Below are 144,179 nucleotides of genomic sequence, written 5' to 3' on the forward strand. Positions count from 1 at the left end.
TATATTTAAGGCATACAACTTACATTTTGATATATGTATGCATTACTGGGCTTACTAGGTGGTGCAGTAAAGGATCCACCTGCCAATGTAGGAGAATCAGGTTCTATCCCTGGAGAAGGAAATGACAACTTTGCCTCGAAAATCCCTTGGACAGAGGAGCCTGGCAGGCTATACAGTCCATAGAGTTGCAGAGAGTCAGACATGACTGAGCACACACAGAATACACTGCTTTGCTAAATGACCACCATGATCAATATAATTAACATATCCATGACCTCACATAGTTACCATTTTCTTCCTTTCTTCCTTTTGTTAACCACATTTTTGAGGTATAGTTAATTTATTATGATGTGCTAGTTTAAGGTAGGAGAAGGCAATGGCACCCCACTCCAGTACTCTTGCCTGGAAAATCCCATGGACGGAGGAGCCTGGTGGGCTGCAGTCCATGGGGTCGCTAAGAGTCAGACACGACTGAGCGACTTCACTTTCACTTTTCACTTTTATGCATTGGAGAAGGAAATGGCAACCCACTCCAGTGTTCTTGCCTGGAGAATCCCAGGGATGGGGGAGCCTGGTGGGCTGCCGTCTATGGGGTCACACAGAGTTGGACACGACTGACGCGACTTAGCAGCAGCCTCAGGTTAAGGTATGCAAGAAAGTGATTCAGTTATATGTTTATACACACACATATATATGTGTGTGTGTGTGTGTGTGAGTGTGTGTATGTGTATTCTTATCTTAAGCTTTAATTCCACAGTATTACAGTATTTTTTTCTAGTTGGTAGTTAAGCCATTAACAGTACTTTATGTTAATTTTTTGATGCCTGAATAAATATTTTTTTACTATTGGGTTTCCATCTATAAGATCATTTATGCATGCCCTCTAACTCCATCCTTGTGTATAAAGATGAAGACCATCCTACACTTATTATGTAATATATAAGTTTAATATGTTTTCATAAGGGCCTATGGCATACCTAATTTATAGAATAAACCATGTTTCCAGCCCTATCTCAGATCTTTCCCAAAGTACTCCTACTATTGGGTTGCCACAAAAGTTTGTTCAGATTTTAAAAAATCTGAACAAACTTTTGGGCCCACCTGATATATTCTATAAAGACAGTCTCTTAGGTAGCTAAACAAATGCTGCTAGTCTCTAATTTAGAAAAATCAGGCATCTCATGTTCTTCAAGTTGACTGAATTATGGATGCAGTAGTTCCTGATGGCTCAGTTGGTAAAGAATCTGCCTGTAACGCAAGAGACACAGGTTTGATCCCTGTGTCAAAAAGATCCCCCCCAAAAGGGAATGGCAACCTACTCCATTATCATTGCCTGAAGAATTCCATGGACAGAGGAACCTGAAGGGCCACAGTCCATAGGGTTGCAAAGATTCAGACACGACTGAATCAATTTAGCACGCATGCACACACAGAAATCTGCTATGAGAAATTCATCTTTGTTTATACTATTAGATTTATCACAGTCTCTATGTATTAAGTTTTACTTATTTCTCAAATGCATATATATTTGAAAATACTAGATATATATATTTCCATTCATGTATAATTCATTCATATTAGTTCACTATTATTAGATTAATGTTCTTAATTAAAAGATTTTCTAATTTAGCTTTTTATTACTCTGTGCTCCAGATTTTTGGTCAACATATAAAATTAAGTTAAAAGATGATGGGAAAAGGTAGCAGACATTTGATGATACGGTCAACTCTTTTCTAAATTGTGTGAGGTTAAATTAAGATGTCTTATTATCATAATCTATATGACATATATCATTTACTAAAACTTTGACACTTTTAATTCTTCCCTTACATTTTGTTTATAAAACCAGGCCTACCCTTTATGAAGGACCCCTATAAGTTTTTTTGCCTTTGAGATTGAAATAATTAATTTGATGATTCCATGAATCAATTTTGGGCACCTGAATGCCCCAAATGAAATTGCCCAGGAAATAATGAATTATGATGTTCTGGAAAAGCCAGGAGATCCCCAAAATAGCAACTCCCCATTCTCAGTCAAACTGGATCATTATAAAACTTGAGCATCTATTCTTTGGGAAAGCCTCAATACTTTGCAAGGTTCTTCAGGGCTGTGTGCAGTGAGAAGATACACTGGCAGTTTGGTCAGTTTACAGTCTCTATCTCTAGAAAGTTACTGTTATATGTGTTTATTTAACAAATTCTTCTCCCATGCTTATTTACTCTACACTAAGGGTGTTTTCCAAGCCAAAGTGTTTGAAGCCATTCTGTTAATCTGATTTCTAATTATTGACATTTCCCTTTCTATTGACTGATATTTACCTATTTTTTCTCACATTTTTCTAAATTCCAGTTTTAGAAAAACAGGAATTTTAGCAGACAACAAATATAATTAATGAAAGAATTGAGGCACATTTGGATGATAAATGCTTTCGAAGATCACTTTCACACTCTTAAAGTGAACCTGAATTGAAGGAAGCTGTACACTTCTGGTAGAGATAAGATGGTTTGTAACGATGTGTATTCCAGAAAGAATATCACCTGAGTCTTACCATCTATTTGCTTGTGAGTGCTCAGTTGTGTTCAACTCTTTGCGACCCCATGGAATGCAGCCCAGTAGGCTCCTCTGTCCATGGAATTTTTGAGGCAAAAATACTGCAGCGGGTTGCCATTTTCTCCTCCAGGGGATCTGCTCAACCCAGGGATCGAATCCACATCTTCCACATTGGCAAGCAGTTTCTTTACCACTGAGCCACTTATTTCCTATTTGGAGAAGTAGCAGAAAATTGTGTATAACCTGAGTGTAATATTTAAGAGAGACAATGGGAGATGACACCCATCAGGTAAACAAAGGCCACGTTTGAAGGAAAAAAAAATCTGTTTCCCAGTGTGAGGACACATATTTCCTTCTGAACAAGAGATTCTAATATGGATTACTATAGCTAAATCACTCTAGAAATAGGGCTGAAGGGAAATTAAGAGCATTGATGAACTATTGAGTTTGTAATATAGCCTTACAGCCTTACATATGATATTTAAACAGATGGAACAGAAACTTTGTAATAGAGGCCAGGTATTCACAAATCTTTAAAGGTTCCAGTCAGCAACAATACTTACCCACTATTATTGAGAATATAGAATTCAAACTTAGGTCTTTAGGCCTGTAGCTAAGACCTGTTTTCATCCCAATCTTGCCATTTTAATAAAGATAATAGCCACATCTGCAAAGTATTCAAATTGTGGCAGACACTGTCTCAAGAAATTAACATTTATAACAAAATTTAATCTGGCAATATGATATATAAATATTAAGTCTCCTGACCAAGGTCATACCTGTATTAAACAGTGACTCCTAAATACTAACTCAAGAATTATGGTTCCGCAATTCAAACTTTTAATTGCTGTTTCTGATTTCTTCTCCTATGATCATACCTACATACTCTTTTATATTACTGGTAGAAAATTATCTCATTTAAAGAAAATATCTTCTCAAGTCTCTTCCTATAGTGGTGTTTTTGTAAATATACAATGCAGTTCAGTTTAATGTGAGTGTTTCTGTTCACTGTTGCTGCTGCTGCTGCTAAGTCGCTTCAGTCGTGTCCAACTCTGTGCGACCCCATAGACAGCAGCCCACCAGGCTCCCCCGTCCCTGGGATTCTCCAGGCAAGAACACTGGAGTGGGTTGCCATTTCCTTCTCCAATGCATGAAAGTGAAAAGTGAAAGTGAAGTCCCTCAGTCATGTCCGACTCTTAGCGACCCCATGGACTGCAACCTACCAGGCTCCTCCATCCATGGGATTTTCCAGGCAAGAGTACTGGAGTGGGGTGCCATCACCTTCTCCGTCTGTTCCCTAGATTCATAGAATTCAGGCTAAATATAGGATGCTGAAACATACTATTTCTATAGTGATAAAGAAACAACTAAGCTCCTAAACAAGAAATATATTAGCAGTTTAAGTATTTTTGCCAACCTCAGTATCACTTTCAGTTTCTGCACAACACTCAAAGGAAGTGACCCTAGATTCACTATCTAGACTATTTGATTATCCCCACTGAAGTCCCACCCTTATGGCAGAAAGTGAAGAGGAACTAAAAAGCCTCTTGATGAAAGTGAAAGTGGAGAGTGAAAAAGTTGGCTTAAAGCTCAACATTCAGAAAACAAAGATCATGGCATCTGGTTCCATCACTTCATGGGAAATAGATGGGGAAACAGTGGAAACAGTGTCAGACTTTATTTTTTTTGGGCTCCAAAATCACTGCAGATGGTGACTGAAGCCATGAAATTAAAAGACGCTTACTCCTTGGAAGGAAAGTTATGACCAACCTAGATAGCATATTCAAAAGCAGAGACATTATTTTGCCAACAAAGGTCCATCTAGTCAAGGCTATGGTTTTTCCAGTGGTCATGTATGGATGTGAGATTGGACTGTGAAGAAAGCTGAGTGCTGAAGAATTGATGCTTTTGACCTGTGGTGTTGGAGAAGACTCTTGAGAGTCCCTTGGACTGCAAGGAGACCCAACCAGTCCATTCTAAAGGAGATCAGTCCTGGGTGTTCTTTGGAAGGACTGATGCTAAAGCTGAAACTCCAGTACTTTGGCCACCTCATGTGAAGAGTTGACTCATTGAAAAAGACTCTGATGCTGGGAGGAATTGGGGACAGGAAGAGAAGGAGATGACAGAGGATGAGATGGCTGGATGGCATCACCGACTCGATGGACATGAGTTTGAGTGAACTCCGGGAGTTGGTGATGGACAGGGAGGCCTGGCGTGCTGCAGTTCATGGGGTCGCAAAGAGTCGGACATGACTGAGTGACTGAACTGAACTGAACTGAAGTCCTATGAATCACAGTCCCTCAAAAATGACATTTCCATAAAGACCAATATACAATGAATATTTCTCAGTTCCTTGAGTAAATCTTATATTTCAGTATAAACAGTATGTTTGTCTTTCAAAATATTATATCTATATCATTTGAAGATGAATATAACTAGCTGATATGTGAGACAAACATCTGAGGAGTTTTTTAAATAATAGAGTGATTTTATTCTTGATGAAAATATTAACATACAGAGATATCCATATTTATTTCCAATTATTTTTCTAAAAATAAGAGATTCCATGTTTTTGTTTATTGGCAAATTAACCATCTCTTATTACTAAACCTGTGAAAACATCACAATTTAAAGAGTAAAGGAAGACATCTGAGGAAGTTAGAAGTTGAAAACATACCAGGAGTGTGCTTTACTGAAGGAAGGAAAGCAGAGCATTTCTAGGAGGCTGAACTACAAAGGTCCATCTAGTCAACACTATGGTTTTCCCAGTAGTCATGTATGGATGTGAGAGTTGGACTATAAAGAAAGCTGAGCGCCAAAGAATTGAAGCTTTTGAACTGTGGTGTTGGAGAAGATTCTTGTGAGTCCCTTGGACTGCAAGGAGATCCAACCAGTCTATCCTAAAGGAAATCAGTCCTGAATATTCATTGGAAGGCCTGATGCTGAAGCTGAAACTTCAATACTTTGGCCACCTGATGCGAAGAACTGACTCATTTGAAAAAACCCTAATGATGGGAAAGATTGAAGGTTGGAGGAGAAGGGGATAATGGAGAATGAGATGGCTGGATGGTATCACTGACTCAATGGACATGAGTTTGAGTAGACTCTGGGAGCTGGCAATGGACAGGGAGGCCTGGAGTGCTGCGGTCCATGGGGTTACAAAGAGTCGTACATGACTGTGTGACTGAAGTGAACCGAACTGACCTACCCCATCAACCACTATGAGAAGTTAAGTAGGGCAATCACAAACTGCATTAAATTTGTTTATTTGGAAAAGAAGTCGTTTATTAGAACCATTGAGCTTTTCAGTGTCTGTGGAGAAATGTTGATGCTGGAGAACTATTTTAATTAATTATAGCACATAATCACATTATGATATAAAATTGTGAGGTTAAGAATTAGGATAATGGAATGAGCTTGACCATTTAGGCCTGAAAAGGGTGTATGTTTAATTCATATAACCACTCAATGTATATTTTGGGAAACTCTTTATCTTCTCAAATCTCAGTTTGCTTATCTATAAAAAGGTAAAGTACTAACAATGCAGGGTTGAATTATTAAATAAAGTATCCATTGCAAAATAATGCCTGAACAGTAATAACTCAGTCTTTCTCAACTCTTTGGGAACAGAATATCCAAATCACATATCTTTCTATCCAATTTTAGAAATGGGCAGAACAAAAAAAAGTACACAGGATTCTTGATTTCTTATCTAGTGCTTTTCTCAACATGGCTCATCATCTTTGTGGAACTTTTGTTAAGTAACTTAATCTGTTTTCCTTACTTTTTCAAAATGTTGGAAAAATAATAGTATTGATCTCAAACTGTTGTTGAAAAGACTAAAGTAGTTAATGCAGCTTGAGTTTGAAATAGACAATACCATGTAATTAGATGTTGTTACTACTGATGATAAAATAACAATTAAAATAATATAATGTTGGCATGAAGATTAAGTATATTTTTGACTGAAAAATGGGTATTTGTTTTCATTTTCTGTCAAACAAGCTTCCTCAGTTTAGTGAATAATCTTCAATAAATGCAAAAAGGCAGAATGAGAAATTTAGAGAATTTCACAGCTTTTTCATTATAATAAAAAATAATATTTATATTACCATAAAGTCTTGCTTTAATTTTCCCATTGACCTTTAGTTGGAGCTTTCAGTAAACATATATACTTTTGTAGTCTCAATTTAATCAATTGTGACCTTAACAGTTAGTTAAGTAAAGAAAGAAATTAAATTATTTCGGAAACTGGATTTATAATACTCACATGCATATCATCGGAAAGGAAGGAGGTTAGAAGACAGAGAGGGATTCGATTTTAATATGAGCAGAAACAACAATTTATATTTGACCTATCATTCTGACATCAAGATTATACTGAATGACTATTAATCATATTACAGATAAGCAGCACTTTGGGCTTAGAATTTCCAGAGTTTAATTTCAATAATGTAGACTAATTGAAAGAAATGCTTGAATTAAATTTCAACTCAATATTTTACTGCTTTTTATTTCATTTTTAAGATGCACATACATATGCAGTTAATGATCATTCTTACCTCTTTCCTGTGCTAGTTACCATTGCTAAAGAAATGTCAAAGTTGTTCTAAGCCACCCACCAGTACTCATAAACAAGATGTATGTGGGTTCCCTGTAGTCATATAATAGAAAAGGGTCTCAGTTTTCAATGAAGAAGTTCACTGCCCATAAGTGTTTGTTTTCCTTTTAAGATTTTCACTTCTATAGCTTGAGCAGAATCCAAGTGAACTACAAGAACAATATTTCAGATCATTACGGCTTCCTTTCAAATTGAAATGGTATTCTCCTTTCCTTCTGATCAGATCACTACTAGCTTATGTATCCACTTAAATGCTGAACACCAAGTATGGGAAATATACTGCATGCTCCTTCCATGTCTTCACCCTTGCAAGAGACCTATAATTTGCACAAGAAGTCAGACTATAAATCTTAATAACATCTAATCTCATTGAGTAGCTGAATGGATCAAATGAAAATTGATTGCAACTATTTTCCAAGGGAATTCAATCTCAATATTGAGGACCATTTCTGGTAAGACAGACAATTGCAATATTTTTAGTCTCTCAAGTTCATGGAACATAAAGAAGTTTTTGATGTATGATTTTATCCTTTATTTTTTTCCTACTAAAATAATATGCTTTCACTTATAAAACATATACCAACTACTGAAAATGTGGAGCTTTGGCTTTAAATGTAATCATTCATTAATATCACTCTAAGATATTTGATATTCAATGTTGGTATATTTTTTCTCAATATTCTTAAAAAAATAAGTGATTTCTTTCGAATCCTTATTTGGCAAAACTAATACAATTATGTAAAGTTTTAAAAATAAAATAAAATTAAAAAAAAAAAGAATTTCCTACATCTTTAAATGAAATGGTTTCAACTTACTTTTAGCTTTATCATGTTAACAGTATGGCATTTAAAAAATATAATTATTCTCTTACAAAATAAATATGAAATGACTATCATGATTAAAGAATATACAATAAATGTAAAGATTCTGAAAATATTCTTAATGGATCTGCAACACACATAAAAAACATCAAAATTCTAAAGTCAGTAAGAGGCTGGGACACAAAGTACCTTCCTTGACAATACTGCCAAACAGAAATTAGGAATATTTTAAAATGAGACCTCCTAATCTTTTTAAGATGGTATAAATTTGATTTTCTGTTTATATCAATAGTATCTTTACTTACTTGCTTACTTAGGAGATAAACTGCCAAAGCACCATGAATTCTATGTTGTTTGGACCAGTTTTTATCTCTTTTATTTTTACTAAAATAGTATCCATAAAAAATAAAATTAACATTTACAAAGTGCTCAAGATGTGGCAAAAATTGTTCCAATAGATTAAAAAAAATCTTTTAAAAGAAAACAGACTATTTTTCACAATTTAGGATAGGCCTAAAAGACAAATGATATCAAATGTTAGTGAGGATGTGCAGCAAGTAGAATTCTCATTTACTGCCACTGGCACTTCTGACTGGAGAACAGTTTTTATGCTACATCAATTGGTGCTGGATATAATACTTTTCTGGAGAAGGCAATGGCACCCCACTCCAGTACTCTTGCCTGGAAAATCCCATGGACGGAAGACCCTGGTGGGCTGCAGTCCATGGGGTCGCAAAGAGTTGGACACGACTGAGGGACTTCACTTTCACTTTTCACTTTCATGCATTGGAGAAGGAAATGGCAACCCACTCCAGTGTTCTTGCCTGGAGAATCCCAGGGACGGGGGAGCCTGGTGGGCTGCCGTCTATGGGGTCGCACAGAGTCGGACACGACTGAAGTGACTTAGCAGCAGCAGCAGCATACTACTATTCACTAGTCCAGCAATTCCACTCCTAAATTTATTCCTACAAAAAAGGCAAACATATTTCCTTAAAAAAATGCACATATATGTGTATACCAATGTTATTTGCAGTAACCACAAACTAAAAATTAATCCATTTATCAACAATAGAAGGGATAAATAAATTCTGGCATGTTCATCCAATGGAATACTAGTCAACAATGATAAGGAATAAAATGACCACTACAGGCAAAATTGTGGATGAATCTCACAAATATGACAAGTAAAATAAACTAGGTGTAAAATGCTATGATATGCTATGCTATGCTAAGTCACTTCAGTTGTGTCCGACTCTGTGTGACCCCATAGACGGCAGCCACCAGGCTCCCCCGTCCTGGGATTCTCCAGGCAAGAACACTGGAGTGGGTTGCCATTTCCTTCTCCAATGCATGAAAGTGAAAAGTCAAAGTGAAGTCGCTCAGTCGTGTCCGACTGTTAGCGACTCCATGGACTGCAGCCTACCAGGCTCCTCCATCCATGGGATTTTCCAGGCAAGAGTACTGGACTGGGGTGCCATATCACTTTTATAAAGTTTAAATACAAAACAAAATAAATATATGATATTAGAAGACAAAATTCTAGTAATCTCTTAGGGAAAAAGTGACTAGAAATACACACCTAGGCCAATTCTGAGATGCTATTGATTCTCTTAACTTTCTTTTCCTCTTTTTTCCCCCAGTTTTTAAAGTAATAAGCAAAATAAAATTAAATATATAATATAGTTTATGCATTATACTGAGGCTTCCCTGGTGGCTCAGTCTGTAAAGAATCCACCTGCAGTGCAAGAGAGCTGGGTTTGATTCCTGGGTTGGGAAGATCCCCTGGAGGAGGACATAGCAACCCACTCTAGTATTCTGGCTTGGAGAATCCCTATGGGCAGAGGAGCCTAGTGGGCTGCAGTCCACGGGGTCACAAACAGCTGGACATGTCTGAAGCGACTCACCACAGCTGAGCACAGCACATGCATTACACTGGAGTTAAAAAAAAATCTGTCTAGTCAATTTTGTGAAGATTTTATCTGGTAAGATTTTAAAGTTTTTTTTGATGTGGACCATTTTTAAAGTCTTTACTGAATTTGTTACAATATTGCTTCTGTTTTATGATTTGGTTTTTCACCATGAGGCACATGGAATCTTAGCTTCATGACCAGGGATCATATCATCATTCTCTGCATTGGAAGGTGAAATCTTAACCACTGGACCACCAGGGATATCCCATATTTGGTAAGATTTTAGTAAATAATTTTGGAGAAGGAAATGGCAACCTACTCCACTATTCTTGCCTAGAGAATCCCATGGACAGAGGAGCCTGGTGGGCTGCTGTCCGTAGGGTCACACAGAGTCGGACACGAATGAAGCAACTTAGCACACATGCATACATTGGAGAAGGAAATGACAACCCACTCCAGTATTCTTGACTTGAGAATCCCAGGGACAGAGGAGCCTGGTGGGCTGCCATCTCTGGGGTCGCGCAGAGTCGAACATGACTGAAGAAACTTAGTAGGAGCAGCAGTAGTAAATAATTTTAGTCACAGATATAATTGATACATATAATATGGTATAATATAAAATAATATTTCTTCCATGGCTCTAATCACATTATTTGTTTTTAACATGTTCAGATTTTTTGAGAAGTCACCTTATACATGCAAGGAGATCAAACTAGTCAATCCTAAAGGAAATCAACTGAATATTCATCAGAAGGACTGATGCTGAAGTTCCAATACTTTGACTACCTGATGCGAAGAACTGACTCATTAGAAAAGACCCTGACACTGGGAAAGATTGAAGGCAGGAGAAGAAGGGTATGACAGAGGATGAGACGGTTGGATGGTATCACTGACCCGATGGATATGAGTTTGAGCAAGCTCTGGGAGCTGGTGAGAGACAGGGAGGCTTGGCATGCTGCAGTCCATAGGGTCCCAAAGAGTCAGGCATGACTGAGTAACTGAACTGAACTGACCTTATACATGAAGACTAGACTATCCTCATGATTTATGCTTCCAATTTTTCTACAATTTTAAATACTTTTGATAAAGAAAAGTATTAGTAGTAGGAAAGCCTAACACCTTCTAGATTTATGTTCTCATCTCTTAACGCCACTGCAGAAATAAAACTGAATGTTTTTCTGTTTTAGTTTCAAGATTGCTTTTTACTCTTTGAATTGTCAGATTTAATTCAGTTCCAATTTAAATGAATACTCTATCTAGGGATAACAATCTTTGCTTTGTTTCTCTAATTTATAAATTAAGGGGTAATCTTTAAACTATTGGAAATTTCTCATCTAGGTGGCAGAGATTTGGCCACGAAGTCCTCAGTTGACAGACATCATCTTGAGTGAACAGAGACCAGAGAATCCTCTTAAGACCATGTGATGTTTCTTTAGCAAAATTCTTTGATACTTGAGATAGTTTCATCTCTTAAAAGATTTTCTGCCACTGAAATTTGCCTTCTCAAGTTCTCAAGTTCATCACTCAGTTGTGTCTGACTCTGCAAATCCATGGACTGTAACCTGCCAGGCTTCTCTGTGCATGGGATTCTCCAGGCAAGAATACTGGAGTAGGTAGCCGTTCCCTTCTCCAGGGGATCTTCCTGACCCAGGGATTGAACCCTGCTGTCCTATATTGTAGGCGGATTCTTTACTGTCTGAGTCACCAGGAAATTTTCCTTATCTGGGATTAATTACTGAAATACATTCTATGGCACTTTCTGAAACTCAAGCCCATTAATGCATTTCCAAAATTGCTATATTTCAATCTGCAGAAGGTATGTTGTTTTACTTTTTTTATATTGAAGTATAATTGTTTAACAACGCTTTGTTGATTTCAGGAGTGCAGCAATGTGATTGAGTTATACATGTATCTGCTCTTTTCCAAATTCCTTTTGGAAAAGATTATTAGCATTCAGTAGAATTACCTGTGCTATACAGTAGATACTTGTTGGTTATCTATTTATCATTATTATTATCTTTTAAATATGGCAGTGTGTACATGTCAATCCTCAAATTTTAATCTATCCTCCCACCCACCCTTCCCCCCAGTAACATAAGTTCATTCTTTAAGTCTATAAGTGTGCTTGCTTTTTTTTTTAAATACATTTAGTTTTAACTTTTAAAAAACATTCTGCATATAAGCGATATCCCATTATTCTTGACTAGAAAAAAAGTAAAAAAAAATAAGATTATATCCAAAATAATCATTTTATGTTATTTTTTATAACAGCTGAAAATGATCACTTCTAAGGCTTTATATTAAAGGTCAATATAAATATATAATAAAAACTAATATTGAAGTTGTGTAGGAAAGGAAACTAAGGCAATTTGTTGAGAAAACTTTAATGACTCTTCTTAGAACAGGAATACTATCTTGTGCTGTAAGAATGGAAATTGCAATGTCCTGCACATTGGTGAACTTTTCTCTAGTAGAGAAATGGGCTTTTTGAAAAGACTCCCATGAAGTATTAATAGCAGCATAATAACAGAATACATGCATCTCTGCTGGGAGAACTCAAAATATACTCTGCAAATCAAGGGATAGAAAACTAAATTAAACTAGCACAAAATGAATGAGGTACTTTATTAATAAGAAGTCATAATCCAAAAAGTTTAAAATATGAGTTGATGTTGAGGGTCAGAAATACATACGCATTAACCTAGAACTCCATGTGGGCATTCACTCATTATCTAGTTCTATGAGTTAATGCAAATAATTCACTTAATGTAATTGACCAGTATTAAGCTCAATTCTAGATTGATGGATGATTCTTTGATATTGCACTCATATATTTTAAACGGAATTCAAAGGGAAATATTAGCTCATTAGTATAGTAAAAAAGTGCACTGTTCACCCAACCAGAGTCAAGCACTTCACTAGTTGATACAGACTTTGTTAAGCTCTGCTTCTATAAAATCTTGTGGTCCAAGATACTTCATTTTATCTGACACATCAAAAATTAACCCATTTACACTTTATTTCAACTAGGAATCTTTATCTCAGAGTATGTTGAAAGTCCATGTGTTCTTAACATTAATTTTCCCTGTCAGTATTGAATTCTGACAATTCATGTTTGAAACATATCTATTCATATTCACATGTTAAAACTCCAATTCCATTTCCAATATTTTCAATTATAATACTAATATAATTTCTCAGAAATTTAGTAATTGCTTCATTAACATTAATACCAATATATTTACTAAATCTATATGTCTAACATAGATTAGTCGCTCAGTCATGTTTGACTCTTTGTGACCCCATGGACTATACAGTCCTTGGAATTCTCCAGGCCAGAACACTGGAGTGGGTAACCTTTCTCTTCTCCAGGGGATCTTCCCAACCCAGGGATTGAACCCAGGTCTGTCTTATTGCAGGTGGATTCTTTATCAGCTGAGCCAAAAGGGAAGTCCGAGAGTACTGGAATGGGAATCCTATCCCTTCTCCAGCAGATCTTCCTGACCCAGGAATCAAACCGGGGTCTCCTGCATTGCAGGCAGATTCTTTACCAACTGAGCTATGAGTGAAGCCTATATGACTAATACATATATTTATTACAATTGTTACTAACTGAATGATAATTTAAAATCATGTATATGCAAGTCCATAGAATCAAGCCTATTTATTCCGGGGAATAACATGATAACCTATCAGTATGGAATTTCAGAGTGCAGCTTTTGGTGATTATATAAAGTAATTGCAATCAGGATTTAACTCACACCTTGGGGCACTGTATAAACTGAAAGATGAAAGGGACCTTAAACTAGTTGAATTCTCTACCAAGTAGAATAAATGATGGTTATGTCTCCTCTGATTGACATCCAACCACATTTTACATAGGATATTTGCAGTCCCGCACGAATCATTAGAAATCCCAATATATATTGAGACAAAACATCTGGCTTTCAATATCCTTTGTACATGAATCAAAGTTTTCTTTTCCCCTGTGCAGCATAACCTTTTTAAAAGCTAGCTTTGCAATATTAAACAAGAAAACACACACACACACACACACACACACACACACTATTGCTTGACAAAAATCAAACTTGAAACTCAATAAGTCTTTTCACATATAAGCTATCCTTTTTCTATCTATACTTACCCAATTCAATCTTACATAAATTAAATGAAGGGAAATTTTTACCTCTGTTGATTCTCACCCTTTTGATTCAGTTATTGCTTATTGGTAATTCATTTAATCTTTACTTATAATACATACAATCTTCACTGATAAGGCTGTATTATGACAAATATGTGTTAATATTTATCTTTAACAATCTATATGCTAAATGCCTGATTCAAGTTACATGAATTTGTTTGCATGATAAACAATAGCTGTCTGCTGCTTAATGATTGGTCTATAGGTGAAAATATTTACTTTGCAGTAAAACTAATAGTATTTTTATTCACTGGCATGTTTCATGGTCAGGTACTTTAATAGTTTCATACAATTTTAGACAATGAAAGGTTCTTAGGACTATAGCAAAAGTTTAAAAAAACAAGAAGCTAAACTTGCTTTTGATAGTTTTTATTTTTTATTTAAGTGATGTTTGGATATGATTTATTTAGAAAGAGCCAAATAGAACACTGGAATGAAATAGCAGCCAAACAACAGTAATGTTAAATCCCTCAGTTGTGTCTGAGTCTTTGCGACCCCATGGACTGTAGCCTACCGGGCTCCTCCGTCCATGGGATTTTCCGGGCAAAGGTACTAGAGTGGGTTGCCATTTCCTTCTCCAAAGGATCTTCCTGATCCAGGGATTGAACCAGGTCTACCTGCATTGCAGGCAGACGCTTTATCCTCTGAGCCACTAGGGAAGCTCCTAAACAACAGTAATAAGGCACGTCTATACATGAATAAAATGTCTTGTGATTATTTTGCATTTCAGCAAATGGAAGTACAGATCCTAAGTTATAAGAATTTCGCCTGGACCAATGAAGACTATGTCTGTGTCAAGTAACAATAACAACAAAAAAAGGATGATCTAGAAAGCTGAGAAGAAAAAAAAAAAAATGTGTTGACTCCAAAACCTGGAAAAAATCACAGATATAAAATAAGGGTACCTGGATATCAAAGATAAAATTTATCACAAGGATTGAGATTTTCTGGCCTTGCTCTCCAAAGTGTTTGCTGTTTTCTAATGCAGCTAATGGATTTGATGACCTGGGCTCTTCTCTGCTTGTGTCTATTAAACCCTCTAAGTTTCAAGTCTTGCTTCTCTTCTGGCATTTTCAGCAAACATCTAATATCTCAATGGTTTTAAATATGGCTGAAATAATTGCTGTGACAAAGAGGATGGAAAATACTTCTGGATTATGTTGGGTGTATATTATTCAAATAAGGATGCTTGCTTATTTAGCTTATTTAACAAAACCCTGCTTATTTAACTTATGTGCAGAGTACATCATGTGAAATGCCAGCCTGGATGAAGCACAAGCTAGAATCAAGATTACTGGGAGATATATCAGTAACCTCAGATATACAGATGACACTATACTTATGACAGAAAGCAAGAGCCTTTTAATGAAGTTGAAAGTGAAAAAGTTGGCTTAAAATTCAACATTCAAAAAATTATTATTGCATCTGGTCCCATCACTTCATGGCAAAAAAATGGGGAAAAATTACTTTATTTTCTTGGGCTCCAAAATCACTGTGGATGGTGGCTGCAGCCATTAAATTAAAAGACACTTGCTCCTTGAAAGAAAGACTATCACAAACCTAGACAGCATATTAAAAAGCAGAGACATTACTTTGCTGACAAAGGTCTGTCTAGTCAAATCTATGTTTTTTTTTTCAGTAGTCATGTATAAATGTAAGAGTTGGACCAAAATGAAGGCTGAAAGCCAAAGAATTGATGCTTTCAAACTGTGGTCTAGAGAATACTCTTGAGAGTCCCTTGGGCAGCAAGGAGATGAAACCAGTCAATCCTAAAGGAAATCAACCCTGAATATTCATTGGATTGATTGATGCTGAAGCTGAAGCTCCAATATTTTGGTCACCTGATGCAAAGCACTGACTCATTGGAAAAGACCATGAAGCTAGCAAAGATTGAGGACAGGAGGAGAAGGAGGGACAGAGAATGAGATGGTTGGATGGCATCACCGACTCAATGGACATGAGCTTGAGCAAACTCAGGGAAGGCTGGCATGCTATGGTCTATGAGATCACAGAGTTAGACATGACTGAGTGATTGAACAACAACAAAGGCTGCCTTAGAGTGCAATAGAACTAAGAATAATTCAACAAGTATAACAGGTGTGAATCAGAACTGTCTCTGGTCAAATGAACCAAATGGGCACCTTACTCTAAGCCATTATTCTCTTACAGGCTATCTGTTTTCAAGAGGAAACCCACGTAAAGCAGATAGACTCAAAAGGCAGGAGAGGAAGGGATTTCCAGAAGAAAATCAGGAATTGGTGCCAAAAGAAGGAATAAGAAGGAACAGGAGTCAACTGAAGAATGTGCAACTTGCTAAGGTAGATCTGGTATAGGCATTAGTCAGAGATCAATGGTTAAGAGGTAGGTTTAAAACACGGAGTTTTAGAAACAAAACACTCAGCATGTACAATTGTGGAGATTGCAAGCAGATACAACACTGATTTGGGAAACAGAAAACTAGAAAATGCAGACACAGACTCATCACCAGCACCCTCCCTTTCTCTGATTTCTAATCTTACTGAGATAACCTTTGTTTTTAACATCCAAAATGATATTTGCAATGTACATTGAGAAGAGTGCCAGTTCTGGAAAAAACAAATCTTCACTACCTTACATTGTGGTTCCAGTGATTTGTGTGTGTGTTCTTGAGAATTTTCTGAATGTTTTCATAGGTACTGCATTTCAATGACCATACAACTGCCAAATTCTTATTAGGCTTTTAATAAATTTATTCTCACCAACCTTCAGAGTCTCATAAACACAGATGTCTCAAATCATAATCTCTCTGAAGATTTGAAGTTTTATTTGATAACCACTGGATTTAGCAATCTACCCTACCACTTAGATACCAATTAGATGTTCTCTACCTTGGCTTCTACCTTTGGGCGATTTAAAATATGAAATTGGGCTAAGCAAACTCTGAAAATTTGCAGCAATGTAAAAGAGTTTCTGCAATATAAATCAATGTTTTACTTAGATGGGAAGTGCATGGTAAAACATTTAGAAGGAATTTTGGACTCAAGTACCTCGTATTATTACTATGCTCCACTGTGTCTGCTATGTACTCTCTCCTTCCATTAACATCTCAACTACTAACAGGGGAAGAAAAGTCAGCTTAGTTACAAATGCAAGCTGCCAGATGGCAGGAATTAGTTCATTGGCAGCCATTTTCTTTCAAGACTTCTTAGCCAACCTCTCAGGGTTGGAATTGTACTTTGAGAGCTATATAGCGGATTCTCTCTGGGATGGTGCAGTAAGCCCACTTGTCCATAGTATCAGTCCCTTCGCTTGGTGATGGAGGGTGATACTTACTAAGGCCCACACAGAATGGCAAGGAGGATCCTTATTATTTCAACAACTATGTAACTTCAGCAAGAGTTCTTAAGGGGCAGGTGTGAAGATGAGATATTTGTCCCCTTACACTCTCTGAATTAAACATTGGGCTACTGCTGGAATCCGGGGGTATAACTGACAATACCTCTAAGCGTCTGAGAACATGAAAATCCCTGGTGACAGCGGCTGAGTATGCAACAGTGAAGAAGACCACTATCCCTATCTGAACATTGTGGACGAGACCAGAGTGGGATTTCTTTAACCTGGAGGAGCCCAACCAATGGCTTCCTCTGCAAAGGGGAGGCCTGAAACACAGACACACCAGCGTTCTAGCCAGAATAACGAAATAACACTGCTGAAGAAGGGACAGCCCCTGACATAAGCCTCTAGCAAGTGCAGGCTGTGACAGGAAGCACACAGGAAAGTCCCAGCCAGGAAATGGCTAGAGTGGCCCATCACTTCTATTGCACCAAAGTCCCCACTTGAGCTAGTAACTAGCCCCTGGGGTGTAGCCAATTAGCACTGTTTGTTCTGAATATTCCCACACTTAGAAAATTTGGATAGAGAGAATAGCGGTAGCCACTGGCAGACAGAGTAGCGAACAAGTCTCAAGTCACTCTTGTGGTAGTTTGGAACCAACTAATAAGACCACAAAGCTATCCAAGAGTTGACTATTCTGCTCACAGTGCTAACTGTTTTATAAGATTTAGAGATTATTTAGATGGTAAACTACAACCCACACGCTTGGATCAAGAAAAGGTATAACTTTGTTACTTTCAGCTCCAAATGTGATAAGGTGGCCAGGCAGGACCATGACAGAGTGACACGGCTGGAACTGCAGCACTGGAACCCCAAGAGAATGGGGTCAGCTAGGTTTTCCAGGCTCCAGCAAGCGTACTGCATCCTAAATTGCTTCAGTTGTATCTGACTCTGTGACCCTATGGACGGTAGCTTGCCAGGCTCCTCTGCTCATGGGATTCTCCTGGTAAGAATACTGGAGTGGGTTGCTATTTCCTCCCCAGGGGATCTTCCCGACAGCAGGGATTGAATCTGCATCTCTTATGTCTCTTGCATTTATCACTAGCACAACCTAGAGGTTGGCTAATTTGAATGATTTCAAGCTCCAGGGCAGAGGGAGCTTCTCCAGCATCTGGTACCTCCTCTGGAGAGACCCAGAGCCTGAAAGAAGTGGTTGAGGTGTATATGTAATCCACTCTTCAAGAAATAGAATTTACCAGTATTTAGCCAGTGCCTCAAAACTGGGTCAAGAGAGCATTTTGAAAAAAACCTCTATAGCAAGACAGCTTAGTTGTAATTCCTGAAGAGAAGTTAAAGAGCTGTTATTGATCAATATCCCAGATTGCTGCTGCTGCTGCTAAGTCGCTTCAGTCGTGTCCAACTCTGCGCAACCCCATAGAAGGCAGCCCACCAGGCTTCCCCGTCCCTGGGATTCTCCAGGCAAGAACAATGGAGTGGGTTGCCATTTCCTTCTCCAAGGCATGAAAGTGAAAAGTGAAAGTGAAGTTGTTCAGTCGTGTCTGACTCTTTGCGACCCCATGGACTGCAGCCTACCAGGCTCCTCCATCCATGGGATTTTCTAGGCAAGAGTACTAGAGTGGGGTGCCATCGCCTTCTCTGATATCCCAGATTAAGCATAAACTAAAAATATAATAATAGTGGGCATCAATTATGGGATTGTGGGCTACCAATGAAATTGCCCCCAAAGCATGCTCTAATCTAAGAAAAAGAAGAACCCAGAAGGTAATTTATTTGTAAAATTGAAATTTGAGCAAGAAGGCTTTTGTAAATCTATTTGACTTTATCAGCTGTCCTCTTTATTATAGTTAAATGTTCTATTTTTACTAAGACTTCTTTGATTCCTCTACTAAAAAGACATCTTTCCTTCTCCTTTATCCCATTCTACTGCATCTCTCTCCATTAGCAATCAAAGTTTTTGTTGTTTTGTTTCATTGGTATCCTTAAAGTTTAGAATAGTTCCTGGCATGTTTATTGAATAAAAAAAAAAATGAATGAAACTCACCACATGTCTTTCTTTTTTTAACTGACTCTATGGTATTTTGCTTTTAAAATACTTCAGTATAAATAGTATGGTATATATGTATATGCAAATTATCTTTAATTTACCCACTAGCAGAAATTAGTTAACATTTGAAATACTCTAATCAGGAATCAACATTCCAATGAAAGTTACTTTACATTTTCAACAGTCAGTGAAATATGCTAAGAATGAATGTATGAATATGAATTTAACTATGAATATATTTTTTAAATGTATATATATATATATATGTCCATGTGTACACATGTGTATACACACACACACATTATCCTATTCTCGTTGCATCAAACTGTATAACAAATAGGTCAGACTAATAATTTCAGTATAGATTTGAGATTTATTGTTCTGTTGGCCCCCTGTTTTCAGGGAAAAATCTATTTCCTGTTTACTAGCCAAGAAGTATGACTGGTCCTGAAAACAAAATATTTTCTCATTTGCCTTGGAATTAAACTTTCCTGCAGCTTGCTTGAAGAAGGCAATGGCAACCCACTCCAGTACTCTTGCCTGGAAAATCCCATGGGCAGAGAAGCCTGGTAGGCTGCAGTCCGTGGGGTCGCTAAGAGTCGGACACGACTGAGAGACTTCACTTTCACTTTTCACTTTCATGCATTGGAGAAGGAAATGGCACCCCACTCCAGTGTTCTTGCCTGGAGAATCCCAGAGATGGGGGAGCCTGGTGGGCTGCCACCTCTGGGGTCACGCAGAGTTGGACACGACTGAAGTGACTTAGCAGCAGCAGCTTACAAGCTATAGTGTCTAAGGGCAGAGTGATACTTACCTGAGCTGTAGAAAGAATCTGTTGACTTAACACAAGAAGACTGCCAGATATTTCTCCAGCACACATGGATTTATTTGGGTCAACAGAGAACTGCAATTCTGGGTCTGCCATCATGGTGCTGCTGCTGCAGCTAAGTCACTTCAGTCATGTCTGACTCTGTGCAACCCAACAGACGGCAGCCCACCAGGCTCTGCCATCCCTGGAATTCTCCAGGCAAGAACATTGGAGTGGTTGCCATTTCCTTCTCCAATGCCACCATGGTGAGTCACATGCAAATCCCTGTGCTGCAAGGGAAGAACTTTTTTATAGAGGGGAAAAGGGGGGTTGGGGGGTCTACAGTAAAAAACAAAGAAACAAATCCACAGCTTTTTGTTGGTTGTGTCCCTGTCCAGGGCTTACCTGATAGCTCAGTTGGTAAAGAATCTGCCTGCCATGTGCCATGCAGGAGACCCCAATTCGATTCCTGGGTAGGGAATATCCACTGGAGATATAGGCTACCCAGTCCAATATTCTTGGGCTTCTCTTGAGGCTCAGCTGGTAAAGAATCTGCCTGCAGTTCAGGAGACCTGCATTATCCCTGGGTTGAGAAGATCCTCTGGAGAAGGGAAAGGCTACCCACTCCAGTATTCTGGTCTGCAGAATTCCATGGACTATATAGTCCATGGGCTCCCTGTCAGGAAAGAAGAGCCTCTCTTATTCCTGTTTGGCTCTGCTTTGGTTGTAGGGAGCTCTTTTTTCTGGTCTCCTGACCTTATTTGATATATCTACTGATTAATTTTTTACAAATATATTTTGCTGTTTTTCTTTTAAGTGCCTGGCTACTAGTAAATGTGTGTGTCCTTAGTATTATTCTCAAGTTTGCCTTCACTGCAGGAGGTAGATTATGTATAATTACCAGGGGATTTCCCAATATGAATTAAAAAGGAGAAAAACTTTTCACTTGTTGAAGAAATTGTATTAGAACACTTTGAAATATTTTAGTTTTGTGGTAGTTTGAGTCCTTTTCATGGGGTATTTCTTCTGGGTTTCCTTTGGACAATCATTTTGATTTGCCTGGTTCACAGTCCATATTTAGTATATCTCAGGATCCTTCCATGTAGGCACATGTATCTCTTAGCCAAGATGGATCCTACCAAAGAGGTCTCTGGGTAGAACATCCCTTAACATTGCTCCATCTTTGGCCTGCAAGGTGCCTTTTCTGTGCATGTGTGGTCAGGGAGATCTACTGACTGTGAGAAAAGAAGTATGTGGTCTGGGCAGCACCCAGCGTCCTCCCTTAGTTGTCCTGCTATTCTTGTCTTGGAGTTTGGGTCAATCAGGATTGAGTCTCCAATTGCTTTATCCTGGGGGGCAGGTGACATCTACCTCCTGCCTCAGTTTTAGTCCTTTTCAGGGTAGTCCAGACTATATGTGAGTTTTACTCCATGCAGCACCTTGTGGTAGGTCTGCTGCTGCTGCTGCTAAGTCACTTCAGTCGTGTCCGACTCCATGCTACCCCGTAGACGGCAGCCCACCAGGCTCCCCCGTCCCTGGGATTCTCCAGGCAAGAACACTGGAGTGGGTTGCCATTTCCTTCCCCAGTGCATAAAAGTGAAAAGTGAAAAGTGAAAGCGAAGTTGCTCAGTCGTGTCCGACTCTTAGCGACCCCATGGACTGCAGCCCACCAGGGTCTTCCGTCCATGGGATTTTCCAGGCAAGAGTACTGGAGTGGGGTGCCATTGCCTTGTCTGGTGGTAGGTCTAAGACATGCCTTTTCAGTTCCAGTACCAAAGTGAAACAACCAGAAGCACCTGATGAGGATATCCTCCTGTTTACAGAAAATAGGAAGGAAGCCTGCTGATCATCAAGCAGAGTTTGAATGACCTTAAACTTGTATTTAAGCTCCAATATTCCATGACTATTTTATCATGCACAAATTTTCATAGAAATTCTAAGAACTGCAATTTTCTCTCCTAGTATATGTGACAGGCAGAGTTTTTGTTTTTTAAAAAAAGCTTTAACCAATTTTAAAGCATTTTTGGGAAACACTGTATTTTAAAAGTTGTACTGGTATTTCCTTCAACTACCTAAATTTGTATAATGTGCTATACTGCAATTATTAAAGCAACAAACAAGGAAATAAAACAGTTCAGCATGTGCATTTGAAGAGTGAATGTGACTTTTTTTTTTTTTTCAAGGACATCCACTATTTTAACATAATAGTTCATGCGACTCACTTACATGAAGTGACAAGGCTAATTCTGGACGAACTTTTCACTCATAAAATTTGTGTTATGACAAATTTGACATTAAATTGTTCGTATTTTATTTGGCACTAGTAATAAAGGAAGCAATATTCACTACAAACAAAAATATTCTAATAATATTCTTCGTCACATCTCCTTCTTTAGATCTTTAGTATAAAACAGGATTTTGTCTCCTTTAAGAAAATTTCTACCAACTTTCTTCCTATCATAGATGCAGGAAATCATGTATAATATACTGTATCTTATATTTTATACTTATTCTGATAAAAATTTTATATAGCTCTGAATTAAATAGATAGTAATTTTGCTAGCCAAATTTTCTCATAAACTGTGATCCACATGACAATTTCACATATTCAGAATCACACAAAATTTTGAAAGAAAAGTGGTACAGGTAGAATATCCAGAGGAGTCATGAGTCAAAGCAATAAAGTACTCTAGAAAATGAACCTTATGCTACAAAAAGAAATACACTATAAACCAACATATTTGCATAAGCTCCTTAATACCTATGTAGAAAACCCAGATACCAAAGGGTTGTTCTATATGTCTTATTTAGTCATCCTGAAACACATATCTTACATAAAGCAAATAAATGCAAGTAATATTTTCTGGTAAAATAATGAGTCATATTCTTAGGGCAAATTCATTGAAACAAATTTAATATTCAAAATAATCATACCTGGGGTAAGATTTTGAATGAAACATAAGTCAAAGTTATATTAGAAATTAACCAACTTATTTAAAATAATAATTATGAATACTTTTACTCTTCTAAATTTATTTTACTATGGTTCACTCATTTTTTTTCTAAAGGTAAGTCTTCCTGGTCAATTACCAAGACAAATGTTATTCTGGGAACTGCATCAGAAAGCAAGATATACCCTGCCCCCATATTAGCAATGGAAAAAGAGGTAAAAAGCTGTCAGGTTTTTAAGAGTACTAACATCCCTGTTATGCTTTGTCAGTCAGAATTTATTAAAAAAAAAAAAAGAACTATGTTTTCTACTGTGCATATAAATGATTTATCTGTTGCAAACTCTTTGCATTTTAACATAAATAATCCTTAGAAATTCCAAAATGTGCCTATTTACCACACACCAGAAAATGCTTTATTCTATGCATATATATTGGCTCTAAGTCCTTGAATTCACTGCAGGAGGAGTCTGAGGAAAGGGTAACAAATACCCTACTGCTTACTGAATCATTAACTTGTGAAAATCTTTCTTTTTTTGTTGCTTGTAAAAAATAAATGAAAAAGATATTTCCTAGAGTGTTGACAATGATTATTACTTAATTTATCATTTAATGCATCATAAGTAAAACTTAATGTATTAAATTTCTAAAAATGCAAAATTTTAAGAAAGCAAAATGGTAACAATATGTAATCCTTTTCTTTCACAGACAGGTATTGATACAAAAACTAAAATTAAAAATGGTTTGTCTTTGTGAATATCAAATAAGTCGTATTTTTGGTCTTCCCTTTGATACCTCACATTTCTCCAAGAGGCATTTTTCTTAAAGCCATTGCTTCTTTAAACCTAGGAGGGACTTACACATGGCTGCTGTTGGTAACTTCTTGTGGCATTTCACTGAAATGCAATTTATAAATCTCTTGATGAACTCAGCTCTTGGTGTTTAAAATATCTAGGAAGGCCTTGACCCTGCTATCTATTCATTCATGCATTTTTAAACTACATAATTGCTTTATTTTGACTTGGAAATTCACTGATTTTTCTCATGGTTGCCTACTTTCTACAAGTAGTCACCTAACCTCCATTCCTAAGTCATTCATAAAGATCTTCCTTAGTTTGCTTATTTTGCCTTGAAAAGTCCTGGATAAATCCTAATCCTTTTTAATTAAGTATTATTAGTCTTTGTAGTTTAGATAAACTTGTTTCAGAATCTATAGTTTCCATTTTCCCATTCAATTCATGTCCATATATTTATAGGTGATAGATACTCAGTATTTCTCTCAACCATTTGAGAACCTCCAAGGGACTTTTCCTGCTCAAATCAACTGCCTTTTAGAACAGACAAGTCTCTGTCCCCAAACATCACTCCACAACCAGTGCTTCTCATCAAACAAATCAGGGGATTAGAAACAGCCAGAAGAGTAATTAGCCTCATGATTAGAAGTCTCTAGTGTGCCATGATGATTTGTATCAGTCACATTAACTCTCTGCCTTCCCAAATCCACCTGACTAGCTTATTTATTTATATTTACTTTCTAAGATTTCCCATGCAACAGGATCACATAGGAAACTACTTTGTGACTTTTTACTGATTTTTTAAAAAAACACCACCTTTCCATCTATTTATTTCACTTGATCACAGGTAAAAATATAGGTTCTTAAAAGAAGATTTATTAACCTTTTCAGGATAGATATAACTTTAGTTTGTTACGAGAAATAAAGTACTAAATTGAAATGATATATTTAAGCTATTTTAAAAGATTTTTTCCTTCTATTTTTCTGTCATGTTTAACCTGACAGCAAAAAGTCATCTGTGTTGTCTGACCTTTCAAGTATTAATTGGAAATCCATTTCAAACTTTCTCTATAAAGGTTTGACTAAGATAATTTTTTTAACTTTAGCTTTTACTAACATTAGGAAATTTATGAATATGACCTTTCATAATATTGAATCAAGGTATTCTACCAAACATGACAAATTCTATTTCAAAGCAGCATGAAATGTATACCAAATCAAATAGTAAGCAAACATTTTGATTGAAAATGCATTAATACAAGTTTTAAAGTCCCAATATTATTTCTGTTATTCAGAAGAAGAAATACAGACTCCTTATTCTTGGAAAATAAGTCTCCCCTAATTTTTGTGTTGAACCATAATATTAAAGTCCCAGGTGAATTTTGGTCACATGCAGTTAGATGCAGTATGAAGAAACAGGAATGGAAGGGAGGGAGCATTCCTGGACTGAAGTTTGGTTAAAACAGCAGTCTCTGGACTCAAAAGTGAAATCCCACTTCTACGATTACATTGGATGCTCAAGTCTTCAAACAAATCACTATGTCATAAAGCTTTTGTGAGGATTAAAGGGATTAAAACACACAGAGAACAGTGTCTTAAGAGTATACAGGAAGTGGTTAGTTTTAGGATTGTTATAAGAAGCACTCCCCCACATTAAATACCTTTCCCTATTATGACACTTGAAAGAGAGTGGCTTAGATCAAATTGACATCATGTACGTAAAAATAATGAGGCTCCTTGTCTGTCTCTTGAAGCAAATTAAATCTGATTGAATATTCTTCTTTAAATAAACCTTAATGATGTATTTCAGAGAAGAAAAGATTATGCTGTTTTACTATCTCCAAGAGACTTCAGCATCAACTATAAAGAGCTATTTTTCTGACTTAGTCTAGGTAGGAATGCTAATTTTTATAACTGTAGAAATTATGAGACTTTAAAGGTTTATAAAATATTAATTGTAAGACTTCCACGTTGTGTGTCAAGTATTTCTGAAGTTTTCACATAAGTATTTTGCAGTAAGACATAGAAATGCATGCCTAAGCCTTAGATACATATGTGTATGAATAACAGATATATAGCAAGGATATCCAGAGAAAGCAATGGCAACCCACTCCAGTACTCTTGCCTGGAGAATTCCAGGGATGGGGGAGCCTGGTGGGCTGCCATCTATGGGGTCGCAACAGAGTCGAACATGACTGAAGCGACTTAGCAGCAGTGGCATGGATATCAATCCTTAACATATCTTGGTAGCTTTAACCCATTTTAAGATTTTTACCTCTTCTTATTAAACATATTTAATCATTTTTTTTTTGCCATTTCACCTGAAGTCATTGTGAATATTCTTTATACTTAATCTTCTCACAAAAGTCTCCAGCAACTGTATACTAAGCATGGTTTTCCAGTCACTTGTGAAATCTTATATTCATTAGTGATAATCAGTACCCAGCCTGTACCAAGCCTAGAGATTCTTTATGTGTGAGTGTATATCAAATACAAGTACTATTTAATGAAGGAAAATGTACTGGGTCATGGTTCAAAATTACATGAGTATATTCCCTTTTTACTAAGAAAGATATAAACAAAGTTAGGAAGAAACAAGTTCTATCTCTGCTAAGTCAAAAGCATGGGTTAATAGGGACTTTGGTGTTCAGACCTCAACATGTTAGCAAATCTACAACTTTATAAAGTCTAGGCTGGTCTAAGAAATCTAGTTTGAGATATAAATTCTAGTTTAGTGGTTGAAGATTTGTTCCCTGGACATAAGCATTGCCTTTGATATTTGTTATCCCTTTATGACAGGAAATATGTGTAAACTCCCTAGCCTTGAATACACTGTAATTTATTCTTATATATTTCCATTTCCCCCAAATGTGAAAATAACCATAGATAAATTTCTCTAAACTAGTGTTTTAAGCTTCTCAGATTTATTAAAATGATTATTGATATATTTGGATAAGTATCTTTATAACTCTTTTGCATCATTACTGTCTTTTTTTTTTTCTTGCCTTCTGTTTTAATTGAGCATGTTATATTGTTCCATTTTATCTTCTCTCTTAGCATATCAACTACACATCTTTAAAAGAAATGTCTGTGGTTATCCACCAGTTTAAAATGAGCATTTAAAGTAAAGTTATCCTCAAAGAAAATTATTTCACATCATATGTAGTACATATGTTAGAAGGTACCTTCTGACGGAGTCCTCTCAGTTTCTCCCTCCCTTTCCTTGAGACACTACTTCTTAAATCATATAATACATTGTCAACTTGTTATTGTTGTTTAGTCACTAAGTCATATCCAGCTCTTCTGCAACTATATGGACTGTAGCCTGCCAGACTCTTCTAACCATGAGATTTTCCAGACAAGAATACTGGAGTGAGTTGCCATTTCCTTCTCCGTGGGATCTTCCGGACCCATGGATTGAACCTGTGTCTCCTGAATTGGCAGGCAGATTCTTTACCACCGAGCCACTTGTCAATACTATTGTTTAAAACAATCTCTTAATTTCAGGTCAATGAAGAATATAAAATATAAAAGATGTGTCTTACCTTCAACATTCCTTTTCCAGTGCTCTTCCTTTTATTATAGACCCAAGATTCTGATCTACTTCAATTTTATTCTGCCTGTATATTTTCTACTAACATGTCTTTATTGATAAATTTTCTGGTAATGAATTCTCTCAGTTTTGTTTTAAAGGATACTATCTGTTGAAATAGAATTCTAGATTGATGTCTCCCACAACTCCTACTAACCTCTTAACTATTTCAGTCTTCTCTTTTTACTTGCATGTTTCTGATGAAAATTTTGCTGTAGTTCTTATCCCTGGTTCCTCTATAAGGCATTTTTTAATTCTCTGACTTCCTTCAAGATTTTCTCTTTGAAGTTTTCTACTGCTGAATTTGATAGTCTCTTTTACAGACATACTGGTATTTGTTTATATTTGGTGCATCCAAAGCTTCTGGGATATTTAGTTCGGTATCTGGTATTAAGTATGCAAAACTGTCTAATACTATTTCTTTAAGTATTTCTTCTTCATTCTCTTTCTCTTATTCTTTTTGTGGCCACACTCTTTGATATTGTCCCACAGGCCTTCATCTTCTAGTTTACATTGCTATTCTTTTCATTATTCATTCTCTTTCCAATCTAGTTTGTGACTTTACTGATTTGTATTCAAGTTTGGTGATATTTTTTTGGCTGTGTTGAGTTTACCACTTAATCACTAAAGGCATTCTTAATTTCTGTTACATTTTTTGTTTAATTTCTAACAAATTATTTTACTTCTTAGAGTTTCTAACTTTGCTTGCATTGTCCACAATTTTTGATTGTTGTTACTCTTTTCATTAGAGCTCAAGACATATTAATCATGCTATTCTTGACTGACTATTCCAACACCACTATCATATCTGAGTCTTGTTTTCAAGATAGCTGTGTCTCTTTGCATGGTGCTGTTTTTTTTGTTTGTTTGTTTTTTCCTGTGTTTCTTTTGTAAAGTAATGGACTTCCCTATAAACTAATGTTCAGGTGGAATTTGTGTCTTACAGCTCTTTTAGCTGAAATGCACTGTTACGCTGGAGCTACCTTGACATGGTGATGTAGTATATGAGGGTGTCTATACTCTTTCAGTTAGACTCCCCCAGTCTTGCTCAGAACTTACTGGTTCCATGTCTTAGACCTGTGGCTCTTATAAGGATCTGCCCCTTCCCTTGCTCACATACATTTTATTCCCTTCTGTCTCAGACTCCCTTTCCTGTCTATATATTTCCCAGTCCATTTCCTTGAGGCCATGCTCCCTTTTGACTATTTGTTTTTTCTTTTTCTTTTAGGTTAGACAGGAAGGCTGGAGAGGGTTTGAGTGGGATAAATTTCCTACACCCCTGACTTTTTTTAGTTTTCAGAATTGTGCTCTGGCAAAATCTGTTCTATCCCTGTAGTGCAGATCCTTGTTTTAGAGACATTTCTAGGTATGTTTCACAATGGTCACTCTTTCCCTCTGAGATCCAAAGTCATGCGGGATCTTTTTGGGGGGTGAGGATCCCAAGAACCTGGTAAATCCCTGGAGGAAAAGCCTATGAGACTACATGATGGCCCCTAGAAGTTTCTCACTGCCACTCCAACGTACACTTAACCTCCAGAAACTCATTCATGTAAGCAGGTGCTGTATCTCTCTCTAAATATACTTTTCTCCTATATTTTGGGGTGAAGATTTTCCCTGGAATGTAAGTTTCTCTTATAACCCCCCTAAAAGGTGTGTTTTCCAATTTGTCCAGCCTTTTCTTGATGTAGGAATAGAAATAATAATGTCTAAGTTCTTTACATATCTTAGCTGATACCAGAAGCACTTTCTCAGTATTTAAACTTTAATTTGATGTAGGGTTTATTCTTTGTCCTTCTCATAATTATTCACACACACTTCCTGCATTATCCCATCTTATGCCATCATTATAAATGCTATGCACATTCAGGATCTTCCCAAATGTGTAATATATCTCATGAGATGTAAACCCATAATCTACTGCCAAATAATTTTTATACTAATGTGTCACTTAGGCAACCTCAAATTCAACATGTGTAAAGCAGTATTTGAGTTAAATCTGACATATATTTTCCCCTAACCTTCTTCATTTCAGAAATGTCACAGGAACCTATAAAATAGAGTAAGTGAAACACAAATCATCCCCCATTCCTTCTTTCTTTCATTATCTCTGACTTCCACACTATGCATCACAGTCTGGGTTTGAGGACAGACTCTGAGACAGGACTTAGAATCAAGGATGCTTATAAGGCAGTCACTGTGATCACAACATCTGTGGAGAACTGAGCGAAGACTCAAGCAAACTCATAGGAATACAAGACTTTGTACTTCTTACTTAACCTGTCACTGAATGTAGACTGCCCCCTAAGAGTGTGAGCTGGGAGGAGGTGGCTCTTTGCAACTGAGACAACCCATGAGGAGGATGAGTTGAAGACCATCTGCTGGCAGCACTCTCTGCAGCTGGTGCAATGAGTCTTTAAGGAAGATACAGAGAGACTGTGAGGCCCATCTCTATGTCCACCACAATCTCCAAAAGCAGCCATTATTTCAGTCACAAGACTGACACAGATTACATGCTGAACAAACTGTTACAAGAATTCAAAAGTAGATTTCTCTCAGACCAATGCATATCCCCTTCCACCCTAGCCCAATCCATCCTTCACAGAAGAGGTTAAAACACTCCTCTGAACTGTCTTCATTCATTTCTGCCTCTCCTATAACCCATTTCCACACTGCAGCCCAAGGATATTTCTTAAAATATAAATCCAGTCATGTCACACTGTGTGTTAGTCCCCTAGCAACTTCTTTTTACACCAAGAATAAAGTCTCAACTACAAGATCTTCTATGCATGCTAACTCACTTCAGTTGTGTCTGATTCTTTGCAACCCTAGCAACTGTAGCCCGCCAGACTCCTCTGTCCATGGGATTCTCCAGGCAAGAATACCGGAGTGGGTTGCTATTTCCTTCTCCAGAGGATCTCCTGACCCAGGGATCCAACCCACATCTCTTATGTCTCCTGCACTGGGAGGCAGGTTCTTCACTACTAGCAGCACCTACTTTTCCAAAATTTCTTCTTAATCAGTGTGCCCCACCGCCATCCTTCTTACACTGTTCAAACACAGTAGGTTCTTTCCTAACTCAGCACATTAGCCTGTAAGCTTGGCTTCCTGAAAGTCTCTTCTTCCTGTTAATACTGCAGCCTCCATTTCCTTCAGTTCTCACCTCGAATATTACTGTCTCAGAGAGGCCATCTGCAATCATTATTAACGTAATTCTATCTCCCCAATCCCTCCTCACTAGCAAATGTCACATCACGCACAAATTATTCTTGTAAAGCTTGCCACCATTGCATTTATGTTGTTTCCCTATTTGTTTACCTGTTTATTGCTTTGGTCAGCTCTATTAGAATTCAAGATCTAAGAACAAGCTATTGAATTAGTTAATATATGAAAAACTAAAATCATTTAAGATCAGGATGAGAAATGACCTTGCTAGATCCTATACTTTATAGGTTAAAAATCTGAGGCTTAAGTTTATTGGATTTTATTAGAGTCAAAGAACAAATCTGTTTTAGAGCCAAAACTGCAAAGAAGGTCTCCTACTACTAAATTTGTTTTATCAACATTCCTCCAATATTTTAATGCCTTCATATTATTGTAGCTCTAACAAATTGTACTCAAGTATGACTTTTTAATATAATAGCTTCAGACTAAAGAGACACTTCTCATCACTATATGACATCCTTTCAATAATTTTTATGATTTTAGACTTTATATATATATATATCTTTATATATATATATATATACCCACATATATTATCAATATATTGATTGGATTTACCTGTATACCTTCACAGCACCTTGCTCATATATTTTAAAAAGTGGGGCTTTTTGTGAGAGTGTGTGTGTGTGTATATATATATATATATATATTTTTTTTTTTTTTTTTTTTTTTTTAAGCTGAAATCTGTGCTTTCTACCTTGGTGTTGTTGACTGCCTTAACCCATCACACAAACCTGGTCTTTTATATTTTTCTGGCTTTCCTCAAAACTGTCATTAACTTGTCCATATGTCTCATAATAATTTTTCTGAGTAAAGAGGAGCACTCATTAGCTAATCTTCTGTACTACAGAAATTGAGATTACTTGTATACACAATCCAGGACATGATTTCAATGCTCACTGTCCACTGGGTGATTTTGTATTCCTTACACATAAAGAGGAATGATGACTATAAAGCCATCATATGTCAACTGATAGAGTCATGCTCTTATTTCACTGAAGCTCTCTGCATTATCTAAGAGCAAGTTTTCAGATGATGGATGACAGAAGCTCTTACAAGTCTTTGGCATCTTACAGAAAGCATTAGTCAAGCATATTTTGAGCTTGCTAATTTTATCAATAACAAAGTGAAGTGAAAGTTGCTCAGTTGTGTCCGACTCTTTGAGATCCCATGGACTATACAGTCCCTGGAATTCTCCAGGCCAGAATACTGGAGTGGGTAGCCTTTCTCTTCTCCAGGGTATCTTCCCAACCCAAAGACTGAACCCAGATCTCCTACATTGCAGGCAGATTCTTTCCCAGCTGAGCCACAAGGGAAGCCCATCAAAATTACCCCTTAATAACAAACTTCCTACTTCTTTGATCTTTTAGTTTCTTTGTTTCTTTAGCCAGTCATGTTTCATTGTATGGTCAATAGCAAGACACTATGCTTAATTCTTTTCTCTGCAATGTTTTTAAATATAAATAACAACAGAGTTGCTTTTATTATAATGAAATAAATCACAAAACTGAGCCTTGGATTAGTTGACTAACTTGTCCAAAGTCACAGAAGTAGTATATGGTATAACCAGATTGAAAAACAGGCCAATTTAAGCAAAGTTTCACTTGCATACATATTATGATAAACTGCAACTATGACAATAAGAAAAACATTTGAGTGTCTTTTTATATTTTATACTTAATAGGCACGAGAGAAAGGATTTCAATATGTTTTTACTATATACTGAATGATCATGCTGGTCTGCATGTGCCATGAATTATTCTATTTTCATGAAATTTATAAGTTCAAGTAATATCTCAAGAAAAATAAAGAATATGACTAAATGTCTACTCTGTTAGTTCACATGTAATACACAGAATAAAATATTACAGGTTGCCTTCTTAAGGGCGGAGTTGTACTTTTGCATTGATAATGGATATTTTTCAATCTTTCACCATTTAAACATCCTTTACATATTTACATTTTGCAAATGGTGAGTCTCACTTCATGACAGGAGGCCACACATTTGCTTTCCCAGAATATGGTGCACTTACGGCACAGCATGTGACCTGTATCAGCCAATCAGAGGCCTACCCTAGAGTTTACAGTTTGAAGGGGAGTGGCATGAAAAGGAGCCATTATCTCTAGCATAAATTGAGGGAGGGAGTTATAATGAGATCAACTTGCAGAAGAAGAAGAGGGAGATGCTTCATACACAGCCATGATAAAACTGGTTCTGTAACAGAAGGCAGCCATGGTATTATCTGTATAGTTTCCTGCGATGCATTCTATAACCCTAATTTCCTGTACTTCCAAGGTTCTCCATTTTACCTCATATCCATTAATACATATACCTTCAGCTCAACTAGGCTAGAATAATTTCTGTTGCTGTTCAAAGTATGAACTTTGTTATAATAATAAAGATTAAAAAAATTTTTTTTGCATAATAATTGAAGAAAAAGTGGAGCTCTAACTGAAGAGAATTTTTCATTAGAGGAAAAATGTCATTTCATTCAGTAGGTCTTCATTACATACATAAAAATTTAATACTGATTTTCTATTAATCTAATATTTACATTAATATAATTTGTCAAATGCTAATTCTGTCATTAATGTAGTTACATAAATTTAGAAACTAATAGTACACAAAGGCAGAGAGTAACACATAATTTTCTGTATGTTAAAATGGGAAAATAGTGGCAAACTATTAAGGTGACATAGTCAAGTGAAATGTTTTATTATAAATATATGAAATCTATATCTTTTCTCATAGGGTTGACAAAAAACTATTTTCTTTTTAGCTTTTAATCTTTTATAATCAACAGAAAAGTCAGGTTGACCTTAGTTCTGTGTCCAGAATCTGTGTTTCTACTTGGTGTTCAAATAATCCATAATGAAACAGAATTGACTAATCAGCCTTCCAAATTAACATGCATATTTCATTCTATTATAGTCTATAAAAACAAAACCTCATTTTAATTATTCTGTGCACATTTTCAGTGTGGACAAAATTAATATAATTCCTAGAATCTGAACTCAAATTTGAACTCTTTGGAATAATCTAATAAAGTTCTTGGAATCTTTTAAAATTAGAACTAATTTCCAGAACTTTTGCTTTCACTTTCGATTTCAGTGACAAAGTACTTTGCTTCTTTTATTTTAAAATATATTAAACTAGACATAGCTAATTAGAAGACTTTTCACCAATAACTTTTCTCCAAATATTAGCCTAAATTTTAAGCTAACATTTAATCTTATTGGAGAATGGATAAAATAAATAACATTGCAAAAGTAATATCATAACTTAATTCTGCATGTAAATATCTCAATAGTAGATGTATTTATATTTGTCTTTGACATTAATCAAACCAAATCACATTTAAAATATATCATATATTTAAAACAATAATTACATGGTTATATTTGAAAAAATTCTATATGTAAGTTACTTCCTGGAGCATCACTTTGCAATGCAATATAGTTTTCCCATTCAATTTTACAACATTCATATTAGTAAGACTTATTTTTATGTTGCATTTGAAAGGATGATTTAATATTTTTAAAATAAATTTTAAAAATAAATACAAAAAGCTATCTACTTTTATTGCACCAATAACTAATACTCATTATGACTTAATTATTTAAGTAATATTTTAAAGAGAATTATGTTTAGAATTATATTTAAAAGCAAATATTTTCTAAATCATCTGAAATTGAGTAATTGATGACATCAGTTTTAGACCTGGAAAATCAAATAGCTCTAGTGTGAAATACTGTTTTCAGGTTAAGAGAAGGAGGTAGAGAAATTTATTTTTCATAACATATATTCTATTAGGAAATCTCCATCTAAAATCAAATGTTTTTTGCAGTCATCAACTACAATTGAGTTCTCATTGTCTAAACACACACTGTTGTGCCTCTGTGTTATGCATGTACATACGAACACACACATATAAATAATATCATTTATGTATACATAATATCATTTAAAATAAAGTCTGATATAAAATTTACACTGATTCTCCCAATCAGAATGTATTAATTTCTCTCCTCTACACTGACTTTACCCAGCAAAGTCTCACATACTCCATTTGTACTAGGGTTTTTTTGGTATATGTTTTATCCAGGAGAATTGTGTGTTCCTCTATAGTTACTGGGCTTCCATGGTGGCTCAGATGGTAAAGAATCTGCCTGCAGTGCAGGGAGACCTGAGTTCGATCCCTGAGTTGGGAAGATCCCCTGGAGAAGGGAATGACTACCCACTCCAGTCTTCTTGGCTGAAGAATCCCATGGTCAGAGAAGCCTGGAGGGTTATAACCCCTAGGGTCGCAAAGAACACTTTCACTTTCAACAACGCAGTTACTAGAAATTTCATATTTTATATTATCAAGATATTTTCATGATAACAAGCAGACACTATATTCTCTATATGAATATAATTCTGTATATGAATAGCTAAGACCTGTGTGTTCCATGAAGATATTCAGTGTATCCTGTCCTTATCAGATAAGTCGCTCAGTCCTGTCTGACTCTTTGCGACTCCATGAATCGCAGCACACCAGGCCTCCCTGTCCATCACCAACTCCCGGAGTTCACTGAGACTCATGTCCATTGAGTCAGTGATGCCATCCAGCCATCTCATCCTCTGTTGACCCCTTCTCCTCCTGCCCCCAATCCCTCCCAGCATCAGAGTCTTTTCCAATGAGTCAACTCTTCACATGAGGTGGCCAAAGTACTGTAGTTTCAGCTTTAGCATCATTCCTTCCAAAGAAATCCCAGGGCTGATCTCCTTCAGAATGGACTGGTTGGATCTCCTTGCAGTCCAAGGGACTCTCAAGAGTCTTCTCCAACACCACAGTTCAAAAGCATCAATTCTTCAGTGCTCAGCCTTCTTCACAGTCCAACTCTCACATCCATACATGACCACAGGAAAAACCATAGCCTTGACTAGACGGACCTTTGTTGGCAAAGTAATGTCTCTGCTTTTGAATATGCTATCTAGATTGGTCATACCTTTCCTTCCAAGGAGTAAGTGTCTTTTAATTTCATGGCTGCAGTCACCATCTGCAGTGATTTTGGAGCCCAGAAAAATAAAGTCTGACACTGTTTCCACCGTTTCCCCATCTATTTCCCATGAAGTGGTGGGACCGGATGCCATGATCTTCGTTTTCTGAATGTTGAGCTTTAAGCCAACTTTTTCACTCTCCACTTTCACTTTCATCAAGAAGCTTTTGAGTTCCTCCTCACTTTCTGCCATAAGGGTGGTGTCATCTGCATATCTGAGGTTATTGATATTTCTCCCGGCAATCTTGATTCCAGCTTGTGCTTCCTCCAGCCCAGCGTTTCTCATGATGTACTCTGCATATAAGTTAAATAAACAGGGTGACAATATACAGCCTTGACAAACTCCTTTTCCTATTTGGAACCAGTCTGTTGTTCCGTGTCCAGTTCTAACTGTTGCTTCCTGACTTGCATACAAATTTGCAAAAAAGCAAAATGGCTGTCTGGCGAGGCCTTACAAGTAGCTGTGAAAATAAGAGAAGCGAAAAGCAAAGGAGAAAAGGAAAGATATAAACATCTGACTGCAGAGTTCCAAAGAATAGCAAAAAGAGATAAGAAAGCCTTCTTCAGTGATCAATGCAAAGAAATAGAGGAAAACAACAGAATGGGAAAGACTAGGGATCTCTTCAAGAAAATCAGAGATACCAAAGGAACATTTCATGCAAAGATGAGCTCGATAAAGGACAGAAATGGTATGGACCTAACAGAAGCAGAAGATATTAAGAAGAGATGGCAAGAATACACAGAAGAACTGTACAAAAATGATCTTCACGACCCAGATAATCACGATGGTGTGATCACTGACCTAGAGCCAGACATCCTGGAATGTGAAGTCAAGTGGGCCTTAGAAAGCATCACTACGAACAAAGCTAGTGGAGGTGATGGAATTCCAGTTGAGCTATTCCAAATCCTGAAAGATGATGCTGTGAAAGTGCTGCACTCAATATGCCAGCAAATGTGGAAAACTCAGCAGTGGCCGCAGGACTGGAAGAGGTCAGTTTTCATTCCAATCCCAAAGAAAGGCAATGCCAAAGAATGCTCAAACTACCGCACAATTGCACTCATCTCACACGCTAGTAAAGTAATGCTCAAAATTCTCCAGGCCAGGCTTCAGCAATATGTGAACCGTGAGCTTCCTGATGTTCAAGCTGGTTTTAGAAAAGGCAGAGGAACCAGAGATCAAATTGCCAACATCCGCTGGATCATGGAAAAAGCAAGAGAGTTCCAGATAAACATCTATCCTGTCCTTATACCATACCTTATTTCAACTTTCTTGGTGTGTTAACATTACATTTCTACTTTCCAAAAGACCTATTTACAAACTGGAAATCAATGTAACATTAAACATTAAAAAGCTTTAAAGGATGACTTACCGAGTCTCAGGGTAGTCAAGACCTTATCTATGATAATCCATAAGCTGGAAAAGAAAAAAAATAGTATAAATAAATAAGTTTACATTCATGGTTATCTATAGCAGAACACATAAAGAATCAAAAGCAAATACTTTAGTTTACAAATTGCAATGCCAGTTGCAGATGAAGGATTATATTGAAAACTATCATAAAATATGTTTAAATAGCCACCAAAAGGAAAAAACACAAAAGGAAAAATAATACAGAGAAGTTTCACTGAACATTCAAGTTGCTAAATGATATTAAAATGTATTAGGAGTAACAATTAGTCATAGAAATAAACTGAGGATGAGCTATCAATCATACCCATTATACTTACTGGGTAAAGTTAGAACAAAAAAGACTAGTAATGAATATGGGAATAAAGAAACATATGCACTTCATTGATAGCTGGTGTTTACTTGAGAGATTGTACTTTTATGGAAATAATCTTGCAACATCTATTAAAACATAGAAACCCCACAAAAACCCTCATACATATATACATACCACATATCCATTATTTGGGATGTATTCATAGAATTCAAAAGACAAAGATGCAAGTATATGTACAATGATGATCAATGTGCAATTTTGAACAATCATTTAAAAAAGTGAATGAAAATAAATACCCATTAATACAGGGATGAGTGACTACATTATGTGATAACTATATTGTACACTGTAGTTCTTACATTAAAGCTCAAAAAAGTGACTTGAAGGATTTTTACGAGGAATGGCTTAGTGAGAAAAATAAGATAAAGAAAAGTGCTATAATCTAACGCATGCTGGTAATATATATTTTAAAACTAACAATGACGAAATTCCTGTGTGTATGTTTGTGTGCATGTTGAAAACATAAGATACTCTGTGGATTTCACATACAAAGTATTACAATAAAGTCAGTAAGGGGCTTACACAATCAGAGAAGCTGCTAGTACTTTATGAGCCTGAATCCCCTAGCTGGTGGTCCACAAACACTCAGGAGGAAGCAGCTGTGCATTTTATGTCTTTCTACAAGTCTTTCTACACCTGCATCTAAAGAATAATGGCCTCTGTTATTCTTCACTCTTCCAAATAGCATGCAAGAGCTTCTCACTGGTAGTCTCTTATCCAGATCCTGTATGATAAATGCAGATCTGAGCTTCTCCCCTGGAATCAGCAGTTGTTAAGTGCATAGAAAGAGCATAGAAAGATAGCCATCCAGATAGGGGTAGCAGGGAATGGTGAGTAAGAGGAGTCAAGAAAAGAGGAAGAAATGGGAGACAGCTTAATATAAGAAGAAAATATCTTTTCTAAGAAAATCCAGTATATCATCACATAGTATGAGTGTATTTACCTAAAATCATTTATACAATTATACATATATGCATACACAATATACACAGAATATGTGTACATTTAGGTATACAAGTATTTAATAGATTTCTTAATATATTTTTAATCAACAGAATTAGACTGAGTTTTAAGTATAGCTAGTATAGTGTCGGAGAAAGCAATGGCACCCCACTCCAGTACTTTTGCCTGGAAAATCCCATGGACGGAGGAGCCTGGTAGGCTGTAGTCCATGGGGTCACAAAGAGTCAGACACTTACTGAACAACTTCACTTTCACTTTTCACTTTCATGCATTGGAGAAGGAAATGGCAACCCACTCCAATGTTCTTGCCTGGAGAATGCCAGGGACGGGGGAGCCTGGTGGGTTGCCATCTGTGGGGTCGCACAGAGTCATACACGACTGAAGTGACTTAGCAGCAGTATAGTGTCAGGTAAAACAAATGAATTTCATGTAATTGTCTAGAGTATGAGTCTATTTTCAAAAAAAAGACCACCACATTTTGAAAAATAAAATATGTATTATGGTTGTGTTTGCGTCTATATGCATTTGTGTGTGTGTGTGTGTGTGTGTGTGTGTGTGTGTATGTGTGAGAGAGAGAAAAAGAGAGTAAAGAAGGTGTAGTAAGGTAAAAATCCTGTAAACATATTAGTAATAAAAAATGATTTTAAGGTACTAATTTAGTGATTTTAGCATCCTCTATCACCAAATAAGAAAACACTATACATTTACTATTAAACTTTTAGATTTGTGTTCTGACCACCTATAATATATTTAGTATGAGTATCAAATATCGAAAGAAATTCTATAAAGCTTAAGGTTTATCAATATATATAACATAATACAAAGACTGTCACTACAACTGCTTTCTAATTAACTTTCTATAAGTCCTAGTCACCGTGATTAAAAAACTCATCTGTACCAAGGTTGACACACCCATTTTTTAATCCATGAATTCATTTAAAATTTCATGCAGAATGTATAACTCTGACAGCTGAGACTGAAAAGAGATGGATTTTCAACAACAGCTCTGCTTGATTTATTTTGATATGAAAATTGATGATGTAATGTCCATTTAAACTGACAAAGACAGCTGAGCCAGGTGTCTTTGAGTATTAATACTGCAGCCACAGAAAAGTATAAATGAGCCTCAGGAGTGAAGCGCCATGGCAGCCATTACTGTTCACTCAAGTTTCAGAGAAAATGTGGTGTAATCCAAATTTCTGCAACTAAGCCAGTTCTGACACCACTTTTGTGAACATGTTTTATCCAACCGAGTGTCACAAAATGCATCTGTGGTTCAAAATGATGACCTATTTTTATATACTACATACATCATTAATTGATACATATCCATGCACATATATTTTAAATTTTATATATAATTACATAGTTACATATATGCAATTATATATGAAATTTATAACAAATAACTTATCATTTATTTTTAAAGGAAATATCTTGTATTGTTACACCACTGATTCTAGTCACTTTCATTCAGCCCTTACATATATATGTGGTTTATATACGTTTACATGTGTGCACATGTATGCAATATGGTATGAACCCATTTATTCCAATAAATTATTTAATTTCAAAAACTCAAAGAATAAATTTTTTGCTGTATTAGTATTTAATATAAACTGGTGCTGTATAAAGTGGAAATAAACATATTTTTCCTAATTTCAGCATCTGATTCATATAATAATCTATCAGAAACACAAACATTGCAATTTTCATTTTCTACATACATGTGATGATCTATTATGAAGTGTTGATTCAAATAAAATAGTAAAAATGAAGCAAATATTTATATTTTAAAAGAAGTAAGATTGAGAAACTTAAGAACTATCATAATACTGAGAATAAAAATCTGAAGGACTAAAGAAAGTTCAATCCTCTTGCATGTCTTTAAAGAAAAAACACAACAAGCTGATCAAAACTCAGGCGAAAAAAAGGCTCATAGTTTTACTGTTGATTAAAATTATGTCAAATGCTACTAAAATACAAGTATATGAAATGACAATCAAATTGAAATATCCAGATAAGACACTTGACACATGAAAGTCATAAAACAGTGTTCATCTCAATATTTTTATGCTAATTTGAGTTCAAATGGAGTTCAAAAGAAAGTGATTTACGAACATGAGAAGATATTTGCCTCAGGAAGATTTTAAATGAGTTTTCCAGCCTAGGGAACTGCTGTTTATTAGATTAATGGTAAGTTTTTTGTCACTGAGTAAACAAGCAGGTGTTCATTTACTTCTTTTGTTGATATTTTTAAAAATGATATTTCTTTGTAAAACTACTGGAAAAGGAATATTGATCCAAGATATTAAACCATCTGTATTATTTTTTGTAGTCTCTTTTATTACAGTCATCTGAATGCCTCTTTCTCTGTTTTTCTGCATTTTGAAATACTATAAGTGTTCATGATTAATAATTCCTAATCAAAAATTATAAATAATTTCAACCATCTATGTACATATTAATTTATTGGCTTGGCCAAAATGTTCATTCAGTTTTTCCCATAAGATCATTTTAGTAGAGCTTAGTTGTATTTAACTTCATCCAAAACAATTTTGTTAGACCGTACTGTGACAGCTGTCATATCAGTGAGCATTTTTAAAAAAAATCAAAATTGGTGGACTTTGGTGTAGCTATTTTTATATTGAAGTCAAAAAAAAAAGAAAGTAATGTTTTAGGCATATAATGTTTTATTACTTCACCAGACATTGCACCTTCCCATGGCCATTCTCTTAATGGAAAAAATTCAAATCCCATGGAAGACTGCAAAAGGTACCTAGAATAGTTCTTTGCTCAAAAAGCTTAAAAAAAAAAAAAAAAGTTTTGTGAAGGTAGAAATACGAAATTGCCTGAAAAATGGCAGAGAAACAAAATGATATATGTGTTATTCAATAAAGTTCTAGGTGAAAATGAAAAATTTGTCTTTTATTTTTACTTAAAAACTGAAAGAACTTATTTTTAATATAAATTTATTTATTTTAATTGGAGGCTAATTACTTTACAATATTGTATTCGTTTTGCCATACATCAACATGAATCCACCACGGGTGTACACGTGTTCCCCATCCTGAACTCCCCCTCCCACCTCCCCGCCAATACCATCCCTCTGGGTCATCCCAGTGCACCAGCCCTGAGCATCCTGTATCATGCATTGAACCTGGACTGGGAATTCATTTCACATGTGATAATATACATGTTTCAATACCATTCTCCCAAATCATCCCACCCTTGCCCTCTCCCAGAGTCCAAAAGACTGTTCTATACATCTGTGTTTCTTTTGCTGTCTCACATACAGGGTTATTGTTACCATCTTTCTAAATTCCATATATATGCGTTAATATACTGTATTGGTGTTTTTTTGTCTGGCTTACTTCACTCTGTATAATAGGCTCCAGATTCATCCACCTCATTAGAACTGATTCAAATGTATTCTTTTTAATGGCTGAGTAATACTCCATTGTGTATATGTACCACTGCTTTCTTATCCATTCATCTGCTGATGGACATCTAGGTTGCTTCCATGTCCTGGCTATTATAAACAGTGCTGCGATGAACATTGAGGTACACGTGTTTCTTTCAATTCTGGTTTCCTCAGTGTGTATGCCCAGCAGTGGGATTACTGGGTCGTATGGCAGTTCTATTTCCAGATTTTTAAGGAATCTCCACACTGTTTTCCATAGTGGCTGTACTAGTTTGCATTCCCACCAACAGTGTAAGATGGTGAAAGAACGTTTTGGCCATGAGTTCAGTTCAGCTGCTCAGTCATGTCTGACTCTGTGACCCCATGGACTGCAGCATGCCAGGCTTCCCTGTCTATCACCAACTCCCGGAACTTGCTCAAATTTATGACTATTGAGTCCGTGATCCCATCCAACCATCTCATCCTCTCTTGTTCCCTTCTCCTGCCTTCAGTCTTTCCCAGTTCAGGGTCTTTTCCAATGAGTCAGTTCTTCGCATCAGGTGGCAAAAATATTAGAGTTTCAGCCTCACCGTCAGACTTTCCAATGGATATTCAGGACTGATTTCCTTTAGGATGGACTGGTTGGATCTTCTTGCAATTCATGGGACTCTCAAGAATCTTCAACACCACAGCTCAAAAGCATCAATTCATGGCACTCAGCCTTCTGAATAGTCCAACTCTCACATCCATACATGACCACAGGAAAAAAGCATAGCTTTGACTAGATGGACCTTCTTTTGCAAAGTAATGTCTCTGCTTTTTAATATGCTGTCTATATTGGTCATAGCTTTTCTTCCAACGAGCAAGCATCTTTTAATTTCATGGCTGCAGTCACCATCCACAGATTTTGGAGCCCAGAAAAATGAAGTCTCTCACTGTTTCCATTGTTTCCCCATCGATTTGCCATGAAGTGATGGGACCAGATGCCAAGATCTTAGTTTTTTGAATGTTTAGTTTTAAGCCAAATTTTTCATTCTCTTTTACTTTCATCACGGGACTCTTTAGTTCTCCCTCACTTTCTGCCATAAGGGTGGTGTCATCTGTATATCTGAGGTTATAGATATTTCTCCAGGCAATCTTGATTCCAGCTTGTGCTTCATTCAGCCTGGCATTTTGCATGATGTACTCTGCATATAAGTTAAATAAGCAGGGTGACAATATACAGCCTTGACGTACTCCTTTCCCAATTTGAAACTAGTCTGTTATTCCATGTCTGGTTCTAACTGTTGCTTCTTGACCTGCATATAGATTTCCCAGGAGGCAGGTAAGGTCTGAGACCACCTTACTATATATAACTATAAATGTGTTACTTTTTTTTCCTTTTTATAAGGGGGACAGAATGAAATGTGGGGAAAATAGGGAGGAGGGGTTCATGCTGCCACAGAAAAGGTGAGCCACAGTGTCAGGTGCAGATGACAGGTGCAGAGGGAGACCTGGAATGTTTGGTCAAAGAGTGGGGGGCCACTGGTGGTCTGTATGATCAACTGAGGTCTGTTCTAGCAGAAGGAGAAAAGGAGAAGTTGTGTTACAGGACCAGAGTAGTTGGGCTAGAAGATAACTTGGATGTCCTTTTCTTTTAAGCATATCATTAGGGTTAAGGACCGTGTGTTCTGGTCTTGGTTCTGATATGAACTGGCTCTGTGACTTTGAGCAAGTCAGTTCTGGCCTCTGGGCCTCAGTTTTCTTATTTACAAGGAGACAAGTCTCAGCTCCTTGGTCCTTGAAGATCCCTCTGATAGACAGGAAGTTAGCTGACAGCAATGAGAGGTGACCCCTTCAGCTAACCGTCCAATAGCTGCCTAATCCTACCAAGCAATTTACCAGCCCTGCTCCTAATACTTCCACCAGTACTCTAAAAATAATCAGGGGGACCATAAAAACTCCCCACCAGACAAGTGGTTGGACTTTCCCTATTTCAGCACGTGTGCACACCTTACACTGTGCTGTGCTGAGTCACTCAATTGTGTCTGACTCTTTGTGATCCCATGGTCTGCAGCCCACCAGGCTCCAATGTTCATGGGGATTCTCCAGGCAAGAGTACTGGAATGGGTTTTCATGCTCTCCTCCAGGAGATCTTCCCGACTCAGGGATTGAACCCATGTCTCGCACATTACAGGCAGATTCTTAACAGTCTGAGCCAACAGGGAAGCCCATGAATTGTGGAGTGGGTAGCCTATCACTTCTCCAGGGGACACTTTACAGTATCCTGTACTAAGGTAATCTTTGGCGGCCATTGGACTCAACTGTTCATAAATAATGCATGAATTCATATAACAGACTGGATTATGAGAAGGATATGTGAGGTAGAGCATCTTGTTATATAACCTACAGCTGTCAATCAATGATGTCCTGGATTATGCAAATGCCCCTGCCTTAAAAACCCTGTACCCGCCCTCCAGGGCCATTTGCCTCCCCTGGGCATGGCCCACCTCTCTCTAGAGGTGTTCTATTTTTTCTTTGTGTATGATCAGTCACTCAGTCTGTCTAATTTTAGTGATCTGTTCTTCCAGTGATCAGTTCCTTCAAGAACTGAGGCCCACAGGACAAAGGGCCTCCAGATTTTCTTCCACTAACACCCCTGGTTATGACCATATTCCCAAAGATGGCACTATTTGCATTGACTAATATTTTCAACTTTCTGTCTTTTTGACTAGATCTGATGATTGTAGTAGAGATTGGATACCCACACAAAAAATTCTTACAAATAGAAACCTCACATAGGCACCACTGCTGCTGCTGCTGCTAAGTCACTTCAGTCATGTCCGACTCTGTGCGACCCCATAGACGGCAGCCCACCAGGCTCCCCCCTGGGATTCTCCAGGCAAGAACACTGGAGTGGGTTGCCATTTTCTTCTCAAATGCATGGAAGTGAAAAGTGAAAGTGAAGTTGCTCAGTCGTGTCCGATCCTCAGCGACCCCATGGACTGTAGCCTTTCAGGCTCCTCCATCCATGGGATTTTCCAGGCAAGAGTACTGGAATGGGGTGCCATTGCCTTCTCCATAGGCACCACTGGCCCACCTCAAATAAACAAAACCTGGGATAATAAAAGCAAAAATAATAAAATAATTCTTACTAAAACTGTGGGAGAAATTAAGGAATCAGCAAGGAAATAGACATGGCGAAATGTCTAAGCATTGACAATTGATTTATCATTTTTAATAGGCTAAATTAGTAAGGATAAGGATATTTTCAAGGCAGCACCCCATAGGCACAGGAAGGCACTGCTCCACAGTGAAATAATGTGTGAGCAAATACATTTTCCTAGAAACAACTTAGACCTTGAAGTTCATGAAATGCAATGCTTTAATATGTATGTTTATACGTTATGAAGACCTAAAGACATTTCTATTTCTATTAAAAAGAAAAGAATACATTTCAGTATAAAATGTATAACACTGGCTGGGTTTTTCCAATAAATATTCTACTATATTCCTCTATATTCCTGTCAGAACATCATTCTTTTTTCATGACAACCAACTCCTTTCACTCCACAGATCTTCACTTTGTTCTATCTCATTATCTCCTGAGATTCTGGCTTCCTTTTCCTACAAGTACATTCTTTTATAAAAACAAGGCAAACCACTAAAAATGAGGTCACTATGGAGGTTGTTTTCAGTGATCTTATTTGCAATCCAGTTTGCAGAGCTGAATGGATTCTCTCCTACCCTTTAATAGCATTTCTCATACTTTTATAACTGACACAAAGCTCAAATCTACTAAAGAATCCTTAGAATACCTATGGAGAGACAAGGAAGGGAGAAATTTAGAATACTGATTATTCACCAATTTGGTTGTAGATTTGGAAACAAATTTAGAGGGCAGGTTTCTGCCGGGAGCCGGCGAGAGACATTCCACTCGTGACAAAGGTCATGAGGAAGGAGGCTCGGCATATGCAAAGGCGGGATCGAGCCTCGGGAGTGCCCCCGGATATTCTTGAGCATCTACCCCCCCAAAAAAACCAGAGTCTGCCTACTTTATTGCTTTGTGCTCTCACCTCTGACTTTACTGGGGGCTGTCCCCCACCACCATCTCACTCTCTCTGTCAAAGAGTTAACTTACAGCTCCAATTAATAAAGTTCCTGGGCAATTAGGAGTGTTTAAATCCAAACCCCTCAGATGGCTCTCTAACTCGCCTGACAAGTTTACCCGGACACCTACAGCTATGCATACGATTGTTTACAGTCTCCCAGCCTCGAGAGGCAAGGGAAGCTTAAGATATTCAAATAGCTTAGAGCCTCTCAGAGAGTTAGAAACTGTCAGAATAAAACTAGTAAAAGATTTCATTGATGAGCCAATATTTGTTGCCAAGTTCGCACATCCCCTGAATTGTATCCTTGAATGTGTATTAATTAATATAGTTGGTATGTAGAAAAAATAAGTAGTGGCCTTGGTGTTAGTAACTTTAGACCCTTAAGGTAATAAATTCTTTCCTTTGTAAACCCATTACACATCCGCCCTATAGGAACGTAATCTTATCTTCGGAAGATGGCGCCAAACCTTAAAATAATTACTCTTAGAGAAAATAAGTCTTTGTTGATAAGTCCTTGTCAAGAAATGTTAATAGGCCTTCTGGCCAGAAGATGATGTAAATCACCTAAACCATTTGTATATGATAAATTTGCAGGAAAGAAACCCTGGTTTTTGATAAGCATCAAAGACTGCTGACTTTGCATCCCCTATTATCCTCTATGTGTAACTTAGGGTATATAAGCCCCTGTTGAAAATAAAGCTATGGGCCTTGCTCACCAACGCTTGGTCTCCCCATGTCATTCTTCCCTTTAACTTCCAGCTGAGTCTCCATCTGGAGTGCGGAACCCACCATGCTTACTAATTATGCCTGGGCTTCTAAGATCCGACTGGGGAGGCCTCAGTGTCTCCTCTCCTTCGGGAGAACGGAAGGACGCCTGTGGCCTACGTAAGTGGTGCAAACTTCTTGTCTTGAAGTTTTATTGGTCTCCCGCATAAACCAAGCTACTCAGCTTCTTTTCTCCACTGAATTTTCCTACTGAGCTATCCTCATTCTATTATTCTTTATATCTCTGAATAAATAAATAAATAAATAGGTCGCCTACTCCGTCTCCCCTTCGAATACCCTGGATCAGCCGGGGCTGGACCTCGGCAGGGTTCCAAATCCCACATAGAACCATAAATGTAAGTTTTTGTATAGTGATATGTAAATATTTTCACTCAGACATTTCAAAAGACAACACAAAGCAACAAACTCTACTGGTAAAGGTACTGCAATATGCCTTCATTCTACCTGTAAGTATTTCATGTTAGACTACATTTTTAGGATGAAGGCTGTAAGTACAATATTTGACAATTTTCCCTATTTTTCTTTGCATCATAAAATGAATTCTGATAACCCACTTCAAATTCCACCTTTTATAAAAAAAAAAAACTCCAATTTAATTTAACGTTACTATTCTTGTTTCTAATACAATAGGCAGATATTAATAGAAGAGATTCCAGGGTCAAGAATCCAGAAACAAAAATGAATTTAAGAAAAAGAATTGGGAGGAAATTATGTGGGGAAAAGTGGGTATATAGGAAAAACAAGAAGCCCTGCTTCATTCCTTATATTAAAAATAAAACCAAATGTGTCAAAGCTATAACATCAGTTCAGTTCAGTTCAGTCGCTCAGTCGCGTCCGACTCTTTGAGACCCCATGAATCTCAGCACGCCAGGCCTCCCTGTCCATCACCAACTCCCAGAGTTCACTCAAACTCACGTCCATCGAGTCGGTGATGCCATCCAGCCATCTCACCCTCTGTCGACCCCTTCTCCTCCTGCCCCCAATCCCTCCCAGCATCAGAGTCTTTTCCAATGAGTCAACTCTTCGCATGAGGTGGCCAAAGTACTGGAGTTTCAGCTTTAGCATCATTCCTTCCAAAGAACACCCAGGACTGAACTCCTTTAGAATGGACTGGTTGGATCTCCTTGCAGTCCAAGGGACTCTCAAGAGTCTTCTCCAACACCACAGTTCAAAAGCATCAATTTTTCGGCACTCAGCTTTCTTCACAGTCCAACTCTTGCATCCATACATGACCACTGGAAAAACCATAGCCTTGACTAGACGGACCTTTGTTGGCAAAGTAATGTCTCTGCTTTTCAATATGCTACTAGATTGGTCATAACTTTTCTTCCAAGGAGTAAGCGTCTTTTAATATCATGGCTGCAGCTTTAACATAAGTAACCAAAAAAATTACAAGAAGAAAACATATGGAGGTTAAAAAAAAATTGTAACCTTTGAGTTGGGAGAGGTTTTATAAACTAGTCATAAAAAAGCGTAGGCCATTAAAGGAAAAAAAATGCATTCTGACTATACTGAATTTTTATATATAAAATTTATATAAAATTAAAATGCAAAATTATAAATGTATTTATAATATATGTGATTAGTAAAAAGTTATATTCTTCATACATAAGGAATGTTTACTAATCATCAAGTAAAAGAGAAAGGTAGGTAAACAATGAATAATTGGTTATAGGCCCATTTAAATGCAAAGTGTGAAATAAGTCTCAATCTAAACAGACAGAATACATTTAGAAGTCCTTCTTTATGATACATCTTCATGATACATCTTCACCTACAGTCAATTACAGGACACCCCAGGTGGCGCTAGTGGTAAAATACCCACCAGGCAATTCAGGAGACATAAGAGATGGACCCTAGGTAGGGAAATTCCCCTGGAGGAAGGCATGGCAATCCACTCCAGTATGCTTGCCTAGAGAACCCCATGGACAGAGAACCTGGCGGGGTACAGTCCATAGGGTTGCACCGAGTGGGACACAACTGAAGCAACTTAGCTTGCATGCACAAATTACAGTAGAGTATTAGGTTTTATACATCCATAAGTAAATTTCTTTTTCATATTTTACCATTCTCTCTGCTACTATTCATTCACTTATTCATTCAACAAACATTAACAGCACAGCTAAGTTCACTAGACACAATTCTGGCAACAGAGAACACTGTAGTAAGTTCCGGCTCTCAGAGCTTGCATTCTAAAGGAGAAATACCAAAAATACAATAAAATGCTAGAGAGTTATCACAGATTCATAGCACTTACATGAGCAACATTAAATAAGTAATTTATAACATTAAATAAAAACCAAAAATCACGATAGGGGGGTTATTTTGGATAGGAAAGGCAGAGAAGGCATCTCTAAGGAGTTGACTAACAGATCAGAGACTCGAATAACATAAGAAGTCAGGCTGCAAAATATCTGAAAAAACTATATCCCAGAAAACAAAAAGTAGAACATCTCTAAACTTGTGTTTGTTGGTAAGTTAGAAGGACAATAAAGATGTTAATTAGACTGACAGAGAATGAGTGAAGAAAATAGGGTAGAAAATAACACGTGATAAGTAGCCAGAGTAAAATCCTATAGGAGTAATGGGGATTAATTGTTTAGCTTTGTCAACAAATGATGAAAGTGTGTGACTGAGTGAGAGAGAGAGGGGAAGAGAGATCAGTTACGTATTACTCCAAGCATTTTGGAGTGATGGAATAAATAGTGGATTAGATTTCTTACTAAGATCAGCAATGACAGGGGAGAAGAGAGTTTGTGGAGGATAATTAAAACTTTTTTTGATGTGGCTCCTATTAGATAGTTGATGTTTTATGAGCAGTGGATCAAAATAAAATCTGGTGAGACATAAGGGCTGGAAGTACAAATGTGAGAGTCATTAGCAAATTGAGAGTGTTTAGAACATGGAAACTCAAGATATCACATTTAGAACAGAGAAGTCCCAAGGACTGTCTTGAGTCACTTAAATATTCAGAGGCCCTGAATGGAAAAATATCAGCAAAACTGAAAAGGGTGCCCAGTGAGGGAAGAGGTGAAAAAGTATAACTCGTCCCAGCATGATGAGGAAGAAAGTAATTACCTCTCTTAGTGCTGGTGTGTTTTTATGGTATAATTTCTTATAATCCATGATATTTGTTATACCAACCTAACTATAATACATGTTTACTTTATTCTTTCTCATATTCTTCTGAGAATTAATTTTCCATATATTTTAATTTAGTTTTTTGAGAAAATGTATGACTTTTTTCACCAAAGTTTGCAACTGGTAAAGCTAAGAATGTTTCTACCAGTTGTGATCTTAACATTTTTTATGTACCTGAATGAATTTTTAGGATACCTATCCAGTTAATTGGTTCTAAAAATCCTTTGATAATAATTTAAAACAATTATTTGATATTGTGGATTTCTTCAGGTCTAGTTCATGTAGAACAACAAAAAATATGCATAATTTACTTGCAAATGTTATATTTCTTCTCAATTAGATAACAGTTTGAAACTATTTTTATCACTGTCAGTTTTCTTGTATAATACATAATTTTAGTCATAATCTCTTCTTTTGATAGCATGACTAACATAGTATCAGGCTTCCCTAGAGGCACAGACACGGTAAAGAATCTGTCTGCAATGCAGGAGACCCAGGTTTCGATCCCTGGGTCAGGAAGATCCCCTGGAGAAGAGAATGGCTACCCATTCCAGTATTCTTGCCTGGACAATTCCACGGACAGAGGAACTTAGTGGGCTACAGTCCATGGGATCGCAGAGTCAGACACAACTGAGCCATTAACACTTTCACTTTTTCACTTCACTTTCAATGTAGTGTTACTCTAAAACTATAGTCATGAAACATATATTCCTAACAATAAAAAAATAAGTAAAAAAATAAATGCATACCTGGGACACTGATCTTTGAATTTTACAGTTTATGCACCTGTGAGGTATGATGACTCATATTCTTTCTAGTTCTATGAAATCTTCCATCCTTGAGTAACTCTTGATGTCATACAGAAATTAATAATCAATGATGCATTCTCCAAAGGATAGGTCTGTTGCAAAACAGTACTTTTTTCTCAGATGTCTTAATCAACCTATGGAACTAAAACACTTTCCATGTCATCTACTCTGAAATATTTAATAAAAGTGTTTTCCTTTAAAAATAAAAAATAAATTTGACTTATGTAATGCAACAATAACTATTTCCCTTTAAATATTAAGTTAGTCAAATTAAGTCAACCTTAAGAACTTCTGTATATATAAAGAACTTGAACGCTGACAATTCGGGGGGATAACTTGGAAAAAGAATATGAAAACAAACAGCAAAACCATGGGCACTGCTCAGTTCAGCTCAGTCACTCAGTCATGTCCGACTCTTTGAGACCCCATGAACTACAGCACACCAGGCCTCCCTGTCTATCACCAACTCCCGGAGTTCACCCAAACCCATATCCATTGAGTCAGTGATGCCATCCAACCATCTCATCCTCTATCGTCCCCTTCTCCTCCTGCCCTCAATCTTTCCCAGCATCAGGGTCTTTTCCAATGAGTCAGCTCTTCACATGAGGTGGCCAAAGTTTTGGAGTTTCAGCTTCAACATCAGTCCTTCCAATGAACACCCAGGACTGATCTCCTTTAGGATGGATTGGTTGGATCTCCTCACTGTAATTAGGTATAAATATCACACCTCATTTCTATTTCCCTCCCCAAGCAAACAGTTTTTATCATTTCTTTTCAGATAAGGAGACAAATAATTCTCTCTTGGAATTCTGTATTTTCTCCTTCAATCATTCAAATTTGTTGGGTACTTAAAATATAAAGCAGTGAAAGTGAAAGTCATTCAGTCATGTTTGACTCTTTGCAACCCCATGGTCTATACAGTCCATGGAATTCTCCAGGCCATAATACTGGAGTGGGTAGCCATTCCCTTCTCCAGGGGAGTTTCCCAAATCAGGAATAGAACCCAGGGCTCCCACATTGCAGGCAGATTCTTTACCAGGTGAGCCATGAGGGAAGCCCAAGAATACTGGAGTGGGTAGCCTACCCCTTCTCTAGCAGATCTTCTAGACCCAGGAACTGAACCAGGGTCTCTTGCATTGCAGGCAATTTCTTTACCTGCAATTTCTTTATCTGGGAAGCCCCATTAAGTAGTGAGCGAGTACAAATAACACAGTCCAGCTGTTTCCTGCTGCTGCTCCTTACTGCTGCGGTTGAGGAGTGGCCCCACGAAGTCCTAGTGTGTGCTTTCCAGAGAAGAATGCAAACTATCACAAGAACTTGAGCAGTCACACTCAATTTTCAGCAAGGTGCTGGGAACTCTGTTTGAATTCCCAGGATAATCCTATTACCCGTCACTTCTCATACTGTGCACAGCATTCAACAAGGCATAAGCAAGCTTAGAACTAAACTTTATCTTCCTGTCTCTAGGCCCCTGATCTGCCTTTTCTTAGAACACTGTTATAAAACTTAACACTGTAAATTCTTTCATTGTCCCTTTGAAACATAAGTTTGTCTCCCAGTCTCTCATCAGTTTTTCAACCCATAGCTGTCTTTCTGCAGGATGTGAGCTGTCCCTTGAAATACAATTATCAAGTGGATCTAACAAGAAATAATACAAGTGAACTTATGTGCAAAGAGAAACACACTCACAGATCTCAAATCAAATTTATTTTTATCAAACTGGAAATGTAGGGGAAGAGATAAATCTGAAGACAAATTAACATATAAACACTACTATACATATAACAGATAACTAGTAAGGACCTACTATACAGCACAAGGAACTAATTGATTTTCTGTAATAACTTATAAGGGAAAAATCTGAAAAAGAATGGATATGTATATACATAAATGTATATTTATGTATTCACTTTGTTGTACACCTGAAACTAACACAACATTGTAAATCATCTATAACACCCCCCCTCAAAAAAAACAGACAGTACCCCTCCCAGGCTCTGAGGAATTAAGTCTAACTTCAATATGCAAACATTAGCAAGCAGTAGGCTTAATCCCATTCAACAACCTCTTCCCGTGTCCTGGAGGGACACGTGTCCTAATCTTTCACCTGTCCATCTAGTGCTGAAAAACTTTCCTGACCTTTGTTTCAACAAAGTTGCATTCAATCTGTCTCCTTCTATTATAGTAATGTTGATAAAAGTCTTCCTTGTCTACAAACCCTATCCAGTACAGTTTCTCTCTGACAGTATCCAAATTATTTTAATCCTCTTTTCATTTTCCTTTTCTCTTGTTTTCCTCCTGCTATCAATTAGTGTAACCAATTTTCTCTCTTTGATTCTCAGAATACAAAATGTCTCAAAGCTTCTTTCCAGGCTCATGGAAAAGACACACACACACTCACACACACACCTCTTCACAAGCATAACGCCAATGATTATCTCCAGACAGTCAGGAAATTTAGAGTTCTCACACCAGCGATTATAGTGATGTAGTGCTTTAATGTGATACACATTGCCTGGAATAATCAATTTTAGAATGTGGTTGTTCCAGAAAGCTAACACAAAATAACAGTGAAAAAATAAAATCTATATACTTAACTAACTGAAATGGTATGTTTTTTTCACTTAAATTATTGGTAGCATGCAACCATTCCTTCAATAAAACTACAAAGGTGTGATTCTTAGTAGTTAAGTATATTACCTTTTGATTAATTGCTCGATATAGTTTCTGAAAAGTTATTTTTGCAAAAACTCATGAAATATTTTAAGATTCCTAATGGAAATAGCTTTAGAGGCAGAATGTTAAATGACTCTTTAATTGAAAATCAAAATGTCCAATATCCCATGACCTCTGGAGATTTAAGTACTGTCGTTTGTGAAATATCTAGACTTCTATTTTTCTATTTCCAGAACTATATATAACAAACTATATTAAAAAAAAAAAACAACTACTTGCAATAAAACAGTTAAAACAACTGACTAAAATATGTACCCAAACTTGTGAAAATATTTTCAAGAAACCGCATTGAAGAGAAGCTGAAAACTAGAACAACAAGAGGGAAATGACCACTGTGGCTGTCTTGAGGGGATCTTACCTATCTTCAGAATCAAGGAACTTATATTTTTGGGAGTCAGTAGGATGTGAAACACCTTGGGCAGGTCTTTACCTGGAGAACTGAGGCCTAGACACCACTCCCATCCCCATTACATACACCAAAACAGACATAAAGAGCCATAACTCAGGGATCTGGAACAAATCTCCCATGTTGTCAGAGGAAGGAATAAGGATGTGTCTATGGTTTGGCTTGAGCTCTGGAGGTATAAGATTCTACACTGAAATTCATAATCATAGGCTCGTTTTTAAAAGAACTTGAGTTCATAATTCCTGAATGACCCAGTAATATACAAGCCATGGAAATTAACATTATTTTCTGGATATTAAGAACACTGAAGCGGCTCAAATAAGAAACAAAAATTTATGGAGTGAACTACCTTAAGTCTGAGACAAACTGCTCAGCTGTGTCCAACTCCTTGGATGTGTCCAACTCCTGGACTGAAGACCACCAGGCTCCTCTGTCTATGGGATTTTCCAGGCAAGATTACTGGAGTGGGTTGCCATGCCCTCCTCCAGGGGTCTTTCCGACTCAGGGATCTAACCCACGTCTCCTGTGTCTCCTGCATTGGCAGGTGGATTCTTTATCATTATGCAACTTGGGCTTCCAAGCATAATACTGACCTCACCAAATTTATAAATTTTATAAAGAAATAAGTCAATACTCCCTTTGGCTCAGTTGGTAAAGGATCTCTCTGTAATGCAGGAGACCTGGGTTCGATCCCTGGGTTGGGAAGATCCCCTGGAGAAGGGAAACGCTACTTCCCAGAGTATTCTGGCCTGGATAATTTCATGGACTTTATAGTCCATAGTGTCACACAGAGTCAGACATGACTGAGCAACTTTCACTTTCACTTCAAGTCAACCTAAGTGAGAATCATCAGAAAAACTATCTGTGGATTTGGACCCTGAAACTCACCTATAGTACATTAAGATATAACTACAACATGATTAAAATTTAAACATTAGAAAAGAAGATTCTATTAAAATAGTAGAAAGATTTCTATAAAAACACAATTTTGGAAATAATAAAGATTGGAACAAAAGTTTAGTTGCATGGATAAATTAGAATTTAAATTTTGTTGAAGGAAATGCTAGATAACTGCAAGATATATGAATTAATCATAAAAAAGAGGGCATAGAGAAAAAAGTACTAAAAGTATTAAAGACAGTTTAATACATCCAGAGATAAAATTAGTAAATTCAATATATATTCTATAGAATTATCAGAAGATGACAGTAAATGCTGGAATAAGAGGTAATGTTTAAGAATTTTTTTTTAATTTTATTTTATTTTTAAACTTTACATAACTGTATTAGTTTTGCCAAATATCAAAATGAATCCGCCACAGGTATACATGTGTTCCCCATCCTTTAAAAAAAAGAATTTTTTTTAAAAGTTAACTAAAAGCATTTTCCCTCTGATTCAGGAATTAATATTAATATCAAATAGAATTATAAAGAAGCAGAAAGAAGGAAGGAACCAAACATAACTGAAAAACAACCAAAACAACTACTAACGGAAAAGAAGTATTAGTCACTCAGTTATGTCTGACTCTGTGATTCCATGGACTGCGGCCCACCAAGTTCGTCTGCCTGTGGAATTCTCTAGGCAAGAATACTGGAGTGGGTTGCCATTTCTTACTCCAGGGGATCTTCGGACCCAGGGATCAAACCCAGGTCTCCTGCATTGCCAGCAATTTCTTTACCATTTGAGCCACCAGGGAAACCCAAAAGAAAAGAAAGACTACTTTAAATTACGACAGGTTCATAGTTCACACCAGAAAAAAAAGAAAAACCCAAAAGACTTGAGAAAATACTCTTGATTATTTATTTACTTTTTGGCCACAAGGCATGTGGGGCCTTAGTTCCCTGACCAGGTATTGAACCCATGGTCCATGCAGTGGAAGCGTGGATTCCTAACCACTGGACCACCAAGGAATTCCCAATACTGTTGATTTTTTTGAACCAATAGGGGCATGCTCATATTCTATCCAGATCACACTTTACAAATGGATGATTTTTAACTCCCCTCACTGTAAATACTCTCAGCAGATAGTCTGCAATTATCAGCCTTCCTCAGGAATTACCCTCACTGTGGAGAGCTGCCTCCATCCGCTCAAATCAGCAGCCCTTCCTTGAGGCAGCTGGGGTCCAAAGACTGATGCATAAGGAAAAAGGAGGCTCAGCTGCTTTATCTCAACTCAGAGTAACAGTGAAGGGCCATCCTACAGCTTCAGAGCTCCATGGGTTCAATGGCAGCCACATTTGAAACTGTAGTTCAACCTAATAAACCTCTTTGCTTGACACAGCTTCCCTCCCTTCCCTGGTGCTTCATAAAAACCATTTGCATTAAAAATATTGATTTTATATTATGCCCCAAGGAATTCAGCAAGTCATATAACCGAAAAGAAAATAAGCAAATAAATAATGATTCACAATGAAGTTATAGACCAATAAAGAAATAATAAACCCACAAAACTTTTCACTGACAGATCATAAGTTCCCCAAAACAACAAAAAACCCTAAAGAAAATTTGTATACCTGTGGCAGATTCATTTTGATGTTTGGCAAAACTAATACAATTATGTAAAGTTTAAAAATAAAATAAAATTAAAAAAAAAAAGAAAGAAAATGAACCCAGGATCAAAGGTTCAAGAAGGAAATTTGACCAAAGAATTTGGCAATCAAAAGTTTATCACTGATTGACAGCATAAACCATAACATAAATAATGAATAATTTGGGTGGAAAATAAAACAAGTTGGATCCAGCAATCCCACTGCTGGGCATACACACTGAGGAAACCAGAAGGGAAAGAGACACGTGTACACCAGTGTTCATCGCAGCACTGTTTATAATAGCCAGGACATGGAAGCAACCTAGATGTCCATCAGCAGATGAATGGATAAGAAAGCTATGGTACATATACACAATGGAGTATTACTCAGCCATTAAAAAGAATACATTTGAATCAGTTCTAATGAGGTGGATGAAACTGGAGCCTATTATACAGAGTGAAGTAAGCCAGAAAGAAAAACACCAATATAGTATACTAACACATATATATGGAATTTAGAAAGATGGTAACAATAACCCTGTGTACAAGACAGCAAAAGAGACACTGATGTATAGAACAATCTTATGGACTCTGTTGCAGAGGGATAGGGTGGGAAGATTTGGGAGAATGGCATTGAAACATGTATAATATCATGTATGAAATGAGTTGCCAGTCCAGGTTTGATGCACAATACTGGATGCTTGGGGCTAGTGCACTGGGATGACCCAGAGGGATGGTATGGGGAGGGAGGAGGGAGGAGGGTTCAGGATGGGGAACACATGTATACCTGTGGCAGATTCATTTTGATATTTGGCAAAACTAATACAATTTGTAAAGTTTAAAAATAAAATAAAAATTTAAAAAAATACTGGACAATAACAATATGTATAATATGAAGGGATCTTAGGAAACACATTTTTCTAAGGTCCTGTTAATATAAGGGATTAGAATGGGAGTGGCAACAAGAGTTAGTAATAAAGACAGCAATAGACTATTACAATTTTATATAAATGCATTTGGAAATGTCGATAATTTAGACAACAACCTAATTAAAGAAACTCTACATAAAATTATTTCAAGAAGACACAGAAAAGTAAATTGACTTATTACTGTTCATGCTATGGTATAACCTTGATTAAAAATGATTGATTGTGTTAGTATACAGAAGAAAATTACAACCCAAAGTATAAAAAAAAAAAGGAAAATTACTAAGCAAAATATATATCAACCAAATCTGACAGTGCTCAGACACTTCTGGCAACATTGTTTAGTCCCGAAATGTAAGATATATTAATATTAGGATATACATTCAAAACATTCACAGATCAGAAAGGAAAAACATATTACACTAGATATAGAAAGCAGCATACAAAATTCAACATAAATTCATGAATAACAAAACCACCACACCATCACCAGCTTTAAATAAATATCTTTAGTAAGATACCACTATATATCCACTTGGATGTGTATAATCAGAAAGAGATCATAAAAAGTGTTTATGAGGGTTTGGAGAAACTGAAGCCCTCATACGTTGCTCTTGGAAATATAAGATGATGCAGCCACTTTGAAAAAGTTTGATGGTTTCTGAAAAAGTTAACTATAAACTTAAAATATAACACAACAATTTCACTGTTAGGAATCCAGCCAAGGGGAAGCATATGCCCACAGAAAGGCACAGATATGCAATGCATGGCAGAACTATTCATCAGTTCAAAAAATATGAACTGAAATGTCCATCAATGGATTAATAAAATGTGGTATACCATGCAAAAAACACTGTTCAGCAATTTAAAATTATAAAGTACTAATGCATGCTACAAAGCAGATAATTGCAGAAACATTATGCTAAGTAAAAAAGTCAAACACAAAAATTACATATTGTGTAGTTCTATTACATGAATTTTCCAGAAAAGGCAAATTTTAGAGATAGAAGATTAGTGTTTGTCTAGGGAACAGGTGGGAGTGGGGCTTTTTTCAGGTGATGGAAATATTAGAGCACTGGATTAATATATTTAGAAAACTCAAGAAAACTATTTGCAGGAGATTTATTAAATTAGTGGTTTCCCTACTTAGTCAGTTCAAGTCAGCCACTCAGTAACGTCCGACTCTTTGTGACCCCATGGACTGCAGCATGCCAGGGTTCCCTGCCCATCACCAACTCCCAGCACTTGCTCAGACTCATGTCCATCCAGTCAGTGATGCTATCCAACCATGTCAGCCTCTGTCATCCCCTTCTCTTCCTGCCTTCAATCTTTCCCAGTATCAGGGTCTTTTCCAATGAGTCAGTTCTTATCAGGTGGCCAAAGTACTGGAGTTTCAGCTTCAGCATTAATCCTTCCAGTGAACAATCAGGACTGATTTCCTTTAGGATGGGCTGATTTGATCTCCTTGCTGTCCAAGCTACTCTCGAGTCTTCTCCAGCACCACAGTTCAAAAGCATCAATTCTTCGGCGCTCAGCTTTCTTCATAGTCCAACTCTCACATCCATACATGACTACTGGAAAAACCACAGCCTTGACTAGGTGGACCTTTGTTGACCCAGTAACGTCTCTGGTTTTTAATATGATGTCTAGGTTGGACATAGCTTTTCTTCCAAGCAGCAAGCGTCTTTTAATTTCATGACTGCAGTCACCATCTGCAGTGATTTTGGAGCCCCCCCCCCAAAAAAAATAAAACCTCTCTATGTTTCCATTGTTTCCCCATCTGTTTTGCCATGAAGTGATAGAACTGGATGCCCAGATCTTAGTTTTCTGAATGTTGAGGTTTAAGCCACCTTTTTCACTCTTCTCTTAGAGGGTAAAAAATACTCATTAAGGAACAGGTGAAAAAAGATAGAGGGGTTATTCTTTTTAAAATTCATATGCAAACTGGTTAAATTCATTTGAAATTTTTCTGTTCTCTCTGTTCTTACTTTCCTCGCCTCCCCTGTTTCCTATTACAGGAGTAATTCTCCCTGTGTAAACCAATGGACTGCTATACTAGATACCATTGCAATACTGACCTGCAAGGTCGCTTTATCTCAAACATACTTTACCGCAGACATAAAAATACACAAATTCAGGGAATTACCAATGTCTGATACTTTTGAAAGATATTGTAAACAAAGTCTTTACCCTGTTTAGTAGAAAGATTAAGCAGAAATGTCTCCAGAATCTGGCTTTTTCCTCATCTGCATTTTTATTTTTACTCAGACCTTCATTATTTCATAACACCAGGCTTATAAATTCTTTCTCTTTCAGCACTCTATTCTCTACTTCTATCCATCCTCTTTACTTTTTAGAAAAAAAATCAAATCTATTCATGTTAATCATCCACCTGTTTTTGAATTTTACTCGCCATAGTAAATATACAAAATCACTAGCAGCTCAGTCAATATTCTTCATAAACTGGTTATAACTACACTCAGCAAGTTTTAATCACCCTGATATTTTAAATTTCTTATATTTCCTGTAGAAATGTTGCTTTATTTCTTGTTTTTTGTTTTGTATTAGGTATACTTGGGTTGTTTAAATAATGATGCTTTCCATGTTTATTTGCTACCAAAAAAAAAGACAAAATAAAATACCTTACCCAGTATTTTAATATATTTATCATATTACAGCATTTATATTTAGTATTTCTTGAACTTTTGTATGAGGAAGAATAAATTACAGCTTTATTGTCCAACATAAAAACGTTAAGACAAAAGTCAGTTGAGAAAAGAATACATGAAGTACCCACTATCTGGGGGATTTTAGCTCAAAGACTATCATATTTATATGTCTCAGTACCTAGCCCAACCCTTGCCCTACTGTGACAGGGAAAATAAGAGACTTCTGTTAATTCTGCTCCATTATACTGTTCAGTTCAGTTGCTCAGTCATGTCTGACTCTTTGCAACCCCATGAACCACAGCACACCAGGCCTCCCTGTCCATCACCAGCTCCTGGAGTCTACCCAAACCCATGTCCATTGTGTCAGTGATGCCATCCAACCATATCATCCTCTGTCATCCCCTTCTCCTCCTGCCCCCAGTCCCTCCCAGCGTCAGGATCTTTTCCAATGAGTCAGCTCTTCACAATGGACAAAGTCTTGGAGTTTCAGCTTTAACATCAGTCCTTCCAATGAACACCCAGGACTGATCTCCTTTAGAATTGACTGGCTGGATCTCCTTTCAGTCCAAGGGACTCTCAAGAATCTTCTCCAACACTACAGTTCAAAAGCATCAATATTTCAGCACTCAGCTTTCTTTATAGTCCAACTCTTACATCCATACATGACTACTGGAAAAACCAGAGCTTTGACTAGACGGACTTTTGTTGGTAAAGTAATGTCTCTGATTTTTAATATGCTATGTTGGTCATAGCTTTTTAAAGTCAACTTTTTCACTCTCCTCTTTCACTTTCATCAAGAGGCTCTTTAATTCTTCTTCGCTTTCTGCCATAAGGGCGGTGTCATCTGCATATCTGAGGTTATTGATATTTCTCCCGGCAATCTTGATTCCAGCTTGTGCTTCATCTAGACCAGCATTTCACATGATGCACTCTGCATATAAGTTAAATAATCAGGGTGACAATATACAGCCTTGACGTACTCCTTTCCCTATTTGGAACTAGTCTGTTGCTCCATGTCCAGTTCTAGCTGTTGCTTCTTGACCTGCATACAGATTTCTCAGGAGACAGGTCAGTTGTTCTTACTGTCTGACTGTTCCCATATCTTTCAGAATTTTCTAGTTTTTTGTGATCCACACAGTCAAAGTCTTTGGCATAGTCAATAAATCCAAAGTAGATATTTTTCTGGAAATTTCTTGCTCTTTAAATGATTTAGTGGATGTTGGCAATTTGATCTCTGGTTCCTCTGCCTTTTCTAAAACCAGCGTGAACATCTGGAAGTTCACAGTTCACACACTATTGAAACCTGGCTTGGAGAATTTTGAGCATTACTTTGCTAGTGTGTGAGATGAGTGCAATTGTGCAGTAGTTTGAACATTCTTTGGCATTTCCCTTTTTTGGGATTGGAATGAAAACTGATCTTTTCCAGTCCTTGGCCACTGCTGAGTTTTCCAGGTTTGCTGACATATTGAGTGCAGCACTTTTACAGCATCATCTTTTAGGATTTGAAATAGCTCAACTGGAATTCTTATCATACATTTACATTTTTCTTATACTTTAGCTCCTCTTGATAATGTTACATTATTTAAGTTTCAAATACATGAATTTTTTAAAAGTTTCATGAATAGTAAATCTAGGAAGTTAAGTTTAGCAGCATTTTAAAGTTTAAGTAAACTATCGTACATATACTTGTCCATACGCTTTCCATTCTTGAATCATCATCTTGATTTAGTAATTTTCTATCAAGGTAGGACTGTATTTCATGAGCAATCATTTTAATTTTCTCTTGTGGAAGTAATCATTTACAAAGGTATGATGAAAAACTCCAATTAGACTTGTTCATTAAAATTCATATAGCAATTATGTTGAGTCATTTTGTTTCTCAAGAGTACCTGAAATTAATTAAATGAAACATATTTCACATGAAAAGCTACCTCCATATTTTTAGAGTAAACATGATATATCTTGACATGAGAGTTTTCTTTCATCTTCTTTCCTAAGGAACTGAATAGACACTAATGGCCTTTTCCCAAGTTTCTTCTTAAAACATTCATGTATTTTCAATGATTCTCTTTTTATTGCAAATTCTGTTTGAAAATATTTGAAAGGGTTTTGGCATGACCCAGAAGAGAGTTACCTTTTAAAATCAGGATGCAGCAATTCACTTGGAACCTAAAGGGGCATACTTGCACAACAAAATAGACTTCAAAATATCTATTCATAAAATTTTATAAATAAAATTAGATCACATCACATTTTATGAATAAAATCACATCACTCTTAAATAAGAGTGATATGATCCACAATTTGGGCTTATATTGTCTTTTTTTAAATAAAATTTTCTAAATTGATATGTTACCAACATATTATCATATTGTATACCATATTGAATAAAAAAATGACTATATAAACCTTTTGAGTGGGAAGTGTCATAAACAGGTGCCAAGGTGCTTTTGAGTAAGGCTTGGGTACGGTCGTGAGACATTAGAAAATATGGTTTACTTGATAGAGTGTCAGAATATAAGGGCATTAAGGGTGTATGCATCTTCCTTTTGAAACTCTCCATACACTAACCAGTGTCACTATACATGGCAAGTGAGTGGTATAGAATCAATGTTTAGTCAAGTGCCTGGATTCATTGGTCAACATACAGCCTCAGCCTCACATCTCCAATCAACATTAATAAAAAAAGCCATCTAATATTCTAGAAGCCTCAATGTTCTTGCGCTTCTAATTTTGTGAAAATTGGAATTCTGAGTAAAGGAAATTTTGGGTGGGAAGTCTAAGAAGAAGGCCACTATAGACATTGGTTATTAGAATCTGAGTATCTTGTCCAAATGGACAATTCCAACCAGTCCCATGGCAGTAAATAAAGATGGATCTCAAGGCCAAGAAACAGGATGGATGAAACAGCTTGATAATATTTTAGTAGATGACAAAATAAGATAAGTGTTAAGAAAAATCTTGAAAAAATTTGGTATTTATTCATAAGCGGCAAAGCATTATATTAATATTCTAATTTTTAATTCAGCCTAAAAAGTCTCTTCATTGGCATAAATTCCAATTTAGTGATATAATAAGTTGCTGTTCTAGTTTAACTGGAGATTTAAGATTATACTTAAATTTAGTTATAAGAAATGCAAATTTTTTTATGATTTTACCTTCATTTCTCAACAATTCATTTCCCAAACTCTCTTTGCTATGTAGATCTGAGTGTCTAACCTATATCGCTTTCATTCTCTCTGAGGAACTACTTTCAACATTTCTTTTTTTCTGGCTGCACTGTGGCATATCCTGCTCAACATGCAAGATGTTAGCTCCCTGCCCAGGGACTGAACTCTTGCTACTTGTAGTGGAGTGTGAAATCCTAAGCACTGGATGACCAGGGAATTCCCAGAAATTTTTTAAAACTTTTATGTGTGACTATATTGTTAACTGACATATTATACTTTAAAATAGCAAGTAATTCCTTGCTTCCTTGTATTTAAGCTACAAAGACAGATATTCTTCCTCACTCTTTGCTCCATTGTTGATTAGAAAAATGCTCATATTGACCTATTCCATTCTACTATTGTGATGGGTAGTATGAGAAATATTCTTCTCTTAAAAATTATTTCAATTCTTTAAAAAGCTGAAAATTCTTAACATTTGATCAAATACATAATCTTTAAATTAAATATACTGTCAAAATAATATACTATTAAATTTAAAGGGGAAATGGGAAAACAACAATTCTGCAAGTTATGTCATGATGTCTGCCTGCTAAGTTGCTTCAGACATGGCCAACTCTGCAACCCTATAGACTGTAGCCTGCCAGGCTACCCTGTCCATTGAATTCTCCAGGCAAGAATACTGCCTTCTCCAGGGGATCTTCCAGACCCAGGAATTGAACTCATGTCTCTCATGTCTCCTGCATTGGTAGGTGGGTTCTTTATCACTAATGCCACCTGAAAAGCCCATGTCATCATATATTATTTTAAATTTTAGAATATTTCATTATAGGAGTTGTATTCTTCTAGATATCCACACAATCAATGAAGAATAGTGTTACATGACTAGTTATCCCTCATATCCTGGATAGAAAATTATGCCAACCTTCTATTTGAATAGCTTGCAGTCATTATTGATTTTATATATTTTAAATTTACATGCATATCTTTTAATTTAAAACAACTGTAATATTATCTCTATACTAAGCTCCTTATTAGTGTCAATCTAGAAGGTAGGTTTAATCATTATAAATAACACTATGAAATTGTATATATACCCATGAGTAGTGCCATATCAATATGAGAATCTAATGAACACTGAGTAATAGTAAAAGTATTGCTCCCTCTAAGTAGGGAAAACACTAAGAATTATACTGCAAATTGTAAACTTGAGTTTTCTAAATACAAATATATGGTTTTTATTTTTATTTTTTTGAGATTCTTATCTCACAGAAAGAAATAACATCTTTTGCCACCAAAAGTAGGCAGAGAGATGAAACAGTGAAACAGGAAAATAAAAAGAGATAAGTACTAATAATAAGATATTTCAAATCAGTACTCAAAGTCCTACATATTAGTATTGAATGAGGGAATAAAGAGAAAGAAAGAAAGAACATTTTTAGGAACATTTCAGAATTATTTTGAAAGCATAATGCTAAATTTCCCAGTTATTTTGGAAAAATAAAAGAAAAAAAAGCTGGTGAAATATAGACTCTAAGGATCTACTCTCATAGGTTAAGCCACCACAGAAACAGACAAACTTTTGCCAAAAGAAATACAATATCTAAAAAAGGCAGTGAAGAGAATAGAGTCAGGAGCTTCTTTATATCTAGGCTGTCCTTCACAGTTTGGAGCTACTGACACATAGAGATGCTGACAAGATCAGAAGGACAGCAAACAGGGACACCACCTAAACAACCTCACCATGCACTTTTCTTGAAAGCAGGAACCAGAGCAGAGTCTCTGCAACTTTTTTAAATTCCTCAGGCTCCTGAGAAATGTTGCTGTGAGCACACACTTATAAATCAGAAAAAAAAAAGGTATCAAAACTTTCTATGAATATACTTGGAAAGTAGACATGCTACACCCATTCATCATTTGATTTTAAAAATTTGGACCTAACAGTGAATTATGGAGAGATATATGTCCTCAAAAGGTGTTATAGTAAGTGATGAAACTCAATTATGTAATGCAAATAACTGAACTTTCAAATATGATTCTTTATTGCCATTAACAAAAGAAAATAAAAATATACAGTTCCCCAAACAACCACCATAAAACATCTTGGCCAATTATATTCCAAATATAAAAAGTTCACCAATCACAGGAAAAAATAAAACCCTGTAGCATTAAACACCAATGTTCCTAGACTTTCTTCACATATGAGGGCTACACTTAAGAGAGGCAATTCAACTCTCAGTTGAACTCATAAACTGAATTAAGTTCCTATCTGCTACATTATTTTGATATATTAGCTAATCCTTTTAAATATGATTTTGATAAGGTGTATTTTTACCTAACATGAGCATACTGTCAAGCCATCAAATTATTTACAGCAATTAGAGGAAGATAAGAAACACTTTTAATACCCAAAGAGGATATTTAAGCATGCACCCAATGGAAGGACATTTTAATATATAAATCAAATATTAACAGACTTGAAGAGAAAATAGACAGTAATACAATAACAGTAGAGGACTTTAATACTCCACTTTATGAATGGATAGATCATCCAGACAGAAAATCAATAAGGAAACACTGGCTTTCAATGACACATTAGACAAGATAGACTTAACAGATATACAGAATATTCCATTTAATGCGTCTTCTTCTCAAGGGCACATGGAATATTCTCTAGAATAGAGAATATTAGGGAACAAAACAAGCCTTTATGAATTTAAGAAGACAGGAATCATGTCAAGAATCTTTTCTTACAATGATAATATGAAAGTGGAAATAAATTACAATAAAAAACTGGAAAATGCACAAATATATAAAGTCATGCTTTTGAACAACCAAGAGGTACAGACAAATTAAAAGAGAAGTTCAAAAATACCTTGAGATAAAAAATGTAAATATAACATACCAAAATGTATAGGATGTAGAAAAAGCAGTTCTAAGAACAGAGGTTATAGCAATAAATGCCTACATCAAGAAACAAGAAAGATCTGAAACAAACAACTCAACTGTACATCTCAAGGAACTAGAAAAAGAAGAAAAGACAAAGACCGACATTAGTAGAAAGAAGGAAGTTAATAGAGCACAAATAAATAGAGACTAAAATTCAGAAAACTAAGATCATGGTATCTGGTGCCATCACTTCATGGTAAATAGATGGGGAAACAGTGGAAACAGTGTCAGACTTTATTTTGGGGGGCTCCAAAATTACTGTAGATGGTGACTGCAGCCATGAAATTAAAAGATGCTTACTCCTTGGAAGGAAAGATATGACAAACCTAGATAGCATATTCAAAATCAGAGACATTACTTTGCCAGAAAAGGTCCATCTAGTCAAGGCTATGTTTTTTTCCAGTGGTCATGTATGGATGTGAGAGTTGGACTGTGAAGAAGGCTGAGCGCTGAAGAATTGATGCTTTTGAACTGTGCTGTTGGAGAAGACTCTTGAGAGTCTCTTGGACTGCAAGAAGATCCAACCAGTCCATTCTGAAGGAAATCAGCCCTGGGTGTTCTTTGGAAGGAATGATGCTAAAGCTGAAACTCCAGTACTTTGGCCACCTCATGCGAAGAGTTGACTCATTCGAAAAGACTCTGATGCTGGGAGGGATTGGGGGCAGGAGGAGAAGGGGACGACAGAGGATGAGATGGCTGGATGGCATCACTGACTCGATGGACATGAGTTTGAGTGAACTCCGGGAGTTGGTGATGGACAGGGAGGCCTGGCGTGCTGCGATTCATAGGGTTGCAAAGAGTTGGACACGATGAGTGAATGAACCTAACTGAAAAGGGAAAAAGAAATGAAACTAAGAACTCTTTTTTTTTTTTTTTTTTAAAGAAATAAAACTGAAAAAATTTTAGCTGGATTCACCAAGAAAGAGAGAAAACATCAATACATAAAATAAAAAAACAAAACAGGAGATATTACCACTGATTTCACAGAAATACAAAGAATTATAAGAGAGTACAATGAACAATTATTTGGCAACAAACTGGACAACAGAAAAGAAATGAATGCTGATGGCTGTTTCATGCTGAGCTTTGACAGAAAACAACAAAATTCTGTAAAGTAATTATCCTTCAATTAAAAAATAAATAATAATAATAATAAAAGAAATGAATGAATTCCTAGAAGCACACCATCTGGCAGAACTGAGTCATGAAGAAACAGACACTATGAACAGACTAATTACTGCTGTTGCTGCTGCTGCTCCTGAGTCGCTTCAGTCCTGTCCGACTCTGTGTGACCCCAGAGATGGCAGCCCACCAGGCTCCCCCGTCCCTGGGATTCTCCAGGCAAGAACACTGGAGTGGGTTGCCATCTGCTTCAGAATCAATATTAGGACTACTAGTAATTGAATCATTACTAGAGATTGAATCGGTAGTCAGAGACAAACAAAATTTTAAGACCAGATGGCTTTACTGATGAATTCTGCCAAACATTCAAACAATACCAATGCTTTTTATAGTCTTTCAATAAACAGAGGACAAAATAACACTTCCAAATTTATTTTACAAGGCCAGCATTACCTTGCCACCAAAATCAGAAGAGGACAGCAAAAGAAAACTGCAGGCCAATATACCTGATAAAAATAGATGCAAAAATTCTCAACAAAATATTCACAAACTGAATTCAGTAATACCTTCAAATGATCCTATATTATGATCAAGTGGGATTTATTCCCAGGTTATAAAAATTTTTCAACATCTGCAAATCAATCATTGATAGAGCACTTTAACAAACCATGTATCTAGTGTGCAAAATTGTGTATCCAAAGTGTATAAAAAACTGTATCCTATGTGTAAAAAAAAAAAAAAAGTGTATCCAAAACAATAAAATATCTAGGAATAAATTTAAATAAGCCTGGTGGCTCACTGATAAAAAATCCACCTGCCAATGCAGGAGCTTCAGAAAATGTGGGTTGAATCCCTGAGTTGGGAAGATCCCCTGGAGAAGGCAATGGCAATCTGCTGCAGTTCTTGCCTGGGAAATCCCATGGACAGAAAAGCCTGGAGGGCTAAAGTCTATGGGGTCCCAAAAGTGTCTGACGCAACTAAAAACAACAATAACAACAAAAATCTGTACACTAAAATCTACAAGATATTAAGAATTGGAAGAGGAGATAAATAAATGCAAAGTTACTCTTTCCTCATTGATTGGAAAAATTAATATTATTAAAATGTCTATACTGCCCAAAGCAATCTACAAATTCTATGCAATCCCTATCAAAATTCCTATGACACTTTTCAAAGACTAGAACAAGCCAAGAGCATCTCTTATCATGATTTAAACTATTATTACAAAGCTGTAACAATCAAAACAGCATAGTATTGGACCAAAAATAGACACATAGACCAATGGAAGAGGATAAAGAGCCCAGAAATAATCTTATGCATATACAGTCAATTAATTTATGTCAACAAAGCCAAAAATATATAATAATAAATGGTCTCTTCAATAAATGGTTCTGAAAAAAAAACTGGACAGGCACATGCAAAATAACGAAGTTGTATCAAATACCATATACAATATTTAACTCAAAATGAATCAAAGACTTGAAAGAAAGAACTGAAACTATAAAAACCCATAAGCTCCTTGACTTTGGTCTTGGTGATGGTTTTTTGGATTTGAAATTAAAAGCAAAGGCAACAAAGGACAAATAAACAAATGGAGCTTCATCACACTAAAAGTCTTCACAGAAAAAGAAATATCAATAAAATGAAATGGCAACCAATGAATATTTTTCCAAAGATGACATGTAGATGGCCAACATCCATAAAAAGGTGTTCAACATTACTAACATCAGGGAAATGAAAATTAAAACCACAAGGAACTATTACCTCACACCTGTTACAATAGTTATTACCAAAAACAGGAAATAATAATTGCTGACTAGGATGCAGAGAAAAAGAGAACTGTTGTACACTGTTGGTTTGAGATGTATTTGGTATAACCACTATGGAAAACAATATGGGCTCTTCTCAAAAAATTAAACATAGAACTACTGCATGATCCAGAAATTCTATTCCTGGGTATCTGTTCAAAGAGAACAAAAACACTAACTCAAAGAGATATTTGTAACACCATTTTAATCACAGCATTATTCACAATAGTCAAAATACAGACATAACCAGTGTCTACCAAGTGTCTAGCAATGGATGACGGGATAAGGAAATTTTCATATGTACGTATGTGTGTGTATATATATACTTATACATATATGGATATATACATACATATACATATATGTGTGTACATATATATATACACATATATAAATATTATTTAGGCCCCCAAAGAAAATATTGCTTATTGCAACAGCAAAATACAAGCATACCTCAGAGCTATTGAGGGTTTGGTTCCAGATCACCCCAATAAAGCCAGTATAATGGTAAAGCAGGTCACAATTTTTTTCGTTTCTCTGTGCATATAAAGGTATCTTCACACTATACCATAATCTATTAGTATATGATAGAAATATGCATAAAAATATACCATCATTTACAAAATGCTTTATTATTGTTGCTGCTAAGTTGACTCAGTCCTGTTTGACTCTTTGCCGCCCTATGGACAGTAGCCTGCCAGACTCCTGTCGATGGGATTCTCCAGGCAAGAACACTGAATGGGTTGCCATGCCATCTCCTCCAGGGGATCTTCCTGACACAGTGATTGGACCTGTGTCTCTTAGGTCTCCTGCTTTGGCAGGCAGGTTCTTTACCACTAGTGCCACCCAGGAAGCTCACTTTGTTGCTAAAAAATGCTAAACACTTTGCAATACTACTATTAAAAGCAATAAGTAATATATATGGGATGTTTTATTAACAACTATACAATTATTTCACTGTAAAAACCTAGCATATCTGTATGGATTTATTAAGTGGATGGTATTTTTGTCCTCATTAAACAGAAGCCATACTCATGCTTAGAAAAAAAAAAAAAACACATACAAAGTTGTATCAACCTAAACAATAAATATAAAGCAGCTGTGAAAACTATGGGAAAACTTCATATTCTTTTATAAATATCTAAAATATATCAAGTAAAATAAGGTAACAGCTTAAGACAGGCTGTATATCCATGTACGTATTTGCATATGAAAACATAAATTACCCCTAAAACATGACTGGGTAGATGTGAAAAATTTAGGAGGTTCGTATTTTAAGTATACTATTTATATTTTTTGTATTCAGAATAATGTAGATAAATATCAGCTATAAATCATAAGTAAATAAAAACTGTAATAGCTCTAATTTTTTGTTATATAATGCTACTCATCATGTTTCTTTTCATATACATATAAAACCTTAAATAATATATTAATCTGTTTTGAATTTTAATGTTTTCTGAATAATGTGACAGAAATTTCTATTTCTTTCTTTAAGAAATAACCCCTTACCACCACAGGTACACAGAGTACACCTTACTTAGGACAAATAGATCTGGATCAAGAGAGATGACGTTTGTGGCTCTCGCTACCAGCTACTATAATAGTGACCGGGAAAACTAGCTTCTGACCAATGAAGTGTGCCTGAATTTGTGTGTATGACTTACAGCACTGCTAAAGAGAAAATTGTTTGTTCTCTATTCATCCTCTTTTGCTTTTTTCTGGATGAAGAGACAACAGATGATAGGTTATAGTTGCATAACAATCTAGAAGTATGACTTTAAGGTGCAACTTCTCTCTCCACACTAATAGCAAGAGAAAAATTTCTATACATGTAGTTTATGTCATTGTAATTTTGAGTCTGTTCATATAGGCATAAAGGAGTATTACTAAATAATCAGATAACAAATATTTAGTGGTATTCTATGTACTCTTCTATTATTTGCCTTTTGATTCCACATTACATTGGACAAGTCAGTCATTCATTTCTATGTATATTCAGTTCAGTTGCTCAGTTGTGTCCAACTCTTTGCAACCCCATGGACTGCACCACACCAGGCCTCCCTGTCCATCACCAACTCCCGGAGTTTACTCAAACTCATGTCCATTGAGTCAGTGATACTTATAGTTTATTCATTTTTCCTGCTTCACAGCAGTACTAAGTTATATATTAAAAAACACATATGGAAAAAAAAATCATGCCTTTTAGGAAATTAATGAGTTTAAGGAATTTATGAAATATTTTTACCTACTTATGATAACAAATTTCAAGATCACTGATACACAAACTAAGTATTAATTTCGGGTGCTATGTATAACAACCTTGAAGTAAAGTGAAGTGAAGTCGCTCAGTTGTGTCTGACTCTTTGCGACCCCATGTACTGTAGCCTACCAGGCTCCTCAATCCATGGAATTCTCCAGGCAAGAACACTGGAGTGGGTTGCCATTTCCGTCTCCAGGGGATCTTCCCGACCCAGGGATCAAACCTGGGTCTCCCGCATTACAGGCAGATGCTTTACTGTCTGAGCCACCAGGTATACATTAAAAACACAACACTGAAAAATGAATTAAAACTTCAAGAAGAAAAAAAAAAGTAAAGTTAAACAAAGTGAAATATTAATGCAATTAAAGAAAAACTGTATTTACCTATAAAAACTTTAAAAAGTGTAAGTCAAAGAATAATACTGTGGGATGTCTGATCAAAGGAAGAAAAGCTAAAGGAGTGTATATTTGATGATGCATATTAAAAAACCCTGTGAACATTAAAAAACTGAAAAAAATTATATTTTCTCTCAAATTAATGCATGGGGTTGGGCTAAAATAAAGCCATAAAAGTTTATATTTTAAATACATTCATTAATAATATATGAACATGAATATTAGAAATAAAAATATCTAACCTATGCTTTAATGTGATTTATATAGAATCACTGCCTAACATAAAGTCAAGTGCTCAGTAAATGCACATAAATAATTAAATGCCGGTTTGAATAATGTTTCAAGGTTTATGAATTCAATATTACCCAAAAGGTAACTGGAAATTTTGTCATAGTTATGCTTAATTCAAATAACATTATGTGAAATACACCCATGCATTTTTACTATTGTTCATTTCCTTACTTTTTATTATATTTTTATGCTCATTGTTCTTCAATTTCAACTTCTCTAACAATGAGCAAATCATTGGAATTTAGCCCTTGGGAGTTTGGCAACTTTAAAAAATTAAATAAGCAATGAAAATTAGGAAGCTGTCATGTTGAGCTTTGAACAGCGACACTTCGATTACAGATGTGAGGCAAACTCACAGACAGCTGAATTATTTCCTTTATTACTTTTCAATCATATATATGAAGGAACATTTTGATATCTGCTAGTCATGTCAACATACTCTGAACTCAACGCATCTTTTGCAATCCAAAACCTGTTTTTCTTACCTTTTTTGTAATGCTGTACATATTTGTCCATCTTAAGTTTGCTTCTTCTTAAAACAGAATAGGACATATTATAAAAGGAGCTGTTATAGGGTAGATGAAGCTAGCTAATACAAATGTGAGGGGGAAAAATAAGGTGATATAATGGAGAATATGTAACTTACTACATCATAAAGCAATTGCATTTATGCCTGACTGGCCAGGAAAATTCCATGGACTGTGTAGGCCATGGGGTCACAAAGAGCAGACATGACTGAACAACTTTCACTAACTCACTCACTGATTGAGAGAACACCACTTGTTTGACTGTTTCCAAGTCAACACAAAAGAAAACATCAATAGTAAATGTGGTTACTCTTTTGTTTGCTCCTCAGATAAGTTCAGTTCAGTCGCTCAGTCCTGTCTGACTCTTTGCGACCCCATGAATTGCAGCACACCAGGCCTCCCTGTCCCATCACCAGCTCCCAGAGTTCACTCTGACTCACGTCCATCAAGTCGGTGAGGCCATCCAGCCATCTCATCTTCTGTTATCCCCTTCTCCTCCTGCTCCCAATCTCTCCCAGCATCAGAATCTTTTCCAATGAGTCAACTCTTCGCATGAGGTGGCCAAAGTACTGGAGTTTCAGCCTTAGCATCATTCCCTCCAAAGAAATCCCAGGGCTGATCTCCTTCAGAAAGGACTGGTTGGATCTCCTTATAGTCCAAGGGACTCTCAAGAGTCTTCTCCAACACCACAGTTCAAAATTTGGCAAAATGAATACAATTTTGTAAAGTTTAAAAATAAAATAAAATTAAAAAAAAAAGTAAAGGAGGAAAAAAAAAGCATCAATTCTTCAGCACTCAGCTTTCTTCACAGTCCAACTCTCACATCCATACGTGACCATGGGAAAAACCATAGCCTTGACTAGATGGACCTTTGTTGGCAAAGTAATGTCTCTGCTTTTCAATATGCTATCTAGATTGGTCATAACTTTCCTTCCAAGGAGTAAGCATCTTTTAATTTCATGGCTGCAATCACCATCTGCAGTGATTTGGGAGCCCCAAAAAATAAAGTCTGACACTGTTTCCACTGTTTCCCCATCTATTTCCCAAGAAGTGATGGGACCAGATACCATGATCTTAGTTTTCTGAATGTTGAGCTTTAAGCCAACTTTTTCACTCTCCTCTTTCACTTTCATTAAGAGGCTTTTTAGTTCCTCTTCACTTTCTGCCATAAGGGTGGGTGGAGTCATCTGCATATCTGAGATTATTGATATTTCTCCCAGCAATCTTGATTCCAGCTTGTGCTTCTTCCAGCCCAGCATTTCTCATGATGTACTCTGCATAGAAGTTAAATAAACAGGGTGACAATAGACAGCCTTGTACTCATTTTCCTATTAGGAACCAGTCTGTTGTTCCATGTCCAGTTCTAACTGTTGCTTCCTGACCTGCATATAGGTTTCTCAAGAGTCAGGTCAGGTGGTCTGGTATTCCCATCTCTTTCAGAATTTTCCACAGTTTATTGGGATCCACACAGTCAAAGGCTTTGGCATAGTCAATAAAGCAGAAATAGATGTTTTTCTGGAACTCTCTTGCTTTTTCAATGATCCAGTAGATGTTGGCAATTTGATCTCTGGTTCCTCTGCCTTTTCTAAAACCAGCTTGAACATCAGGAAGCTCACGGTTCACATATTGCTGAAGCCTGGCCTGGAGAATTTTGAGCATTACTTTACTAGGGTGTGAGATGAGTGCAATTGTGCGGTAGTTTGAGCATTCTTTGGCATTGCCTTTCTTTGGGATTGGAATGAAAACCAACCTTTTCCAGTCCTGTGGCCACTGCTGAGTTTTCCATATTTACTCGCATATTGAGTGCAGCACTTTCACAGCATCATCTTTCAGGATTTGAAATGACTCAACTGGAATTCCATCACCTCCACTAGCTTTGTTTGTAGTGACGCTTTCTAAGGCCCACTTGACTTCACATTGTTTGCTCCTAAAGGTGCCAAAATCATTCCAATTCCAGTGATCACTGCTTCAAATGTAAAATCATATTATATGTCAGTGGGAGGATATCTACATTTCCCAATGGAGACAATACATAGTAACTGAAATACAATTTTAAAGGAAGTTATACAAATGCAATTCAAAAGATCACATTTCTTGTAAGTCAATAGATAAATTAGCTGATCACTATGACTGATAAAATGCATATGCATATTATTCATCATTAACTAGTGGAATTTTCTCTACTTAAGAGTAATCATTATAAAGGATAGAAAAGAACAGATCTGTTTCTGAGCTAGATCTGATAGTAGTTTTGAAAATAGCTTCCGTTTCTTGGAGGACCAGGATCCACATATGATTTTCAGAGGTTTCATTAAGCCTTTGAAATTACATGCACCATTTATCCTTGTACATGCCCATGCACATTTTGGGAGGAAAAGATCTATACTTATCTTCATATTTTCTTTAATCCAAACTAGTGCCTGATGATGGAAGCCTTGCATTCCCTAGGAATGCAAGTAAATAAAGAAAAACTTAAGTTACAGAAAATGAAGAGTTGCAGTGGATTTTTAAAATAGCATCTGCATAAATATCCACTGCTATAGACAATTATTGTTGGCATAACAATGGCAATGTTTTATACATTGAAAGATTGCCTTTTATGTCTACCTATGACATTTCATCCGGAGAAGGCAATGGCACCCCACTCCAGTACTCTTGCCTGGAAAATCCCATGGACAGAGGAGCCTGGAAGGCTGCAGTCCATGGGCTCGCTGACAGTCGGACACGACTGAGAGACTTCACTTTCACTTTTCACTTTCATGCATTGGAGAAGGAAATGGCAACCCACTCCAGTGTTCTTGCCTAGAGAATCCCAGGGATGGCAGAGCCTGGTGGGCTGTCGACTATGGGGTCGCACAGAGTCGGACACGACTGAAGCGACTTAGCAGCTGCAGTAGCAGCATGACATTTCATTATGGTAAACAAAACATAAAATAATTGGGATGTCGTGTTTTGTTGATCATTTGGAAGCTATTCATCAAATACATAGAAGGAGTTTGTTTCAAGCAGACCAAATAACATCTTCTTTCTTACTAGCCTTTTAGAGAGGAGTTAATAAAATAAATGTCTTCAGCCACCACAGATTTATCAATCTTAGTTTTGGGGTTTTTTCTGCTTTGAATCAGCAAGCATGCCAGTAATTGTGGTCCTTGTGACCTTTAAAATGTCAATTCATTCATAATGAAAGACAGGGAAAAAAAGATGATGAAGCAGTTTAAGAACAAACAAGTATACGCACATATAGACACACTCACATACAATTTGTCTTCTAAACTTAATATATAGGAGCTCTTTCCTACCAAAGTGCAATGGTATGTTTTTTATTTTCTAGGACTCAATTTAACAGTGAGAAAGGTGACAGGAGAAAATACCTATTTATGCCTTCTTTTGTTGCTCTTGTATGTAAGCTACATTTCTCCTACTTATTTGATATTGTTGACTCTTTCTTTCTTCCTATAAGCTACAGAGACACTCTGTTTATCTTAAAATTGACCAGTGATAGATTCTGGTAACCACTGTCAAAGAAGCTGGGGAAAAAAAAAAAATAAAACTTGCTGGCTAGATGTTTTCATCACTCTGTCACTCAGTTTGCATTTGGCAAGAAAGGGAAAATAGAAGAGGTGTTACCTAGGTAAATAATTAGGACCTATTAAGGAATAGTTGATAAAGAAGAATAATCAGAATAATTCATTCTCAACTTTCAAAGGTAATTTTCTGCCCTGGTCTGGATTTTAAGAAAAATTCAATTATTTATAGTAAATACTTGTCTGTATTATTTTATTCTAATGTTAAATATGTAATTTAACCTACTTTGTACTGTCTAGTTTCACAATACTCTTTTATTCTTTTCTAATGAGTCAAATTCCTGTTTTAAATAAAGATCGAAAGACATATGCATTTTATTTTCAATACCTAAGGATAATCTGTCCTAGAAGACTGAAAATTGATTATGAGAAAACCAGGTCTAGATATGGTGCATATGGTTTATTGAATGTTAATGAATTAAAATCCCAGCTTTCCTGAATACATTGTATGTGTAAGGAAAAAAATTTGATTTATTCACAATTGTAATGATTCAGAATGACTACTGGCACTATTAGGTTTGTTTTTTTTTTCTGTGATAATTATGTTACATTAAAATAAGCCAACTGGTACAATGATGTTATTAGGTAGAAGATATATTCATAAAATTTGAAATAGTGTACAAATACAATTATAGTATCCAGAGGCACTGAATGGTAATGCAAATTATGTTTTTTAGTTTTAGATGTAAACGTTTAGCACAAAGATGATAAATTTGCCAAGTCAAGCTAAATTATTTTTCATGTGGAAAAGTGCTAATGTAAAGCACTAAACCATTGGTTCTAAAATTTTGCAACAAGATTTTAAGTAACTTCTTTATCCATTTAAAATTTCTATGTAACAGTAAATATGTATTGTATAAATTTTGGAACAACATAGTACATTCTTTTTTTCTTTTTAAAGGACTGACAACTATTTTCAGACTATCATATTCTTAATTTCAAAAATGAACAAAATATCAAATTCAAAAGGGCTCTTTCATTTAGGAATAGATGTGCTGAAACTGGAATTGCATCTGTTCAATGTGTTAGAATGGGACTCTTAAGCACTTGTGGTAGATTATTGTTTGCTGGATAAAATTTAAGAACTCCATCTGTTAAGCTTTATGTACAAATTTTGTGACTCAAATTTTGGATGTAATAATGTGAGTAAAATAGATGCAGCAGCAAATCATATTATTGCAAATGAAACAGATTACATGATGTGTTTAGAATGTGAAATATTTCTATTCCATAACAATGTGTTAAAAATATGATGGTACGGTTTTTTCATGAAAGGCAGTATGCCTAATTCATCTTGGCAGACTATAAAACAGAGTGCAAAGTACATTTAAAGACCCAAATAAAGGTTTGGATATATAAAAGTATACTTTTAAATTAATAAAATACTGATTCAAATGTATTTTATTAATTTAAAAGTATACATTTGGATCAGTTCTAATGAGGTGGATGAAACTGGAGCCTATTATACAGAGTGAAGTAAGCCAGAAAGAAAAACACCAATACAGTATACTAACGCATATATATGGAATTTAGAAAGATGGTAACAATAACCCTGTGTACGAGACAGCAAAAGAGACACTGATGTATAGAACAGTCTTATGGACTCTGTGAGAGAGGGAGAGGGTGGGAAGATTTGGGAGAATGGCACTGAAACATGTAAAATATCATGTATGAAACGAAGTTGCCAGTCCAGGTTCGATGCACGATACTGGATGCTTGGGGCTGGTGCACTGGGACGACCCAGAGGGATGGAATGGGGAGGGAGGAGGGAGGAGGGTTCAGGATGGGGAACACATGTATACCTGTGGCGGATTCATTTTGATATTTGGCAAAACTAATACAATTATGTAAAGTTTAAAAATAAAATAAAATTAAAAAAAAAACACTGATTCACTAGAAAAAAAAAATTAATTAATAAAATACTTTATTTGCTCAACACCAATCAACTTTTTCTAGAAAAAACTAGTAAAAAAAACACAAACAGGAAATAGATTATAATGGTGGCTTGGCAACTGTTCTTATTTTTCCATATCTATATCTGAGAGAGAGAAAGCAGTGAGAGAAAGGGGAAGCTGGATAGGAGGGTTGGGGGAGGGAAGAGACTGATTTGCATGGTTTTCAAAGGTTTGGATTGTGGTTTTCTCTACAACTTCTGTTCTCTAATGGGTCCAAGAAAAGTCACTAATTTTTAGTCTTTCCAGTCATTTCTTATTGTCAGTACAGGAGTGATAATGTAAAAGATCTTTACATGCAAATACAGAAACCAGAAGATTCTCTGCCAGTATGTTTTCAATTACTTTTTCAGTTTCTCTTGGAGAAAAACATTTTTGTCAAGAGCCTAGATAGCCCTATGAGGTACATTCTTAGTTGTGACAGAGAGCTAGGATCCTGTATTTCATTTCTGTATGTTCTTGCTCACCTGATACAGTGGGAGCACAGGAACACTTCACTGATATCTCTTTTGATTGCTATAAAGAGATTGTTATTATGACTTCTTCCACATCTCAGGAACAAATAACAAGACTGTATACAGCAGAGGATGTGATAAAAATATATCTCTATGCATATCCCAATTATCTGTTATCCTGCTGAACATAATTACATTTTGCATACCACAGGACTATTCTTTGACCCAGGGAAAACTCATACCATGCTGTGAGGTCTGTCTGCACTATAGTGTACTTTAGAAAATAAAGTAAGGGAGGAATTTGAAAGAGTACATTCCCTCCATGCAATTATAATCAACATAGATCTCTTCAGATAACCTTCTCTACTTGCCCTTGTATAGCTACTGGAGGTGATGATCAGAGAGAAGAGAGTTCAATGCCTCTGAAAAATGATTTTAATGCAGGCTTAGTAATATACATTATGCTATGTTTCCAACTACTATATTATCGTTGCTCTTAGAAATAAAACCTATATATTTCCATACAAAAGGAAAAACTGATGACAATATACAGCAAGATTTCTTTAAACATTTGAAATTTGGAGTTAAACTATCAGGAGATTAATAACTGTAAGAAAAAAAATCGAACCGTGTTCTATACCCAACAAGAATTGTTAATGGTAGTGTATTTTGAAGTAATAGGTGTTAAAGGTAGTTTTGAAATATAACCATAAAAGGGCCTGCAGAAAAATATTTACAGGATTTATACCTGCATTTCCAGGTGTGTATGTGTGCGTGTTACGTCAGTAAGGTGGGACACTCATGTTTATATATGCAACTGAGGGATTTCATGGTGATATAAGAACATAATGGATGGGAGGCAGCATTCATGATCATTTAAACCTGTATATATCAATTGATGGAACACTGAATTAGTCCATTTGTTCATCTTTAGGGTGAAGATGGGAATCAGCAGCACAGGGGACAAATCTGTCTAATGAACAGTGAGCTTTTTACACACAGTGTTTTACGAAACATTTAGTTGTCCAAATGTATATATCAAAATATTTTATACAAATACTCCATGTCCATATTTTCCTGTGAAATCTGTGAAAACTGCATGCAAATAATTGACAGGGCTTGTTTTGTAGCTGATTTCTTTAAAATGGGAAACGTTCTCCAGGGCCACCACCATAAAGTACAATACACATATTTTACACAAGCATTGCACTTAATTGCATTTTCCAGTCACCTGAAAATAGCTGTGTGCTCTAAAATGGAGGGTACTCATGAATGAAACTTTGGCAAATTTAAATAGATTAAAATAATTGCTATATGTTTTTTATTACAGGCATTTAACTTATATTATATAATCAGGGAAGTAACTAGCAGAGTCTGTACTTAATTCTAAGGGAAATACTGTTCAGTTTCAGTTCTTAAATTTGCCATTTTATACGATATTATCTACCGTAATATTTCCCATTGACCCTTTTCTCGCTTCTTCCAGTATCTTGGATGTTTCTGTCTATGAAAAAGTTTCTCAAGATATGTTCCACTTGGAAATGTTCTCTACACTTTTAACCTATTCTCTATCATACTGGATTATTTTTAACCAAACAACATAAAGTCACAAGTAATAAAAAGTAAATTCACCCTACCCTTCATGAAATACTTAATGATTGACCAAGTTGCTGTCATGTGCCCTTTGGTTTAATCTAAGAGGATATCACTTGCATTCATGTTTAGGGAGACTAGACAAGTATAGGTGCATGGTATATGGTGGCATTTTAAACCTGGATTATTTCCTTCATATTTTATACTATGATAAAACATTTGTTTTGATACAGAACTTCTCTACGGAGACAAAACATTTCTTCAAAGATATACTCCCATGGAAAATATACAAGTCACTTACTATTTGCTGCTTTATTTATAAAGTAGGTAATTCAAGAATGTCTTTTAAGGCTTAGGAGAAAAAAGTCTCATTCACCACTCTCAAGGAAATCATGTCTACAGTGTAGAATGTGAACTGATTTTTCCCACCTCTGCAAGAGAAGTCTACTTGATAACAAGAGCAAATATTTACTGAAAGTTTAATATTTACCAGTTAATTTTATAAATAATTAACATGTAGCAACTAAGGAAGGAACTATCATACTAGTTTTAAGATGAAGAAATGGCAATACAAAATATTTAAAGTAATTGTTCAATGCCACACACTTGAGAACTGGAGGAACTAGTATTTTAGCCCTGGCTAACTGGCTTAGCTTTATAATCATATAAATCATATATATATATATATATATATATATATATACACACACATATATACACACACACACATATTTATATTATAATTTATCATACATACATATTTATAATTTATCACTAAACTTTACTGTTATCAAAATATTTTAAGATTAGTGAGTATAATTATTTCTTATTTTACAATTTTATCTATGTGAATGTATCTGTAATCTAAGAGGCAGATGAAGAGAAAAAGAAAATACATTTAAGGAGAGTCATAAAGCAAGTATTATGACAGATTATTCATATACATGATTGATTTTAATCCTTGAAATGGTTATAACATTATAAGATCTTATCTTTAAGGGGCTTGAATTGGTATAAATAACTTGGTATATAAGAATTTACTAAATTTCCCCATTTTGCTTTTGTTCATTTGCTACATCTGACTTTTTGTGACCCCATGGACTGTAGCCGCCATTTTTTCTGTCCACAGAACTCTTCAGGCAAGAATACTGAAGTGGGTTGCCATTCCCTTCTCCAGGGGAATCTTCCCAACCCAGGGGTTGAACCCGGGTCTCCTGCATTGCAGCTAGATTCTTTACCATCTGAGATACCAGTTAGGAAAAAAACAATAAAAGTATTTTATGAGAATTAATGGACTATATGGAATTTATAATAAGCAATATCATATGTCATTTGTAAAACTGGTAGTCCATATCCCATTTACAAGTACAATTTATAATAAATCTGTGTGTATGTATGACAGGGCTTCGCCAGTGGTGGTCTGCTAAATGTGCTAAGTCACTCACTTATGTCCAGCTCTTTGTGACCCTATGGACTATAGGCCTCCAGGCTCCTCTGTCCCTGGGATTCTTCAGGCAAGAATATTGGAGTGGGTTGCCATTTCCCTTCTCTAAAAGATCTTCCTAACCCAAGATATAACCTGGGTCTCCTGCCATTGCAAGCAGATTCTTTAGTGCCTGAGCCACCAGGGAAGCCCATATGTCACAGTGGTAAAGAATCTCCCTGCCAATGCAGGAAATGCAAGAGATGTGGGTTCAATCCCAGTTCATGGGGTCAAAAAGAGTCAGACATGACTGAATGACTGAGCACGCATGCATGCATGCTCCATGCTGACCTTTTTCGAGAGAACTAGTGGTAAAACATTACTAGTACATCACTGGACATATATGTCTATACATATTCTACTTGATGACTTATTCCTGCTAATACCTTAAGAATTCATTTTCTCACTATTGGGCCCTAAGGACTTAAGACAAGGATGCAAGAAATACCAGGTTTCTGTGACCAATGATCTAGTTGACTGGAAATGTACATAGGTCCTTTGAACCAAAAAATTCTGGGAATTCAGATGGATGCTAACATTCTAGCAACTTGGCCTTTACTATTTTCTTTAGAAAGGTTAAATTGCATGTCTCTTTAAGTTTTCAAGGTAGAAATCAGAAATAAGCCTTTTCTCCACACAAGAAAATGAATCACATATTAAATATACCAAATAATCTATAGAAACTCCCTCTCACTATACTTAAGACCATTATAAAACATATTACATATAATTCAAATAATCCAACCTAAACAGTAAAGTTAGGTTATACTAACATAATAATATAACATATAATACTAGTTATATTAGTATTTTCTGTCAGCAGAATCCCCACAGTGTCTCTAACTAGTGATATATTGTTTAATCTTTAAGGACAAATTAAACTACATGAACCAGATTTTGTAAAGACAAGAATAGCATAGAATTATTTCTAGAAAACTAGTATTAAAGGTAATTTATAGATTACATATCAAATTTTATGATTTTTTAATGTAACTATAATCTACTGGACATTTACTGTGTTCCATATACTACACTAAGCAACTTATACCAACTCTGTAAGAATAATTATTTTAATGTATAGATATACTGCAATTATTTAAACAAATACACACACAGACATACGCAATCTCTCAAGGCTTCATAACAAGGAAGAATTGGGAACAAGAATTTCAGCCCAGTGTCATCAAAATTTCAAGATTCCTGAGATTAGAGTTTAAATTTAATACACATGTAAACATTTAAAAAGGAAACATCAATGTCAATCTCTGAAGTAGAATATTTTGTGAAAATAACTCAATCTCCATTGAATAGGAGGAGATACAGGCACATCTTCTCCTATCCAGACAGGAGGTTATATAGGCACACCTATTGACACATAGGGACATATGATAACCTGAATGTAGATTTTTGAAGAGCTAAAAATAACCTTAAAGTTTTTTTTTTTTTTTAATTCAGCTCTCTCATCTTATATATAAAGAAGTAAAGCATAAAAAATTTAAAAGTTTGGCCTTAGCTATGAGAAATGCTGGGCTGGAAGAAGCACAAGCTGTAATCAAGATTGCTAGGAGAAATATCAATAACCTCAGATATGCAGATGACACCACCCTTATGGCAGAAAGTGAAGAGCAACTAAAAAGCCTCTTGATGAAAGGGAAATAGAGTGAAAAAGCTGGCTTAAAGCTCAACATTCAAAAAGCTAAGATCATGGCATCTGGACCCATCACTTCATGGCAAATAGATGGGGAAACAGTAGAAACAGTGGCTGATTTTATTTTTGGGGGCTCCAAAATCACTGCAGATGGTGACTGCAGCCATGAAATTAAAAGACTCTTACTTTTTGGAAGGAAAGTTATAACCAACCCAAACAGCATATTCAAAAGCAGAGACATTACTTTTCAACAAAGGTCCGTCTAGTCAAGACTATGGTTTTGCCAGTAGTTATATATGGATGTGAGAATTGGACTATAAAGAAAGCTGAGTGCTGAAGAATGGATGCTTCTGAACTGTGGTGTTGGAAAAGACTCTTGAGAGTCCCTTGGACTGCAAGGAGATCCAACCGGTCCATCCCAAAGATCAGTCCTGGGTGTTCACTGAAAAGACTGATCTTGAAGCTGAAATTCCAATACTTTGGCCATCTGATGAGAAGAGCTGACTCATTTGAAAAGACCCTGATGCTTGGAAAGATTGAGGGCAGGAGGAGAAGGGGACAACAGGGGATGAGATGGTTGGATGGCATCACTGACTCAATGGATATGAGTTTGGGTGAACTCCGGGAGTTGGTGATAGACAGGGAGGCCTGGTGTGCTGCGGTTCATGGGGTTTCGAAGAGTCGGACACCACTGAGCAACTGAACTGAATTGAACTGAACTAATTAGTGGAGCCAGAAACTCTGGCTCTTAGAGCATTTTTTTAAGCTTAATTTATAAAAAGAATGACATTGATGTAATATTCTATCAAGTCAGTATACTTTTCATTTACATATCAGGAGAAAATTTTAATATAATGACAACTTCTCTTGTTAAAGCATTTTTATGTTTATATTTACATTTTAATATGGTATCTTGTTGCTGTTGTTCAGTCACTATGTCTGTCCTGTTTGACTCTTTGCAACCCTAAGGACAGTCCACTGTCCGTGGAGGTTTCTTGGCAAGAATACTGGAGTGGGTTGTCATTTTCTTCACCAGGAAAGCTTGCTGACTGAGGGATCCAACTTGTGTTCCCTACATTGGGAGGTGCTTCTTTACCTGGTCCTATTCAAAATGTACATAATGAAATTCAGAATCTACTCTCAAAATGCATTTCAGAATCTTCATATAACTACTGTGAATGTGAACTAGGATATCTTATTTTGAATTTTTGCCTTTAAAGGATAGTTAGAGGACAACTTTATAAATTACAGTAATTCCTTTGTATGAAAACTCAGGCTAATGAGAAGAATTTGGATAGTAAAACAGTTGAATTACACAATTGAGTTAGAAATGGCCACTCAGGCTTTTTAGCCAGTTCCTCTGAAAGCAGTAGAACCAATTTAATCAAACAGTGTGAAGAGAGTGACAGATGAAAAGCACATCAATCCCAGTAGATCTGGCACGACTTGAAAGACAAAATCTATCACAATGAATTAAAAGTGCAATGTGAAAGGGAAACAGACAGACTTGATTTACATGTGTGCTCTATCAGAGCAAAGATAACGATTACAGAAGTCATCTACTCAAAGCACACTTGAGCTGTAGAGGAAGAGTGTCAGGCCAGCACAGCCCCCAAATGACAAAGCAACAGAAATCCCACATCGGACTTTCAGCCATTAGATGAATCATTCAGACTTTAGAACAATCTGCAAAATACTTAATGGAAAGTTTAGATACAGCACTTGAAAGTTACGATTTTTGGACTCAGTAACTTTTAATTGGAAAATACATTACTGAAGTGGACAAACTAGAGAAAGGACATATTAAATGTGTCCAATTTAGCTATACTTTGAATCTTTGTAATATTAGTAAAGGACTACTAATTACTATTTTTGGTCACCATACATTTAAAATTTCCCCAAAATAGTGTAATTGGATCCTTTCCTTTTCCCATACATTCTTTATTTTAAGCTCTGCTGCTGCTGCTGCTGCTGCTAAGTCGATTCAGTCATGCTCGACTCTGTGTGACCCCATAGACGGCAGCCCACCAGGCTCCCCCGTCCCTGGGATTCTCCAGGCAAGAACACTGGAGTGGGTTGCCATTTCCTTCTCCAATGCATGAAAGTGAAAAGTGAAAGTGAAGTTGCTCAGTCGTGTCCGACTCTTAGCGACCCCACGGACTGCAGCCTACCAGGCTCCCCCGTCCATGGGATTTTCCAGGCAAGAGTACTGGAGTGGGCTGCCACTGCCTTCTCCAGTATACTTAATATAGAAAAGGTTGCACACTTTTAATATATGCATTTTAATAAGTTTGGTCATTGCATACATCCACAATGCCATCACCACCACCAAGGGAATAAAGGTACTCATCAACTTCAAAATATTTTGTGTATGTGTGTGTGTGTTAAGAATTCTTGGCATGGGATCTATATTCTTATCATGATTTTAAGCACACAGTACCGTATTAAGTTTAAACTCAATGTTTTACAGATCTTCGGAATTCATTCATCCTTATAACCACCAGTTTATAACTATTGAGAAAAGGCTCTCCATAACTTCTCCCTTTATCCCTTAGCAATCATCATTTTATTCTGCTTTCTATGAGTCTGACTATTTAGATAGTTCAAATAAATAGAATCATGCAATATCTGTAGTTCTATGACAGACATTTCACTTAGCATAATGTCTTCCAGGTCTGTCTATGATGTCCTAAATGGTAGGATTTCTTTCCTTTAAAAACTGCTTAATATTTCACTATACCCATAGAGCACATTTTCTGTAGCCATTCATCTGTTGATGGACATATGGGTTGGTTTCTTATCTTGATTCCTGTGAATAATGCTGCAGTAAACATGAGAGTGCAGATCTCCCTTTAGAATTCTAATTTAAATTCTTCTGGTATATACTCAGCAGTGGGAATTCTGGATCATGTGGCAGTTGTACAAATTTTGAGGAAAACTCTGTACTGTTTATCATAAGAGGCTGTGCCATTTTACATTCCCTCCCACAACATATAAGGGAGAAAATTTCTTTACATTTTCATTATCACCTGTCATTTTTAATAGCCATCTGTTATGAGGCACTATCTCACAGTGATTTTTTATTTGTGTTTATCTGATGATTAGTAGTGACAAACACCTTTTCATATATCTGTTGGCTATGTACATATATTCTTCAGTTAAATGTCTACTGAAATACTTTGCCTTTATTTGGGTTATTTGCTTTTGTTTTGGTGCTACTGAGTTGTAGAAGTTCTTTATATATTGAGTTATAGGTGTTTCTTATCCAATATATGCTTTACAAAGATTTTATTCCATTCCTGAATTGTCTTTGCATTATATTGTTTCCTCTGTTGTGAAAATAAACTTACATTTCTGATAAATGGCTCAGGGAAGAATTCTAAAGGGAAGTAAAAAATCAAGACAGATGAAATGAAAACATAAGATACCAAAATGTATGGGATACAGCAAAAATGGCAAGAGGAACTTTTACAGTGATAAATGCCTACACTAAGAAAGAATTAAAATCTCAGATAACCTAACTTATACCTTAAAGAACTAGAAAAAGAACAAACTGAGTCCAAAGTTAGCAGAAGAAATGAAATTATTAACAATAATAATGAAATTATTAACAGTATAAATAAATGAAGTAGATACTAGAAAAATAGAAAGATAACAAGACTGAGTTGGTTCTTTAAAATGATAAAATTGTCAAGCCTTTAGCTACAGTAACCAAGAGAAAAAGACTGAAATTACAAATGAAACATAGGTTATTGCAGTTGATTCCTCTGATGAAAAAGAAATAAAAGCATCTTAGAGACTACCATGAATAATTACAAATTTGATAACCCAAAAGAATTAGATAAATTCCTAGAAACCTACAACCACTTATTAAGACTGAATCATGAAGAAACAGAAAACATGAACATGCCAGTAACAAATAAGGAAACTGAATCAGTAATCAAAATTATGTCAAAGGAAAGCTCAGGATGAATCCGGGTAAAGGGTTTTTCATTTACCCTTACTCTACTCTAAGGATGCTGATGGGTAAGTGATACATCCTTACTGTAGGATGTTGATGGGTAAGTGATATATGGTGCTAACTCTGCTCTGTGAAAAATGTGGTATTATCTAAGTGTGGAAGATCTTTTCACATATGGGTTTTTGGTATTTCCTGAATAATTATCAAGTTTAATTTTTGAACAGAGACACAAACCTTTTGATATTGGGCAAAGAAAGACGTGAGTGTCTACTGTAAAATCTTAATCATGGGTCCGATTTCTCAACTTTATTTTTGCCACTTTATTCGCTGGTAGCTCAGACAGTAAAGAGTCTGCCTGCAATGCGGGAGACCTGGGTTCAACTCCTGGGTCAGGAAGATGCCCTGGAGAAGGCAATGGCACCCCACTCCAGTACTCTTGCCTGGAAAATCCCATGGATGGAGGAGCCTGGTAGGCTGCAGTCCATGGGGTCGCGAATAGTCGGATAAGACTGAGCGACTTCACTTTCACTTTTCACTTTCATGCATTGGAGAAGGAAATGGCAACCCACTCCAGTGTTCTTGCCTGGAGAATCCCAGGGATGGGGGCGCCTGGTGGGCTGCCGTCTATGGGGTCGCACAGAGTCGGACACGACTGAAGTGACTTAGCAGTAGCACCAGCAGTTCTCTGGATAAAGAGTGAGAATAGGGAAAAGAAGAATGGGCTAATCATTATCTCTTACTTAGTCATCTTGTTCCTTTCCTTGCAAAATACTAGCAACATTTTAATATAACTCAGCTGATTTTTTTAATTAATTTATTTTAATTGGAGAATAATTTCTTTACAATATTGTGGTGGTTTTTGCCATACATCAACATGAATCACCCATGAGTGCACATGTGTCTCCTATCGTGAAACCCCTCCCACCTCCCTCCCCACCCCATCCATCTGGGTTGCACCAGAGCACCAGCTTTGAGTCCCCTGTTTCATGCATCCAACTTGCATTGGTCATCTATTTTACATATGGTAATATACATGTTTCAATGCTATTCTCTCAAATCATCCCACTCTTGCCTTCTCCCACATAGTCCAAAAATCTGTTCTTTACATCTGTGTATTTTGCTGCCTTGGATATAGGATTGTCTTTACCATCTTTCTAAATTCCATATATATGCGTTAATATACTGTATTGGTGTTTCTCTTTCTGACTTCACTCTGTATAATAGGTTTCAGTTTCATCCACCTCATTAGAACTGATTCAAATATGTTCTTTTTTATAGCTGAATAATATTCCATTGTGTATATATACCACAACTTCCTTATCCATTGTCTATGGATGGACACAGGAGAAATGGGTTTGATCCCTGGGTCGGGAAGATCCTCTGAAGGAGGAAATAGCAACCTATACCAGTATTCCATGGATTGAAGAACCTGGAAGGCTATAGTCCATGGGGTCGCAAAGAGTTGGACATGACTCAGCAACTGAACACACACACATGGTGGAATCTAAGTATCTCTCCTAAATAGAATTCACCATCCAAGCTATTTCATAACTCCAGGAGAATATTGCAGCCATGAGGGACCATGAGACATGAGAAATTCAACCATAATTAAAAACAATATCAGACTTTTGGTTTCTAGTACAACATGTAAAGTGCTTGAAAGTTGTCATCCTCATCCAGAAGAAAGCTGCACAAACTGAAAATTGACAACTCTTTTTTGTATCTATCAGAGAACTGAGGTCAGGAGTCAAACTATCAATACCACATCAAAAGTAGAAAAAGTAGGTAAACACAGAGAATCAAAAGTATCTGGGAACCAAAGCTGCTGCCCTTGGAGCCAGCAACTGACAGAAATCATTAATGAGTAATTAACTGATGAGGGCCGAGACTGAGAGATTAAAAGCTCCCTGGGGTACAGTCTTAAGGAGACCCCCCAAACCTCTGTTTACTTCCTGCAGTTCCATCTCTCAGAGTAACTATTTGGAAAAAATGCCCCCTGCTTCTGGCACAGGAAGAAGAAATGTAATCATTTGAAAATACTCCTATAGCAGCCTAGTCTCCTAAACAAAGTCCTGTTCCCAGGGGAAACTATTAATATTTTACTAATGTCTAACCAACTTGGATTTTATCAGAGCATGGCCCACCTGGGGGTAGGGAAATTTAACGCCTATCTCTATCCTTTACTAGCCTTCCTTTCTCACATAGAAGTGAGTGGCAGGGGGAAGCTGAGAAGTACTCATGGAGGTAGAGCTCAAGCAGATAGACCCCCTCAAATATGGAAACTTAAACATAGAATTATAGACACTTTCTCTCCTGCCCCACCTCACCACTACATCAACTGTGGTTCTGTGTAATAACAGAAGTTGCCAGTGAAAGAACTGAAGGGCTCAGGTGTTATTTAAGAAATAGTCTCTGGAGAAGCACAACAGGGGAGACAAAAATAAAAACTCTATAAAGATCTCAGCTTCTGACACTGCATCGAGAGAGAACAGCAAACATACTCTGACTCCTGGTCTAACTTATCCCATGAGGTCAGTATTATGCTAATTCCAAAATAAGAGATATATTACAAGAAAGGAAAATTACAGACCAACAAGCTCTCGTGAACATAGACGCAAAAATCCTCATCCAAATAGAAACATTATACACCAGGACTATGTAGAGTTTAATTTCAAGTACATAAATTAGTTTAACATCGTTACTGCATATTTTTATTTCTAGCATTTGCTTTTAATTCTTAGAATTTCCATTTCTCTGCTTACATTACCCATTTGTTCCTGCATCTTGTACACTTTTTCCATGAGAGCCTTTAACAAGTTGATTATGGTTTTTAACTATAGATTATAGATTCCTGGTCTGATAATTCTCAAATTTCTGCTGTATTTGAGTCTAGTTCTGATGCACGCTTTATGTCTTCAAACAGTGCTTTTTTGTCTTAGTATGTCTTGTAATTTTTGCTGAATGCTGGAATATTTTGGGTAAACAGAACAGAGGTAAATGGGTCTTTATTGTGGGTTTTTGTGTTTACCTGGCTAGGAGTTAGGCTGTATTTACTGTTTGCTATAATTGTAGATGTCAGAGACTAAACCGTCCTCTGATGTACCTGTTTTGGCTGTTTTTTTCTGTTTTTGAGTTTCCCTGAAATTTCTCCTTAAGGTTTGAGACAAAAGTTAGTTTTGTTATATTTTCCTCCTATTATATAGGACCACTACTGATATGCTTTACAGCCCTTTAATTAGGTCTTAGTCTTTCTTAGTGAGCCTAAGCCCTGGACTGTGACCTTCATAACTGTTTCCCAGTTTATCTGTTCTCTTCCTCCCTTAGGTGTTATAGGAAAGCCAGCAGGTGATGTGGGTGAGTATTTTCTTCTCCCACATATGGAGAGCTAAAGGGGACTAGAGTTATCAACTTCTCTCCTCCCAGATCAGTTAGACAACAAACCCCCACAAGAAAAGTTGAAAGTGAAAGTGAAGTCGCTCAGTCATTTCCCACTCTTTGCCACTGCATGGATTGTAACCTACCAGGCTCCTCCATCCATGGGATTTTCCAGACAAGAATACTGAGTGGGGTGCCATTTCCCTGTTAGGGTCTGGTAAAATAGTGCCCTTGAGGGTTGTCTTGAAGAAAGGAGAGAATGCTCTGGATGCATTTTATTTATTGGCTATATTCCTTGTGTTGTACAATATATTCTTGTAATTTATTTATTTCATTTATTTACTTGGCCTTGCTGCATGGCTTTTGGGATCTTATTTCCCTGAGCAGGGATCAAATCTGTGACTCCTGAAGTGGAAGTGTGGCATCTTAACCACTGGAGTGCCAGGGAGGCCCCCTGAATGCAATTTAAATGGCTGCTTTTTCCCTCCCCCCTGCCAAAAGAATATGTACTTTCTCCAATCTTCACTCTTGTAACCTGGTAGTCCTCCCATTCTTAAGATGTAAACCTTATCAAAGTATAGGGGGCCCCCTGAGACTAGCCCCACCTATGGAATTTTTTTTGTTTGTTTGTTTTCTGAATGTTGAGCTTTTTTATTTTATTTTATTTTATTTTAAAACTTTACATAACTATATTAGTTTTGCCAAATATCAAAATGAATCCGCCACAGGTATACATGTGTTCCCCATCCTGAACCCTCCTCCCTCCTCCCTCCCCATACCATCCCTCATCTATGGAATTTTAACTCTCACACTTGTCTGCACTAAGTCACCAGCAGTATGACCATTATTATTATTTTTTCTACCCAGCTCTTGGTCTTTCTAATTTTTCAGGCAGCAATTTTTCCTGTCTCCTCAATTCTCTGAGGAATCTAAGAACAATTGTTGATTTTCAGCTTGTTTAGCTTTTTTCTGGTCATGTGGATAGGGTGTAAGCATTTTAAGCCTCTTAACATGTTGGACCAGACCAGAAACTGGAAGTCATATCATTTTTATTTAGAGATTTATAGAAAGTAAAATGTAAATTAGAGTTATATTTGAATTAATGATGGATAATTTTTCCAACAGAAGATACTCTGCTTTAAAACGTTCAGTGACAATCATAACTACACACAAACACAAAAATACACTGTAGAAAAATCCCCTATCGCAATTAAATGAGATTTAAGAATATCAATGACAGACTTAAAATACAAAAATCTTTCAAAAACTGAAAAACTGCAAGCACTTGCAAAGAAATGAGAACTATATAAATATCACATTTTTAGGAGCAAACCAAGATGTACAAAGATAATGAGTAATAGAGTAAAGGTGTTGCAGAAAAACAACTTAGAGCATATAATTTTAATGCCAGCTAAAATATCATCTAAATGCCAAGAAAATAAACATACTCTCAGGCAACCATAGGTAATGTATCAGAGAACTTCTCAGGAAACACCTTCAGAGAAGTAGTGCATCAATATGAGGAATGAATTCACAAAAACTAAGTATGAGTCACATTTAAGTAAATAACAGTAAATGTCATAGCTGCCCAAACAAACCACTATTAAAAACAAAATGCAATATTAAACATATATACAAAGTCACACTGAAATGGCAAGAAATTATGAAAAATAGAGGCCAATGTGGTTAAGGAAATCCTGTTTCTTTTAAGGAAAATATAAAATACCTTTAAAAATACACACACACACACACACACACATAAAATATGTATAGATAAGGCTCTCTCTTGTTTATGTTTCATAGCAAAAGCCTGTAGCCAGAAGAGCTTCAGGAATATTTCAACTGATCACAAATTGAGGGACCCAGAGAAGCTTCTCTATGGGGTTATAGCAGATCCCCAGAACTTATCCTCAAAGAACATTATCCAAAGCCAAAAAGAGATGAGTTGCCATTTGATACCTATTTAGGAACATTTTCCCTAACACCAACTCCATCTCTACCTTAGTCAAGAGTGTTTACCATGGACAAATCTAAAACAATTGCTGTCAAAGAGAATGGAATTACCATGACTGCTAATCAATATTCAATCAACATTCTGTTCTTAGACTTGGGATAGGATCCATGAAATCCAAATAACTGAACAAAATTAAATGTGCCATGTACTGAGCGTGTTTATCTCAACAAATAGATTGGAACCATCTGGGTATGTGTGCCACAACTAGAGAATCGGCATGATGCAGACCCCATATGCCATGCGCCAACACAACCAAATAAATAAATATTTTTTAAGAAGAAAATAACCACCAAAAAGACCTTTTTTTTTTTCTCTTAAACTATATGAGAAATTTTTCTAGGCAAAAAAAGTAAACATATACTGATGTTAATTTCTGTAACTAGCAACTCCAGGAATGAACACGCTGCCTTCATTACAGAATGGCTCGGTCACTGCCCGTCCCCTGCTGCTGCTGCTGCTGCTGCTCCTGCTAAGGCACTTCATTCGTGTCCGACTCTTAGCTACCCCATGGACTGCAGCCCCCCAGGCTCTTCCGTCCATGGGATTTTCCAGGCAAGAGTACTGGAGTGGGGTGCCATTGCCTTCTCCGTGTCCCCTACTAATTCCTCACAAATATACAGAAGGCAGAGTGACAGGGAAGTGGAAGGTCTCCCTCCCTCCAGCACCACCATGTGCCTGATTTAAGCACATGGCATTAAGCACATGAGATGAGAGTGTAAGGAGCCCAGTCCATTCCTCTACCCCTTGCCTCTAGGTTCCCCCAATAAACCATTCTCACACCGCACCAGGTGTCATTAGCAATGTCAGCCCTGTCCCCTGACCCAGCTCACAGATTATTTCATACCAACGTGAGGATGACCAACAGTAAAGGAAACAGCAAGTCTTGTTTTGCATTATGACTTCAAACCGTAGGAACTGATAGACACAAAGTAAAATAATCAACGAAGATTAAAAATCAAAATGTCATTTATTTGTAATTTAAATGCTAGAAAATAGTCTATTAAACCTTAATTCATCCTTCTGTCATAGGAGCAGAATATTTAATCAAAAGAAGATGGTGTAGTATATTCTAAATACTTTGATGTCACTATTTCTTTGTAAAATATAAATGTCTAAATATACCACTGTAAATCATTTCCTACAACATGATTAAATTGGGACTTTAATGGACAGGATAAGGGCTAAGTAAATACTATTTTCACAAGTTTTTTCCAGTGGCAGCAATAAAGGGAAATGCCAGTCAACATTTTATTTTCATTTTCTAAAATGTTAATGTAATTCTTAAGAATCTGACTTAAATTTTATGGCAAAAATAATATGACAAAATACCAACTGAAAAATATATTTTGCTGAAAATGGAAAAAAATATAGTTTGATAATTGTGTTTCCAAGCCTTCACACTAGTAGGAAGACAGTAAAGCAGTAAAATTAAAATTATGCATTCTAAGTAAACACTTATATTTCAGTTGAACTTATACTGCTTTAATGACTGTGCAGCTTTGGACAAGTTATTTAAAATCTGAATCTCTAAGAATCACATAATAAAGGTAAAAAAAATCTAATCATTGAGTGTATACCCCACTCCAAGAAAGATCCTTTCAAGTACATTACGATTATCATCACCCCCATTTTATATATAAGGAAGCCGAAACACCAAAGAATTTAAAAATTTGTCCAGGACATGGAAGCAACCTAGATGTGCATCAGCAGATGAATGGATAAGAAAGCTGTGGTACATATACACAATGGAGTATTACTCAGCCATTAAAAAGAATGCATTTGAATCAGTTCTAATGAGGTGGATGAAATGGGAGCCTATTATACAGAGTGAAGTAAGCCAGAAAGAAAAACACCAATACAGTATACTAACACATATATATGGAACTTAAAAAGATGGTAACAATAACCCTGTGTATGAGACAGCAAAAGAGACACTGATGTATAGAACAGTCTTTTGGACTCTGTGGGAGAGGGAGAGGGTGGGATGATTTGGGAGAATGGCATTGAAATACGTATAATATCATATATGGAACGAGTTGCCAGCCCAGGTTCGATGCATGAAACTGGATGCTTGGGGCTGGTACACTGGGATGACCCAGAGGGAGGGTATGGGGAGGGAGGAGGGTTCAGGATGGGGAACACATGTATACCTGTGGCAGATTCATTTTGATACATGGCAAAACCAATACAATATTGTAAAGTTAAATAAAATAAAATTAAAAAAAATAAACAAGCTGTAGTTTAAGTTTGCTTCAGCTACTTACAAAGTATATCATTTTGGACATGTTATTTAATGTCAAATGAACTTTTTTTTTAAAAATGTAAACAATGCTATGAAATTCATACCGTACCTAAGGACAACAAATAAAATGATGTGTGAAGAAAAAAATAAAAAAAATAAAAATTTGTGTAAGATTACACAAGTTTTAAATAGCAAAGCTGCAACTCAACTTCAACCAGTTTGACTTCAAAGTCTAGGCTCTAATCCACAGCTACACTGCCTTTTCATAAGATGTAGTAAGATTATTGGGAAAATTAAATAAGATAATGCATCTAAATTGAATGCAGTAATTGCTCAGTGAATTTCAGCTTGCACATTTTTTTTAACAATTAGAATTCTAAATTACTAATATATCACTTCTGCTTTAATGGTGTGCTCAGTGAAATACTGATTCCAGACTCACAATATCTCTAAGATAAATACTTAACATTATAAACATCTTAACAAAACTGAACCTGTTGCTGTGACTTTTGCATTACTGTGGATTCTCCTAGAGCAAGGTGCCAAATATGCTTTTCTCAAGGTTGAACTCATTACGAGCAGGAAATAGGGATGGGAGAGAAAGGTAAAGGTGTGAGCTACTCAGGTGGCAAACAGACCAGGCCTCTGATGGATTTAATATGAAATTAAGGAAGACTGAGGGGTTTAGGAGGTACAGGATACCCAGAGTGAGCATCAGGCTTCTGAGCTGGGCAACTGGATTGTTGGTACAAATAGATTATAATGATGAGTTCAGTTTCAGCTGTCTTGAATATTTTTGTTGTCATTGAGTAGATAAAGGGAAATACTGTGGCACTTGCAAGATTGAATTGTTTGAAGAGCTGGAAGAAAAATGTAATCTTAGAACCAACATATAAGTTACAGGACACTTTAACTAGATCAGAAACTGATATCACTCTGAGTCTCCAAACCAAAGGCTCTTTATCACAGAATATTTAAGAACAAACAATTACCTCGATGTATGTGCTCAGAAGCCTAAAACACTAATCTCTAAGAGTATACTATAATCTCTAATAGAGTAAACTATGGATCAGTGACAGGGATGTGTAAGGCATTTTTAAGATTCTGGAAATTTTATTACTTTTTCACATATAATTTTTTTCATGGGTTGTCAATTTTCTTTCATAAGTAGCAGTAAAACTCTGAAATAATTGCATGCCAACTCACTGCTTCGTTAGAAAGATCAGTGAGGTATATTTAAGAAGTTTTCCCTCTCCAAAGACAATTTTTGAGGTGAGGAAAGTCTTACAGGATAAAACAAACATTGTAAAGATGATATTTTAAAAGATAGTTTCTTTGCTTTTGTTCCTTTAGACTCTAGGATGAAATAGGATCACAAAGTATAAAATGAATATATGTTTTACTTTCCACAATCTACTTTCACACCCATTTTTCTTTGGTGTGAGATTTTTATTCTTCTAATATAGAACTGAATAGGTGTGAATTCCAGCCTGATAGTTGTGTATTCACCTTTCATAAGAGTTTCTATGTGGCAACAGAAAGTATTTGTTTTGGCCTAAGGGCTTTCTAAGTGTTATGAAGGCTTAGAAAAACAAGTTTTCCTGCAAATCTGAGTTTTTGTGTGTTTTTTTTCTTATTGGTTCCCTCAGCCAAATAGTACCCTAACAAACTTTAAAATACCACCAGAGCTATTTTGTAAGCTTTCCCTGCTTCCATGGTGACAAAAGGGGAGGAAGGGAAGAAGCGAGAGAACAAAAAGAAGACTACAGACCACATCAACATTTTTTTTCCTATTTCCAAATACATACCTATAGATTGTACTTAAAAATATATGCTTACGCTTATATGCAGGAAGGGGCTCATGTATTACTTTCATCCTGACACATAATAAATTATCATATAAGTACAGCTTAAAGTAATATTATCTCACATTGTCTATGGGTGTGGGCTGGACACAGCCTACCTGGGTCCTCTGCTGATGGCAGCTGGCCCACATTCTCATCCAGAGACCAGAAGAAGCCTCGCTCAAGATTATTTAGGTGATTGGCAGGCTTTTTTCTTGATTGAGGGATTTGGGTTTTTGCTAGATGTTGGTTAAAAGCTGCCCTTATATCCTGGAAGTCAGTCTCAATTTCTAGAGCCAACCCAGGGTTCCAAACCCAGTGGGCCTTTCTAACACGGTGGCTTCAATAAATGAGTCAGAAGGCAGGGCCTCTGTGGTCTGTGGTCGGCTGGAGCCCTGACCTCTCTAAAAGTTTTACCTTATTAAGCCAGGTTCATGTAGAGTCATCTTTTTCTGATTAACTCAAATCATTTGAGTTGGAACATTAATTATATCTAAAATATCCTTTCATTTTTGCTTTCATTCCTCACCCGCCTGGCTCCAGATGAATATATGAAGCTCCCTACCTCTCCAAAGTTTGAATCATGTATCCATGTTTAAGCGGAACTGTATTTTGTTAAACTAGTTGTTACTGACCGAGGTCCATCCTACCTGATGCGTAGCAAGTCAAAATGAGGCTACGTCCAGGTTTGCAGCCAAGAGGTGGTTTATTTGCAGGGCAGCCAAGCCATGAGACAGGAGAACAAATCTCAATTATTCCTCACCGCAGAAGGTAAGGCGTTCAGGGTATCACAGAGAAAGAATAAAGAATCAGGGCTCTGCAAGGAGGCCTGGGGAGCATGGAGAAAAGTGGACAAACGAGGGTAATCACCGTTCTGCGCAGGCATAGGCCCAATAATTGAGCTACAGGCCTCTGCTGGTTCAAATGTCAAAGCAAGCAGTTGTCAGCACGTGCGCTGTTGAAGGGTCAGTGGTCGCATTCTAGCTACCTGCTTAGCTGCAACCAGACACAGCCTGACTCCAAGTCCTGGGCAAACAGCTCGTTGTTGAGGCCAGGTGCTGCTTGGTAGAATAAGAGTCTTCAGTGGCAATAATTAAAACAACCTTGACAGGTAAAAGTGGTTATAGGTGAAACGGATTTAGCTAATGATTACCCATGTTTTCATAGTCATGTTTTAAAACCATGTTTTGTCATATATATATGTATGTATATATATATATATACGAAAAATGATAAGTTAGAAGTAAATCAGTCAAACTGATTTCAGCTCCATCTGGGATTCCCATAGGAAACTTGAAATTAGTATGAACCAAATTTTCTTGCTTTGAAAACTGATTCCCTTTTTGCAGTTTTCTTTTCTCTCTCTCTCATGTTTTTGGGAGGGGGTCTTCACTTGCAGCATATGGGAACTTGGTTCCCCAGCCAGGGATTGAACTCATACCCTTTGCATTGGAATTTCCAGGTCTTAACTACTGGACTGCCAGGGAGGACCCCATTTGCCATTTTCTACGTTAGTTAATGGTACTAATATCCTTCAGAAACTCAGAGTTACTCTATATTGAATGGATCACTGTACAGTTATAACCTTAATCTTCTTCTAAGTAAGTTGTTCTGAAGTATTAGCTTGTGTGGGCTTGTTAAACAGAGGTTGGTGATCTGTGTTCTCAGTTCCTGACGGAGTAGGTTTGGAGGAGGCTTAAGGATTTCCATTTGTCAAATTTCCAAGTGATGCCAGTGGTGCTGGCGCTGCTGCCAGGACCACAGACCCCTCTGTACTGCCCTGGTCCAAGAGAGTCCTTCTGCACAAGTTGCTTCACTAATTGTCACAGTCACATGAATTCTTGGATTAATTTCTACTCATTGTAACCTAAAGTGTCTCTCTCAGTTTTACTCGCCTAGGCCTAACCACATAGCAAGTCTTTCTCTGGACTCACTCAGGCACGCACACATTCTGTACCAGCCTGCACAGTACATGCAGGCTTGAAAATAAGCAGAAGGACTTAAGCAATACAGCCAGGGCTGGTAGCATGCAAGCTTATCCAATTCCCAATTCTAAAATGCTCTCTTAGTATCAAAACAACGATAGGGCCAGAAATTAAAATAATACCAAGTGGTGAAATACCATAACAAAAGCTAAAGTCATGCCAGGACTAAATAGGGATTTTTCAGGGAGAGGGAACAGTTGAGGGAAATGCCTAAAACAGGCGTATGTGAGAGGTTAGTGTAACTAGAACCACAGAAGAGATGATGAGTGGTAAGCAAGGGCCAGGGAGGAAATGCACAATGGAAAAGAGATGGTAGAGAAACTTGTGGTCTGCTAAAAGAACTTTGGTTTTTAACTCTGAATGCTACAGGGAATGATGATGGTGTTTTCTGCAGAAGAGTTATACAACATGCCTTCTTTTCAAAAGATCTTTCAGAGTGTGAAGATGACTGGGGATGCTTATTAAGGGATGAACACATTTGCTTCTTTTATGAGTAAAGGGAATGCTTAATAAGATAGTGGTTAGTAAGCATGCCATCCAGCCAGGAGAACTCATTATGATGATTTCGTTAGCCAGTATCGTTAGCTAATTACAACTGAATATTTCCTTTTCTGTTACTGGGATTTAAACTGCCAGATAGATTCGAGTTGAGTTTGTGAGTCAGAACAACCTCAGTGCTGAAGGAATTGCAGCGCTCTGCAAAAATTATGGACTGTTGAAATGGGGTTTTTCTCTCTTGGGTTATCCTCTTCTTAGTGCAATACTATATATTGTGCACATTTTCAAGACCCCTGTAGTCCCTTTCTTATTCCTCAGGTTCTCCCAGTTATGTTACAGGAAGGGGGACCCCTTCCAGGACCCAAAAATGGGCTCTTGTCTAACACTTAGAAATGAATTGTCTGACAAATTTGTGCTGACAAAGCAAGAGATTTTATTGGGAAAAGGGCACCCGGGTGGAGAGCAGTAGGGTAAGGGAACCCGGGAGAACTGCCCTGCCACCTGACTCGCAGTCTCGGGTTTTATGGTGATGGGATTAGTTTCCGGGTTGTCTTTAGTCAATCATTCTGACTCAGAGTCCTTCCTGGTGGTGCACACCTTGTTCAGCCAAGATGGATGCCAGCGAGGATTCTGGGAAGTGGTCAGGCTTGTGGTGTCTCCTTTTGACCTTTCCTCAACTCTTCCGGTTGGTGGAGGCTTATTAGTTCCATGTTCCTTAGCAGGACCTCCTGTGGTAAAACAACTCACGCAAATGGTTCCTATGGTGCCTGGCCAGGGTGGGCGGTTTCAGTCAGTGCTCTTTCCCTAACAGGTAGATGCTTGCGTTTTTGCCTCTGTTGCTTGTTCTTCGGTTTATTACCATGCTTAACTTCTACTCAAACTGCATACACAGATTAAAATATTCCTTTCTGAAATTTTATGAAAACTACCCCCAAAGAGGTTCCAAAACTCCTTCCTTTGCTCATGTTGAGTATTTTACATTCCACCGGTATAACCTTTATTACATTTCATCTTATTTCTGACATAACAATGAGTTCCTTGAGGGTAGTGATAATATCTTATTCAAATTTTGTAAAACTCCCAGGGCTACAAGGCATGGAAAATCATACTATGGTATTTGCATAATATTGGAAGTAAATAAATATGTGGAGCAGCTGAGGAATGAATAGTTACTTGTTCTTTCATGCTGATTTGTTCAATGACTTGTTATTCAGCTCCTCATACTTGTCCAGTCTCACACCTTGTAGAAATCTCTCTTGTAGAAATCTTATGTGTCATTGTGAATTACTAAGTACAGAGGTATTTCTTATGAGTTTTCAGTTGTCTCTCCTCAATATTTGCTCTCCTCAGTATTTGCTTTCTGTAAATGTATCTATCTTGAGTTACTTATATCAAAGAGACTAAAGATTTTAATAGAACTCCTATTTTTCTTTGAAAATATTTAGTGTTCCATAAAATATTTTGTAAGATGTGAAGCATTTTACAAATGCATTATTTTTTATTTTATTATTTGAAAATGATCATCATTGATTTAAAATGGTGAGGTAAATGAACACATTAAACTATGAAGGTTGACCCAAAATAATTAGATAATAGTAGATGATTCAAAAAAAAAAAATAGATGGTTCATCAATTCTGACAGTTACAGTATCTGGAGACTCAATCGAGTGTATTGCTCGTGTAACTTCTCTGGATGATCATGACTTATCAACAAAATGTTAAATTGTATCAGAAAACTCTGATTAGTAAAGGAGAGACTGGTGATAAGTTAGAAAGATTGCCAGCAAAATAAACTTCATCATTTCTGCCAGAGAAGTGACGTTCCTAAGAAACAGCCTGTGTACTTATTTCATTAATGTTGTATATTCTGGCTTTGATATGGTGTCCTAAAGAATGTAAATTTGTTACAAGCATTGACTTCTTTGTCATATTATAATCAAATAAGTCATAATAATAATAACAAGAAATTGTCCAAACATTAATCATCAATTACCATAAATAAAAAACTCAGAAAATCTCTCCTTCAGGGAAAATAAATATCTAATATCTATTGCTGATATGACTTGTTTTTGTAGATGTTTATGCCTTTGGCATGAAGCATATGTAACATTTAAAGAACAGGTATTCTTTGAAAATGCGGAAATGCATTTATTTCTTTTTTAAATCTTTCTTTACCCCACAAGTGACACTGGCTGGTTTTTTTTTTTTTTTTTCCTACAGGGGAAAATGTGCCTGTCATTCTAAATAAGGAAAAAGAAAACTTTTCTCTGTTTTGGGGAGTTCAGAAAAATGAAAATTTAGTGAAGTAGCCAAGTCTTAAGGAGTATTTATAAATATGACTGTTTTCAAAGTAAATGAAGAGGTGGATGAGGGATATTAAGCTGATTTTGCTCTACTGCAATTGAGACAGAAACATATTTTACCTAAATATAAGAGCTGAAATCTGTAATTTTACAAAACCACTTCATAAAACTACATATTTTATATTTTGATTAAAGTATTTTTGCCTTTGGCATGTTTTTCTTTGTTATTTTATTTTTCTTCTTTATAGAATTGTTTGTGCTCTGTTCCATTTTTCAAATGCTAGCTATTGGAAGCATTTTTTTTTCCCTTTGTCTGATAACTAGTTTCATGTAACAGTTTAAGCCTAGTAGTCATGCTACCATTTCCTACTTACATCTTTATATCCTAACTATATTCACTTGACAATATCTAAATTCAGTTTTAATGCAAAATACTGAAAACTGGGAGGACAAATAGGTCTTATGATTAAACTGTTTGAAAAGAGATTAGATTAATTGGTCTTTTAGAGTAAAAAATTATATAATACACTACTATGTATTATAAAATGCTATCATTCTAACTTGTTTTGTCAATACAATGGCTATAAATAGATAAATCACATCCTAAAGAAACCTGAAGTCTTAAAATGGATTGAAAATTATATTTTAATACTAATAATTTTGAGAAAGATACATTTTATAATCTCACAGAACTACCTTAAAGAGAGAAATTCCACACTAAGGAAAAGTTAAATGAGTAAAAATATGCAACAATTACAATGTATATTGATGTAATGTTATGTAAAACACACTGATTCTTATTTCCTTTATTTGTTCCTCCATGTTGGATTACTCCGAAATGCAGTCACTTAACACAACAGTCATTTTATTGACTTCACAGATTCATGGGTCAGGAAATTGGTCAGGGTTTGACTGGGCAGTTCTGCTTCATTTAGCATTAGAAAGAGGAATATCTTGGTTGTATTCACTTGTAACAAAACTAGTGTGAAGTGTGCAAGAAGGTTCCTCTTGTATACTCGCTTTATTGGATGGACAATCTGCAAGGGTGTGCTCACCAAGAGTCTCGCTTCCTCTCCAAGGCTTCTCCAATTGCTATGTTCCAGAAGATAGTCAACTTCCAAACATAAGGACACAGAAGATGCCAATTCTCATAAAGGCTAAGCCAGTAATTGACATTGTGTCATTTTCATGGTATTTATATAATGAAAGTAAAAGAACAGTGGACTTTGAAGGGAAGGGACATAGATTCCACTTTTCAATGGGAAGAAAAATAATATATTGTTTTACTATGCCACAAATATAATAACTCAAACTATATTGTTGCTTTTTTTCCTCCTTGTCTTCCCTATGCATTTCTTTTTAAAACAGAAAAAAGTGAAAGTGTCTCAGTCGTGTCCAATTCTTTGTGACCCCATGGGCTATACAGTCTATGGAATTCTCTAGGACAGAATACTGGAGTGGGTAGCCTTTCCCTTCTCCAGGGGATCTTCCCAACCCAGGGATCAAACCCAGGTCTCCTACATTGCAGGCAGATTCTTTACCAGCTGAGTCACAAGGGAAGCCCAAGAATACTGGATGGGTAGCTTATCCCTTCTCCAGCAGATCTTCCCAACCCAGAAATCAACCCTGGGTCTCCTGCATTGCAGGCGGATTCTTTACCAACTGAGCTGTCAGGGAAGCCCTTAACAGAAAGACAATATCAATCTAAATATTTGTACGTTATGGTTTCTTTAAAAGATTTTTTGATGTGAAACATTTCTTAAAGTCTTTATTGAATTTGTTTCAATATTGCTTTTGTTTTATGCTTTGATATTTTGGCTAAAAGGCATGTGGAATCTTAGCTCCCTGGCCAGGAATCAAATCTGCACCCCTTGCATAGGAAAGTAAAGTCTCAACCACTGGACCACTGTGGAAATCCCTATGCATTTGTATAGCATATGGTGATGCTGATGGTAAAGAACCTGTCTGCCAATGCAGGAGCCATAAGAGAGGCAGGTTCAATCCTGGGTCAGGAAGATCCCCTGGAGGAGGAAATGGCAACCCACTCTAGTATTCTTGCCTACAGAATCCTATAGACATGGGAGCCTGGTGGGCTACAGTCCATAGAGTTGCAAAGAGTCAGCCATGACTAAAGCAACATAGTATACATGATATTTAAATATGCTACAATTTTATTAGCTTTTTTTCTGAAGTTCTCAATCATTTTGATGAAAACCATAGTAAACACATATTTTGAAACAAAATCAATTAGAGTATGGATTTTTCATTACTTTTGCATGTTTGTGTCCAGTCCTGGCTACCAGAAGCAGAAGAAAAACTACCTAAAAATAAACACAGTGGAACAGAATCCAGAGGCCAGAAACAAACTGAGGTAAATAAAGTCAGCTAACATTTAATAAAGGAGCCAAGAATACTTGATCAAGAAAAGGCAGTTCCTTCAATAAGTGTTATTAGAAAAATTGGATGTTCATAAGTAAAAAAAATGAAACTAGACTCCCATCTTAAAGCACTCACAAGAATTAGCTCAAAATGGATTAGAGATTTAAATGTAAGACTGAAAACCATACATCCCCTAAAAGAAAACATAGTAAAAAACTTGTTAATATGGGTCTTTGCAATGATTGTTTTTAATATAACAATTAAAGCATAAGAAACAAAGTAAAAAATAAATAAGCATGTGGTACTATATCAAACTGAAAAGATTCTGCAGAACAAAAGAAATGATCAACAAAATGAAAAACAAAATAGAGAATGGGATGAATATTTGCAAACCATATATCTGATTGGGGTTAATATCCAAATATATAAAGAAATATATTTAGGTATTATTGAGGGGCAGGGAGCCCTGGCATGCTGTAGTCCATGGGGTCACAAAGAGTCAGACATGACTTAGTGGCTGAACAAGAATAACATATAAAGAACTCATACAAATAACACAAATAATTCCATTTAAAAATGGACAAAGGACCTAAATATACATTTTGTAAAGAAGATATATGAATAGCCAACAGGTCCATTAAAAAGTGCTCAACACTACCAGTAATTAGGGAAATGTACATTAAAACCACTATATCTCCCCATGCCTATTAGAATGACCATTATCAAAAAACAAGAGATTCAAAATGTTACTAAGGATGTGGAGGAGAGAGAACACTTGTGTGCTGTTGGTAGGAATGTGAATTGGTACAGATACTATGGAAGACAGTACGGATGTTACTCAAAAAGTTAAAAAGAGGATAACCATATGATATAGCAATTCCATATAATGTAGTTGAGAATATATCCAAAGAAAGTAAAAACACAGTATCAAAAAAAAAAATACCTTCATCTTTATATTCATAGCAGCATTATGTTTCCAGAGGTTGGAAACAACCTGTGTCCACTGATGGAAGAATGGATAAAGAAACAGTAGTATTTATATACTTATATAAAATGGAATATGATCAGCCAAAAGAAAGAAATCTCACTGTTTGTGACAAAATAAATGGACCTTGAGGTATTTAGGCTAAGTTAAAAAAGCCTTAGGCAAAGAAATTCAAATACTGCATGATATAATTTATATGGGGCACCTAAAACCAAAAACAAAATCTCATAGAAAAAGAGATCAGATTTGTGATTATCAGAGGTAGAGCTTGCAGGATAATGGAAGTGGACAAAGGTGGTCAAAAGATACAAATTTCCAGCTTTAAAAATTGGTTGTCAGGTACGGGGTAATGACTATTGTTAATAGTGCTGGGTGGCAGGCAGCGGTGTGGGGGCGGGGGGAAGCAAAGAAACAACCAAACAAGAAACCCCTAAAAATTAGAAGGAAAAATAAAAATTTAAGAAAGAAATGGTATAGAAATTCAGCAGTGTGAAAACGTGTATGGGTGTTTGTATATTGGCTTATATTTGAATGACACATAAACAGGCAGTTTTAAAGAGGAAGAGATGGACAAAATAAGACATAGGAAAAGGTGCAGTGGAAATATAAAGGTAAACAGAAGCTAAAATTTATGTACAAATGTTTAGGATTTTCTGTTCTTTTTTCTCCATATGGTTTGTTGAATAGTTTCCTAGTGTATAAAGTACCAGAACTATGCCAAAGACATATTCAGTGCTCTGTGTGCCTGTATGCTATGTCACTTCAGTCATGTCCAACTCTTTGTGACCTCATAGACTATAGCCACTAGGCTCCTCTGTCCATGGGATTCTCCAGGCAAGAATACTGGGGTAGGTTGCCATGTTCTCTTCCAGGGAATCTTCCTGGTTCAGTATTCTGATGGTTCCTTAAAGGGACAAAATTTCACTGAAGTTGAAAGAATAATTCAGAGATATTCTTAGGGTGTGCTAGATTGCTTGATATTACAGACAGCTCACTGGATGCTGAACTCTGTGTTAAGAGCCAAGTACACCTGGCCACAGTGAGGTGGGAGAGATAACAGGAGAGAGCAACTGGAGATACAGGCTGTGAACACCTTCCTAACTGTAAAAAATTAAAATTTCACATTACTTCATAATGGATCATTCAAATGTACATGCATGCTAAAATATTCTTTAACCAATGTAGTTGCTTCTGATGTTACAAGGCAGGAAGTTTATAGACCATAAGGAGCTGATTTCAAAACATTTTCAATAATAAATAATTTTATAGAGCAAATAAACTCAACAAATAAGATATTATATGAACATGCAATAATTATCTCTAAATAAAAAGAAAGCAATTTATTTAAGTGACATGTGTTTAAAATAATAAAGGACTAACATGAACTATTAAAAAAAAAAACAGACTTGGCTCTTAATTTGGCAGAGAAATGTTAAAGAACAAAATTATCAGATCTTAAGAGCTGACAGCTATCTCTCTGGATTGCTGATGAAAAATTTCCAGACCCATTAATTACTAGCAATATGTTTAAGTATCAGAAAGCAGCATAGATTAATTGCTAAATGAGTGGGATATCTGCAAATCTTCAGAAGGAAGAGAAACTAGCAATGACCATGTGTGTACGTGTGTGTGCTCCATCAGTCAGTCATGTCTAACTGTTTGCAGCCCCTCAGACTGTGATCCACCTGGTTCCTCCGCCCATGGAATTTTCCAGGCAAGTATACTGGAGTGGGTTTCCATTTCCTACTCCAGGGGATCTTCCCAACCCAGGGATCAAACCCACATCTCCTGTGTCTCCTGCATTGGCAGGCAGATTCTTTACCCACTGTGCCACGTGGGAAGCATCGTGCATGGGCTTCCTGTTCTTGTTGTTCATTCGCCTCCAACTCTGTGCAACACCATGGACTACAGCACACCAGGCTTCCTTGTCCTTCACTATCTCCTGGAATTTGCCCCATGCTTCCTGAGATATGACTATTTTGAAGAAGACTTTATAAGAGCATCACTTAGATCAAGAAATCTGGAAGCTAGTCTTCTCAATATTAAGTTAATCAGAAATTACTAGTTGCTAGTCAGTAACTTTCAAGGTATTAGAAAGCATATTCTATATCAGCCATGAGGATAAAACCTGGATTGACTTTTTTAAAAAAGGAAGAAAATCTCAGTTATCAAGGGACTCTGTGCAAAGGGGACCACGAAAAATCAAAACAAGGATTGCATTGCAAGTAAAAATGTCTATAACATACAACATAACGGTGGACTGAATATTATTACAACAGAGAGGATGTTTGTTTTGTTACAGATTTGGAGAAAGGCTGAGAGCAGAGGCAATATCTGTGGTTAACTGCCGAGCAGCAGTATCCTACATAAAGCCAGGCACCTAGTAGGGGCTCAGAATTAGCTCAATAAATAAATAAATACATGGATAAGTGAGAAATAAGAGCTGAGTCTGAAAAAAAAATCTTTAAAGTGTACTGGCAGGAAAGAGGTAAGAGATGGGGCTGTATGGAGGAAGCTTTCAGTCAAATGAAGGAAACATCTACAAAGGGATAAGAAAGAGAGAAAGTTAATGTATCAATATGTAGCAAAGAACATTCAAGCACTGTGGCTGAGTTAGAGTACAAGTTATTTTAATTAAAAGGCTGAGAAAGGTAGCTGAGAATGTATTAAATGCAGAGGCAAGATCACAAAGGACCTTGGTAACCATGACTCAGATTTTGCATTGTCCCCCCCACCCCCACCCCTCCACAGAACACAAAGGAGAGCCAGGGAAAGAGTTTGAATGCTAAAGGGACGTGATCAGATTTTCAATTTACAATGTTTCCCGTGATAGTAATGAGGAGAGTAGATTGGAAGTGTTCAAACCTGGAGGCAGAGAGAAGATCTCTGAACAGTTAGAGTAGATTAATAATGAAAGCTGAATTATCAGAGACAAAGAGCAAGTAGAAGAGGGGGATGAGTCAGAGTTCATCTGTTTACAGGAAATGGAGGAGGATTGAGATGCTTCTGCACTTCTGACACAGGAGCCTGGATCAATGGGATGCTTTTATTGAGGGTACACAGAGGACAGTTATCAGGATTGAAATACTGGGGTTGGGGTGGTTTCATTTTGGACACAATGGCTTTCAGGTACTTATGGACATTCCAATTGAAGATACACAGTAATGCAAAATAAATGAATGAATTTGGAGTTCTCGATGCCGACCTTGATGGAGTTATATAAATCTGTGACTCATCAGTATATAGTGCAAGTCTTGAGTTGGGATGAAATCTGAGGGCATGTATAAAATGATAAGATTTGAAAAACAGAATGCAGCAGAATGTAGTATAAAAATAACATTTCAGGGTAGTTAGAAGACAAACCCATGAAAAATTGAGAATCAGGTGAGTGTGGCTGTGGAATTCGAGTAGAAGGAACCTAAATTTAATAGAGAAAAAGAACAACTATGCTGAAAGGCAGAGAACTGTCAAGAAAATTCATGAAAGCTATTAATTGTATTCACGTGGAATTCAAAGAAGACTGTGTAGAGGAATTTTAAAACATGAAAAGGAAAAAAATTAAGATAACTTGTCTAAGGGGCTTGTGCAAAAAGAAAGGAAAAAGGAGGGGAAAAATTAGACAAACAGGATTTTGCATTATTGGTAGGGAAAAAAAGTCATAATAATGGTTATATATGTAACCATAATACAACAATACACACACAATTAAAAATGAAGATAAATTATATCTGATATGATTTTATATGGTGGATTTAAGTTTATGTTTAATTATACTATCTTAAAATGTAATTAATATATAGATTAGCTCTTATAAAGGGCTTTCCTGAGTGGCTCAGCAGTAAGGAACCTGTCTGCTGTGCAGGAGATGTGGCAGGAACCACAGGTTCAACTACTGGGTCAGGAAGATCCCTTGGAGAAGGAAATAACAACCCACTCCAGTATTCTTACCTGGAAAATCTGATGGACAGGCCCATGGGGTCACAGAAGAACTGGACATGACTTCACAGCTAAATCACCACACAGCTTTTATAAACAGAATTGCCATTCAACCAAAAAAACCACATTTTCAATGTTTTAATAATAGAGCTCACTATATTTAGTTTTAAGGTAAATACATATACATACATATATATACATAAATGTACAATAAACAGAGAAAGATCCATTATAATTGTACAATCCATATCATATAATTATTAATACATAATATCATATAATTATTAATAATGTACAATAATTCATATATTGTATAATTATACAATTGTAGTTACAATTGTAATATATTGTATAATTATACAATTCCCATCACTTCATGGGAAATAGATGGGGAAACAGTGGAGACAGTGTCAGACTTTATATTGGGGGGCTCCAAAATCACTGCAGATTGTGACTGCAGCCATGAAACCAAAAGATGCTTACTCCTTGGAAGAAAAGTTATGACCGACCTAGATAGCATGTTGAAAAGCAGAGACATTACTTTGCCAACAAAGGTCTGTCTAGTCAAGGCTATGGTTTTTCCTGTGGTCATGTATGGATGTGAGAGTTGGACTGTGAAGAAAGCTGAGTGCCGAAGAATTGATGCTTTTGAACTGTGGTGTTGGAGAAGACTCTTGAGAGTCCCTTGGACTGCAAGGAGATCCAACCAGTCCATTCTGAAGGAGATCAGCCCTGGGATTTCTTTGGAAGGAATGATGCTGAAGCTGAAACTCCAGTACTTTGGCCACCTCATGCGAAGAGTTGACTCATTGGAAAAGACTCTGATGCTGGGAGGGATTGGGGGCAGGAGGAGAAGGGGACGACAGCGGATGAGATGGCTGGATGGCATCACCAACTTGATGGACATGAGTCTGAGTGAATTCCGGGAGTTGGTGATGGACAGGGAGGCCTGGCATGCCACGATTAATGGGGTTGCAAAGAGTCGGACACAACTGAGCAACTGAACTGAACTGAACTGATAATTGTATAATTCATCCTCTGCATGAAGAAAATATATATGGATCTTACAATTTTAAAGTGTGAGAAATGAAATACTGCTGCCAAAATTAACAAAGATAAGCTGTGATAAGTTCATCTTTGAAGACTTTCCATGATTTGAAAGTAAATGCAAATGTATTAAAATATTAATAGTTTTCAAAAAATTGTAATCTTACTAATTATGTATGAATTTTCTATATGATAAATACTTATCAGATGATTCATTTGAATCTCAAACATGTACATTAGAGTGTATTTATAAATATATACACATATATCTAAAGCACGGCTTCCCAGGTGACACACTGGTAAAGAATCTACCTGCCAGTGCAGGAGATGCAGGAGACACAGGTTCAATCCTTGGGTCAGAAAGATCCCTCGGAGGAGGACATGGCAACCCATGGAAATTTTCATGCAGGGAGAACCCCATAGACAGTGGATCCTGGTGGGCTACAGTCCATGGTGTCACAAAGAGACATGACTGGAAGACTGAACACATACACATGCATATATCTAAAGTACTATAACAAGTGATATCCCAAGGTTAACAATGATATTTTTACCACTTTTCTCATACTTTATTAAAGCCTTATGTCAAGTTTCTAGGTTTCAAAAATTCTTATTTCAGCTGCCACTGAAACACTCTCTTGTAAACACAGCAAACTTACAGTGTTAAATTATTTGTCAAGAAGAAAAATAAAAATTAAAAGGAAATTCTCCTTTGAATTTCTAGAATTTTTGTAGACATTAGTAAGGCCAAACCCAATTGGTGAGAACTACAGGAAGAGAAGAGAAAAGAGGAACAAAAGCTAGTAGTTCTAAAACTTTGAACTTTTTAAAAGAAAAAAAAAGGAAAATACAATAAACTGATTGGAGTACATCATATTTAGGGTGTTTATTTTTAGATTGCATACTCTAATCACTGACAGTCTCCAAAGATGAACACATCACGGTTTACCTTATCTTGAATGGGCAGATGTATTCAACTCCAGGGATTGCTTCCTTCTCTCATGAATTAAAACAATTAATTAAATGAAAAAGTAATCCTTACATAATCTAATTAATGTGATAGAATCAGTTCAGTTCAGGTGCTCAGTCGTGTCTGACTCTTTGTGACCCCATGAATTGCAGCATGCTGGGCCTCCCTGTCCATCACCAACTTCCGGAGTTTACTCAAACTCATGTCCATCAAGTCAGTGATGCCATCCAGCCATCTTATCCTCTGTTGTCCCCTCCTCTTCCTGCCCCAATTCCTCCCAGCATCAGAGTCTTTTCCAATGAGTCAGCTCTTCGCATAAGGTGGCCAAAGTATTGGAATTTCAGCTTTAGCATCACTCCTTCCAATGAACACCCAGGACTGATCTCCTTTAGAATGGACTGTTTGGATCTCCTTGCAGTCCAAGGGACTCTCAAGAGTCTTACCCAACACCACAGTTCAAAAGCATCAATTTGTCGGCACTCAGCTTTCTTCAGTCCAACTCTTGCATCCATGCATGACCATTGGAAAAACCATAGCCTTGACTAGATGGATCTTTGTTGGCAAAGTAATATCTCTGCTTTTGAATATGCTGTCTAGGTTGATCATAACTTTCCTTCCAAGGAGTAAGCGTCTTTTAATTTCATGGCTGCAGTCACCATCTGCAGTGATTTTGGAGCCCCCCAAAATACAGTCTGACACTGTTTCCACTGTTTCCTCCATCTATTTCCCATGAAGTGATGGGACCAGATGCCATGATGTTAGTTTTCTGAATGGTGAGCTTTAAGCCAACTCTTTAACTCTCCTCTTTCACTTGTATCAAGAAGCTTTTTAGTTCCTCTTCACTTTCTGCCATAAGGGTGGTATCATCTTCATTTCTGAGGTTATTGATATTTCTCCTGGCAATCTTGATTCCAGCTTGTGCTTCTTCCAGCCCAGCGTTTCTCATGATGTACTTTGCACATAAGTTAAATAAGCAGGGTGACAATAGACAGCCTTGATGTACTCCTTTTCCTATTTGGAACCAGTCTGTTGTTCCATGTCCAGTTCTAACTGTTGCTTCCTGATGTGCATATAGGTTTCTCAAGAGGCAGGTCATAGGCAAACAGTAAACCATTGTTTTTGATTTTAGTCTTTAAAAACTCCTTTACTTGCATTTTGAATAGAAGGATACATTTGAAACAAAATGAAAATGTGATTTCTTAGGTTAAATATGGAATGTGTTTTCCTAGTCATAGCATTCTGATAGAGTGAAGTATTTGCTTTTTCCACGTACCACAACATCCTTCAGTCCCTCAGTAGGTCCTTTCCAATATAAAAAAGTGAAAATTTCCTTTGAAAGAAAAAGACCTATTCTGAAACATTTGTGTCCAGTCCACTTAGGTATGGAGATAAAAGTGTCTCTTAGACACTTCTCAGTGAGCCAGGGATTGTCATCACATTGTCAGCACTTAGAATTTTTTAGAAATTCATGACTTGCTCCTGGTATATTAAGGTCAGAAGATTTATCTGTACTGTATTAAAGTTTTTCCAAATGTGCATTATCTGTCACCATTTCCAGACATGTATTTATTCATCAGTTCTTTATATTGATATATCAGTATATTACTTGGCCCAGAATTTAAGGAAGCCAAAAAATAAGCAAAATACCTATTTTCCTTGCCTAGAGAGATATGAAAATACACAGACCAGTAGCATGTACCACTACAGTTGTGGTTTTGTTTCTGTAAAAGAGCACAAGTCCTGTGTATTCTTTATTGGTATATTGTCCTGCTTTACTCAGTTGGTGGGTTTTGGGAACTCACTAAATCATCCCTTCCATAATCCTCTGTTAAAAATAAACATAGAAAAGTCTTCATCTTCAGAGAAAAACAAAAGTTTATTGGGTATCTGGTCTAATGTCTGGGAAGAAAAAAAGATGACTATGGCAGGATCCTCCCCTTGTTAAATTTGCCTTATTGGGAAAAGAAAGGCAAGTAGTAAATAGATGAAAGAACGGAGAGCATCAACCAGAACCCTAAACTAAAAGCAGGATGGTTTTCTGAAGATGATAGCATCAGAGCTAAAATTTTCAGGATCATTTGGATTGCACCAAGGGAGGAGAAGGGGACAATAGAGGCTGAGATGGCTAGATGGCATCACTGACTCGATGTACGTGAGTCTCAGTGAACTCCGGGAATTGGTGATGTACAGGGAGGCCTGGGGTGCTGCGATTCATGGGGTCGCAAAGAGTCGGACACGACTTAGCGACTGATCTGAACTGAACTGAAGGGAAGAGGGGAGTAGAATTGGGACTCTTGATGGAAACATACACGAAAGCATAGACATTTGAATGAGAAAGTGAGGCATTCCAAACACAAAGACCTCTTATCTTAATATTCCTCACCTAAATCCTAATGAACCTGAAACAGATCCATCTATTGTTCGCCCAAATCTGTTTTTCCCATGTTCTTCCTAAACATAGGCCTAAAGCAAATTCTCTCATCTCTCATAGTCAATGTACCATTTAGTCTATTTGTTTCTGTCTCCAAAATGAATCTCATACCATCCACATCTATCATCCCAGGCACCCATCTAAGTCAGACCACATTCATTCTTTAATCCAAATTTTCAATAACCTCTGTCTGCCTCCCAAGCATCTACTTTCACTCATCTACAAATTATTTTCCACACAGCAGCAAGAGTAATATTTTCAAATTTCGCTAGGGTCATCCCTCTCTTTAAAACTCTTAAATGACTGTCTATTACACTAGAGATCAAACATAACCTCATAGCACTTACCTCTTCAGTTCCACAGTAACTCAATCTAAAATAACCTCACTTCACCGTTCCTATTTCTATACTTTCACTGGCTGTTACATTACTGCTTCTGTATCCTTCATAGCAGTTATCATTATCTGTATATGAAAAACTACAGACATAACTAAGAGCAGCTACATAAAATATTTAGGACTAAAGCCCTAGCTAGTAAGAGAAGTGTAGATTTAACTACCATGTCCAGTGTCTCTCTGTTTCACACTCGAGCCCTCTGTAAGGCTTCATGGCCACAGCAAAAATTATTTTCTGTGCATTTTTCCCTTTAAAACCCTTGTGTAAAGATATTTTTATTGATACAGTGGACAGTGGAAATAAGAAAATGTTAAGAGACTCTTTGATGTCCAGCAAAGCACTCAATTTTGAAAATTATCCTTTGAGAAAACTGTGTTAAGATGTGACTTCAAAAGGAAATCATTTTAAAATATTCTGCCATGAAGAAATTGACCTTTAAGTAATGGATAGCACACTTACTCTATATAAGAACACATTCTTCACACAAATGTGCCCGATATATCACTGCTGAGTTGATGCTGAAGTGTTATGGAATATTTTATCTTGAAAAGATGTTACTTTGAAAAGATTTCTAGAAGAGGTTTCTTTTTTGTTTTGATGTGTTATGTTTTGTTTTGTTTTGTTTTCCATTTTAGAGAAGGGTGTACATGACTATGGAGGAAGGCAGGAGACAAAAGTAGAGAATATGTCAAGGTGTTGGAGGGTAGAATGAAAGAAGAAAATGACAGAAAGTCTTGGAGAGGGCAGTGAGTGGATCATGAAGAGTGAGAAGAAGACAAAGGCGCTGTGAGGACCACCATATCCATGTATTTTGAATGAATACACTGTATTCATTCATATCCAAGGCTGCCTTAGATGCTCTCTCAAGTTTGTGCTTTTTGTTGCAGGGAATTTTACCATGTTGACGTACCTCAACCTTAGGATCAGTTGATTTACAGTTTTGATTGGTATTCAAAGCAAGTTTTCAATGGCAGCTCTGCTAACAGCAATAAAGCTTGCCAGGTCAAATGTTTCATCTTAATGAATAATTTATATTACACTAAGTCACATGGTTAGCTGTGGGGAGTATGACTGTAGGGTGAATATTTTGGAATGTGAATCTAGTTTCAAATTTCTACTTACATCAATTGAAGGAAAAAAAATATGAGTTTAGTTTCCTTTCAAAGGAATAAAGAAGGCCTTGAAAAAGATAAAATGACTCCTATGACAAGTGCAGAGGATTTCATCTTATATTTGTACATCTAAAAGTATGAAAACTCTTAATTGAAAAACAAAACTTTATAACATGTATCAAATCTAAGAATTACATAAAATTTCTTCTGAAAGCAAAAGTATATTTTAAACTAGGCCTGCCTAATAAACTATAGCTTGAGAACAAGTTAATCTTTTCTGGTTTCAAACCAGGATACAATAATCTACTGTAACAAAGTTGTTAAACAATCAAGGATTTTGCCATAACCAGGATATTCGGCAAGAAAGCAGGTTCTCTGTTTATCAGTATCCATTTCACTATTAGAGCAAAGCGCTATATTTTCTCCTTCTGTCCCCTGCTCAGATATTTCAGACATTTCAAGGTTTCATAGAAATAAAATGCAACTGCATCTGTCAGCAATATTAGGTGCATCTGCTACACATAGCCTGCTTCCACTGCCAGCATTGAAAGTACACAATAAATATTTACTGACATGAATTTATGTATTTACACACACATGATAAATATGGCATTTTCCCTAATGGAGAGGTGATTAGAAAAATAATAAACAGCTAACATTTGTGGAGTGCTTACTAAGTAAGGTGCTGTGTTAAATTATTTTATATCCATAATCTGACAGACACAGCAATGTAACCAGGTGAGTATATGTCCCTATGTGAGCTTGCAGCATTGTGGTTTGCTAGTATTCATAACTTGTCCCAGGCCATGTTGCTTGTGAATAGCAGAGCAGGAATTTCTATTTATATGTTTGATGCAGAACCCATGGCTTTAAGGACCTCTCTCTGTTTTGTAAATACTATTACTTAAAAAGAAATAGACAAGAGAAGCGATGATGAATGACTTCAAATTATCCTCTATTGCTCCCAAATGTTGACAGATTCGAAGGACATGGACCTGCTATCAGATTCTCGTTAAGCTTGGTTTTATTAGTTTCTATAGATCCTTGGACTTCTTAGGGCACTTGCTTATTTTCATTGAGGATCAGATGAATTTCCAAACTGTCATGTGTCTTCAGTCAGTTCAGCTCAGTTCAGTCGCTCAGTCGTGTCCTACTCTTTGCAACCCCATGAATCGCAGCACGTCAGGCTTCCCTGTCCATCACCAACTCCCAGAGTTCACTCAGACTCACGTCCATCGAGTCAGTGATGCCATCCAGCCATCTCATCCTCTGTCGTCCCCTTCTCCTCCTGCCCCCAATCCCTCCCAGCATCAGAGTCTTTTCCAATGAGGCAACTCTTCGCATGAGGTGGCCAAAGTACTGGAGTTTCAGCTTTAGCATCATTCCTTCCAAAGAACACCCAGGGCTGATCTCATTTAGAATGGACTGGTTGGATCTCCTTGCAGTCCAAGGGACTCTCAGGAGTCTTCTCCAACACCACAGTTCAAAAGCATCTATTCTTCAGCACTCAGCTTTCTTCACAGTCCAACTCTCACATTCACACATGACCACAGGAAAAGCCATAGCCTTGACTAGACAGACCTTTGTTGGCAAAGTAACGACTCTGCTTTTCAATATGCTATCTAGGTTGGTCATAACTTTCCTTCCAAGGAGTAAGCGTCTTTTGATTTCATGGCTGCAGTCACCATCTGCAGTGATTTTGGAGCCCAGAAAAATAAAGTCAACCACTGTTTCCCCATCTATTTCCCATGACGTGATGGGACCGGATGCCATGATCTTAGTTTTCTGAATGTTGAGTTTTAAGCCAACTTTTTCACTCTCCTCTTTCACTTTCATCAAGAGGATTTTTAGTTCCTCTTCGCTTTCTGCCAGAAAGGTGGTGTCATCTGCATTTCTGAGGTTATTGATTTTTCTCCTGGCAATCTTGATTCCAGCTTGTGTTTCTTCCAGTCCAGCGTTTCTCATGATGTACTCTGCACATAAGTTAAATAAGCAGGGTGACAATAGACAGCCTTGACGTACTCCTTTTCCTATTTGGAACCAGTCTGTTGTTCCATGTCCAGTTCTAACTGTTGCTTCCTGACCTGCATACAAATTTCTCAAGAGGCAGATCAGGTGGTCTGGTATTCCCATCTCTTTCAAAATTTTCCCCCGTTTATTGTGATCCACACAGTCAAGGGCTTTGTTATAGTCAATAAAGCAGAAATAGATGCTTTTCTGGAACTCTCTTACTTTTTCCATGATCCCGCGGATGTTGGCAATTTGATCTCTGGTTCCTCTGCTTTTTCTAAAACCAGCTTGAACATCAGGAAGTTCATGGTTCACGTATTGTTGAAGCCTGTCTTGGAGAATTTTGAGCATTACTTTACTAGTGTGCGAGATGAGTGCAATTGTGTGGTAGTTTGAGCATTCTTGGCATTGCCTTTCTTTGGGATTGAAATGAATACTGCCCTTTTCCAGTCCTGTGGCCACTGCTGAGTTTTCCACATTTGCTGGCATAGTGAGTAAAGCACTTTCACAGCATCATTTTTCAGGATTTGAAATAGCTCAGCTGGAATTCCATCACCTCCACTAGCTTTGTTCATAGTGATGCTTTCTAAGGCCCACTTGACTTCACATTCCAGGATGTCTGGGTCTAGGTGAGTGATCACACCATCGTGATTATCTTGGTTGTGAAGATCTTTTTTGTACAGTTCTCTCAGCGCAGGAGGGCCAAGAGGAACTACTCCACGTTCAAGGTCAGGAGGGGTGGCCATGAGGAGATACCCCTTGTCCAAGGTAAGGAGCAGCAGCTGCACTTTGCTGGAGCAGCCCTGAAGAGATACCCCATGTCCAAGGTAAGAGAAACCTCTTCTTAATATCTTCTGCTTCTGTTAGGTCCATACCATTTCTGTCTTTTATCGAGCCCATCTTTGCATGAAATATTCCCTTGGTATCTCTAATTTTCTTGAAGAGATCTCTAGTCTTTCCCATTCTGTTGCTTTCGTCTATTTCTTTGCATTGATTGCTGAGGAAGGCTTTCTTATCTCTCCTTGCTGTTCTTTAGAACTCTGCATTCAGATGTTTATATCTTTCCTTTTCTCCTTTCCTTTTCACTTCTCTTCTTTCACAGCTATTTGTAAGGCCTCCTCAGCCAGCCATTTTGCTTTTTTGCATTTCTTTTCCATGGGGATGGTCTTGATCCCTGTCTCCTGTACAATGTCACGAACCTCCGTTCATAGTTCATCAGGCACTCTATCTATCAGATCTAGTCCCTTAAGTGTATTTCTCACTTCCACTGTATAATCATAAGGGATTAGATTTAGGTCATACCTGAATGGTCTAGTGGTTTTCGCTATTTTCTTCAATTTAGGTCAGGGGAGGCGGCCGTGAGGAGCTATCTCCGCCTGAGGCCAGGGGCCGCAGAGAGGTCAACCCCACATCCAAGGAGCGGCAGCTGCACGGGTGCAGGAGGGTCGAGAGGAGCTACTCCATGTTCAATGTCAGGAGGGGCGGCTGTGAGGAGATACCCCTCATCCACGATAAGGAGCAGCGGCTGCACTTTGCTAGAGCAGCCCTGAAGAGATACCCCATGTCCAAGTTTAGAGAAACCCAAGTAAGATGGTAGATGTTGCATAAAATTAGTCAATCTAATCACACAGACCACAGCCTTGTCTAGCTCAATTACTTTTTAGTGCTGAATAATATTCCATTTTCTGGATGTACCATACTTTATTTATACATTTACCTACTGAAAAACACGTTGGTTGCTTTAAAGTTTTGGCCATTATGAGTAAAGTTGTTGTAAAACTTTACAACATCCATGGGAGACATCTATGGGACATTTGTGTGTAAACATAAGCTTTCTACCTTTATGGGTAAATATCAAGGAATATTGTCATTGAATCATATGGTAAGTGTAGGTTTAGTTTTATAAGAAACTGCAAAAGTCTCTTCCAGAGTGGCTGTACCACTTTGCATTCCCATCAGCAATGGATGAGAGTTCCTGCTGCACCATATCCCATCAATGGTCCAGATACTGACCATTCTAATAGGTATGCAGTAGTATCTATTGGTTGTTTGAATTAGCATTTCTCTGATGATATATGATGTGTAGCAATTCTTGATATGCTTATTTGCCACCTATGTAATTTCTTCGGTGAGGTGTATATTAAGGTCTTTGGCTTATTTTTAATCAGTTTGTTATTTTATTGCTGTTTTAAGAGTTCTCTCTTTTGGATAACCATCCTTTATCAGATGTGTCTTTTACAAACATTTTCTCCCAGTGCGTGACTTGTCTTCTCATTCTCTTGATGTTGCCTTTTGTAAAAGAGTTTTTTTTTCATGTAATGAAATTAAGCTTATCAATTATGTTTCCTGGATCTAAAAATTCAATGCCATATCTAAGGTAATACATGTTCTCCTATGCTATCTTCTATGAGTTTTAGAGTTTTATCTTTTATAGTTATGTCTCTAATCCACTTTGCATTAATTTTTGTGCAAGCTGTTAAGTCTGGGTTTACTTTTATTTTGGTATGTGGATGTTCAAGTTGTCCCAGCAACATTTGTTGAAAAGAATTTCTTTTGCACCATTGTATTGCTTTTGCTCCTTTGTCAACTATGAGTCGACTATATCCACGTGGCCCTCTGTTCTGTTCCATTGTTCTATATGAATGTTCTTTCACCAGTGCCACACAGTCTTGATTACAGAAGATTTCCAGTGAGTCTTAAAGTAGGGTGGTGTCAGTCCTCCAGTTTTGTTTTCTTTCTTACTGCGTTGGCTGTTCTGAATTGTTTGCTTCTCCACGTAAACTTTATTAATCGTCTGTCAATATCTGCAAAATAACTTGCTGGGATTTCAATTGGGATTACCTTGAATCCAAAGATAAAGTTAGGAAGAACTGAAATCTTGACAATATTGATAGTTTCTACCAACAAACATGGAATATATCTCCTTTATTTAGCTATTTTCTGATTTCATTCATCAGAGTTTTGTGGCTATCTTCAACTAAATATTGTATATAATACTGTTAGATTTATAACTATGTATTTCATTTGTGATGGAGCTAATATAAATGGTATGTAGTTATAATTTCAAACTTTGTTGTCTGTTGCTGGCATAGAAAAGCAATTGACTTTTGTATATTAACTTTTTACCCTGTAACCTTATTTCAGTCATTTATTAGTTCCAGAATTTTGTTGCTGTTGTTGTTTCAGATTCTTTAGAATTTTCCACATAGATGATCAAACAAAGAGCTTAAATTTTTCTTCCCAATCTATATATATTTTATTTCCATTACTTATATTATTGCATTAGCAGTATTTCAATAGGATGTTCAAAAGGAGTGATGAGAGTGGACATTCTTGCCTTGTATCTGATCTTAATGGGAAAGGTTTGAGTTTCTCACCATTAAGTATGATTTTATATGTGAGGTTTTTGTAGACATTCTTACCAAAGCTAAAATGTTTTCTTCTATTTCTAGTTCACTGGGGGTTTTTATTTTGAGTGGGTATATGAAATTTTTTCAAAAAAGTACAGAGACAATTAGTAACTATTATATATTATGCTTTTAAAATTTTGTAGTGACAATAACAGGAATCTAATACTATATATATACATAGTATGTATATGTATGCATATACTTACTATACATATAGTATGCATAGATGTATGCATAATTCTCAGGAATATTACATGGAGGTGAAGATCTAGACTCTGGTACCAGATACATTTGTGTTTGAAAACAGACTTAACTATTTATCATCTGTGTGACTTTGTACAATTTATACAGTTTTTTTAAGCCCCAATTTTCCAATCTGTAGAACTGTGATACTATTGGTATCTAATTTGAATTGTTGGGTGATTAATTGAAATGTTGTATATGAAAATTTGTGTACTGTACCTTACTCAGAATAAATACTCAAAAGTTGTTAGCCCCTATGAAGAAGATTCAGTGGATGTCCTAAAAATCTAATGAAATTAAAGTGGTTATTTCTAAAAACAGCTCACTACATTCAATAATGACTGTAAAATGGTTTTTTTCTCTTGCTGGTTTATATTTTATCATGTGATCTGTTTTTCTGTTTTTGTTATTGTTGTTGTTGTTGCTGTTGCAATGTTTGTTTAGGTCTGTGGTTGAATCCAGAACATTTTCATAAGCTTCAAAAATGAGAAATCACTTTTTCAGTATCTATATTTCCTCTCCAACTTTTATACCCCCAAACTCTTTTTCTAAGATTCAAATAAGTAATGCCTATGAATGAGTAATTCAAGAATGTTTCAAAATGGTAAAGAAAAGAATTATAAAACCTTACAATCCCTATGTTGTATAATTCAAAACTATATGAAAAGATAAATAAAGTAGAATCATTTTACTCATTATACATAATTTGATGGAAATCACTGGCCTCCAAAATAGTCCCACTAATACCATTATCCATGGCATTTTAGTGATGCATAAGTCATTTTGCTATTGGCTTCCACAATACTAGAGCATAAAATACGTATGAGTATCTTACATAATTACAAACTCTAGGTTTTCCATAGTCATTTGAAATAGTAGCTGAGCTACTCTCTCAAGATATTTGAACACTGTGGTTAATTATATGACAAGACCAAACTCTTATACTGTCAAGTGGGGCAGGTAGGGGAGGCATGTCCTGATAGTCAGTAAGAGTGTTAAACTATGATTGTTGGAAGCTCCTTTAATCAGAGTCACATATAAGTTGGCAGTGTCCAATGTGTTGGGCAAAACAATGCCTTGCTTTGAAGTATAGCTCAAATAGTGTCAGAATGAATAACTAGACTATGTAGCTTCATGTGGCTAGAGACATGAAAAAGTGTAATTGCAGGATATGGCTGCAGTTTGTTTAACCTGTCAGTTTCACAGCAGTAGTTTACAAAAATGGAAATGTCCCCCACTTGCCTTCATGCGATCATTGGCTCTTTGTCTGAGACGTGCTAGAGAAATAAAACACAGGTTTCCTCAACTATATTGGTACTACTCCATTCGACTGTCTGATTCTACATGGAAGAAAAGGAAACAAATGTTGAGGGAGGGTTTTCAGACTCCAAATCTCCCTGTTTACAAAGAGAAGGATGGATTTAAAAGCTTTTTAAATGGCATTGCAGGATTCTAATTCTTCATTTGCATAAACCTGACAACCTGCTGATGATAGCAATTAATTCCTGCTTAGTTTTAGCCTTATTTAATGCAAGCAAAAATTATCAAAAGAAACTTGATTGAAAGAAACATAAAGTCCCCACCAACCTGGTATACTGAAAGTAACATTAATTGTTAGGCTTTACATTTAGTTTGATAACAACAAAATTGATTTTTAAATCAATTCAAAATCCAGATCAAAGTAGTCCCATCACACACACACACACACACACACACACATACACACACACATTGTTAAACTAAATAGAATGTCCGAGTAAAATGAAAATTCCTTTCCAGGCAAAATACTGTCATATAAAAAAATAGGATCTGAATGTATTGTTTTATAATAAATGGTTAGGGGAATTGAGGACAGAATTCTGAAATGTTATATTGCTTAAATGAGACTGTAGCATAATGTGCCTAATCCCTGGATCCCAATAAACTACAAGTTGTGTTATTTTGTATTAAAGCCAAAGAGAACATACAAAAATGTTTTGCTTTGCAGTTAACAGGTTTAAAATGATAAAATGAGGAGATGAAATGCATAAAAATACTGTATAGGATGTCACAAAATTACATCTTTCACCTGGATTGTGGTTTGAATGATTAGCCTGTGAAAATGTAAGGCTGTACTGCTTGGTATGTGCCAAGTCACTTCAGTCATGTCTAACTCTTTGTGATTCTATGGCCCATAGCCTGCCAGGCTCCTCTTTCCATGGGACTCTCTAGGCAAGAATACTGGAGTGGATTGTCGTGCCCTCCTCTAGTGCTTAGTAAATACCTTACCTTTCCAGAGATCCATATTTCTTGGTCAGAGACATTTGTTATCCTTACTTTACTTTATACTCAGAGTAAAATTATACCTTCTAAATAAATTTTAAGTGTATGTTTGATGGTGAAAATCCATTAGTATGGTAAACAAACGTCTATTGAAACATAGAATTTAAAGTAAATAAGCAACATATTCCCATCTAGATTAAAAATATCTTATTTTAAGAGTTTTTAATCTACATTATTCAATGAAACAAGTTGTTTCTAAATACATGGAATTTCCATTTTAAGATGAAGCATCAAATAACCAACTATATTTTTCTCTTTGCATTTGGATGGACTTAGAGAGCTGATGGTGGGCCACTTTCTTTTTTTCTAAAATGGCACATATCACATCAGAGGTGACTGAATGAAATTGTTATGTATTTCTCTAGATGACTTCTTTCAAGTGCGGTAGCCAATTACAAAAATGGACGCATTGTGGTTTCTTTTAAAGTATGTTTAACATATTTGAAACTTTTTTTTCCTTCAATATAGGAAAAAAGATTCTATGGCTTCAAGTTGTTTTAGTAAATCCAGGAACATCCTGCAGGTGAAAAAATGATGGCTCCAAAGCAGCTCTGGAAACTCCAGCAGGTCTACTTAAGTAAAATGAGTCAATGGCTTGGTTGTTTACATGTTATGAAAACATGCTGCCACAGAACACACAAAATGCATTGTTTAATAATTAATACAAGGAATTAATTTTCAAACTAAATGTGTATCGTGCACTATTACTTATTAACATATTTTTACTGGAAAAAATAATCTCATTCTTACTTATTTGTTCCACTGACTTGTTCATTGTCTATCTGTTGGTCATTTTATTACTAAATATTCAGTGGAGTGTACTGATAAGAGTTTACTTCACTCTATATAAAGACAAAAAAATGAAGGCATGTTTCATCTACACCACCTCTTACTGAAGCTTTCCAACAGGTCAGTTAGTTTTGTCTCCTCTTCCTTCCAACTACTATAGCACCTCCACTGTTTATTTCATTCTGTTTTTTAGTTGTTTGGTCTTCTGTTTTCTGCCTGTTCATTAGTTACTCTTGTCTCCCTGGTATGTCCCTATTCAATAGGACCTTGGGAAACATTATTATGCAAAACCATTGGTTTTCAGCGGTTAATGCAGATATAAACTTTGTCTTGTGATAATGTTATAGAAAATGTTTCCTGTAGTACCTTTAGACTAGTGGAGCAATTACACACTGTATAGTTCTTTAAGTGTGAAAATAATGATTTTTTAATGCTAGCTCTGACTTTGGGATCCTCAGCCACGTCCAAGAAATAGATATTCCTTGAAGAAATGTCCTCAAGTCATATTGTCATAAAAAGGAAGAGAGATTTTTTCAAAGACTATTTATAAGATATTAAAACCCTCCTAGGAAATTGAATGGAAAATACAATGGTGACTTAATCTTAAAGGCCATCATTTCTTCCTTTCAGTGATCTTTAGTGCTAACTCAAAAGAGGAAAAAACCTTCTGGCAAAGTGTGCTTTATTATTCACCTTTTACTTTGTTCACTCAATCACTAACTCATTCATTCATTCAATACTTATTAAGCATCACTTCTGTACCAGATATTATTTGTACGTTTTGAGAAAACAGCAATGAATGAAAAAAAGTTGGCAATCATATCAGGAGAGGGGCATAAAATAAGTGTCTTGTACAGATGGTCCCTGATTTACCTTGATTTGACTTAGAGTTTTCAGTTTTACAATGGTATGAAAGAAATATGCATTTGGTAAAAGACATGTTTCCAATTTTGAATTTTTATATTTTCCTGGGCTAGCAATATATGAAAATCTGGTACACTCTGTGATACTTGGCGGCAGCAGCAAGCTATAACTCCTGGTCAGCCACACGATTACTAGGGTAAACAACCAGTGCATTTATAGCCATTCTGTACCCAAACAATCATTCTATTTTTCTCTTTCAGCACAATATTCCATAAATTGCATGACATATTCAACACTATATTATAAAATAGGCTTTATGTTAGATGACTTTGCCCAACTGTAGGCTAGTGAAGTGTCCTGAGCACTTTTAACATATGCTAAGCTGAGCTATGATGTTCAGTAAGTTAGGTGTGTTAAATGCACTGTCCTCTTACAATATTTTAACTTTTGGTGGTTTTATCAGGACATTACCCCATTGTAAGTCAAGGAAGAGGTATATAAGAGATGATAAGTGGGACAAAACAAAATAAAAGGTGAAGGTGATACAGAGCAGAATATATTTGTAAAGGGAAGACTGGCTTTCCCAATAGGATGATACTGAAAGTGAAGCCTGAATTAATTGAGGGAGTAAGTCATATACCTATATGTGTGAAGAGCACCCAGGCAGAGGAAGAAGTACCTGCTAAGACCCAGGCAAGAACATGCTCCATCTATTTCAAGTGATTTTCTTTTTTTTTTTTAATTTTATTTTATTTTTAAACTTTACAATATTGTATTGGTTCTGCCATATATCGAAATGAATTCGCCACAGGCATACACGTGTTCCCCATCCTGAACCCTCCTCCCTCCTCCCTCCCCATACCATCCCTCTGGGTCGTCCCAGTGCACCAGCCCCAAGCATCCAGTATCGTGCATCGAACCTGGACTGGGGACTGTTTCAGAAAGAACAAGAATTATTGTCGCTATAGCCAAGTGAGGCAATCAGAAAACTTTTCTCTGCAAAAAACAACTATAAAGCTCAATAAAATTGACAGAAGCAAACATTTCAGTGCTCTGGAAATAGGGGTGTAATAGTCACAGAAGCCTTTATTCTTGGGGAAAACATGCCAAACTTGGGGTGAGAACACACTCTGTGACTCCTTTTTTCCCCTAGGCTTGCTCTCTTCAGCCCCATCCCTTCTGCTCCTCCACCCACCCTGTGCCATTAATAGGCATGAAGGTTCTATAGGGTAAAGGGTGAATCTGAGGACTGGCTTCTCTCTGTCATGGTCAAGGGGAATATCACTCATTTTAGAGCACTGGACGATACAGCAGTACTGTCTGTGGAAGTGATCATTTCAGAGGTTGATCAGTTGGGAAGACCACCTCCTCTCCCTGAGGTTTTTGTCTTGACTGGAACAAACATACACCTGGCTGAGATAGTATATCTGCATAGGGGAGGCTCAGAGAGGGCTCAAGCTAACCCAACACTCCCAGCCAACCCTGAAGTTGTGCCTCTGGCCACCAAAGGGAGGTAACAAGGCCCTGTGAAAAGAAAGTATAAGCCAGGGCAACCCTGAAAACCCTGAATTCCCTTCCCTGCCCACGCAGAGACCCACCTGAAAATGAGTGCCTTACTGGATTAAGGGGTTTGAAAACATGGCTGTCCCACCACAGGCTGACCTCTGAGTTACACAAACATGGAGGTAAACCCAGAAGAACAGGCTAAAAAGTAATATCAACAAAACACACAAACAAACAGAACTAAGAAACATCAAATGCCAAACATTATGGGGAAAACCAGTTTCATAGATCTAACTTGGGCAAATTACTAAACAAAGAAAAAACTAGCAAAAACAGCAACCTTCACGGGGAAAGAAATCAATATTAAAAATTTGCATTTCAGACAATACCATGAAGAGTTATTACCTTTAGTTTCTCTAGGTAGAGCAGGTAGTTGCTCCCTATAAGGATCACAGGAATATCTGGCATTCCTTTATACTACCATTTCTTCTATATGTAAGAAAGTCTTCAGTTCAGTTCAGTTACTCGGTCATGTCTGACTCTTTGTGACCCCATGGACAGCAATACACCAGGCTTCCCTGTCCATCACATTATTTATTAATAATTAAGATTTTCCCTTTCTTTAAAAAATACATAGATGTAATTGACATATATTAATAAAGCAATTTTTACCCTACTATCAAATTTTATTTATTTATTTACTGCTTTGGTTTTATATATATATATATATATATTTATATATGGACTTCCCTGGTGGCCCAGACGGTAAAGCTTCTCTCTATAATGTGGGAGACCTGGGTTTGATCCCTGGGTCGGGAAGATTCCCTGGAGAAGGAAATGGCAACCCACTCCAGTACTCTTGTCTAGAAAATCCCATGGATGGAGGAGCCTGGTGCAGGCTACTGTCCATGGGGTCGCAAAGAGTCGGACATGACTGAGCTTATTTACATACACACACACACACACACACACATAGTGGTCAATGCAAGAAGATTATCTCTGCCTGGATTTCTTTTGGCCATATATTATTTGTTTCATTACATAATTATTACTCAAAATAATTTTGTCATGTACAGGAAGGGATATTAAGAAATGATCTACTCCTGTGTATATATATGCCAGATTTAACCAATCACATGCACCCATTCACACTCTCTGTAAGAGATCCTTTGTTTAATATATAAGATTCTTCCTGTTTAACACTCATTATAGTCATATTTTTAATATCTTGTAATATTGTAAAATAATAAATTAAGAGATGAGAATAATCATGACCCTGGTAACTATTGTAATAAAAATTAGGTCAGAGGTATGTATTTGAAAAATGTCATTTAGGATTTCTACTTTTATTTATGGAATGCTTCATAATTAACATAAAGAAAAATAAATGATATTCCTTAGAAACTGTATTAAAGATGATACACAAGAGGATTTTTTCTGTAAAGACTGACATTTTACTATATTTCCAAGTTTAAAATTTCATTTCACTTTCAATTTGAAAACTTTGCCATGTAAACTAAATAATAATTGTGAATACCAATATTGAAATAAGTACAGGAGAGCAGATTTCTCTTCAAAATCCTGATTTCAGGTCCCTTGGGTATAAACCAAGAAGTGAAAATCACTAAATCATATGATAGTTATATTTTAAAATTTTAATAATTTTCATATTCAAGTAACTTCCATACTTCAGTTTTCCACAGTAGCTGCACCAGTTTACATGGAATATAATATTATTCAGCCTTAATAAAGAAAGAAATCCTGCCATTTGTGACAACATGGATAAACCTGGAGAACATTATGCTAAGTGAAGTAAACTAGACATAGAAGAACAAATATTTTATGATCTTACTATGTGAGGAATCTAAAATAGTCAAGCTCACAGATAACAGGATGGTGGTCACCAAAGGCTGAGGGGAGGGTGAAGCAAGGAGGTGTAGGTAAAAGGTATGAAGTTTCAGTTACATGAGATGACTAAGTCCTAGAGATCTACTATACAGCATATTACATGTAGTTAGCAATACTGTATGCTGCTGCTGCTGCTAAGTCCCTTCAGTTGTGTCCGACTGTGCGACCCCATAGACGGTAGCCCACCAGGCTCCCCCGTCCCTGGGATTCTCCAGGCAAGAACACTGGAGTGGGCTATTATAATTTAAAAATTGTTAATAGAGTAGAATTTATATTGGGTTCTTATCACAAAAATAAAGAGGATGGGGAAAAATTCTGGAGGTGATGGATATGTTTATGGCATTGATTATGATGATGCTTCAAAGATATAGACATCTCCAAACTCAAGTTGTGCATATTAAATATGTACAACTGTTTCTATGTCAGTTATACCTCAATAAAATGTTTTTTGAGTCACACACAGTTCAACTAACAAACAAACAAAAAACAACCAAATGATGATCTTTAGTCTGTATTAGTACATTTAGTTTCTGTGGCATTAAAGTCTTTTCTGTAGTGCCAGGTGTCATAGGTTGGATGCAGTGACTTGCCATGCCTTAAAAAAATATATATATTTACATTGGAGTATAGTTATTCTGCATGCATCCAGTTTAGGATTTAAGGACAAAAACTAAACAGTGTTTTCTTCAGACATAGGGAATGTTTTAATCCTCTAGGTCTGGCTAATGTTGACTCTCAAAGTTTGTTACATGTTGAATCATCTTACAAGGATTTGGAATACATTTCACAGGTGACAAATTTTCAATTGATACAAAAGCACCTTTTTTAATAGGAAAGCAAGTATGTGATTTCATAGCCATCTAACAAAAACAAAATTAGAATTTTAATGTGGTTAAAACTGAAAAGAAAATATTATAGTTCTCAAGCACAATAGAACACAGAGAAATCTCTCAATTTTAAACCAACATAGCTTTAGGGAATAAATCACAAGAAAGCATCTCAGTTATCTAAAATAAAGTAATAGAAAATTTCAAATTATCGAAGAAGTCTTGCTTAATGGTCAGTTTAAAAGTAGCATTACTACTTCTTAGATATCTTAGTTCTGTCTTGCCGTCTTAATGCATTTAACAAATATTTATTATGTATCTGCCAGGTGTTAAATCAGAGGTGGATTATTCTTGAGATAAAACCACTTACCTTAGTGAGGTGACAATACAGTTAAGGATGTACTATCTACAATAATGGTTAAAAATAATTAAACAATGGAAACTTTAAATAAAATCTAATAAAACTGAACAAATGCACAGTTAATGCTGTGAAGGAAATGTACCAGAGAATCCAAAGTAGAGAAAACTTACCCAAAGTGGAGAAGGGAAGATGGTCAAGGATGACTCCTGAGGGGTTATGCTTAATCAGTCTTCCAAGGGTGAATGTGTGTAGAACAGAAGAATAACTTAGGTGATGAGTGTCCCTGGGGAAGAAAGCAACACAGTCAAATCAATGAGTTGAAAAGACTGAACAGCCATAGCTCCATTAAAGTGGTTAGAGGTTGAGGAAAAATGAGGAAATGTCAGAAGTAAGGCATGCAAAATCAGCAGAAGTGAAATAATGAAAAACTGAATATCTCTCCTGAGAAGAATTATTTCAACCACTACATTTGAGATTTTTGCTACATTTTGTACTTTTTACAAATATGCAGTCTGATGTTTCACTGGACTAACTTAACTATCTTGTGGAAAAAATTCTTAAGATAATATTACTTTTTTCATTTAATTTTAAATTTTTAATTGGAGGATAATTGCTTTACAATGTTGTGTTGGTTTCTGCCATTCAACAACGTGAATCAGCCATACGTATACATATATATAGGTGTACATATACATTTAGTAGCCCTCTTGAGTCTCCCTCCCACTCCCCACCCCATCCCACCCCTCTTGGTCGTCAGTGAGCACTGGGTTGAGCTCTCTGCATCATACAGCAAATTCCCACTGGCTGTCTATTTTATATATGGTAATGCATATGTTTCAATGCTACTCTCTCAATTTGTCCCACCCTCTCTTTCCCTGCTATGTCCACAAGTCTCCTCTCTATGTCTGCCTCTCTATTCTTGCTCTGCAAATTCATCACTGGAAATTTTCTAGATTCCATGTATGTGTTAATAAATGATACTTGTTTTTCTGACTTACTTCATTCTGTATTATAGGCTCGGCTAAATAGGATGGTATTACTTTTTAATTTATATGTATTAGTTGCTCAGTCATGTTTGACTCTTTGCATCCTCCATGTACTGTAGCCCACCAGGCTCCTCTGTCCATGGAATTCTCCAGGTAGCCATTCCCTTCTCCAGAGGATCCTCCTAATCCAGGGATTGAACCTGGGTCTCCTGCCTTGCAGGCAGATTCTTTGCTGTCTGAGTAACCAGGCAAGTCCCAACATTTTGAAAGTGCTTGGTTATTTATGTAAGGTAATAAGTGGGAGCTTACAGACCTGAGCCACTTTCTGGGGACCTGGCTATGTGTATGTATATGTATTTGACATTATATGTCCATAACTGAGTATTCATGGGAAGTTCATTCTATACTAATAGACGAAACTTGAACACGGGAAGATACAACAATGTAAAGGTTCTTTAGTGACATAGTTATAAGAAGAGCAGTCAAGTGCCTCAGTAAGAGTGTCATGTTAGGATAGCTTTATGAATTTATCACATAGTGAGAATATGTCTGGAAATATGATTAGAGTAGTGCAAGTTGTTGAACTACAACTTAGTACATCATTTCCACAATGATATCTAAATATTTGAAATCTATGATCAAAACCAGCACTATAGTAGGATTCTCTGTGACCACGGAACTGTTCTGTATGCTGTTCAGCACTGTAACCACGAGTCACTTGTGGCTGTTGAACACTTGGAAAGTGAATGTTATAACTAAATGAGTTTTAATTTTAGTAAAGTTATAATTGAAATTTAATTGCCATGTTTGTTTAGTTGCTACTGCTTTGGAAAACAAATTCTAACACATCCTTTCTTTGACAGGGCTTCTATACAACTTGAAAAAATGTAGATACGTCTATGTTTTAGTGGTAACATTACTGTCATTTACTGAGGAATTATTTCTTTAGACTTGTTACATATAATTTACTACAGATATGTTCAAATGTTACCACCTTAGAAGTCTGACTAAGATCATGTTGTGTGTCTCTATGATTATTAATTAGATGTTATATTTATAGTATAATTCTCAGAGGCAAATTTGTATTTCTAGACCTTGGTGTACAGAACATTACTGAATTCTCAAATATTGACAGTTCTGGCATTTGTTTTGCCCCCATGTTACATTTCTATCAAATGTCTCATTTTATAGATTACTTTTCTTCATTTTTTCACAATTTCTCTTTCTTCATTAGAAAAAAAATCAGAGAGAGTTATTGAGATAAATGAACAGTTTTGAGATAAAAAAGTAAATGAAAAACAGAGGTACAGAGGTATTGCATTTCAATTTTTGCACTGCTGAGCAACAGCGTTTATGACACAGTACACAGTTCTTTAGTAGTCAGCAGTCACTACTCATGTGCATTCTATGAATGAGTGATAGCAAAGTCAATTTGGAAAGTATGGAACAATGTGAAGAAAGTACATATCATATCCCTGTCTTACAACTTCAGAAGAAATTTAACATTTTAAATTATAGTTGATGATATCCATAACCTATGGATTACACTCATAGAATACGACCTCGAAACTCTGGCAGGTGTGTGCAAAGCATTATGCCACAGTGTATATTGTAATAGCAAAAAGCTTGAAACAAACTAAATCTTCCATATCACTCAAAGAAATGTGTATATTATTTTGGTTTTACACAGATAAAGCCTTATATGGTCTTAAAGCTATATACAGATATTATTATACATTTTATATAAGGCCAAAAAATAATTTGCCCAATACTATATAAATTAAAATTACCAATTCACTTTTGTGGTTGTCTTAAGGATTTGATAACTGAAGATCTCTAGAAATTCTAATATGTTATAAGAACCTCTGGTATTAGAAACCTTACGGTCAGAAAATCAATAGGATCCTGTGCAACCACATAACAAAATGAAAAAAAGTTTGATGTTTGTATACAAGAAAAAATAAAACTGATAAGTAAAATATTTTCAATCCGAATACTGACGAAATCTTGAGAAAAAAATCTATAAAATGAATATGTTAAAATTTATTCCTACTTAGCTTCAGATAAGATTTCAATTTTAAACAAGAAGAAATAATCTCTACTTCTTTTATTGGATTTTCTATGTTGATGATACCCATTCAATCCTCTAACTACGGCCTTAGGTCATACACTTACCCTGCCCTCTGAAAATCACCATTCAGATACTCTGTGGAGACTACTAAAATTCAATATTAAGCCCACAGAGATATATTCCTTTCCAAATGACAATGGTGTGTATGTATCTATACATCTGTAAAAACACACATGTATAAATGTCTACATATTCTCATCCTTGAGTTGTTTTCTTTCTTACATTCCAGGAAGCATCACAGCTTTATGGATATCCTATGAGTCACTGAAACCTAAAACTATGGAATCATATCTCATTCTGTCTACCAAGTCAAATGGATGTTGTCTCCAAGTTTATATTACCTCTGTTTCCTATAGTCAATTTGCCGTGACACAAACCCTAGACCTAGACCCTCATTAGTTCACACCAGAATACTATAATTGCTCTTTACCATAAAATCTCCTTAATAGCATATAGTCTAGCTTCAACCGGATGGAAGATTCCTATTCTTTATAGTTGCTGTAACTGTTCCTGATTTAAAACATCCCCAAATAAGTTTTATGTTTCTTGCCTCTGCAGAATTAATGGTTATTGTTGCTGTTATTATCATTAAGGACTTTGTGATCGAGAACCCTGTAGCCTCTCCATTCATTCAGACTGTATTTTTAAAAGACAACTGGGAACTTTAATATTTGTATCCATTCTCCTATACCCATTACTTCACAGTATATTCTCTGTATAAGAATGTATGAGATACAGGAGAGAGCGACGATCTACACTGACCATAATTTTTTCTATTTTTAAGCCCGTTTTATTTCTTTTTAAAATTGTCAAGTGTCCTGAAGTAACTTGCAAGGGCATAGTCAAAGATCAAAATAATTTTGATCTAAGATATCATAAGTTATGACCAACCTAGATAGCATATTCAAAAGCAGAGACATTACTTTGCCAACAAAGGTCCGTCTAGTCAAGGCTATGGTTTTTCCTTTGGTCATGTATGGATGTGAGAGTTGGACTGTGAAGAAGGCTGAGCGCCGAAGAATTGATGCTTTTGAACTGTGGTGTTGGAGAAGACTCTTGAGAGTCCCTTGGACTGCAAGGAGATCCAACCAGTCCATTCTGAAGGAGATCAGCCCTGGGATTTCTTTGGAAGGAATGATGCTAAAGCTGAAACTCCAGTACTTTGGCCACCTCATGTGAAGAGTTGACTCATTGGAAAAGACTCTGATGCTGGGAGGGATTGGGGGCAGGAGGAGAAGGGGACGACAGAGGATGAGATGGCTGGATGGCATCACTGACTCAATGGACGTGAGTCTGGGTGAACTCTGGGAGTTGGTGATAGACAGGGAGGCCTGGTGTGCTGTGATTCATGAGGTCGCAAAGAGTTGGACACGACTGAGCGACTGAACTGAACTGAACTGAAGATATCATATATCTCTAATATATTTTTCTCTATAATGCATCTGTACTCACATGCACACACACACACATATTATATATATATATATATATATATATATATCTTATCTTGAACTGCTAGAATACTAATTCCATGTGTTCATGGACAGAATTGTTTGCATTAATTTTCCCAATGTCTAACAGAGTTCTTTGCACATGTTAACTGAGTTAAATTCAGTCAAAAAAATAATGATCCTATTGTACAGTCTTTGTAGGTGAAGAGTCTGAATGTGTGATCAGATAATCATGAATAAGCATGAGTCTGTACACAATAGATCCAGCTGATAATTCTGAAAATCAGTTGTGAAAGTTTGCTTTTATTGTGTCAGTAGATATTCATATTTTATTGTTGTATTATCTTAATTCAAAAATTTTATATATCTAGTATGAACTACATTAAAAGTAAAAGTATATTCATACATAAATTACATTCAGAAGGTAACTCCAGGGACACGGAAAATGCCAAAACCTTGCACTTTAGTCCCAGAGCTTAGACAGCACTGCCAAACAATTGCTGTGAGTTGGAAAACATTCTGGATATTGATATTCAATATTTTTAACCTTTTGTCAGTAGGTGATGGATTAACTTAGTTCCAAGGCTGTTCTGGTTGACAGTGAGAGCTGATTTAACTCATTTCTCACTGCAGGGAGAAGAATCAGGGCCAGGGAGAACAGCCAATAGAAAAAAGAAAATGAATTAAAAATAAAATTAGTGCACTAGTACTTCAGCACTGTTAGGCATTCCAGAATCTCAGGGATAATTAACATTCTTAATATAAAATATTGATGTTATGCAGTATTAATGCAGCATCACAGTAAGAATTGACAGTGTTTAATGTTTCATAGCAGCCTCCTAGCTGAGCATAGAACTTTTCACAAGTGAAGGGAATTTAATTTTAGATTAAAAAATATTAAAACCTTCTGGGATAGAATGCAATTAACTCTTTCTTCTTTTCTATCTTTACTATTTTACCTTGCATAGGTGCATGCTAAGTCGTTTCAGTCGTGTCCGACTCTTTAACCCTATGGACTGTAGTCCACAAGTTTCCTCTGTATATGGGATTCTCCAGGCGTGAATACTGGAGTGGGTTGCCACTACCTCCTCTAAGGATCTTCCCAACTCAGGAATTGAACCCCTGTCTCCTGGTCTCCTGTGGCTCTTGCATTGCAGGCATATTCTTTACCGCTGAGCCACCACAGAAGCCCTACTTCTTTATTTGGGACAATAAGTAATATAAATCACACCATTGCCTAAATCAAACATCATATTAGGAACTGCAAAACTATGATTTTTTAGGTCTTTCAGTTATTCTGCATTTACTAGTTTCAATTATCCTGTGTTTTAAACCATCTTTCCCACCACATCTAGTTTTAACAACATCTGTTTTAACAACACTGAAATGTAGTCTATACAGAAGGTGCAGAAACTTTTTAATTTTTCTCATTTAACTATCAGTGTTCATCATAATGAGTTAGTACCCTGGCAAACTCAAGTGTTCCATAAGGAGCATTGATTTATTTCTCTGTGCTTATATATATATATATACACCTCTATATCTATCTATATATTCTGGGATATTTATATACTTGACGTTTTCTACATATTTTAGTGATCATTCTTTTCAAATCACAATAGACTCTAAACTAAAGAAATGAGACTTAAGATGACTTTTGTGTCTTCTGTACAGACTCCATAATCCTTTAGTAGCTTCTAAACTTTGGTAGAATTCTTTATGTTCAACATTATGCTCCCAACTTTTGAGTTTCCTTTCTGTTGTCTCCTTCTCCTAAAGGAGCTTTTCTCTGAGCATCCTCATGATTTCTATTGTTGAAAGTCATTTAATGAACAAAAATCTGGCTGCTAGGGATGGTTTATTACTACTGGATTTCTACTGCCCGTATATATTTTCATTGGACAGTGTTAGAACATGCATTCAGAAATAAGAATATAAAAAACAACATGCATTGTTTTATTCAATCAATATAAACTTTACTATTTTTACCCTTTATGCTGAAAGGATATTTTTCTACATGCTGAAAAGTTATTTTTAAAATAATACCATAATTACTTAATTTCTTTATCCTACCATGTCAGAAATTATACATAAAGTCAGCACAAGATGACAATAATATGACAGAATGAAATTTGAACTGTAGTTTAGAGAAGACACTTGCGAGTCCCTTGGACTGCAAGGAGATCCAACCAGTCCATCCTAAAGGAGATCAGTCCTGGGTGTTCACTGGAAGGACTAATGTTGAAGCTGAAACTCCAATACTTTGGCCACCTGATGTGAAGAGCTGATTCATTTGAAAAGACCCTGATGCTGGGAAAGATTGAGGGGAGGAGAAGGGGACGACAGAGGATGAGATAGTTGGATGGCATCACCGACTCAATGGACATGAGTTTGGGTAAACTCCGGGAGTTGGTGACAGACAGGGAGGCCTGGCATGCTACAGTCCATAGGATGGCAAAGAGTTGGACATCACTGAGCGACTGAACTGAACTGATACAATTTGAGATTTCTTTGCACTTGTTTTTTGCCCTTAGATATACAGCTTTGAGACTGCATAAACACTTGGACTGATTTTTCTTGCTCTATGAGGTTATACCACCAAAATTATATATAATTAGTTATATTTATTTCAATTAATTTTAATTGAGATTTTTCTTTATACATTCATTTAACTTTTTGATTATATAAAACATACATGATTCACATATCAAAGTTATAGTATAAGTACATTCATAAGAATTCTTTTCATGCCTGTTACTTCTACTTTGTTACTCCTTCTTCTTTATCAGTTCAGTTCAGTTCAGTGCTCAGTCGTGTCCGACTCTTTGCAATCCCATGGACTGCAGCATGCCTGGCTTCCCTGTCCATCACCAACTCACGGAGCTTACTCAACCTCATGTCCATCATGTCAGTGATGCCATCCAACCATCTTATACTCTGTTGTCCCCTTCTTCTCCTGCCCTCAATCTTTCCCAGCATCAGGGTCTTTTCCAATGAGTCAGTTCTTCACCTCAGGTGGCCAAAATGTTGGAGTTTCACTTTCAGCATCAGTCCTTCCAATTAATATTCAGGATAATTTCCTTTAGGATGGGCTGGTTTGATCTCCTTGCAGTCCAAGGGACTCTCAAGAGTCTTCTCCAACACCACAGTTCAAAAGCATCGATTCTTTGGTGCTCAGCTTTCTTTATAGTCCAACACTCACATCCATACATGACTATTGGAAAAGCCATAGCCTTTACTAGACTGAAATTTGTTGGCAAAGTAATGTCTCTGCTTTTTCATATACTGTCTAGTTTGGTCATAGCTTTTCTTCCAAAGAGCAAGTGTCTTTTAATTTCATGGCTGCAGTCACCATCTGCAATGATTTTGGAACCCAAAAAAGTAAAGTCTGTCACTGTTTCCATTGTTTTCCCATCTATTTGCCATGAAGTGATGGGACCAGATGCCATGATCTTAGTTTTCTGAATGTTGAGTTTTAAGCCAACTTTTTCACTCTTCTCTTTCACTTTCATCAAGAGGCTCTGTAGTTCTTCCTTGCTTTCTGCCATAAGACCTACACTGCTTAGGAGCAAACAAGACTTGCACTATTTACTAACTGAATGTGTTTGACAAGTTACTTCATCATACTACATCTCAATTGTCTCACTGAAGAATGGAAATACCAACAGAAATTATGTGATAGGGTTGTTTTATTTTAATGCATATAAAATACTTCTGGGAACATACCAATTCCTAAGAAAACCTGATAGCCATAACAGTTTAAAATTTTTTTTCTTTTATAGTAATTGTATACGTTAAGAAGAATGGCAATAATTCCCATTATTAAGCCAAGGACTTCTCTGTTACAAACTATCAACCCAAGTCATAAGTATAACATTATTCCTAAAAGGGGAAAAAATGGTAAAGAAAACAAATTTTACCAGTGAGATTTATTGAACACCACGCATATTAGACAAGTGTTTGTACATAGAAATTTGAAATATTAAAATGTTTGAAAATTATAAACCATAAGCATTGTGAACTATTTTTCTTATTCATTCATATTTGTATGAATTCTTCCAAAGAGCAAGATTAGGGAAGCCTCCAAGTCTCTGTTCACCAACAGTGGATTCTTTTGGCAAGACACTGAGAAAAGGGAGTACAATGGTGCTCACTTTCATGTATTCACAATGACTTGTTTCTACAATAAATATTTCAATTGAAATTGCTTTGATTTGATTTTCAACTGTAAGGAAAAAATATTCAAGACATTTACTTCAAGGACTTATTCAAAAAATTAATGCTTCTAGTCTTTGAAGTATTGCAGAAAGCCATTGAAAGTTTAGATCTAAAGCACCAAGAGTTATTCTTGTGCCTCTTAGCTGCTCATTAGTTTGATGTATTTCTTACAGATACCATTACTGCCAGGCTGCTGATCGATTACAGTGCATAGCCTGACCTCAATATTCGATGACTCTAATTATTTTGGGTAGATAGTGAGAATTTTATTTTCAGAAAGCAAATGCTAGAAAGTTTGTCTCTAAATTGTATTTTAAGCAACTGATATTGTTTATACTAATGTGATTAGCAAGTATTTGAAGTAAGAACTGAAAAATCCATATTTTATATAAATATATTTCTGAAAAATATCCTGAAGATTATCCCTAAAGAAAGAAAATAAGATTGTTCCTGTAAAAATTGACATTTAATTTTATTAATAAAAAGAGTAGTAAAATTGATTTGACTGGTTTCAAAATAAGAAAATCATAACTATAGTTAATGAACAAAAAAGACAAAAAACAGTATAGTTAAAAACAAGCAACAAATAATTCTCCATTTTAATGTAAATGTCTATTTTTCACTCATCGTGTTCTCTCACATCAACATTATTCTTAACAAAGAGAAAATAATCTTTTCATTTCTTCTTAGCCCCAGAGAGAGATACTCTTTAGAGAAATTCAATGCTTAAATATCACTATTTCCATATGGAAAAGTGAATGAATGGGTGCTCTACAAAGATATACTATGACCATGTCAAAACTCTTGTTTTCTCATTATAAATGCACATATGTACCATGGATTCACATTATTTCCTAGGGTGTAATGCTTTCTCAAATGTCATGTTTGTGTCAAAGTAAGTGAACAAACTGAAAGACGTTTTACCATTATGACATACATGTGAATTTCCTCTTATCAATGAACAAATCAATTTTTGATTAACCTTATTAACATTAAAATTATTTCTGCACAGTAATTTTTTAAAATGTACCAGTATGTTTTCCATGAAGTGTGGAAAAACAGATTTTCTCCTTTGGTCATACTGTTAGAACCTTTTGTAGAATAGGTGCTCCACTGCAAAAATAAGGTTATTCATGTGGACACGACTGAGCGACATGAACAACATGTGGTTTGATTTCCTAAGACAGTGTAAATAGTATGTCTACTTTCTTGGGGGTAAGATTAAAAAAAAACATATATATTAGAATGGTCCTGAGATTGTCCATCTGCCAGTGTGCTAGAAGCTGTGGAGGAGCTATGTCTCCTCCAGGCAGAATGATGAATGATAAAAGTCACGGAAGTACTTCTGTACTTACTCAGCTCATTTTACACATGGGGAAATGCAACAACAACAAAATTAAGTCACTGGCTCAGTTTCTCACAGCTCATAAGTACAGAGATTAAATTTCTAACCACTACATATAATCATTATTTAGGGAGCATGGTTATTTCAGGGAAAACAGGGAGAATGTAAGACCGAAATTATGTGAGTAAGTGATGCTAGAGAGCAAAGAAGGAGGAAAGAAATTTAAGAAAGCAGCTAGCAAAAAATGATATGAGTATGCCAGAAAATCATTTAAAAATGTAATAATTAAATATAATATAAAACTTCCATATAAACACAGAACAGAAAATATGCTTCCATTGGCAAGTCGGATTCTGAGTAAAGAGAGGAAGAGATTGAAATGGTCATGCCCAACTGATTTTTTTACTCATCCAGGGGAAAAACTAGTGAGAATACGAGGAGAACAGGAATTCAAAGCTAAAGTACATTCCTCCTACACTGAAGAAATCATCAGGAGTGGCAAATGAGTCTTTTATGTCTAATACATGCTACCTTGAACTCCAATTTCCTTGCCTGATAAACCAGATGACTAAACTACACATTCCTTTTTTTTTTTTTCCTTTGCAGTTTGAAACTTTGGTGTCATGTAGCTCTTCCTCTGATACCTACATAGTGTTAAATAGAACTACTGTTTATGTTTTTCCTCATGGAATATCTTTGTCAATTCTGAGACCTACATTGATTTCTTTTGTCATTTACACATGCCAGCATGTACTATTGCTTTGTGGTGTATTAAAGAACTGTACATTTATTTAGGCATTTGCTGAAAACACGTTACACATTTTTTTCTATGTCCCCCCCTCCACACACACAATTCTCTAAAGAAACCTTGACATTTGTCATGATCAAGGTCTAAGCAATCATAGTATGTAGAGGAATAAATAAGGCAGATTGGAATGTAGATAAAGTCAGCGTCTTATACAGAATTATACGTGCAAGCTAAGCTTTTGAATCAGGAGATAGGAAGAAGAGATAGAAGTACAAAAATAAAAAAGAATTTGACACGTATATATCAAAAACTAGTTGAAATAAAAAAATGAGCAGAGGGTTTCCCTGGTACCTCAGTGATAAAGTTTCCGCCTGCCAATGCAGGAGACATGGGTTTGATCCTTGATCCTGGAAGACCCCACATGCTGCAGACCAATGAAGCCCGTGCCCCACAATTGTTGGGCCTGTGCCCTAGAGCCTGTGAACCTCAACTACTGAGCCCTCGTGCTACATCTGCTGAAGCCCTTGCGCTCTGCAACAAGAGAAGCCACCACAAAGAGAAGCCCAAACACCTCAACTAGAGTAGCCCCAGCTCGCCACAACTGGAGAAAAAGCCCGCACAGCAACGAAGACCCAGCACAGCATAAATAAATAAATATTATTTTAAAATGAGGAAAATGTAGGGGCATACATATAAATCTTCTTGAAGCAAACTCTGAGACTCTGAGTGTCCACTGGAGAAAGATGGTGTAGGTTGTTAGTAGGATTCTGATTTGGAGGAAATTAGAATAAGAAAACATGCAAGACCTGTAACAGATATTAGAAACTCTGTCTCCAAGATTGGTGTTCAAAGACTTGAAAATCTATCCAATGTAGCTTTAGAGCAATTAAAAAATATCAGCACTAAAACTGACTTATTGCTGAGTCCAGTACTTATTAAAATAAAGATAATGGCATAAGACTTAATTAAAGGAATAATTGGAGTGGATGAGGTAACACTAGATGTGGTACAAATTGTTAAGCACCATTTTCATTATAACTGTCCCTAAGTACAGAACATGTTGAGTAATATTCATATGTATAAATGTTAAAATTTTAGAGCTAGGAATTACTTTTAAAAATTACTATCAATTTCTTTCATTCTTCAGAGGCATTAACAGATTCATTCATTTAACAAATGTTTGAAGAGATCTTACTAAATTCCAGGAACTATGATAGATAAAGAAATTTAGCAGAAGTGAAATGAAACACATTACTGTCTACATGCCATTATAAATCCTTCTCCCTAAAAATCCCCAGAGTTAAGATTCATGCTATGACATCATATGATGTTATACACTACCACTCCTTTCTGCAATCTACAGATGTTAATTTGCACTTATTCTTTAAAAAATGTTTTACTATTAACAACACTACTCTGTTGTGGCTCTTAGTGTTTTAATAACCAAGCACATAGTCTTCCAATATCAATTGTTCTTAGAATCCTGAACATCCCCCTACTATGAATATATCTTTCATCTTACCTGGGCCCCTGATATACAGGAAAATGTTCTAGAATTTGATATTACCAATAATCTAACATTTTCTCATAATTTAAATTTCAAATATCCTAATCTCTAACTATTTTTAAATCTCAAAACCACAATTGACTCCAAATGATTTCTCAGCTTCTATAGTTCTCAATTCCATCCATTGATCTTCCCAATTTTCCCAGCCCTGTTCCTTCATGCTTTTATTTCTTCTTTATGCATTCTAGACTCCACTGTCTAGACTCCACTGTGTAAACCTTAATCCATTTTCTTCTTTCTCTGAAAATAAAAACAAATACAAAATTCCACATGTTCTCAGCCTCCACTTAAGCATTTACTATGGTTACAGTTAAATGTAAAACCACAGTAAGTCAGCTCACTTTAGTTAATGATTCTTAATCTCAAATAGGACAACAAACCTACCCGGGATTATATTATACTTCCCTTGTTATTTTTTCTATTCTCTTTGAAGTTTATTAAATGCCTTTTCATCTCTCCTCAAAACTCCAACACACTCTTTCACTATCACTTAATGACCTTGTTTTTATTGTGTGCTACTGCTAAGTCACTTCAGTCGTGTCCCATTCTGCACGACCCCATAGACGGCAGCCCACCAGGCTCCCTGGTCCCTGGGATTCTCCAGGCAAGAACACTGGAGTGGGTTGCCATTTCCTTCTCCAATGCATGAAAATGAAAAGTGAAAGTAAAGTCGCTCAGTCATGCCCGACTCTTAGAGACCCCATGGACTGCAGCCTACCAGGCTCCTCCATCCTGGGATTTTCCAGGCAAGAGTACTGGAGTGGGTTGTGTAGAGAACATAAAAACAATGAGAAAAGTTTTCCAAGGACTATCACTGACACATATCAATATATCTTCTTCTGTGGCTGTACTGTTTTTGTCTTGCCTGTAATTAAGAATATTGAAATTGTGATTATAGCTAATGTCAACTCTTCGTATTCATTAGAATTGATAGTTACTTAATTATTCCAATGTATTAATCCAGATAATGGCTTCTCATCTGTTCATATCACTTTACTTTCTCTCCTATATTATTATCATAAGCATACAGGTACACAGTAATATCTCATTATTTAGCAAAAAGCACACAAAATCCTCCATTTTATGTGGCTTTTTTCTTTCGCTTACCAATAAAGCATTCAAAAGAATTGTTGATAATGTTTTCTGTAACATATTTTCTATAACACTTGACACTGAATATTATTTCTTTGTTCATGAAAAACATTTTCACTTGATATATAGGACCACACTTGTTCTCATGCTACCTTCCTGGCCAATCCTTCTTCATTCCATTTACTGCTTTTATTATTATTATTTCTTGAACTTCTATAATTTATGATGCCCCAGGGACCATTCTGTAGAATTTTCTTTTATTTATATGAACTCATATTTTAGACAACCATGTCAAATTTTATAAATTTAAACCAATGTTTCTAAAACATTTTCCCATTAATGTCTCCCTAAGGAGAAAAATTAAATTGAATTTATATTCTCCCTAATAACAGAAATTAAATATTAAGAATATGAATTTGTCATATAGGTTTGAACTATGGAGAGTCACAGCACACTGTAATAGCCAAGAGTTTTCCACCCTCTAAGAGTCAATTTTCACTTCTTTGAGGGAGATATCACCACTATTGAGAGTGAAAGTTTTAAATTTTATTTATATTCTGGTAAATCTTAAATATATAACCTCAGAAAGAACCTCTTATCTGAACTCCATACTCATAACCAGCTGCCTAAATGACATTTTGTCAGTTAATTTTAACAAGTATCACAAATTAAAAGGGTCCCAAATCAAAATATTGATATTTATCTTCACTCTTCTAAAGCTCCTCCTTCTGAAATCTTTCCTTTCTTAATTAATGGTAAGGTAATTGTTATATTAGTTTGGGCCCTAAATTTTCAGAGCATCTTTGATTCATCTCTAGCACCATTCCATCAATACATGCTGTTGATCTAACTTAACAATTTATCCAGCATCTGACTGTTTCTCATCATTTCTATTACTAATACACTTGTAGAATCCACCATGATTCCTCAGCTGGATTATTGTAATAACTCCTAGCTTCTCTCTCTGATTTTTTTCCTGTGCTGTTCACTCACCCAACCCTAGGATTTTCTAAGTGGCAATTTAAAAACAATATAAATCACATAATAACTAAATCTTCTAACAGCATTCCATCTCACTTACAGTAAAAGTACATAAACTAGCCTACATGATTTGCATTTGAATCAGCTCTTTGATCTCAGCTTTGACTCCTCACCCAGTCTTTCCTATCTAGCCAAATTATTCTCTTTGATGGTCTTTAAACATACAAAGCAAAGCATTTTTCCATTCAAGGGTAACTGAGACTACTCTTCCTTCTAATGGACTTCTTCATGGATTGCCATGGAATATTCCCTCTATTCATTCTGTTCCATATCCTCAAAATCATTTTGTAAATTTTTTACTGACCAACCTATTTAAATTAGCATCACATCTACCCTTGCTTCTGTTTTCTCTAAAATCCTTACCACCATCCAGCATTCTACATTTACCTGATTATTTGATATTTATGTCCTCTTTCATGAATGTAAGTCTCATGTAGTCAGATATATTATTTGTTCATTGTTGTATGTATACCAGGATGCAAGGAGCTTTACAAATAAGGTGCTGAAAAATATAATTA

The 144,179-nt window shown here is 36.3% G+C and overlaps 1 long non-coding RNA gene across 2 annotated transcripts; it reads right to left on the reverse strand.

Annotated features, from left to right (window-relative positions):
• Nucleotides 1-8,006: 8,006 nt before the first annotated feature.
• LOC129624606 (uncharacterized) lies at nucleotides 8,007-97,861 on the reverse strand. 2 transcript variants are annotated; one of them, XR_008701058.1, is made up of 3 exons: nucleotides 97,455-97,861; nucleotides 37,261-37,304; nucleotides 8,007-8,957 (listed from the first exon to the last, which is right to left on the reverse strand). It is a non-coding gene; the product is annotated as an uncharacterized LOC129624606 (long non-coding RNA). The 2 variants fall into 2 exon arrangements; XR_008701059.1 differs by lacking the exon at nucleotides 97,455-97,861 and adding an exon at nucleotides 96,924-97,199.
• Between the last annotated feature and the right edge of the window lie 46,318 nt (nucleotides 97,862-144,179).

This window comes from Bubalus kerabau, chromosome 12 (genome assembly GCF_029407905.1).
Source record: "Bubalus kerabau isolate K-KA32 ecotype Philippines breed swamp buffalo chromosome 12, PCC_UOA_SB_1v2, whole genome shotgun sequence".
Classification (NCBI taxonomy): Eukaryota; Metazoa; Chordata; class Mammalia; order Artiodactyla; family Bovidae; genus Bubalus; species Bubalus kerabau.